The 130,207-nt window shown below is 38.7% G+C and overlaps 3 protein-coding genes across 12 annotated transcripts; 2 read left to right on the plus strand and 1 right to left on the minus strand.

The window, feature by feature from the left end:
* Positions 1-5,076: 5,076 nt before the first annotated feature.
* Crtam (cytotoxic and regulatory T cell molecule) lies at positions 5,077-14,859 on the plus strand. Its single transcript, XM_013359961.3, has 5 exons — positions 5,077-5,426; positions 8,326-8,409; positions 10,471-10,617; positions 11,840-11,926; positions 13,778-14,859. The coding sequence occupies exons 1-5, from the start codon at positions 5,291-5,293 to the stop codon at positions 13,906-13,908; spliced, it is 585 nt and encodes a 194-aa protein (XP_013215415.1). The 5' UTR covers positions 5,077-5,290; the 3' UTR covers positions 13,909-14,859.
* Positions 14,860-32,462: 17,603 nt separating this feature from the next.
* On the plus strand, positions 32,463-114,976 carry Jhy (junctional cadherin complex regulator). 10 transcript variants are annotated; one of them, XM_078047186.1, is made up of 10 exons: positions 32,675-32,727; positions 34,631-34,705; positions 35,057-35,474; positions 49,166-49,685; positions 63,485-63,598; positions 75,587-76,236; positions 84,597-84,891; positions 93,063-93,143; positions 93,936-94,064; positions 114,360-114,976. In XM_078047186.1, the coding sequence occupies exons 3-10, from the start codon at positions 35,137-35,139 to the stop codon at positions 114,654-114,656; spliced, it is 2,424 nt and encodes an 807-aa protein (XP_077903312.1). In that variant the 5' UTR covers positions 32,675-32,727; positions 34,631-34,705; positions 35,057-35,136; the 3' UTR covers positions 114,657-114,976. The 10 variants fall into 10 exon arrangements, with proteins under 10 accessions (XP_077903318.1, XP_077903311.1, XP_077903314.1 ...); XM_078047187.1 differs by having other exon boundaries at positions 32,691-32,727; positions 34,627-34,705; XM_078047185.1 differs by lacking the exon at positions 34,631-34,705 and having other exon boundaries at positions 32,612-32,727.
* Positions 114,977-115,651: 675 nt separating this feature from the next.
* Positions 115,652-118,374, minus strand: Bsx (brain specific homeobox). The gene is made up of 2 exons (XM_078044958.1): positions 117,876-118,374; positions 115,652-115,875 (listed from the first exon to the last, which is right to left on the minus strand). Exons 1-2 carry the CDS (start codon positions 118,135-118,137, stop codon positions 115,652-115,654), a joined length of 486 nt encoding a protein of 161 aa, XP_077901084.1. The 5' UTR covers positions 118,138-118,374.
* Positions 118,375-130,207: the final 11,833 nt, after the last annotated feature.

Raw genomic sequence — 130,207 nt, forward strand, 5'->3', positions numbered from 1 at the left:
ATTGTGTATATATGTATGTGTGTGTGTGTATATATATATATATATATATATATATATATATATATATACACATCACAGTTTCTTTATCCATTCACCTATTGATGGGCATCTAGGTTGCTTCCACAGTTTAGCTATTGTGAACTCAGTGCTGAATATCTTGTGTAATTTGATAAATATTCTACTGAAACTGAAAAACCAGAATGGTCATATGGTATGCTTTCAACCATTGTAAACATAGCCATCATAGGTCAAAGACTGAATGGATTTGGAACAAACAAGATCTTCCTTATATAATGTAGTACCATGTCACACTCATAACCATAGATTAAAAATATTATGAGGACAAAGAATCCAAACTTTCGACCTTTAACTGAAACAGGCTAACTAATTAACTGTGGTGTTGGGAACTACTTAATGGTTTGCTTACATTTCAATATACATTGCCTTTCGTGGCTAAGTAATCATACATCCTTGAGAACTGTGAGGACCCTGCCCAGTTAAGAATACCGAGGGCCAAATAGAGTTTTAGAGAGAAAAGACCTAAACCCTGGATCAAATTCCCAGTCCATTGCCAATTCTACTTCATCACAAAGCTTCTCCTTTAATTTGCCTTATTCATACAACCTGAGTAAGCTCCAGGTCCTTGTGTCCTCCTTATGAAATCACTGTAAGTTTTGAAGTTTTTCCCCAGTAGTGAAGGGTTCGTTGGAGCTCACCCACTCTTGTTCACCTGCTTTCCTTTGTGACCAGAGCCCACACACACAAGGCAGCTGGCTGAGGTTAGATTGCGGTTAGAAATTTATCATGTTTGCCACAAAGTCCAAGCCATTGGTCTCTAACAGAACCAAATCCATGGAAGAGCATTAAAAAGCCCTGCTTTTTATCTCTCTTTAAATTTCTACATAGGCGGAACCCACCATGAATTTGAAGCTGATGGGAAGAAGTGCAACACAACCAGCACCCTTGTACTGCACACATACGGCAAAAACTCCACAGTGGACTGCGTTGTCCGACACAAGGGCCTGCAAGGGAGAAAATTGGTTGCATCCTTCTGGCTTGAAGATTTGGGTAAGGGTTAATGATTGTCTTCAATCATTTTACATTCACCTTCATATTGCACTCTCAAACAAAATTAAATGGAGTGGGCAAAGTCCTTCAGAGTGAGATGACTGTCAACAAAGATCTCCTTAATAGCATGTTTCTGCAATGATTGAAATTTCTCCAGCTAAGGACAGGACTATAAGGGTTCCAATGCCCAGAAGAGTCCAGGCTGGGCATGAGGTCTAGCAGAGCACCACATGCAAATAGCACCATTCTCTCTCGAAGATAATGACAGCTAGCAGAACTTGACTGCAGATAGTTTTATTGCAATTACATTGTTGGAGAGAGCATGTGAAGCATACTGCATCATTGTACTTGACCCAAAAGGAGATAGTAACTAATATCAAAACTAGTCAATATCATTATATGTCCTTATAAAATAATTGCACAGTTACATTGAGCTGGTGGCCCTTTAGATATACTTTGCTGTCACTGTATTAAAGATTCCCCAAAAGTCCAAGAAATAATTAAAAACCCCCAAACAACTCTTCAAGCCAAGGATCCTATAAGAAGCCACAGGAATCACTGGCCTTTCAGTAGTAGAGCTCTGAGCTTCATTATTTTACAAGGTACTTCTTGCTGGAAAATGAGATTCCTGAGTACAAGGAATTGTTCACACGAATGAAAGAGGAAAAAGTTGGATAAGGATACATTACTGAAAAATCTCTTTTATCAAATGAAATAATTTATGACAAAAGGCACTCGTTCAGGGCAAGGTTGCTTAGTGGAACCTCACTAGGGAAGGCTGCCATGCTAATCTGTGCAGGCTGTTGCTAATCAGCAGGCCTTCTTCAAACTACCACATGCTTTCCAGGGGCCCCTTTCTCACCAACCAAAAACAGTTTATTGAGGAAGCTGTAGTCAAAGAAGACTCAAAGCCCCACAGTCTGGGCTGCACTGTAACCTTGTGTACTTACCCCTACCCCTTGGTGATTCCCCACACTTCCCCCTCTGCCAGTGGAATTGGAGCACAGAGACATTTAGTTCTTAAATAAGAGAACCAACAATGTTGGGTGGGAATGTATTTTTACTTTTCAGCAATGTTTCAAGCCACCTATCATTTTTTCCCTCCTTTTATGCTATACTTCTATATGTCTCAAAATTACATCTAGAAATATTTATAATAATAGGCTAAGATGAGTTGTATTTGTGATCTATTGACTATCTAGTGCCATAATCAGATCTCTAAGTACTCAAAGAGGACCAGCATCAGCTGGTGGTGGCTTCCATTTGTTTATGACCTTCTTTCTTTGGTGAGCTACGTCTAGGTTGACATTCAGATATTACAAATAGTCATTAGTTTAAAACATTTGCTAGCTGAGGATGCTTATAAAACACATTTACAAGTGAGAGTTCTGACCCTTTCATCCCAGCGTAGGACCTGGGTGGGGGGGCAATGAACCACGTCCATGAGGTGCCACACTACACGAGGTGTATTAGAGATCAGACTCTTCAGAACCACTTACTTCGTCTTCTCAATGAGGAATTTTGATTTCCTGTTACTTATCTGTAGATTTTTTTAAAAATTGAACAGTTTTCAAATTTTTTACTTCAGCACCCCTCTACATTCTTAAAAATAATTGAAGACCCCAAAGAACTTTTACTTACTTAAATTATATCTGTCAATATTTACCTATCGGAAAGTAAAGCTGAGGGATCCAAAATATGTACTTATTCTTTTATTTTTAAATAATAATTTCACAAAATGTTAACAGAAATGGCATGTTTTTCTTTAAAAAATATATTTTGTAATACCAAAAATTAGTTAAAAATGAGCATTGTTTTACATTTTGAAGACCTCTTTTGTATCTGGCTTAATAGAAACAATTAGATTCTTATAACTTTTATATTCAATATGTTGTTTTGCTTGAACTACACATAATTCAACTTCACAAAAATATGTAATTGGAAGAGAAAGGGGCCCATGGAAATCATGTGGTAGTTTGAAGGAGGCCTGCTGATCACAGCAACAGGCAAAAATTTATTTACTTTCTGAGCCTGGTTTAATTCACTGGATGATGTTCTCCAATTTCATCCTTTTACTAGAAAAACATAGAATTTTATTATCCGTTATGGATGAGTAAAATGCCATTGAATGTGTGTGTGTATATGTGTGTGTGTGTATATATATATATACACAAACACATATCATTTTAGAGAATAGTTTTAATAGCCTTTTTTAATAATTGTGGATATTGTTCTTTGAGATTATACTCAACAAGATGTAGCTTCTTAAAGGTTAGTTCCTATGTGGAACCTGGACCCTATAAATGAACTTTTCATATTCTGTTATATTAAAATCCATTGAATTATTTTGCACCTTGAATGAATCTTTTACCTTGGCATGATTTTCCTAACACTATGCCTTGGTCATTTGGAAAATACTGAATTACAGAGTTATACAGATCTTTCAAACGTTGACACATTTCAGTATCAAAATCTGTTCCATAATACCATCACTGATATCATCAGATGCCTTCAAGTTTACAGTGGTGGACATGAATTCAAACTTGAAAAGCAGCTAGTGCTACCAAGGAACTATATTTTAAATACCATTTAACTTTAATTAATTAAAATTTAAGTAGACAGTATAGTTAATGTATACCACAGTGCATAGCAGAGGTCTATAACATTCTGGCCCACTAGGGAGGTAAATGTGGCTAGAGTCCACCTAATCAAAACAAAGTCTAAATACAACTATTCAGTAGCGTGTGAACTGAGAGGATAAATCAAAGTACACACAAATTTTAGTTTTAAATATATATATAACTAGTTCAAACATACACATATGCAAATTATACATATATAAACATACACAAACATATAATCATCTGAATTCATATACTAATTACTATGTTAAAAGACTTCCATCATTATTGATAAATTGTGTTTTACATGTCCCTAGTACTTCCCACAGGATGCCACTTTTATCATATCCTTCCAGCATTTATATTTGACTAGATTTCAAACTTTCTCCTCTTTGCATTGTCAATAGTCTTCTTCTTTTAGACTTATAGTGTGTACAACTATTCCTTATAAGTGGTTCTGCTTCCTATGGTTTCAGTTACCAGTGGTTCAGCAAGAAGGCTGAGTTAAAGTAAGATATGTAGAGAGAGACCATAGTCACATAACTTTCATTGCAATGTATTGTTATAACTGTCATTTTTACTATTATTTACTGCAATGAATATCTTCCTGTGACTATAAATTAAACTTTGTCATAGGTATGTATGTGTAGGGAAAGCCTCAGTATATATATAGGGTTTGACATTATCCACAGCTTCATCCATAGGTGGTCTTGGAGCACATCCCCCATAAATAAGGGGGTACTACTGTATTACTAGTTCTCTAACATTTCCTCAATAATTCTTTCTTTTCCCAGAGTTCTTAGGCATAACTCAAGCTTTTATACTTTTCCAAAAAAATTACACATATTTGATTAATAAGATACACCTTCAAAACCACAGAGAATTTCTAGATTTAATAAACACTGAGAAGCACACAAATTTCATGGAGACATTACTCACACATCACATATTGGTGAATTGACAAGTAGTTGTTACATTCTTCCTGGATGTGGGCCTGTTCACTGATGGGTGAAATCCATCCTAAACTGAACCTTTGGAAACATCTCGAAGTAGTTCTCAATATTATATAATAATATTTAGTAAGCACTGTGCTCCATAAACATCAAGACATTGTACTATGTTGTTGAATTAGCTTCTTACTTCTTATAAAAATACCCAAAGAGGTCCATGCTGTCAGTATGTCCACTTCTGCGAGAAGAAAAAAAAAAACTGAATGTTTCATAAATTAGGCAGGTTTTCCAGCAAATAGCAGTACTGGAATTCAACCTAGGCTTGGGGGGACTCTAGAGCCATCTAAGTGATAAATAGGAAGATAGATGTGTAGTTGGGTAGACAGATGGTCAGAAAGGTAGAGGGAATGACAGACAGGTAGATGGATACAGACAGAGGCAGTGAACACCATTTGCCCACTGCTGCCAAGTGCACCAACACTCACAAGTCCAGCATGCTGCATTTGCAAGCTGGTCGGGTTAACAGATGGACAACCAGCAGGGTACAGATTGAAAAACCAGAGCAAGAGCTGTGGAATACACAGCTCTGAGGTTTCTGCAAAACCTCCACAAGGAAGTAGCAGGCAAATACGTTCTGTTTTACTGAGCACGATGTGGGTGAAATTGCTCTCTGTAGTTGCAGAATTTTGTTTTTCCCCTTTCCTAGTTACTGATCAAGAGACAGCCTCAGATGCTCCGGAGAAAAGCTCTCTCTCCTCTCAAGACCCTCAGCAGCCCACGAGTACTGGTAAGTGTCTAAATCACTGAAACGTGACAAAAGATCGTGCCTGCTTGGGAAGGTCATTATAAGTTTTAAGAATATTTTTATTTTAATTTTTAATAAGACCACACAAGACCCCCTCCCCTCCCACTGGCTCCAGCTTTGTGTTGTCCTGAAATAGGGCTACATCAGGAGGGCTGACGTATAATGGAGGACAAGAGAGCAACAGCATGCCTTGACCGTTCAGTACTATTTTGCTGGAGATGTAATGCACGCACACACAAAATTGCACACACGATTATGAACTTGAATTTCCTCTATGGTAAATGACAAGGTTGAATTCATTTATGAGGAGACTCATTCTTGTTTTCCCCTGCCTAGAGCAGAGCAAACACAAAACACAGATTTAATTTCATTCCACACAGAGCCCAGAAGGAGGAGCTGGGATCTGGTATTGTTATGGAATAACAAAATCATCTTTGAAGACACATCAATTACTTGGTTGTCAAAAACTTAGGTCATTTTTTTTATGACAGCATTGAGCTATAAGACCAATTTAGAAAGCTTGGGTTATAACTACAGTTTTATTTTTAATTTTTTTATATTCCCAGATCTTTAGGCAGTGAATTCACTAGATGATTAAATTGGAGCAATAATCATATATTTAATTTAGCCTGATAGTTTACCCAGCATAGTCTTTGGCTAAATAACAAGTGCTCAGAAAATTCAGAATGAATGAATAAATGTTATTTAATGAACAGATGAATGAATTTGTTTTGGTGTTTTGAGCAAGAAAGTCTCATTCAGGATGCCATAAATTCTTCTATGATCCTTTTCTATTTCTTGTGATATCTCTATAATAATTTCATTTGGTAAGATAAGTGTTTTCACATCATTATCATGTTCATAGTTCTGAGTATCAGATCACATTTTTAGAAATGTGTACCTTGAATAATGTTTAAAAGTAAATGTTTGGGGGTTTTAAACACTGATAAATACAACATGTACCATACAATTTTCAAGGGCAATGGAAATTGAAAATATTATGAAGTGGAACAGCCACATCACTTGCTTTAATAAGCCAATATTTTTAAACGTGTTTAGAATCTGGTTGTCTTTAAATTGGCTAGCACCACTACTGAGCAACTCAATTTCCTGCTCTGTGTTTTCTTATACAACATAGGATTTAAGAAATATGGTCTCTAAAATTCCTTTCAGCTTCCAATTTCTGTGATTTTATTGTCACTAATAACACCCATTTTCAGCAGCATGGAAGACTTCATTCCCCTCTGGGTCCACACAGTGGCGCTGTGCAATGAGCTAAAAAGACTTCAAATGGAAAAAAACAGGGAGAGAAAGAAAATTTGGAAAAAATATGCAACAAAATCTGAAAAAGCCATCTTCTATTTTTATGATCTGTCTTATCAGGCAACATCATCCTAGAAAATCCTATTTCTAAAGGAGAGGCAACCAGAAGTTTGAATGACAACTGAGGCTTTTACTTCAATATAAAAAGCATTGTTTTGTGCACCTGGGATTATAGGTTCCTATTCAAAACCTTGGGATGCCATATCTGCATGTTTAGTGATTATTTTGAAGTGTCCTAAGGACCTTCTTTCTAATATTCCTGATCAGGAAGAAAGTATGAAATAACAGTATAAATTTGGGGTTCTAGAATTCCAAAATACTCTTTTGATGTTGGTTCTGCCATGAATTTGCTGCAGAACTTTAGGTGATTTATTAATTCCTCAAAACCTCGCTGTAGTAAGAAATAAAAGATAGCAAGCGCTCAGTTAGGGCCTGGTATGTGGTAAGCTTTCAACTAGTGTCTGCCTAGCCAGGCACAGCAGCTCGTAGTTTTAACCCCAGCAATTCAGGAGGCTGAGGAAGGAAGATCACAAGTTTTAGGCCAACCTTGGAAGCTTAGCAAGTCCTTCTCAAAAAATAAAAAAGTACCACAAAATAAATAAGTAAAGTAAAAATAAACATTTGCCTAAAAAAAAAATAGTAAGTCAAAGGGAACTTAACCATTGCAACTATTTGTGGTGTTTTTGCAAGAAATAGTAGTTCAAAATGAAATAAGCCAGATATAGAAAGATAAATGCTACAAGTTCTCTCTCATGGGTAGAAGCTTAGAAAGCTGATCCAAAAGTAAAACAGTAGAATAGCAATTACTAAAGGGTAGCAATGAGACTAGATGGAGGTTGTATAACCGTTACCAAAATACAGTTAGATAACAGGAAAAAGTTCTAGTGTTCCACAGCACAGCATAATAACCATAGTTTATATTAAACAATGATATATTTTAAACTAAAAGAGAGGAGTTTGAAGGTTTCAAACAAAGAAATGATGAGATAAAAACTCTACCCCGATTTGGTCATTATACACTGTATCCTATAAAAATGTATAATTATTACATTATTTAAAAAGAGAAAATAAAAAAATTAAATCAGTAATTTTAAAATGAGCTTTTTTAATAAAATGAGGACCACTTAATATGGCTTTCAAGCTGCTTTGGTCAGAATATATACAGTTATATAGGTAGCTATAATCTCCGTTCATTTTATGGTGCTAAAATAGAACAGTATACACTGAGTTATTTACAATGAACAGAAACCTAATTGGCTCATAGATTTGGAGGCTGGAAAGTCCAATGATGAGGGGGCCACATCTGATGAGGACTTTCTTGCTAAGAAAGGGTAGGAGAGACAGCAAGAGGGGCAATCCACTCTTTTGCAGGAATGGCCTCCATCCATTTATGGAGGATGGAGCTTTCACCACCCTCTTAAAGGTTACATCATCGCAATGGCAACTGAATTTCAATATGAGATTGGGAGAGGACAGGCATGCAAGCTACAGCAGTTATATGCAAAATCATGAATAGATGACATAGGCATATAACATTTCTTACTTTCTTTCACCATAGTCTCAATGATGGAAAATTCCAGTATACCAGAGATTGACAAGGAAGAGAAAGAGCAAACTACTCAGTACCTTGACTTGACCATTGGTAAGTATCACCCACTGTGTTTAGAATAAATCCTTGACATTTTAAATTGGAAATGTTTAAATTGGAAAAATTCAATGGCCTTCTCCAGTCCTCATTTTTCTCCTCGTTTCTGCCCTTTATGACACAATGGGTTAATCACTCCCTTGTCCCTTCTTGACTTAATTGCCTCCTGCCTTCCTTGACATCTTCCTTTGCTAACTACAGTTTTTCTGTATTCATTAGCTAACTCCAGTTCTTCCTGACATCTTAAATGTGGGATATGGCTCAGGTTTGTAGAGTGATTTCCTTACATGTACAAGGCCCTAGGTTTAATCCCCCACCCCACAAAAAAAAAAAAAAAAAATTAAATTTGGGTAATGTGGGATTACTTCCAATTTTACTGCTTCATGTTTTGTACTTTTCTTAATTCTTAAAGAGTTTACCCATTCCCAAGATTGTTACTGTTGCCTATAGGAGGAAGATTTTCATACCTGTATTTCCAGAACATTCTTCTGAGCATTAGTCCCAGTTTCATTTTTCTGTCTCTCTAACCAAATTTTCTTTCATCTCCTTCACTCAACATTGCTAAAAACCAAATAGCAACTTTTTCCACAAAATCAGCTTGTCCAAAGCAGAGCCCCAAATCTTAGTGTAATCCTTTATAATTGTGGATATATAAATGTAGACATATACATATGCAATACCCCCCAGCTTATATAAAAACAGCCAGTTTCCAAGGAGGTTTTTTTTTTTTTTAAGAATTTAACCATTATTTTTTGTTTTGTTTTGTTTTGTTTTATGTGGTGCTGAGAATCCAACCCAGTACCTCACATATGCTCGGCAAGCACTCTACCACTGAGCCATAACCCTAGTCCCTCCAAGGAGATTTGAGTCTTTTTTTTTTTTTCAGGTATATTGTCATTATCACTGCCACCCCTGAATTTAGAACCTCATAATCTTTCATAGAGATATTGTAACATCAGTTTCTCTTCCTGGGGTCCATGTTTGGCTCCTATTGACAAAATATCCCTTTGCACTCTGCATACCTGTGTTCTGAAAACCTTTATGGCTTCCCAAAGTATGGAGCACAGAGTTGAGCTCCCCCCCACACACCACAATAAAGTACACCCCTCCTACCTCTGCAGTCCTTCCTTTAAAGAGTCCCTGCAAGATCCACATGTTTCTCTGAAAATATCATCATGTTTCAGCCACACTTCCCTTGTGTATCCTAACTGCCTGATTGGAAGGAGGAACATCTTTATTGGCCTTGCTTCTCCTGCTAGGCCAGTATCTTCCCTGAAAACTTTCCTGGCCAATTCAGCCCTCAGCAACCTCTCTTGACTCTGAACCCCGGAACACATTATTGTATCAACATATGTGGACCTAGAATTTTGCATAAGATATCTCACTTTTGTTTGTTTTTGTTAATTAATTTATTTACATATAGAGAAAACTACCCCCTCAAACATAGGAATTGTGTCTTAGGAAGCTCTAAGCATGATATTCTCCACATGGCTGGCACTCTTTAATTACTTATTGGTTGAGATGAAGAACATTTAGCAAAATTGTAGCCCATAGGATCAGAATTCTAGGTTTAGAAATACTTTTTAGAGCTCATCTTGTTTATCCCCAAATGCCTTCATGAAGAGTCACATTTAACCTAGCCAAGATAAGTAGATTTTCATTTGATTTAGTTAGTTCTCCAATCTCCTTAACAACCTCTTTTGCTACCTGACTACATTTTGCTAAAAACCATTTCTTACAGCTAATTTGAATCTCCTGACAATAAGTCAATATTCTTACATGCTTTCTCTAAAAATGAAAAATAAGTATTTCTATGAAATTAAAACAACTTTTCAAATCATCCTGTTACAGAATTGCTTTGCTTGTTTGTGTGCCTGCTCTGCCTGTTTGCAGAACGTGAATAATGTGTGTTCTTTACCTTCAGCAGTAAGCTCTGCCCCATCTCTTCATCTGGGCTCTGACTTCGCCTATAAAACATTGTGGAAGTATTGTGTATCCCTCAATAATCAAAGGGCAATGTAAAGAACACTGCCTAAAATCCTCTCATTTCCCTTGTAGAAGCAAATCCTCAGTATATCGAATTGACGAGGAAGAAAAGTGGCATTCTGCTGCTCACCCTGGTGTCCTTCCTCATCTTCATCCTCTTCATCATAGTGCAGCTCTTCATAATGAAGCTGCGGAAAGCACACGTGATATGGAAGAAGGGTGAGTAGATAAAGATACCGATTAAAACAAATAGACTCTGGCTTGACACAATGGCACACTCTGGCCTGAAATCCCAGCAACTTGGGAGGCTGAGACAGGAGGATTGCCAGTTCAAGGCCAGCTTAGCAATTTAAAAAGACCTTAAGCAGCTTAGACCCTGTCTCAAAATTAAAATTAAAACTGGACTGCAGATGTAGCTGTGTAGCAAAGTGCCCCTGGGTTCCATCCCTAGTACCAAAATAAATTTTAAAAATAAATAATAAAATATATAAACTCAACACACACCAGAGTTAGAAGAAACCTTAGAAGTTATTTAGAATAATTGTCTACCCAATTCATCCTATAAACATGTAACAGGATTCAATCCTTTCCTCCCAAGGCATTATCTGGACTTGTGCTATCTGGTACCGGAGCCACAAGATGGTTATTGATCAGTTGATGTGTGACTAGTCCCTAAAAAGATGTGCTGTAAGGATAAAATACACACCCAATTCAGCATACACACTAGCATGTTCACGCAGGAATATGACATACTAACAATCATATCATGGGTGTTCTAGTCAAATAAGTCATGTTATTGAATCAATTTCACCTGCTTCTTCTTACTTCTTGAATGTGTCTAGTAGAATTCTTTAAATCACATGTGTGGCTTCTACAGTGCTACTAGACAGTGCTGATCTAGTCACATATGGCCTCTGTACCCTCAGAACTGTGTATTACCAAGGCAAAATACTGCAACTTTGAAGATCTCTGACTTTTTTTTTTTAAGTATCATGTCTACTAGTTTAATATCTTCTTTGGACTGTTACTAGACTAATATGCTCATTACAAATCACCTAGAGACAGGGCCTGACTTTTCATCATATCTCTGCCTGCTCAATAGGCAAATGCCATAGGATTATTTCAGAATTTCCCATTAACTATTCACCCCCATCATTCTTTTAGGGGTCCTACATTTGTTCCCCTCTGAAGGACATTATTTGCTTCTATTCTTCTGTCATTGAACTTCATCATTCTTATAGTGCTTTGTCCAGTGCCTGTAGGAATACTAGTAAAGACTAAAAGCTCCATGTTGAGTTAATGAGAACCGGGGGTACACAGGAACATGATAAGACAGCTATTGTTCCATTACTAAGGCATCAACTTATTCAAACAAACATTTCTACATATGAATGATGTCCAAGGCTCCAGAAACTAACAATTTAATTTTCTTTTCTTGCAGAAAAGGAAATTTCAGAACACACCCTAGAAAGTTACAGATCAAGGTCAAATAATGATGAAACCTCTTCCCAAGAGAAAAATGGACAAAGTATGTCAACTGTGTAACCTGATGTTAGAAAAATAAGATTCATTTATCAATTCGATTTAAGGAGAAGGGAGAAATATCAAAGCTTGATTTGCAGAACTAGAAAATCAACCTCTCAAATCACTTTGAAGATTTAAAGAAGTGCATCTCAAAAAAATAATTGGGCCAGATACAGTGGCACCCACCTGTAATCCCAGGAATTGGGAGGCTGAGGCAGGAGGTTCACAAGTTTAAAGTCAGCAGCATAGGGAGGTCCTAAGCAATTTAGCAAGACCCTGTCTCAAAATACAAATAAAAAAGGGATGGGGGTGGGCTGGAGATGTGGCTCAGTGGTTAATTGCCCCTGGGTTCAATCTCTGGTACCCAAATAAAAATCAATCAGTAGCTAATGTCATGTTGTGGAAGGTATTCCACATGGGGAAGCCTCCCCTGACTTCTGTCACACACTAGGGTGTTGTGGGTCCTTCCTGGGCCCCTGAGTGTGCTACATACACCTTTACTATGAAGCACTTCCCAGACCATACTGTGATTTCTGGTGCCTTTGATTTAGCTACCACAATATTCTTTCATCTTGTGAGTAACTGGATTTATCCTATATCCTTGGGTCCTAGCACAGGGCCTCATACAAATGGAGTGTTTGGTAAAGTTGTATTGAATAAATGAATATCAGCTTTAACTAATTCAAGCAGAAATGTTTCAGGTCTTTTGGGTAGCTCCATTGTGATTCTTGAAGCAAAATAAGTAGAGAAAATGAAAAGAATCTTAATGGGAAGGAAGGTGGGGTGGGGGGGCATTTGATGAAGATCCAGTAGGCTAGTTTTAGGGAGAAGAGTAAGAAATGTATACTTTTCAACTATTTTATGTCCTCCATGCAGATTACTTTATTCTGCCTTCGAGGAGCTTCAAGAAATATAGTGAGCTTTGTCTCTAGGTTCACTTGGTTTGACTGAGGTTTTTGTAGGAAGCCCCCGGTCTTTTATAATACCTTTGTCTTTCGTTTTGTTTTGACCTAGTAAGTGCACCATGGAAAGAGAGAATAGATGTGCTCACAAAAGGCAGGGACACAGTGAATTGACTCTGTGAGAACTGGGGGAAGGAGGAGGAATATGTGTAAACTTCATCTGACTGACCCTTGGGTTACAAAGCATAGAGAATGATGTCATATAATGTGTAGCTTCCTATATTTTTCACAGGTGAGGGAACCAAAGAAGTGGGAGGAGAATTATGCCCCTTAGCAGGAAAAGAAAACCCCTTAGCTCAGCTGCTAAAAAGCAGAAGCCCTTGCAGTTCAACTTAGAGGAAATTTTAAAATGAGGACCTGCACTCAGCCCGTCCTCCACAGACAGGGATATCCCAGGGGCTCACCACGCTCATAGGAGGTGGCACTTTCTCTTGGATTCGACCTCCTCCTTCATCCTCCCTGCCTCAGCACCCTCAAATCCAATGTTTTCACTGTATTTTTTTTTTGCACATTTAAAAGATATTCTGAATAGCTGCCTCCACGTCTAGTTGCATAGCTTCGAGGGGTCTGCCCCCAGCCCTGTATTTCCCATGAGCCCTGTTATTTTTAATATGCAGTTTTGTTGAAGGCATTGTGCTTTTTTTAGCAACACACATGTTATACAGCATAAATGTCTGCATATTTCATTTCAGTTTTTTTAGTAGGTTGTTTATGTGAACAAGACTTTTTAAAAATTAAGGTATAACAATGTATTCAGACCACTTATGTGTATCAAGGACTCTTAGGTTTTGTCAGATGTGGACCTTAAAATTATGATGCCCCATCAAACCGTTTCAAGAAATGGGTGCAATGTTGTTCAGGATAAATGTTCATCTTTATCTTTTATTTTTCAGCTTCTCACTCTAAACGTTGCATGAATTATATCACGAGATTGTACTCAGAAGCAAAAACAAAGAAGAAGGAAAATGCAGAACACTCAAAATTAGAAGGAAAGCACACTCATATCCCAGAGAGCATTGTGTAGTGCTCCTTGCAGCAGGAGATGATTTTTCAGCCAGCCACGCCATCAGTGGAGCAGCCCGTGGGAAGGAGCATCAGTTTTGTGACATGAAAAGTGTCCCTTGAGTGCAATGTGAGATGGTGTCTTCTGAGCCAGGGCAGCAACATGGGGACCAAACCATGAACAGAAAGCTCATGGTTTTAAAAAAAAAAAAAAAAATTTAAAGAAAGAAAGAAAGAACCTATTATTCCTGACACTACTTCAGAGCCCCTGAGCCTGTGGATCAGGGTCAATGTGACCAGCTAATATCTTACCTTGAGAGAATAGGAGTGTTTTAGATACCGGGCTCTAGTAGAACTTCTTAAAAAAAGAATTCTTTAAAAATATCTTTTCTTCTGGTCACAAAATAAAGATGTTTGAGATGAGAAGTACCTAAAGAAGATTTCTGATCTTAGGAGGTTACTTTCAAGATGGACTTTAAGAAGATGTAACCAACACGTGACAGGGAGGAGCCATGCATCACAATGAATAAATCCAGGATGGACCCAACAGCCCCAAGACACAAGCTGTGAGCTCAGGAAGGACCCAAGAATTAGCCTTTCTTATCTTAGACTTTACTGCTAAATCACTTAAGCTGACCTGATAGACAACCTGGTATTTCCATGTACAAAAGGAAATAATGAGTTTATTGACTGATCATTGACCTAATGAATGGTTTTTAAAAATTTCTTTAAACCAGGCACAGAGGCATATGCCTGTAATCCCAGCAGCTGAGAAGGCTGAAACAGGAGGATCACAAGTTCAAGGCCCTAAGCAATTTAGCAAGAACTTGTCTCAAAATAAAAATATAAAAAAGGGCTGGGAGGGTAGTTCAATGATAATGAACCCCTGGGTTCCATCTCTAGTACCAAAAATTAAAATTTTTTTAAAGGTCTAAAAAAATTAAAATTCTTTAATAAAGGAAAGAACGTATAATTGTTTTTCGAATGATTGTGATCCAAGTTACACTTCCTGCTTCACATATATATGAAAGTGACATGGGACATGTATTTTTATTTATTTTTTCCTACCATTTTATTTAAGGCATAGTGAACTGGCATTATGTAGTATATCTCTCAGTGTTTGGATCTGAATAAACCAATTTTAAGATAACACACAAGCACACCCATATATGAGTTTGTAATTTGTTACAGGGACCAGATCCTACTGTGACGATTTTTAAAATTTTTTTAACAATCACAAAATTTTAGAAAAGCATAAAGATGGCACAAAGCACTCTCTGATTCTATTTGAGAGTGAGTTGACAGGATGCCCACCACCCTGCTGCCAAATACCTCAGTGTGTATTTCCTACAAACAAGGACACTCTCCTTCATAATCACAATGCAACCATCAAAATCAGGAAATTATCACTGTTATGTTTCTGCTAATAGTCCTCAGATGCCATTCAAGTTTTTCCAATTATCCCAGTTGTCCTAAAAGACCCAGCTCAGATTCACACTTCATCTTCATCTCATTCAGTTTGGAATAGTTCCTCCATCTCTTTATTTTCATGATCTAGATATTTTTGCAGGATACAGGTTAAGTATCTTGTGGATCATCTCTAAGTTTGGTGTTGTCAGATATTTCTGCATGGTTACATTCAAGTTACACAACTTCCATTGGATTGTCAAGAAGCCATGTAATGTTTATTTCATTGCATTTATTTATCCCATTCTATTGAGGGCACTCGTTTTGATCATTTGATTCATGAAGTATCTGTCAGATTTTTCCACTTGTAAAGGTACTTTCTTCTCTTTAAAAGTTAGTGTTTTGTGGGGAGATATTGTAAAACTATGCAAATTTTTCTTCCCCATCAAACTTCAAAATTAGTCATTTATTTGCTTATGTGTGTATGAATTCATGGTTTCCTCTGGTTATAATTCCACAGGTTATAATCTGATACTATCAAGCTAATCCATTGCTAATTTCATGATGGAGTTGTAGAAGCTGCCTTCTGTGTCTGTCCAATATAGCCTCCTCAATCTTCAAGCACTTTCTTGCTTTCTGGTACTAGGTATTTCAAGCTTATCTTAAACATTGTCTGCCTGGCTCTGGAATCAGCCATTTCTCCTAGGATTCCTGGTTCCATTCAGTGGCAAATGGTATTTGGAAGCCAAGATCCAGGGCTAGGTATACTCATTGCTTTTCCGGGTGTCATTGTTCTCAAGCCTTCTCGGTGGACAGAGCAAAGGAATACATGATAATTTACACAGGGTGTGTGTGTGTGTGTGTGTAGTTGTACGTATGTACATATTACACATATGTATTTGTTTATGTTTATGTCTATCTATTGAAAATCATGAGTTTATTCTAGGTTTCTTCCTTTATATATTTGTAACACCCTTCTCTGAGTATCTTGCTTTCATTATCCTTAATGTTTTCTTATTTGATCAATACCCAGAATGATCAATCACCTCTGCTTCCATACTGTTCTCCTCAAGAATTCTTCCTCTTACTGCCCAGACACTGATTTCCCATTCTGTGTTCCTCTCTCCACCCATACCACGTGGATGCTCTGCTCACCAAGCTTGGGCCCTCACACCCATAGCAGGTGGCCTTGCTGTATGGAGACTTTGGTGCGCATGGGCACACGTACACACACTGCTGTACTCTAACCCTTCCCACCCATTCAGGCATTGATACAGCATGCTGGGCAGCTCACCCAGGGGCACTGCCTCCTACCAGGCTCAGACTGGATATCCCCTCTAAGCCTCTACAGCTTTCCTTACTACCACCACTATGGATTCCTGCTTTGCTCCACCCCATCTAAAGACTTTAGGGATGAATTGTTTGGTAAGAGAAGTGAAGGAGTTGGGAGACGGAGAATGAGCCAGATGTCCTGCTTTTCAAGAGAGTTTTAACGTGTAAAGACATCAAGGTCAGGCATGCCATTTATAGTTGTGTAGTGGCTCTGAGTCAGAAATCATTCACAATGCTGTCACTGTTCTATGAACAACCCAGAGGGAAGAATACTTCCACTTCAGAGATGGTGCTTGTCGAGGCTGATTAAACCTGCTGTTGTATCGGCAGACTCTGAGTCTACATTTGCAAAGAATCCTCCCAAAGGATGTAAAAGTGACTGCTTCCATATCTCTAGTTCCAACTCAAGAGGCTGTTGTAGGGACAAAGGAGGCAAGGCATCGAAGATAGCTGGAAACAGTTTTATTTGGCTGCAGCCAGGTTCAGAGGGCACAGCTTTTGCTGTAATCAATTAATCCCCTGAACCCCAAGTTCAGAGAGTTTTAGAGTTTTATACCCAGTATGTAAGGGGAGGGGCTCAGAAGTTCACAGTCTGCAGAAGTTCATATAAAAGCAGCTTTTTCTTTCACTGTTCTGGGCATGTTAACTCTTCAAGGACAACACCTGAGAAGGGGAGAGCCTCTTCTCCCCTTCCTTTCCTCCCCCTGCCAGCTGTTACCATGGAGCCCAATTGTAACTTATCTTAAAAATATTGACTTCTCTGTGAAGCCTCAGCTCAAGGCCAGAGGCCTTGATTGCACATTTCTTCAAAGTATTATACTGGATATGTTTGTGGAAAACTAGTAAGGGGGTGTCCAGCACCTGGAGTGCTGGTATCTTCTCTGCCAGTGGCCAAGTAAACAGGGTGACAGGAAAATAGGAAGTTTATCTACAGTGAACTGTTTTGCAGAGACTTTTGCTGACCTAAAATCAGTCTGGGTGAAGATTTCTGGAGAGGCTCAGTTAAGATTTTTCAGTGAAGAAAGGGGGTGCCACTTCAAGACCAGACTAATGGGCTAACATTTCAGGAACATGCAGGGCAGAGAAAATCAGAGTCAGCCAGCTGTCAAAAATGCCCAAGAGGATTTCCTAAAAGAGGGGTCCCCGGGTTTGTTCCCAGTGGTTGGCCTCAGGAGACCTGAGGTGAAGTTTTAGAACCTGCATTTTCTAAAAGTTTCTTGAGTAATTCTAACAGGCTGGGGGACGCTGGTGGAGCACTAACCACAACTTTTTAAAGCATAGAATTATCAATGTTATTTTTAAGGCGATCATCATTTCCCAGTGATGGTTGTGAGGGGTTCATAATGTCCTGGAGGCAGAAGGAACGTGTCATCCAGCTCTACCTGATGTGGAACTATGTCCCAAAACAAATTCTGTGGATAAAAACCCATGTGAACATCTCCATTTCTGTTTAGCAAAGAGCAGAGGGAAGACAGGGAAAAGAAAAATCACATTTTTTTTCTTTTAAAAATGTCTAACAATGACATTTGTTAGAGGACCTCCTATGAGTCACATAATTTTTAATGGGCATTCTCAATTTAATCATCATAACAATCTTGCATGATAGGTCTTAAAACATACATTTGACACCTAAGAAATACCTTAAACTCTATAAAATGGCTTAGAAGAATTTCAAGATTATGTAAATAAGGGCGGAATCAGATGCTGATCCAGATCTGTCTGGCTTCAATGCTGTTCTCTGTCTGCTTTGTTGAAATGAGACACCCAGGGGACATTTTTGATGGAGTGAGATGTTGGAGCACTGTGATAGTATTTTCCATTTGTCCTGGGAGACTGACATTTTGGTCCACATCACTGGACTTATTTGCCTTCTCTCTGGCATCCAGGGGAATATGGAGTACCAACAGGTGAGCAGAGAATACCTGGGGCTCAGGGTTGCCTGTACTGACTGTGCCCCAACTGGGGGTCACCACTAAGGTTAGGCAGTCCTCTCCATCTCTAGTTCTAGAATCTACTACTGGCTTCACCTCATCAGGCAAAGGAGGATTCAAGGCTCAGTTTTATGGTTCACCCAAATTTTGAATCTAGTGTATTTATTAAATCACCTCAAACTGCCAGATTTGAGTATATCATCTGTGATCTGCAGAGACCCTGACCAGGAAAATAACTACATTTATAAATTTCTTGTACCCCAACAAAACTAAATCTAATTTTATAGGCAATCATAGAATATTATCATTAGAATGGATCTTAGAATTTGTGACATGCATTTCCTAAAATGCATTTTGAGGAACACTAATAGCCTACAAATGTTACTAGGTGTTCTTTAGAGGAAAGAAAAGTTTTCTGGGCTCAAATAAGTTTGAAAAATGAACATTACATCTCCTTATAAAGGTACTCGACAATAACAATCATCTCATTAAGGAATCTATTTTGCTTTGTTTAACCCAACACTGCTTAGACTTACTTAGCTATGTACAGAGGTACCTCAGTACCTGTGGGGAGCTGTTTCAAGACCTCCCGTTCCTCCTCCGCGATACCAAATTTTCAGATCATGAAGTTCCTTGTAAAAATGGTGGCATATTAGGATGTAACCTGGACAATCCTCCAGTTCACTTGTAATACATGATACAACGTTAAAGCAATGTAAATTGCTGTAAAATTGGAATGATGAGAAGGAAAATGTCTATACATATTCATTGAGAAGGATATTTTTTTCCAAAATGTTTTTCATCTGAGGCTGTTCAAATCCACAGCTGTGTGTAAGACTCTGGGACGTGGAGGACCCACTGTGTAGCAATTCATGATGTTGCCCTACTCAGTGTCTTCCTCCTTTCTAATGGACCTATGGCTTTTTCCCAGTATTCTCCCACACTTTGTAGTCATGTGCTTCGGGGAAGGCAAGTCTGTCCCCAACCAAATGAGAAATCTTTTGAGTTAGTCATGGTGGCCCTGTTCCCCATGCCAATGGTCAGCTGAGGCCTGGGCACATAAAACAATGCTGGCCATGGAGACAGGAGTGAAAGCTCTTAGTGGGCTTCTAGAAAAAACTCTTCCTTAATGATAAAAAGAGACACCCTGCAGCAAAACATCCTCCTTCCCCTAAAATGTTGTTATAACCACCCATGCCCAGAACCCGCATTTTATCACAGTGGGGGTCTGAACTGCTGTGGGAAGATACCAGAGGAAAGAGACCCCCTGAACTTCAGGCCTTGATGGTTTTGTTAAGCTGACACAAAGTTCAGAACTTTCAGATCTCACATTATTATTTAAGCCAGGTGAACTGGGTTTCCTGTTACTTTCAACTCCAAACAAAGCCCCTTTGAAACTATAAAACTGTTGTTTTATGGAAAATGCTTGTTGCCTCTTGGAATGCCAAGATGGAACAATTTTTCTGTTTTATGGCTGAAGGAGTAGAGGCCCAGGGAAGTTCAATCAACCACTGAAGATCACACAACTAAGGAATAAAAAAAAAACCACTGGGAATGGTGCCCGGGCTTCCAAGCAGAAGCCGCCTCTATTCTTCCAAACGGTGTGAATCCCAGGAGGGCGGGCGGCTGGAGCACACTTCTTGCTCATTGCCAGATGGAACCAAGGAACAATCCATAAACCTCTAGTTAATAAGCCTCTCGGTGTTGCCTTTTAGAACCAGAGCAAAGGATGCTTATATTAATTTCTCTCACATAACTAAAAAAGAAAGGGAGAGAGAGAGGGAGGGAGGGAGAGAGAGAGAGAGAAATGGAGGGAGGGAGAGGAAAAGAAAAAGAACTTTCTGGCTTCAACCATCAACTAAAAACAACAGAGAGAGATAATAACAGCCAATAACCAGGTCACCCAACAAGCCGAGCCATCTCCTGTGGATGAGGAAGTGGTTTGAACTGGTGGCCACGAATGAGCCCACTCATCTATGCTGGGTGTGATCTCCTGTTACTTCCCCAGGTGAAATCATGGTAATTTGCTCTATTTATAATAAGTTTTGATCTAGCTGAAATGTGGTTCTAATGTACAGTGTTGCATCTCCTACGGGAGAAGCCCCCATCCTTCCTATAATGCATTCATGTGCAAATTCTTCATCTCTGATCATTACTCTAGACCTGCTGAAATATGCTGATTTTTCTTACCTTTTCTGCTTTGTCTTATTTTCAGATTGAACCAAAACTGAAGCAAAAAAAAAAAAAAACGAACAAAAAAACCCCATTGATTTCCCAGTTTATTTTTAAAAAGTATATCTTTTTAATATTTATCTTTCAGTTGTAATTGGATGCAATACTTTTATTTTATTTATTTATTTTTATGTGTGCTGAGGATCAAAACCAGGGCCTGGCATGTGCTAGGCAAGTGCTTTACTGCTGAGCCACAACTGTAGCCCCCTTAAAAAATGTATCTCAACTGATTTGAGGGAGAACTAACTTTGGGAGGACATCTGTATGGATATTTAAAAAGAGAAAATAACTCTGCCCAGGAAACCACAGGTCACAATTTTTAATTAAGCCAGGAAACCTCTGTAGGAGAAAAAAAAAAAAACCTTTATAGAACAAAAAAGTTGCCACGTTAGGAAAGCAAACGTCCCTTTAGAAGACAATTGGAATTCTGTGACTTGTGATTTGAGGAAGAGAAGAAAGCCTCAGGTATCCAGCTCAACATAAAATGAGTTTTTAAACATGCTATTTATTTACTCTTTTTCTTCCCCAGATTTTCTTACTCCCAGTTTGTGGCCAGTCAGATTTGTTCATGGAAAAACTCCTTGTAGCCTCAGTTTTCTCATCTGTAAAATGGAGATGACAACCCTTGCCACACAAGATTAGTATGAGTGTTAAATGAGATGATATAATGCAGACCAGTATTAAGTATATAATAAGTGTGCAACAAATGGAGTATTTTTTCTCCACCTAAGATTCCTTGTTTTCTCCTGGACTAGTCTAAAACAATAGTCTCCAGGCTGCTAACTTTATTTCCTGAGAAAATCCTGATTACTGAATTTTAACTTCAAAACTACTAGGGTATGCAGAATCTGCAACTAAGGATTTTACAGGAAGACTTTATGGGACTGAAACCTTTTAATGAACTTTATCGTAGCATTTCATAATAATCTCAGTAACAACTACAGGAACACGTTTCAATAATGATACCAGAAAATTTAAAAATTGTATATGATAAAGGTGACTTCTTAAATCTGTGGGGAAAGATCAACTGTTATTTATTGACAGTGGCCAGTGTCATGGTCAGTGCAAGTCCCCAAAGGGTATACACAGATCAGCTTCTGGGCCCTTTAGCACAGAAGTCCCAGAAAAGTCTTTAAAAGCCATATATAAAAAAGGTAAACGTGGATCTCATGTTCCTACTGTAAGCCAGAAATAAAACCCAAAATATGTAAGATTTAAAATGAAACCATATAAATAGCAACAAGAAAACAATTCAATAGCTTTGTATCCTGGAAGAGAGATCAACTTCCCTAATAATGACTCAAAATCTAGTAGCAAAAGGGGAGAAATGATTCATAAATCTGACTATGTAAAAATAAATGCCTTCTCATAGCAATAATAATAATAAATGATCATTTCACAACATGTTTTGTGAAATTGATAGGAAAACAAGCACTCTTGTGTTTGTATTGTTGTTAGGAATATAAAATAGTAGAATTTCTTTGAAGAATTTGTCAACATCCAGCAAAACTACCTCAGCACTTACCTTTTGACCCAACCATTCCATTTTTAGAATCTGTCCCAAAGGTGAATCATAAAACTATAATTTGACATATGCATAGGGCTATCCATTCCAGCACCATCTGCAACAACTCGAGCACCTATCACTAGGGTCTTAACTGGCTACATTATGAAGTATTATACATCCATGAAAAGGAATGATGAGGAAGTTAATTTTATATCTATGGAGTGGTCTACAGGATATGTTATTGGGTGAAAAAACATCAAGTATGAACTAGATTTCCTTTACTCTGAGAAATTTACATATTGGGATATACTTTTATAAATAGTACACTAAGCTAAAGGTTATCAAAAATCATGACCCACATAAACTGAGAAAGAACTGTGTGGAGGGGATGAGAATGGAAATTTGATTTCTCTAAATATGCCTGGCTTTCTAGTTCTAAATTTACAACTATGTAAACTATTTACATAATAATTAAATAAAAATCAAAATTTAAAATTATTTTTAAAAACCCTGAAATGCAAGGAAGAATTAGTTAAAGTTACTTTTAAAAAGACGTCTGACTGCGTATACCAGTGCTATGGTTTAGATATTCATTGCCTCCAAAAGCTCGTGTGGAGACAATGCAAAAAAATTTTAGAGGTGAATGGATTGGGTTTGAGAGTTTTAACCCATTCAGTGAGTCAATCCCTGGGATTAACTGAATAGTGACTGAGGAAGATAGGGTCTGGCTGGAGAAGGTGGTCCTTACGGGTACGCCTTTGAGGAATATATTTTGTGTCTGGTAAGCAGAATCTCTCTGCTTTCTTATCATCATGTGAGCTACTTCCCTCTGCCATACTATTCTGCCATGATTCCTGTCTCACCTCAGGCCCCAAGGAATAGGGCCAGCTGTCCATGAACTGGATCTCTGAAACTGTGAGCCCCCAAATTAACTTTTCCTCCTCTAAAATTGTTCTTGTAAAGTCTTTTAGTCACAGCAGAGAAGAAGCTGACTAAAACAACCAGTAAGGTATATCCGAATGAGAAAAAAAAGTGCAAATGAATCCTAAACTGTTTTCAGTAGTGATAATGTAGTCTCAATATTAGCATAGAAGCCGAGCATAGTGGCATATACCTGTAATCCCAGAGTCTCAGGAGGCTGAGGCAGAAGGATGGCGAGTTCAAAGCCAGCTTCAGCAACTTAGTGAGGCCCTAAGCAATACAGTGAGACTCTGTCTCTAAAAAAAAACACGAAAAAGGGGGTGGGCTAGGAATGTGGCTCAATAGTTGAGTGCCCCTGAGTTCAAATCCCCGGTACCACCGCACCAAAAAAAAAAAAAAAAAAAAATCTGAATTGAAAACAAAAACATGCACTCAAAATTTATTTTTCCCTTAAAAAAAAAAAAAGAAACAAAAAAAATATTTTCTAGCTTTTTTCTACTGAAAAGGCCTCAAGACAATAACCATTCCTATAGCACTAAGCTTTAGATATAGGTATTTGTTATATATGGCTAATTCCAGGTTTGGGCAAGGAATGCACCAGATGAGCTCAGAACATTTTATAACAGAAACTAGGGAAGCTATCGAAGATTCTTCTGGGGCTCTGTGTTAAAGGGCCCTGAAGCTAATCTATGTGTACTTCCACTGGCCTGAGATAGGACAACTCGAGCATAAAAAAGAACAAAGACATGTTAAATAAACTAAAACTCATGATTCATAGTAGCACAAATTCACCAATCACCTGGAATGTGTTAAATATATTAAAGCTCATGAATTCATATAATATTTTTAAATGCATTGATAACCTTTAAAGACTGCTCAGACATCAACTCTTTAAAATGAAATTTGAAGTGTCTCACTAAAGTAACTGTAATAAAACTGCCTATGAGCACATGAGAAGATGCTCAGTGTCACTTGTTGTTTTAGTTTGGATAAGTTATAGGCTTGGTCACCAGCCTCAGGTGTACTGGGCAGTAGTGGAACTTTTAGGAAATGTAGAGGAAGGAAGTTAGGTCACCAGGGGTGTACCCTTGAGGAGCTATTGAGCCCTCCACACACACACACACACACACACACACACACACACACACACACACACTCCTCCCTCCCCATGTCTCTCTCTCTCTCTCTCTCTCTCTCTCTCTCTCTCTCTCTCTCTCTCTCTCTCTTTCCTCCCACCCCCCCCCATCCTAGTTGCCTTGAGGAGAATGGGCTTCCTCTACCAAGCATCATTGCCAAGATGTACTGTGCTACCACAGGCCCCAAACTACAGGGTCAAGCAACCACAGGCTGTAACCTCTGACACTATGAATCAAAGTGAACCTTTTCTCCTTAATATCTCAGGTATTTGTTACAGCAAGGGAAGGCGAATTAACACACTTGTCATCAGGGATGCAGGTCAAAACCACAATGAGGTACCAGTTCACACTGACAAGGATAACTATCATTTAAAAAGACAGAGCATGAGTTTTGGAATGAATATGGAGAAATGGGAACCTTCATACACTGCTAGTGGGAATGTGAAATGGTTCAACCATTTTGGAAATAGTCTGGCAGGTCTTCAGAAAGTTAATACAGAGTTATTATGTGCTCAGCACTTCCACTCCTAGTTATATATTCATGAGACATAAAAACATACCTCCATCAAAAAAATTATACATGAGAATTCATAGTAGCATTCTGCATAATAGTCAAAAGGTGAAAATCCAAATGCCCATCAACTGATGTATGGGTAAATAAAATGTGGTGTACAGTGTACAGTGAAATAGTATTTGGTGATAAAACAGAATGGAGTGCTAATACATGCTACAACATAGATGAAGTTTGAAAATGTTATGCTAAGATAGAGAATACACACGTAGTCAGCTACAGGGGTGCAGCCGGGGAAGACTGAGGCCAGAGGACCACAAGTTCAAAGCCAGCCTCAGCAACTTAGGGAAGGCCCTAAGCAATTTAGCAAGACTCTGTCTTTAAATAAAATATTAAAAAGGACTGGGGCTGTGTCTTAGTGATTAAGTGCCCCTGGGTTCATTTTCCGATACCAACAGAGACAGAGAGAGAATACCATACACACACAACTTATATTGTATAATTTAATTTGCAAGAGATACCCAGAATATGCAAACCCATAGAAGCACATCATGCTTTCCAAGTGCTGAGGGGAAGTGGGCAACGAGGAGAGGCTGCTAATAGGTGCAGGTGTCCTCAGGGAAGGGAATCTGAAATTAGTAGTCATGGCTGCCCAACTCGGTGAAGCTACTAGAACTGCTGAACTGTGCACTTTAAAAGGGTGAATTGTGTGCCATGAGAATTACACCTCAGTAAAGCTGTATTTTTTTTAAAAAAAATCATTTTGTAGAATTTATTTGGATCCTGACTCAAGCCAACCAAATATAACAAGACATGTGGGAGATGATCTAAAGACTGAACACAGTAGGAAATAATATGAAGGAGTTGTCTTAGAAATGATAATGGCATGGTGGTTCTTTAAAAATGAGCTCTTGGATACACATCCTAAGTACTTAAATATTAAACCGCATGAAAACCAGGATTTGCTTTGAGATAATTTGGCTGGGTGCACCACGTTATGTATAGAACAGCACTGGCTGCATGTTGCTCTTTGTTGAAGCTGGGGGAGGGCAACATGCTCATTCATTATACTTCTCTATCCACTCAAATATGTTTTTAAATTTCTGTCATTAAAAATGTTTTAAAGTTGCTTTTAAGGAAGAAAACAAAAAAATTAGTTTAAAAGGCTTGCATTGATCATTTGTTAATTTGTATTCATAAGAGCTATCCTTCTAGGTCATTACTTCCCTACAACCTGTGATTCCAGCTAAGCCACAGGCCCCTGACCTCCTCTGGATTATTCTTGGCTAATAAGAATTATTGATTATTCTTGGAGAAGGATATCATATTTCTATGATTTGAGTTGCATCAGTCTGTATCAACATAAGACACTTTTGGTCCTTCAGAATTCTCGGGGCTGAGCCATTTGAGATTTGACATGTTTTAGTATTTTGAATTTTTAAAAAAACCTCATAAACTGTGTTACATGATTTTTGCCTGTCTATTCAGGCAACCTATGATTTACTCTACACTGGTTTTTAAAAAATTAATCATTTTTTAAACATGAAAATTAATCTGCTTGCTGTATTACTGTGATTCTCACCCAGAACATGCAAGTAGAAGGTTGCGTGTTCCTTACACCAAATGATCCCAGGTTGCTGTATTTGTTTGAAGATCTCTTCTTTTTTGTGACATTTCTGTTTCTTTACTTACTGGTATCGCCCCTTTTCTCTGCTCTCAGAAGGCTCTATCCAAACCTATCCTCTTTCCTTCCTTCCTTCTTTCTTTCTTTCCTTTCTTCCTTTTTTCCCCCTTTTCTCTTTTCCTTCCTTCCTTTCTCTTTCCTATCTTCCTTCCTTCGTTTTTCTTTATTTTAGTGCTAAGTGCCCAACCCATTTCTAATTGTCTGTGAATTAACACATGAGTGAAGGAACCAGGCAATTTAAAAGACTACACGTCTTGGCTTCCTAGGACATTTTCAGTGTATAGTTATATTTCTTTCTTTTTTTTAATAATCGAGGAAATTTATTTTCAACAGCTGTATCATTTCCCCACAAAGGAAGGCTAACCATTTAGTCTAACAGAAGCAATGAAATCTAGTCAGATGCAATTAAAAAGTGTATAGTTATATGTCTGATATGATCAATTAATAGTACTCTTTTTGAAATTGTTGAATGTATTCTGGATTTTAATGATAGTTATGTGTCCCCCAAAAAAGTAACTATTCCAATTAAAGGGCATGAGGAGCCACAACAATCAGTCTGTTAAAAGGCCTGGTGAGCTGCTTTTACCTGTCTTCTACTCAAAGGCTAAGTGTAAGGATATTGTGGCTTTTTCTTAACATTTATTGATCACTATTAAGTATGTAAAGTATGTACACCATGCTACTCCTTGTTTTCAGGGACTTGTAATATAGTTAAGAACATGAGAGAAGCACACAGGTAATTTCTCTTTTTTTGAGTTTTTATTTATTTACTTTTATTCTAATTTGTTATATATGACAGCAGAATGCATTACAATTCATATTACACATATAGAGCACAATTTTTCATATCTCTAGTTGTATACAAAGCATATTCTACCATTTGTGTCTTCATACATGTGCTTAGGGTGATGATGTCCATCTCATCCCACCATCTTTTTTACCCCCTCCTTCTTTTCCCTCCCCTCTGCCCTATCTAGAGTTCATCTAATCTTCCCATGCTCCCCCTCCCAACCCCACTATGAATCAGCCTCCTTATATCAGAGAAAACATTCAGCATTTGTTTTTTGGGGATTGGCTAATTTCACTTAGCATTATATTCTCCAACTCTATCCAGTTACCTGCTGAGTAATATTCCATTGTGTATATATACCACATTTTCTTTATCCATTCATCTACTGAAGGGTATCTAGGTTGGTTCCACAGTTTAGCTATTATGAGTTGTGCTGCTATAAACATTGATGTGGCTGTGTCCTTGTAGTATGCTGTTTTTAAGTCCTTTGGGTATAGACCAAGGAGTGGGATAGCTGGGTCAAATGGTGATTCCATTCCCAGTTTTCCAAGGAATCTCCATACTGCTTTCCAGATTGGCTGCACCAATTTGCAGTCCCACCAGCAATGTATGTCCTCTTTCACCACTTCTATTTAACATAGTTCTTTAAACACTGACCAGAGCAATTAGACAGATGAAAGAAATTAAAGGAACGTGGATAGGAAAAGAAGAACTCAAATTAGCACTATTTGCCAACAATATGATTCTATACCTAGAAGACCCAAAAAATTTTACCAGAAAACTTCTATATCTAGTAAATGAATTCAGCAAAGTAGCAGGATACAAAATCAACATCCATAAATCAAAGGCATGTCTGTATATCACTGACAAGTCCTGTGAAAGGAAAACTACCTCATTTACAATAGACTCAAAAAAAAATGAAATACTTGGGAATCAACCTAATGAAAGAGGTGAAAGACCTCCACAATGAAAATTACAGAACACTAAAGAAAAAAAATTAAAGAAGACCTTAGAAGATAAAAAGATCTCCCTTGTTCTTGGATAAGCACACAGGTAATTTCAATGCTATTATGTATAAATATGTCTAAGGTAAGAACAAGCACTTGTGTGCCTTCAGACCACAGAGCAAGGGCCATTAGCCTAGCACATGGCATATCGATCTCATATTGCTGACATTCTGGACTGTATAGTATTTGTTGTTGCAGGATGCTTAGCAGCATTTCCAGCCTCCACCCACTAGATGCCAGTAGTACTCCCCCAAGTCACAAGAAGAAATGTCTGCAGATGTTGTCAAATGTTTCCTGGAGAACAAAAATGCCTTGGGTGAGAATTACCTAGTCCAAGAACCAGGTGGGGTTGGTGAGAGTACATGACAAAGGAGGGAGGCTGTCTGAAAATCCTTCCTGGAGGAGATGATGCTGAGCTAACAGACTGAGTAGCAGCCAACCAAGAAAGGAAATGAGTAGTGGAGAGCCAGACAGGGAATAGGGACTGAGGTGGTAAAGGAGTCAGATCAGGTCAGTATTGCTAACCTATGCAATCTGATTGTTTTCTGACTTGTTTTTGTCAATCTTCTTTGTATTTTGGTTAGTTCATGTTCAGGCTGACAGCTGAATTCTGAACAGATAATATATGCGAAAGCACTCTGCAAATCCCAGGAAGTGCTATTCATATGTAAATTGACTATTATTACCATAACATCAACTGGAAACAATGTACTTTATAGCTTTATTTTGCTTGTATGCACTCTATGATCCTCAAGAATTCTGAAGAATAGAGTATTACTGCATTGCTTATTAAACCATTGTCTCTCAGCTTCAAAAACACTCATACATTTCAATAAGGAAGCCAGGGCAATCCCTGCACACCTCATTTCTCCTAGGCCAGACCCCTCTTTTTCACTGGGCCAGTAGAGGGCAGTATAGGGAGAGGTCAAGGCTCAAGGCAGGGAGGAAAGGGATTGCTCCTTCCCTTGCTTCCTGTTCCCCTTTAGTGGCCTTGACAAGGTTTCTTTACCCCAGCAGCTCATTTTGTTTCAGTATCAGCAATTGATTCCAATTTTCATTATAGTCCCCAATCAAGCTTCATAGGCCTTTTCAAAGGCACCCACTAGCCTAGGATGCATCCTCCTGAGAGGCGTGAACCCAAAAGTGTTAATAATTCCAGGTTCATCCTGTGTTCCTCCAGCCACAGGGGTGGAAGCTGTTTCCGGTAGTTACTACACCAGGCTAGTTGTATTCCCTTTTTAGCTTTAAATCTTCACACTAAATTATTTCTGTTAAAATATCTGGCATAGATTTCTGTCCTCTGATGGACCCTGCTTATTATTCCAGCCTTTAGTCATTTCAAATAATAATTAGAACAGCCACACAGAGGAGGGAGAGAGGCAAATCAAGCTCTGGGTTTTCAGTGTTCTGTGTGTGGACTAGTCTCTGACAGTAGCTGCCAGATTAGTAGACTCCTGAACCATGTAAGAATCACTCATTTTCAGAAAGCCAGAATAAAATATTTTTCTGGATGATGCAGAAAGCATTTGAAGGGTTTGAGAAAACATGGCATCAATTTCCACTGATCAGTGGATGAGAGGGTGGACAAGGATGAATGACTCAATATTGATTCCACAGAATAGTATTCTGGAAGCTGAGGAAGACATCTGTCTCTAAAACTTCTAAACAACAATGAAGGTAGTAAAAATATATCTGCAGTAGCATTCACACTTAGGTGAGGGAGAGCGCTTCTTGATTCTTAGTCTCTTCAGATAGTGAGATAGGAGAAGTTAAGGAGAAACAGGTTCTGTAGTTGGTAAGGGATTTGACAGATACTGCATAAGTTTTAACTATGCTTTAAAATAGGCTTTCATTCTGGAAGCTTGAAATATGATTACTGAATTTTACTTCAAGAATAATACACACACACACACACACACACACACACACACACACACACTTCTAGGCTTTATCTCTGGATTGCATCCCTTTCTTTCCCTAGTTTTATGTGAATGTAATCTAATGTTAACAAAGGCATTTCTTGTGTGCACATATATATTTAATATATGCACTATCTGAATTAAGTATGCCATATTTTAAACTTAATAAATTTAATTTATTATTATTATTAGTAGTAGTACTAGTAGTAGTAGTAGTACTGCTGGTGGTGGTGGTGTGTATTTTTGCAGTGCTGGGGATTGGACCCAGGGCCTTACACATGCTAGGTAAAGCTCTGATACTTAGCTACAGCCCAGGAAGTTTAAATATACTTCTAAATGGATAAATTAGGGGAGTATTAGATGAGATATCTGATTTGGAAACCAATATTAGTGGAATATTGTTTGTAATGCATTATTTTTATGTTAAAACAGGATCACTACATAGCTCGTAACTTGTACATACTCTTATTCTTTCAGTAAACAGTTGTGGAGTGATTATCATGTTCTAGGTGCTGGGGCTTTACAGTGTGTACAAAGAGACAAAGTGTCTTCCTCAGGGAGTTTGCATTCTAGCGTGGATTGTGACAGTAAAAACAAATAAATTGTATAAGTAAGAGCTTGTAGAGAAAAATAAAGCTGGGAAGGGGAAAAAAAACATTCTGGAAACTACCATGAGAGACAATTTCTTTGGCTTAGGAACTGTTTGCATGTTTGCCATTGCTAGAATGACAATCTATATAACATACAGGGCAGAATAACACCAATACTTTCAGCTACTTCACTTTTATTTCTTCAAAAAACGTTAAGGTCCAACCATCCACTGGTAAGACAAGTTTCATACTTGTCAAAAAGTTTTTTAAAAAATTCAACTCTAATTTTAAAAAGCAGAATAAAAATGGCTTTTATAATAAAACCTTTTTTTAAATAAAACTGGGTAGTAAGGACATTTTCCAATTCCTTATGCTTTCTATTATTGAGGTGGCAAATGTATTAAAGCATCCTTGCCTCTTTGAAGACTGTTCCTCAAATCTACTTGTGATTTTAATGCTATTTTAATAAGAATATAATTTCCTACATTCCTTTTCTTTACTTTTCTTTGAAACCTTTTTTGATATAGTGAAAAATTCTGTACCTATACAAATGTCCATCTTAATGAAGTGTTATAAAATGAACATCTATGTAACCACCATCAAGGTCAGGAAATACAATCTTTTTTAAAAAAAATTCATTTTTTAGTTGTACACAATGCCTTTATTTTATTTATTTTTATGTGGTGCTGAGGATAGAACCCAGGGCCTCACACTGCTAGGTGACTGCTGTACCACTGAGCCACAACTCCAACCCAGGAAATACTATCTTGAAAGTACTCTTTCCTGTGATCCTCACCTTACCTGCCACAATCCTAATTTTATGGGAATCCTACTTGGCTTTTTTCCTCCCATAGTTTTCTCCACTGAGTGGGATCTTTAAACATAGTACAGTTTGATTTAGCCTGCCTTTAATTTTCATATAAAAATAATCAGAATATATTTTTTCTGAGTTTTAATTATTGCTCAATATTCAATTTTTAAGATACCTCCATGTTGTTACACATTTCAATCTTCGTTGTTTGTTGCTATATTTCATTCCTTTTCACTACTACATTGTATGCCTGTGTATGGAATATTACAATTCAATGAACCATTCTGTTGTTAATGAATGCTTCAGTTTTCTCCAGTTTGGATGCATATCCCAAGACACACTTCTTCAGAGTAAATGCCTGAAAGTGAAATTGCTGGATCCTAAGGTATACATATCCCAGTTAAGGCCAAACTATTTTCCAAAGCGGTTGCGCCAGTTCATATTTCCCCCAGCAATAAATGGGGGTTCTGTGTCTTACGCCGTCCTTAATTAACACCTGGCACTCAAACTTTTTAACTTATGTCTGTCTGGTGAGTTCTGTCTCTGGTATAATTTTAAATTTGCCTCTTCAGATTATTAATGAATTAAGCACCCTTTCCAATAAACACCAGGTATTTATTGGTTATCTGTTTCTCTCTCTCTTTTCTTCTTTTCTTTAAATATCCATTGCAGTCACTGACTCCTTCATTAATGGGGGTCCTTTTCTTCCCGCTTGGTCGGAGTTCTTCGAGGTGTCCCGACGGTTTCATTTGCAACCCTGCCTCCTTTCCTTTGCCCTGCAGTATGGGAAGGTCAGGGTGGCGGGACCACAGCTCCGCAACCCGCAGCCCGGGTGGCGGCCGTTTGCAGCCGCCCCCGCCCGGGGCAGGGCGGCAGCTGCGTTCGGGAGCGCGCGGCGCGGGCGGGCGGGCTGTGTTGGCGGCGGTCTCCAGGCAGCGCGGCGGGCGGGGGCCGGAGCCCCGCGGGAGCCGCCGGCGGCGGCGCGGAAGATGCGGGGCCGGAGGTCGCGGCCACCGAGGAGCGCCCGGCCGGCCGGCGACGGGCGGCTGCCTCCTGGAGCGAGGTGGGCGGCGCGCCGGGGAGGGGAGGGACAGGCTGGCGGGGGAGGGCTGCAGGAAGGCACCGAGCGACCTGGGTGCGGGCGGGCGAACCTAGGCCGGCGCGAGGAGCCTCGGGGCCTGGGGACCAGGAACCAAAGACCAGGGGGTCACAACACGGAGAGGCTCCCCGCAGCCTGTCCTCGGCCAGTGGAGGCCGGCCAGGGCACCTGACCTTCAAACGCCCCCTGTGGCGTTTTTGGTCGTGTTCCCCAGAAACAGACACAGGGAGAAAACCCAAACTTCCCTTCTGGGCTGTTTCCAGGCCTGCCCCAGACTGGGGCAACTTTTTCTTTGTCATTCATCTGTAGAAGGAAATTAGTGTGTCCCAGAACTAGTGGACTAGACCCAGGCCGTGAAGGAACCCTTGGACAGTTGTCATTTCTTAGTCCCTAGATACCAGGGCATATGTCCCCCTATTTCTGGTTTACTTAGAGGAATTTTGACTGGCCAGTCACCCTCTCTTGGTCAGAAATTTTAGTGGCACAACGTTTTTCACTTCGTGGTATTAGAGAGCCACATTCAATTAAATGTCAAACGCCCACTTATTGATTTGTTCAAGTTGTGAGCTTTTCCTTTTGTATAATCCCGTGCTTTTGTAAGATCGGGTCTCCAGAACACCCAGCTTTTGTTAGTTTATTACTGTTAATGACAAGAAATCCTGGCCTCTCACTTAAGAATAGAAAGAACTGAATTATTTTATGAAAGCACAATTTAAAATTGAACTATAAGGATTATTTTAAGCTTGTTCTTTGAGGTCCCAATACTGTGATCTTAACTTCTACAGTAAAACCAATGTTTTTAAAACAAACTTTTAAATACATTAGTATCTGCTGGATTTGGTGCTTTTTACAAACACCCTACAAAGCAACGATCTGCTTATCATTATTAAAATAATATGGCAGAATTAACTATATATTTTTAAAGTAAGAGACTATATAGCAAACTAGTTTATACAATTAGGCAATGATGTTAGTCTACCAACAGGGGGAACTTTGAGTTAAATAGAAAATTACTTCACGAGTATTTAAATATGAACGTTATCTTTTGTCTGTTATGTTTGTTAAGACACTTTCCTCCAAGGAGTTGCTGTTCCATGGAAGCCTTAGCAACAAAGTCAACATAATAAGTAACCCTAGAATAGGAATAAGGTGGATAAGGTTATGTTATTTAATTAAAATTAGGATTTGCCAGAAGAACATAAGCAAGCCAATAAAATAAATTTTACAGTAATCTCTAGTGGTGAAGATTTTTATTATGTGACTTACAGGAAAAAAAAAATGGCATAAAGGCAGTAAGATACAGGATCAACCAAAATAGAAATGCTAGATAAAGATGAAAGGAAGCACAATCCAAAAACATCATCTCCTTTCAATCCTATATGAACTCAAAGCACCCTTTCCATAAACCATCTCATGGGTCACATAAGAGCTCTTTGAGACAGTGAGGGTTCACTTGGAATCACACTCTAGGCAAGCTAGATGGGGCTCCAACTAATTCCTAGCAGTCATTCAGTTCAGTCTCCCACCCACCCAACTATCATCCCCAGGATAGCATCCCTTTCATATCGGTGACTTCCAGCCTCTGCTTGTTGGCTCAATGGAAGGATCAGCAAGGCTCCCAAATATTTTGTCGAATAGTTGTTATTGTTATTATTATTATTATTATTATTATATTGTTTAATACTGAGCTGAGTTTGATTTCCTTATAAGCACCTAAATTACATATTTCTCCTCTAGTGGCAGCCAGGATATCAAATGGTCTTTTCCAAATGATGTAGCTGGCCAAAATAGATCTAGGAACAAAACCATCCCTCCAACTATGGAAACCATACTTTTCTTTCTCCTTTCTGTATTTTCCAAAAGGTAGACTCTGAACCTGTTTTACTCTACCCATGAATACTGCTGAACAGGATAAGTTGATGCCTGGGCCATTTGAAAGAAGGTACTGTCTCTAATGAAATAAAGTACCATCAAGGTACTGTCCATAATTAACTATTGGCTTTGTGCTGGCTTGTCTGTAGCAAGCCCTTGGAAGCTGGAAAAGGGAATCTGCTTTTAAGCAACCATTTGATTTCCTCAGTGAAACAGCATTCGATTACTTGGGCTGTTTATGAGCTCTAAATCAGATGTTTTTGTAAGAGAGGAAACACAATTGTTTTTCCAATAGCTATTGCTACATACAAAAGCCTGCAGATAATATAACAAGGTTCTCTTACTTGTTGAAATTTTTTATAAATATTGACATTAAGGAGTTTTCAGTAGTCATAGAGTAACATAAATATAAATTTTTTAGGTAACGATTTTGCAAACCAGAACTTACCAGCCAGCTGTTCCTATCAAGACTATCTCCTGTTGATTTCTTAATTTTTCAAAATGAATAAGAATAAACTAATTCCCAAGCTTTCCATTCAATCTCCTGTCGGTCATACCAATTTAAATGTCCAGTCCTCAAACCCACTACGTAAGAAAGAAGACTTAAATCTGATTTCAGAAGACTCCTTGGAATCAGATTCAGAAAGCCTCACTCAAGAGTTCGAGTCCCAGTCTGAACTTGAGGACCAAATCCAGGATGTAGATGTGGAGCCTGACAGCCTAGAGGGCAGTCCTCAGAGGGAAAGCTTGAGTGAAACAGAAGAGGAAGCAAGCAGAAAAGTAGCTCAGATGGCCATCCAAGGAGACCTCCCAGTCCAGGATAATGATGTGAATAACAGGTAAGGAGTTGGCTTGTATATAGTCATAAATAATCCTGTACCAGTAAGGACAGGCTCACCTGGCACACACCTTGTAATGTATGTGAGACAGGTCTCTAAGCAGCTAAGGACAGCATGGCTCATGGCTCCTTGGGTTTTGTCACATTGATTTCTTTTTTAAATTAAAACAATGGGTATTTTAAAAGGGCATTTGCATTTCTTATATTCCTTATTTTTTATCCATATTCCAAGTGTCTCCATTGCTATGACCTCACCTTAGAGAAATCCTGGTATAAAAAAAGTATGCATGTGAAGTCTAATGGTCTTAATTTGGTCTAAGTGTGCTGTTTAGTGTCACATTTGAAGTAAGTTTACTTAATTTCTACAACCCACTTGTTCTCATCTGTTAATTGATCTAGACTGCTTGTCTCACAGGATTGCTATGAATGTCAATAAAATACAAATAATTGGTGTTAGAATCCTATCTGGCCCCTTTTTTCATAGCTAATAGAGGCTGATCTCCTGGGGTCTGAATGATCACATACAGATTTCATCTAATAATCAGTACTTATGGGTTTTAACTATGTGCTATGAGCTACTAAAAAAATGTAAGGGAATAAAAATAATCCATTTTAATGAAGCTGTAAATTATATGATTACAGCTTCATTACAGAAGAAGTTATTAAGAAAGGAGTTTTACCCATTTGATTCAAATGTATGATATGTCAAGATCATTGTATTGGGGCTGGGGATGTGGCTCAAGCGGTAGCGCCATCTCCTGGCATGCGTGCGGCCCGGGTTCGATCCTCAGCACCACATACAAACGAAGATGTTGTGTCCGCCAAGAACTAAGAAAAAAATAAATAAATGTTAAAATTCTCTCTCTCTCTCTGTCCCCCCCCCTCTCACTCTCTTTAAAAAAAAAAAAAAAGATCATTGAATTGTCATGTGCAACTAATTAAAAAATTTTAAAAAAATAAGGAGTTTTAATGTGGTGGACAAGTTCATAGAATATAAAGCAGACCACTTAGGTTCAAATACTGGTTCTGCCACTTACTGGCTATACAGTGTTGGTCAAGTCCATTTAATCCTTTTGTGCCTCAATTTCCTCATCAGTAAAAAGGGCATAATAACAATAGTTGCAGAGTTATGAAGCTAAAATAATATATGCAAAGTGTTGAGAACAGTGAATAGCTCTTTGTAAATCATATTACATTGATTTTTTAAAATTTTTTTTAGTTATCAATGGACCTTTATTTTAAATATGTGGTGCTGAGAATTGAACCCAGTGCCTCACACATGCTAGGCAAGCACTCTACCACTGAACCACAACTCCAGGTCTATATTGATTTTGTTTTTAAATGAGGTGTCAAATATGTTAAGTAAAGTTGATTAAAAGGCCTAGAACTTGGGCATCATTTTGAAATCAAGATTTGGATAGAAGTTCACAATTAGAATGACATGTTTGTGGCACATTAGGGAGTCTATGGGGGTTACACCTAATTTGCATGGGAAAATTGTTTGAGTAGGAATCTGAAAATAGGGGCTTTAAAAAGCACCTCTAACTGCAAGACACATTTACAGGTCATTGAGTGTAACTACTCCACACCAGAGAACTCAAAGGATTTGTCCTAGGGATACAGTCATGGTAAGGACTCCAGTGGGAGCCAAAATTGGATGCTCCTAAGTCATTTTCTTCCTTTTTTACTTCCCCTCCTCTTCCTTTTACTGGGGATATCAAGTTAAATGAATCTCATATGCATCTTAGAGGATCTCCAGATACACAGGAAGGGAAAAATGATGCCACAGAGGTGTTCCAGGATGATTTTGGTGAGACAGAATGCTTGATTGGGACTGGATTGGGTCAGCCAGGAGAAAAGAGGACAGGTTCTTAGGGAGGGCGGTGAGATGAAGCAGTGGTCAAGGCAGTTATTCTACATGCTGCTGCATCTTAAATTGAAGAATAAAGACTCAATGGGCAGCTATCAGAGGGTAATGAGACTGTCACAATAATGATGCCACCTTTTGAAGGCCCATCTGTAGTTTCACTCAGCTCTTCACTGTGACCTTGCAGGGAAGGTGCTGAGAGCATCATTTTCCAGAGAGGAAAAGTGAGGCCAACGGAGATGAAATAGCTGGTCTAAGGGCAGAGTGCTCTAATGGAGGACTTGTTTTGTTACTAATATCAATTTTTGTAATTATGAGAAACTTCTAGCCTACAGAAAAGTACAGGGGAAAAGATGACGTAACCCTGATTGCCATATTTGTTTAAATTCTTCAAGTCATAAAACATTACAGATAGTTTCCTTTACCCCTTCTCAAATCCATTCCCCTATCTTCCTCCTCAGAGATAACCCAAAATGCATTTGTGTGGGTTTGCACTGTTCTTTCAATATTCTATTCATTTCTTTCATAGACAATCTATAATCAATAGATATATTTGTATTGTATTGTATTTTTCTCCCTGTTTGTTCAGTCAGCATCGTTGTCTTAACATTTTATCATTATCTTTTTTAGCTGAGGACTGTGGTCATTCATTTTGAAACTTCTGAATAAGTTTTGCTGTGTGCACATACAACTGACCCTTACCCATTGAAGAGAATTTAGGTTGTTTTCAGTTTTCTTATTTAACATAATATTCTGTACACATCCTTGTGTCTCTTTGGGTAGATGTACAAGAATTTCCTCACAGTTACCTAGTCTTTCTAACTTTTGCCACTCTGACAGGTTATAAAATTCTTTTTATAGATTTCAGCTACTTTTCCTGATGACTTGTCAGCATGTTTTTAGCCACAAGAGATCAATTCAGACACTCTTTGGCATCGGTTTATTTCATTCAACTAAATGTTATAAGTATTGAGTATTTTCGTATATTTGTAGATGTAATTTATATGTAATTTTTTCATGCTACTCAGTATTTCAGTATCTAGAGGTGCCATGGTATAATTATCTGATCACACATGGGACATGGGATGTTCTCAGGTTTTTTTTTTTTTTTTTTGTACCAGGGATTGAACTCAGGGGCACCAACCACTGAGCCACATCCCCAACCCTATTTTATATTTTATTTAGAGACAGGGTCTCACTGAGGTGCTAAGCGCCTTGCCATTGCTGAGGCTGGCTTTGAACTATCTCAGTCTCCCAAGACACTGGGATTACAGGTGTGTGCCACCGTGCCCAGCTCAGGGTTTTGGTATTTTTTAAACAATATTTTAATTGAAAGGTATATGAATAATTGATAGAGCTTGGTTCAGCTTAGATATGGATATTAGGAACAAGAGAAGTCAGAGTAAATTTAATAACAATAGCTGGCATTTCAAAATGCTAAACATAAGCCCATCACTGTGCAAAACTCTTTTCATGTATTACCTCATTTAAATCTTATGGCAGCCCTGATAGGTAGATACTGTAATGATCACACCTTGAGGTTGTAAATGAGTGTCAAGAAGTTATATTATTACCCGTTCATGCATTTAGTGAGTATTGGAGCAGAAAGCTGAGGCATTCTCACTCGGTCCTAAGCCATGTTTTTATCATGGCTCTAAACTAAGACATTCAGAGTCTCTTAGATAGTAAATGGTATAGTTTTATTTACAGAAATGAGGACATCAGAAAGGAAAAATCTTTTGCCTTGTACAAAGTGTCCTTGTCTGTACTTTTAAGGTAAAAAACAAACAAACAAAAAGGCAAGAATCCATTAAGTGACCTTCTTCTCTCCCAATTTTTCAGTTTTTCCTTCTTTTTTCCTGATGCTGAGGGACCTGACTTTAACCCTGTTTTCTTTTTTTTTTTAACCAAAAGGCAATTTAAATACTACTAAATATATTTTAAGTAATAAAGAATAATGCTTACAAAAAAATCAAAATTATGGTTAGATTTTTAGTATTTTGATTCAGAGTTCCTTTAACAAAATGCTGTTTTGCTCAGATTGACTTGCCTTGGAAATGGTGAGTGATAGACTATAACCTTGGGGCATAATTAGAAATGGGTTATAACTCTGTAATTGTCAGAACATAGTTCATTCATTGAACATATGAGGACCAGTTTCACAATGTAAAGGAAAACAGACCTGAGGCAGTTGAGTAAATAATACTTCAAAAATGTTACTCAGGGATACTTTAGTTATTGATTCCTCTCTCTGCCTCACATTAGTCTTAGAAATCTTTCCTAGATGTATTTTTGCTCATATTTGAGTTCATAACATACACAATTTGAAATTCAAGTAGACTTCATTTCTATAAGGTAGGTGGCATTCTGGGAATTGTAGTTCAAAAAATTAGTCAAAGCCTTGCCTTAAACCAAAGCAAATCTCTTTTTCCTTCTTGCTTTTATAATGAATAATTTTAAAAGCTGCCTGGCAAATCACTTAGCCCTACCCTTGTGTTTTGATGTTACTAGAATCTTCTCAAAGCAATTACTCTCTTGTATCTCACCAATGTCAAGCATAGTTCAGTGTATATGGATTAGAGAAAACCTTTTACTTAATAGAAATTGGAGCAATATTGACTGTAGTGAATGAATCAAGACTGGAGAGAGGATCTTCATGCGACAGTCCTTAAACCCCACTCCAGAACAAGCCTTATGACACTCAGCACTCATGAAGAAAGAGATCAATGTAATGCCTAGAGCATTAGAAATAACCTCTTAAGTCAGGGAGCTTTCTGAAGTCTTATATTTTTTAAAAAATCAGAAAACAGCAAGTACCCAGTATATGTATAAAATAAGGTCTTGCTTACAGTAATACTTATATAATTACTACTATTTATGGAACTATTTAATTTGTATATACTATCTAATTATCTTTTAAAGATCCCCTTAGATAGGCTTTATTTATTTATTTGGTGCTGGGGATTGAACCCAGGGCCTTGTCATGTAAGGTGCATACTCTACCACTGAGCAACCCCCACAGCCCGTAAGCATTATCTTTCTCATTTTGTAGATAAGGCTCTAAGACTTTTTTGTAGGTGTATATAGTTGATAAGTGGCATAACCAGACATTGAATTAAACTCTCTCCTAACTCCAAAGCCTAAGCCTTTAATTATGAATATCTGACCTAGATAATAATGGATTGAGCTGATGAAGGATTCTGCCTTAATATCTAGCAAAAATTAAAGAGAAAACAATTCCAGTACAGAATAAACTGAGGCCAGAGTAAATATGAATGTAAATTTTAAATGTTAGTAAAGTAATAAAACTTTTTAAAGAATGCTGTGCCCTCAGAATAAATAAACATTAATTGTATTTTACCTTGGGCAGTGTGTCACAGTAGCCTTATACTTCATCATCTTCTCTGGGAAACAGTCTGCTTCTATTCGTTGAGCTCTGCATTTTCCTCTCTCATCACCTGGGAACCACAGTATCCACAAAGGGCTATATCCTGTCTAATAAACCACTTGTGTTAGAAATTAACAGGAGGCAAATAGGCACAATGAAGAATTACTAGTTAAATTGAATATTCCGAATTGTCTGCAAGTTAAAAAGGACCTTTAACTTGCAGTCTGCATCTTCATTGTGTTGTGGTATATAATTTTTCCTCTCCATTGTTTTAATATGTGATGTTTCTGGCTAATAATGTGAGAATCATGAGAAGTACTAAGTGATGAGTTCTGCAGCCTGAAGACCAAAACAGATACTGGTGGATAAAGGAAGACCTGGTGAAAACCAAAACAGTATTCTCATTTTGTCTCAGATTTCTCAAGCTGTTCTGTCGAACTCTTTGGAAATATTTAAGCTGAGGCTAGAATACTGTCTATTACCGTTTTAATAGATGTTTTGCAATGATTGGGAGTGTAAAGCAGACATTTAAGGCTGGTTCTAATATTCTAGGACTATAGAGAACATTCCAGAAGCCTCCAGGACTCAGTTTCATTCCTATTGATACCTAGCAACATCCATCATGTTGATTTCTATTGTCTTTAATTAGGTAGATTTTCAACTTAAGGCATTGGTTGGCCAACCTCCTTCAATACATTACACTGCGTACCAGTGTAATGTTCCAGGGGTTTCCACACAGTATTTGGGGAATAACTACTTGCATTTTAGTTTTTATTTCAGATGACGTGGAAATAGATTTATCAGAGAAGTGAGGTTATAGGTGTTATTGTCATAGGTATTAGTTATTTCTATTTTAGTTTTATTCATTTACTCACAAACCATGCTTTAGTTAAGCCCTGATGTGCTTCTCAGAGCAGGCACCGTGCCACCGTGACAGCTGAGCAGTCACAGAAGGAAGTAAAGTGTGTGCGTGGGCATGAATCCTGTCTATTAAAGGCAGAGTCCCCGCCAGAAATGCTAAAGCCATGGTGACTCCTGGGGTTTGTTGCCCTCAGAGACAGCCACGAGTTTCTTTCTTGTTTATTTCAAAACTAGAATGCATTGTCGTGTTAAAATAAGCAAATAGGTCGAAACCTCACAACATGCATTTAAATTTATGTTACCTACAATCCTGCAAGTCTTTTGAGAGATTCAAAGAGATTGTAACCAAGTTACTAAAGGGATAGTTCAATTTATGACCTTTTCTATCTACATTACTTTTCCCTTCCTGATAAGTTCCCAAATACAGAAAAGTTTGCTTAGTATATTTTAATGTATATAATTTGATTAGTATGGATATCTATGGAACTTCGACTAGTATATTTTACTGTATGGAATGTAAACTAATTTTTCCCCCAGTATTTATAACATCATGGAGTTTTTTGCATGACAAGCCCAATCCAACTAATAAAAGGGTGGATTCTTAGAGCATATAGGGCCCATAAAGGTCAGCCTGTTCCCTGTTGTACAAAGGAGAAACCTGAGACCTAGAGGGGTAAGGAGATGCCCTCAAGTTCATATTGCTGGTCACTGACAAAGCAGCACAAGAACTCAGGTCCATTGCTTTTCCCATGATATCACAGCAAAATTCCAGTGCTCTCAGTCTGACATTTAAAATATAAGAAAGTCTATCTAAAGAACATATAAGCACCTAGAAATTTTATAAATCTAAGTCTCTACCCTCTTAGCCATTGCTTTGGAGAATGAAAGGAACACCGGAGCCTCCATGGAAAATGTCTGCCACTAGCATTGTGGACTCACTGACTGAGAGGAATTGTGTCTCTAAATACTGTGTCATACAGCATTTCCCTTGTGAAGATGCAGCCTTGGCTTCACGTAACTTAATAGAAAGAGGCACTAGAATTTTATATTGCTATTACCAAAATGTCCTCTTTAGATCATTTATTTTTTTTAATTCATAGATTGTCCTTGAATAAAAATTGGTACTAATAAGAACTTGGGATAAATATTTAGTTGATTTTTAGCCACAAATATTTTGTTGAAGAAAAAGGCGGACTTTGGTTGGAATTACAAATTATATAATTACTGTAAACAGAATTCACTAACAATTCAGCCCCTTCACTTTAGTGTGTTTCTGTAGACAGTCTTTGGTCTTTATTTCATAAAACCATCTTTTTTTTTTAAGTCAAAAAGTGCCTTCATTCAGTGAAATTTTTTAGATTGCAAATAACCTCTACAAAAACACTTCAGTATATTTGTGGAACTATTTTATTTCCTACTTGGATGTAGCTCAGTAGTAGAGAATTTAGCTAGCCTACTCATACTCATGGCCCTCGGGTTGATCCCCAGCACCACAAAAAGGAAAAAAAAAAACTTACAGACTTGCAAAAGTGAATTTTTAATCTTTTGGATTTATTTCATTCTATTTACTTTAAAGCCATTGATGAGAAGATTAAGATGAGCATAGAATTCGGAAATCCTTGGAAACAATTGTTATTTTTATAGTTCCTTAAAGAAGCATTAAAAACTTTACACTTAAACAAAAATTGAATTTACTGCTCATATGCATAAAAGATTTAATGGCATATAAATTGGGAATAATTGTTCTGTTTAAAAGGATTAAATTAAAACTAAATCAATAATAACATGTGCAGTTTCAATTTAACTGCCTACTTAAAATAAAGTGGCAAATAAATAACAGCTAAATGATTAATAGCAATGCTTTTATTCACCTCCTCAACAGGCAAAATGGCCAGTTATTGAATATTTTATTGTGAGTGCAAAGGATGTTAATTGTACTAGAAACATGCTCTAATTTTAGTAATTTTTTGATTGAATACAAAACTGAATATGAAGCTCTTCATTAAATGGAGTCTTGATTTTATTTTGTTTGAAGTTATCGCAGCGAGTACTCAAATATGGTCCATTAAAGCCAGCAAATATCCTGGCGCATACATGTGAGCCCGCCCCCGCCCCCTTCTCTGCATCCATTTCTAACCAGGCCTCTGAAGAGGAGACCCGGCATCTGTTGTCTGAGCCATAACAAAAGAGTTGTGTACTCATTGTCTGTGTAACCTTTCTACCAAATGAGGAGGAAAGGGGTGCATGTTTTGTGCGTGGATGATTACTGATGAAAGGGTACTTCACACTCATTTTGTCCCAGTGTGTTGACCTGGACCACAAAACACAATGAGACTTCTCAGCACACAAGCTCAGTACAATGGGGTTCTTTAGTATCATGTTCTGTTTCAACCATTACATTTGTTTCTGTGAAGCATTACAGCTTTCTGTGCTCATAATTTTGTAAAACATTACCTCCTGTTGTTTCAACATGTTTTCCATCTAGAAAGGGAGAAGGAGAGGTTTAAGATAGTCATTGCAGGTGTAAACAATGTGGCTAAAGCTTTCATATAAGTCACATGTTCCAATGCTATCCTTGCTTGTACATGTTTTTAAAGTTTCTTTTCCAAAACACTTGTTCAAAAACATGTATCTCAACCAGGTTTGTTTCCAAACCCTCTGTATTTTCCAGGTTCCGCTTAAAACATTAGTCTTCTATAGCATGTGATATTGCTTCTATAGCCACTTGAGAAAGGAAATCTATTGAGGTTAGAGACTACAACTTTTTTGAAAATTCTAAGATAATTTAATTCTCCCAGCTTCATCTTCATCACCTTTCAGCAGCTGTCAAAATGTTTTGCCTCATGGAAACACTAACATTTCTCAATCCCAAGTCCTAAATTATGATTCAGACATCTTCCACAGTGCCTAAGTCACAACTAAAAAAATGGATTTTTAATGATGGGTGTTAATTTTTTCAGGCTACTAGAGTAACACTTATAGCATCACAAGATAGCTTTGTTCCCTGGAAATACCTGAAGCCTTGGGGAGAGAAGGATCCCTGGAGATCCATCAGCAGGAAGCACAGTACACAACAACAAAGCCATGCTATGGTGTCTGAATGTCACGCAGCAAGCAGAGACCCATAACAGCTCACTGACAGGTGCTTTCATAGCTAGCCCTTACTGACTGTGACTCAGTGCAAATACAGAAGTTAATTAAATAACTTTCCCATGTTCACACAGCAACTGGTGACACCAGGAATTCAGTGTAGGCAGCTGATTCTAGGACGCTTGTCCTTTGACACTCTGCTGAACCATTTCTCAGAACCACAATATTCCATGTCATCATTCATAGAAACAAAGCACCATGATCATTGCATGTGATCGAGGAAAGTCTTTAGCCATGTCTGTAGACATGATGCCATTTTCTGCTGATACTGGTAAAATATGATGACTAGTCTCAGTATATTAATTTTGGTGTAACTGCAGATGAGAAAATCAGAAATCCATTTCCTTCAACTGTTGAAAGTTACTGTTAGTCAGCTTTCTATCACTGTGACAAAATACCTGACATAAACAACTTATAAGAAGGAAAGATTTATTGATTCATACTTTTAGAGGCTTCAGTTCAGTCATTTGGCCCTGTTGCTTTGGCTCTGTGGAGGGACAGTGCCTCATGGCAGGAGCACGCAGTGGAGGATCCCTGTTCATATCATGACAGCCAGGAGGCAGAGAGAGACGAAGGAGCAGGGTCCCAATATCCCCTTCTAGAGCACATACCCAGTGACCTAACTTCCTTCCTCTAGGCCACACCTCTTAGAGGTTCCACCACCTTCCAATAATGTCACAGGCTGGCAACCAAGCCTTCACCCTGTGGGCCTTTGAGAGACACTTTAAATTCACACTATGGCAATTACTTATTGAAAAAATAGTGGACATTACTCAGTTATTGATTATCTTGTCAGTCTATCATAGAATTATAGAACAATGGATTTGGAATGGACTTGAGATATCATCTAGCAATTGAATCTAGAAATAGGAGGTTAACATTTTCAGTGATAAACAAGGTTATTTCCTCCTATTTTATTTTTATTTATTATTATTGTTGTTGTTGTTGTTATAGTGCTGCAGATGGAACCCAAGCCCTCATGCATACTAAGCAAATGTTCTACCAGTGAGCTCTGTAGCCAGCCTTGTCTTCCTATTGGAAATACTTACAGCATCTTGTTTAAATCTTTCCTCATTCATTACAGTTGGTGCATAAACCCTGTCCTCCTCACTGAAGGGGAGGATCCATCAGCCTTCTTCTCTTTTATGTACTGCTTTATCTTTTGTGCCTAACATTCTTCCTATACACAGGGAGGTCCTCCACAGATATCTATTACTGGCCTACTGAGTAATTCTCTGACTCACCCAAGGCAGACACTGCACCAAGTTTGCTTCACGCCCATCTATGGGAGATGCTGTGGCATCCATTGCTGTTTAATGGACAAGAGCCAGGAACCAGAGCCAGGGTCTGTATCCTGGCTCTACCACTCCTTTGCTCTGTGGCCTTGGGAGACTTAGAAAAGCTCTATCAGCCTTAGTTTATTCATCAATTAAATGAGGATAATAATAATAGTACTATACTTCCCTCAAGTTGTTCTAAGGCAAAAATTAGAGATTTACTGCAAGCATTCCTTGAGATCAACATACAATGTAATGTGCTGTCTTTCTACATCCCACTCCCTACTGAGTAGCAGAACAGTGATGCCCAGGGTTGTCACCTTGAGAGGTGGCCATCCTTGTTCTAAGCAGTGAAAATTAGAGGACTGGTGTATACCAGAAACTCAATGCTTTGGTTGTCCAGAAATGTTTTCTAAAATCTCTTCTCTCCAACTAAACTTACAAATCAATTTATGGAGCCCAGATGCTTTCATAGAGTTTGCAAAGTCATTCAATATCCAACCTCTGCTTGACCTTGAGCTGTGTTCTTCAGCCTTCCTTCCCAACACCCTCCACTTTATTCATTCAGAAGTTGTTCTTGGAAAACACCAGATTCTCTCTCCCCTCCATTCCATTTTACATGTTGTTCCCTCAGCCTAGCACATGCTTCATTAGCCTTAGGTCTCAGCAGTGCCATCGCTTCCTCCTGAAAGTTCTCCCCAATTTCCTGAGACTTGATGGCCCCATGCCTCTCATCATTGCAGGCATCCCTCCACATTGTAAGCTGCTTGTTAGCTTGTCTCTACCCATTCCGGTCTGTGAGTCCAGCACTGTGCCATTTACCTCCATATCCCCTAGCTTAGCAAGTGCTTAATAAGTAAGTATTTACTGAATTCATGAGTTTCCTAATGAATAAAGAGTACAGTCAAATTCAGTTTTTCCTTTCATTATAGTATGGACATGGGCAAATAGCACATTTCTTTATTAAAATTTTTTTATTCACCTGAAGATAATAATTGAGTTTTCTTCTGTACCTAAATGACCACAGTTGAGAGCCTCTTTGGAGGTTCTAGCAGGGTTCATATACCCCTGACAAAAGAACTGGCCTCCTCTAGTGGGAAGGTCATCCTCTTCAGTGGAGCACATGCATTGGAAGGGCTATACCTGGAGTGGTGAGAAAGGAAGGGGACACCTACTTGGCCAGCCAGTTTGGCCAAATCAACCTTGCCAATCAGTGGAGTGTCAGGTGTTACAGCCAGATCACCCTCACATCTGCTAAACAGCCAAAGACGAACTTTGTGTTTTGCTCAGTGCAAGATAAGTTCTAAAGTCATTCACTAATTTGGCCCAATGCAAGAAGCTCCTGCATGTTTAGATTCTAATTTATTACTATTGGTTTTAAAAAATAAATATGTAATGCTTATTTGGGCTGACTAGAGTATTTTTAGAGATGCAATTATTTATTCTAGAATTCTTATGTCCGTGGCATGGTGCAACATACTGGGGCAGAGACAAGAAAAGGAAGATAACCAATAGGTCCTGCTTCCCTGATCTTCCCCTAGGTGAGGAGACAAGTTTACCAGAAACACAGAGCCCTGTAAGAGACACTGTTGATCCTTATGCATTCTTAAGAAATAAACAAAACAAAATGAATATAACTTCTCAGAGATGAAAGAAACTGGCTCCAAGATGACATGAATTGGCAACTGACACATAAGAGGTAGGGGCACATCCAGAACTTGAGCCACCAGTGTCTGGTCCAAGTCCAGTTTGGTCTCTGCTGGACCATGCCATTGTCCGTGTGCCTGTGCCAACTCTTAAATATCCAGGTGACAGGCCAGGCCAGGCCAAGAAACACTGCGAGTTCATAGGGATGGCACCCAGGAGAAACCACCCCTTCAAAGCCTGGGGGCAGGTCATCCTGTAATGCTCAGGACATAGTGGGACACAGTTTGACATCCCATTTCCTGATGAATGGATCATTCCCTCTCAAACATTTTGCTAGAGGACTATTTCAAAAAGTTTTCCATCCTAATATGCAAACCAAAAAATTCAAAGTGACAATTTAGCAAGACATGGGAATTTTGGCTTTTCCTTCAGTTTTTGCTTTCCACCAAATCAAAGTTCACATTAAGAAGAGTAAATTAGTATCAGGGGGACCATTAGTTTGTTTACCCAGCATAAAATTACATCCTCTGTAAACGGGAATATCAAATAGCATAAAAAGCTGGAGTGATTTACATTTTCTTTTTGATTACAGGATTGCATCCACTGTACTCAAGGAAGGAAAATCTCTCCCATTTAGCTTTTGAAGATCAAAGAGGCCATTAAATATGCCATATTACCAGCATTTTTTTTTTCTTTTTTGGTTAAGACTAGAGGATACTTTACAAATTGAGATTGTCATGGAGAAAAGGGAGGACTTTATTTGGGGTCATCTGCACGCATTAAGAACTAGTTCTTCCCACTGGCAAGACCTTATGCTTAACCTTTCATTCAGATAGGGCCATCCTATAGCATCAAGTACACACTGACATGTCTACTGAGTTTTGTGGGCACAGACCTGACAAGGAAGAGACTATGAACCTTTCAGTGAGTCGCATTCTGATTCTAAGATATGGTGATCTTTCTATAATCCACAATATGATATGGAAAGCAAAATTACTGAGAAGAAGGATAAACCTACGTAGATATTAAATTGAGATAAATTCTGGCTTTCCTCCCAAAGGGAGGAGGCTAAGACAAATGATGTCTAGGCAACAATCCATATTTCCCTTCCTAGATGAATAGCCAAATGTGTGCATTACCAGCTAAATTATGATTTTATCTTTACTAGCTGAAATACTGGATCATTTTTGTGTATATAAGTGAGTGTTCTCTGAACAATAGTGATTTATTGCTTAATGTGGAAGACATTTTGTTTTCAGGCATTTAGAATTGTCTTCCATTTTTATTCCATATTTCAATGAAATTGAGTAATTAAGACCTTTTTGTGCTTATGTGTAGTGCATGGTTCTAATCTGAGCCTGAGATATATCTTTAACATATACACAGTAAGAAGGAAATTAGAGGAGAAAGATTGAGATTAATTTCAAATGAAATGATCAACTGAATACAGTGAGTGAATTATCTGGACTAAGGACTTGCCATTTCTTTTCTGCTTTGGGCAGCCAACAACCTATAGAAGACAAATACTCAGACCTCCGCTATGACCCAAATTGGAAGAACAAGAAGGAAGAAGGGCAGTTGTTGAGGGTGGAAGCATTGCCAGAGTCTGCAGCCAGTTCTTCAGAAAATCTGCCCTTGGATCCACTCTACCCTTCCAAGGAGACTTCAATGGAACTCTCAGAGGGGAAAGGCAAACAGAGAAAGAGCTCTCAGAGCGAAACTTCCTTACTTGGAAGTGAATTTTTAAGCCCAAACTATGAGAGTGGTGCCCAACACAAAGAGCCATTTTCAGAGCTAAGCAGTAGTGATATGGAGGAGAAGTCAAGCAAACTCTCTCAGTACCTGAAGAGTTCAAGTTCACATAGCGAGGTTTTCCTGCCAGGATCACGTGGCCCTCGGAGAAGGAAGTCCAAGCAATATTTTGTGGAAAAAAATAAGCTGACTTTGGGATTACCCTCTCCTAAAACAGACTCGTATCTTCAACTTCACAACAGAAAAAGGGGGGAAACTCACCCAGAGCAGGTATGTAGTAGCTACTTAAGCTTCTCTTCTGGAAACACCAAACTGGAATTTGCATTTGTTTTCAGTGGCTGGCTATACCTGCTTTGGGCATGATGAGGTCATTGTACCAACTTGGGGGTTAACAAACCTTCCATACTACATTCTGTATGCTGCCCATGCTCCTAGAGTGAGGGGACTTATTCTGCAGATTCTTAAAAGCAAAACAAAGCCCTCAGTGGTTTATAGACTAGGGGAGTGGTTCTCAGCCTTGGCTTCACATGGGAATCACCTGGAGTATTTTCAAAATACTGAGTCCTAGGCTAACAACTGAAATCCTAATGAAATTCACCTGGACAGTGCTGCTCTAGCACTCCCTAGGTGATCCTAATGTTTAGCCAAGACTGAGAATCGCTAGTCTAGAGCAGTGGCTTTCAAATACTAGTATATATCAGAGTCATCTGGGAGACTTGATAAAGCAGATTGCTGCTGTGTCCCATAGGATAACCAGTGTTGACAAGAATTAAGTAAATATTTCAAAATAGATAGTAGAGAGGATTTTGAATGTTCCTGCTATAGTTTGGATCAGAAATGTCCTTCAAAGGCCCCAAATGCTTAGTCTCCAGCTTAGCTTTATTGGGAGAGAGTGGAAACTAGGCGAGGTCTAGTGGGAGGTATCCTGGTAACAAGGGGACATATCCTTTAAAAGAACAGTCCCTGCCCTTTTCTCTTTGTCTCTTTTGCTTCCTGTCTACCATGAGAAGAGCAACTTTGTTCTATCATATGCCCTATGTCATGCTATGCTTCTCAAAAGCAACAGGGTCGATCAATCGTGGACTGAAACCTCAGAAACTGTGAGCCAAAATAAGTCTGTCTTTATTATAAATTGATTATCTCGGGTATTTTGTTACAGCAACAGAAAACTGACTAACACTGTTTCCAATATAGAGAAATAAATATCAGAGCGATACCAGTTACCCTTAACTGAATATTACACATCATACCTGTACAATATCATTAACTTCAGCTTTATTTGTTTTGTTTTGTTTTTACATTTATTTTATTTGTATATTTTTATGTGGTGCCAGGGATCAAACTCAGTGCCTCATGCATGCTAAGCAAGTGCTCTGCCCACTGAGCCAGGCCACAACCCTCAGCTTTATTTGTAACAGCAAAAGATTGGAAGTCATCCAAAGTATCTGTCAATTGGAAAGTAGTTAACTTATGGTACATCCACACAAAAAAGTATACTCTAGCTGTCAAAAAAAATGAGATTATCTTCCATCAACTCTTATAAGTAATTTAACAAGATTTGTTATTAAGAAAAATTCAAGGTGTAGAACAGTGTGTGCAGTATTTTTTCCACATTTTTGTCAGTGCATCATAGTTGTACATATTGATGAGATTTGTTTTACATATTTATACATGCACACAGTATAACAATATAATTTGGCCAATACCACTCTCCAGCATATGTACAATATTTAAAAATTAGAGAAGAAAAATATATGTCTATTTGCTTGACATTTATAACAACTTGTCGAAGACTATATAAGTAGGTGGTTAAGTGCAATGGGTTGAGTGGGACTGCCTGGGAACACAGCTTTTCAATTTATAACTTTCAAATCGCTTATTTTTCAACCATATCTATGTGCAAACTTTTAAAAATTAAATAGAAAAATAACAGTAAAAATAGGGAAAGAAGCTTTTACAATACACAATTTTGTAGTAACCCAAATAGCATCACATCCCCTGACTGCATTGGATCGACCCATCTTGCATTTTTGATTATACACCAGGGCTCCAAACACAACTGCTGACGTTTAAATTCAGTTGTTCCAGTCTTTTTGCTGTTTTTATAGATCTCTTGATTATACACTAAAATGCACTTTGATGCTAATAACTACAATAAAAATGAATAAATAAAATGCACTTTGAATACACAATAAGATCTCCAGCACACAATGTGTGAAGCAAGGAACTGAGATGAAAAGCTACACACACTAGAGGGCACCTGAGCATCATGGTCAGGCAATAACTGCTGGTGAATATTCAGTGCTTGCTTTTATTCCTGATTTGTTCAGTAGCCAAAAGTTATTTGTCTGAAACTCATTAGTATCTGAGTCAATTTGTGACCTACCATTAAAGGAAATTGTGTTTTGAAAAATGAACTACCCTTCTATCTTGATTCTAATATGACTTTGAAGATGAAGGTGAAATTTAGTATGGGTTTAGAAGAGATGTAAGTGCTTTATGCGTGTTATTTGGCTCTTTCCTAGTAATTTCTTGGAAATTACAGATATTTTACAAATGTTAATATAGAAAGGTTATTCAATCACCTATAGTCTTCAAGACAATATAAAGCCATAAATAGAATTCGTTATCCAGATCCACTATCCATTCTGCAGATCAACACACCTTTGTGGCTGTTACTAAGATAGCAGGTCAGTCAGTCATCAAATATTTTCTGAGGACCAGCTATGTGCTAGGTTCTCTTCTCAGTGCTAGGGATGTTACAGAAAATGTAGCATGCAGCCGTCCTGACAGGAACTTACATTTCAGTCATGTGACATAAGAAACGTGTGATCAAATAATTTCAGTTATCGATCACACCTCCAAGGAGCCTGAGTAAACGTTATTTAATAAGCAATGTGTGGAGTATAACCTGGGATAATTAGCTAGGTGCTTGGGGAGGGCTTTTCTGTGGACACCTCATTCAAGTTGAGATGTGGAAGGAGGAGAAATGGAAAAGCATGCAAGGTCTGAGAAGAGCTGTGCTTTGCCCCACTGAGGCCGTAGGGAGCATTCTCACATAGCGAGAACCCAACTATGTGGGAGTAAAAGTAAAACCAAAACAAAAGTACTGGTTGGCAGGGCTGGGGTTGTGGCTCTGTGGTAAAGTGGTTGCCTAGCATACATGAGGCACTGGGTTCGATTCTCAGCACCATATACAAATATTAAAAAATAAAGATTCATCAACAACTAAAAAAAATCTTTTAAAAAAAGTTTTGGTTGGGGTATCAGAAATCAAGGATTAAATTCTAGGTTCTCAGACTGTCCCTTACTAGATATTTGAACAAGAAACTCTATAAACCTGACCTTCCTCATTTATTGCAAGGCGTCAGTTTCTTCCTTGGATGACCATTTGAAGAATCTATATACAGCAGACCCTCACTGAATGGGATCTACCTCTACCACTAGGCATTCCTTAGGCATGAGAAAGAAAAAGAACCTATCTAGTGCATAGGACCTTCTAAAAGAAAAAGAACCTACCCAGTGCACAGGTCCTTCTAAACAGCTTTTTCTTTTTTCAGGCTACAGAACCTCAAAATAAGAGTTATATATCTTCAAATAGAACAAAGACAAAATATGCCTTTTGTCCAAAAAAAAAAAAAAAAAAGTGGGAGGGAGAGATAACATCTGTATTTTCCAGTAGCCCATCCAATGGTGTGACTCCTCAAAAACTGTCCTCAAAGGGGATCTGTCTGGGCACACCTCCCACTTGCTGTGCTATCTCCTGAGGGTCCCCAATCAATCAAACGCTGTCTCATAGATTACAGAACTCTATGATCTCATAGCCAACTAATTGGCATATTTCTTTGCTGATTCCTCAGATACAGTTTCATATATTGATCCTTCATGATAAATTACTTCTGAATAACTTCTATTTATCTAGTGTCTAGTACATTGGTTTGAAGTATGGTTTTATATCTTAATTCTTTCAACACTTGCCCCTCCCTTCTGGATTCTCCTCTGCCTTCCCAGAGCTCATCTTGGGTACGAATCTGATGGTATCTATATACTGCTTAATGTGACTTGCTGTTATCTTCAAGATAAAATTTAAACTCTCAGAGTGGTAAAAAGGCACTTTATGACTCAGCCACACCTACCTTTTTTCTTTTCTCTCTCTCTCTCTCTCTCTCTCTCTCTCTCTCTCTCTCTCTCTCTTTTGGTAGCTTCATGGTTTATTTTTTAAAATCACTCTGTAACTCTAAGTCATAGTGCTGACTTAACACGTACTTTTTTTTTTAACACGTACTTATTGAATCAGTTTTTAGGAAAATAGGATAGAAGCATTATATTCAGGGAATTCTTTTCTTTCCCTTCTGTCTAGGAAAGATATTGTATAGTTACTTTGATGTTGCTTTTAAAAAATAATTTTTGGCTCTTATGAAAGATAACTATGGTTTAGCAAGGAAAATTCACTGGATTCAGAATTCAAGAAACTAGATGTGAGTGCTGGTTAGCCTCATCCTTTGTCCCTCCCTCCCTTGCATCCTGTGCTCCAGCCATTCTCTGGTAGCTCACAGTTTCCTGCCTTGTTTGCTTGGGAAAACCTTACATTCCTTTTGAGATTCATCTCGAATGTCTCTGCCTTTATGGAGACTTTGAATACCCTCCCTTGCAACTGAGCATCAACCACAGAACTCACAACGCCACACTGCACAGTTTCCTGTGGGCGTTTGTATATCTTTATATGAGCTCCCTAAAGTTATGGCCCAATTGATCTCTAACTCCCCAGAGGTTGGCACATAGTAATCACTATTTAAATAGTTAATGAAGAAATGTAATTTTTAAATACCTCTTCCTTGATTCAAAATTTTTAATGTTTTTAAAATGAAAAAAAAAAGACTAACATGTGCTTGTGTTGTTGACTTAACCCTGGAATTTGAAATCAAAAGATCCCATTCAAACCCCATTATTGTTGGAGCCATTTGTTACCTTTAGCAAATCACAAAATCTTGCTAAGCCTTATTTTTCTTCATTGACATGAACTTACAAATGTTTGCTTTCTACTACAGATTCAGAATTATTGGGATGATCAAATGAGAAACTATATATGGAAGCTTTTTACAGTCACATAGCCCTACATAAATATAAGTTGCATTTATTATTGAACATTTGGTTTGAATTTACAGTCTCTTACTGGATAAGATTACTACTTAAGTGATATATTGCACTTCTTTCCCAATTCATTCTGAATTTAGTAGAACCTTGGGTTGTCCATAAGGCCTTACCTTTATTTAAATTGGGATCATTTTGGTGATTGTATTTGGTTAGAAACATAAAGCTCCTTTTTATAGAAATCTTATTTTGGTAGTGCATTTGAGTTCCACCTCTCCTGTTACACTTGTAAAAAATGATTCTTCTCCAGAGCAGGAACTCTGTAGATGTTTGCAGATTGATAGATTTTCTTATTTTGCCCTGTGTGGCACCACAAGAGCACTTACTTAGGGAAGTATAATTTCAATTGAACTTTATGGTTTTTTTCAATAAAGACATTTCTTAAGGCATCTTTCTTGTGTGTGCTATTCAGCACTTAGTTGCTTAAACTACCAATTTGTATGATCTATAGAGTGACACTTCATTAATTCCACATTACTGAGGAGGGATCCATAAAAAGAAAACTTCCCATGTAACTAAAGCATGCCCTTTTGAAAATTGGAAATTTAACATAATTATTCATTTTTAAGGTTTAATCATTTTTAAGCTTCCTAAGTGTACCTGGTATACCTAATAATTCCGAGCTATCTTACACAGGGCATATTGCACTGTCCTGTAGTGAAGTCAGAAGCTGTGGTGATGCAAATGATTCTTTGCCTCTTAAATAACCCAGTCTGCCATGAGTCCATGGCCACTTTATGGTGTTGTCAGTGTATCTGTTCTTAAGGAGCTTTTGACCCTGTGGGGAGCAAACATGTAAACAGTCAGTACCAAGTGAAAATTGCTATACAGGTTGAGCACCCCTAGTCTAAAAATTCAAAATCTGAAATGCTCCAAAATCCAAAACTTTTTGAGCACTGACAAGATGCTGCAGGTAGAAAATTCCATACTTCATGTGATGTGTCAGAGTCAAAATGCAGGTGCACTAAAAAGGTTGCATAAAATTACCTTTATGCCATGTGTATAATGGTATGGAAAACATAAATAAATTTATGAAAAACGTAAGGAACTCAGAAAACAAAGTGCCCATCTCTGTCCAGGGAAATCAGAGAACTTCCCAGAAGAGACAATCATGGAACTGATTCTTTAAAAAGAAGTAAATGTTAATAATGGAGGTAGCAGGGCTGGGGTTATGGCTCAGTGGTAGAGCGCCTGCCTGGCATGTGTGAGTCACTGGATTTGATCCTCAGCACCACACAAAAATAAATAAATAAAGCTATTGTGTCCATCTACAATTACTACTACTACTAATAATAATAATAATAGAGGTAGCAGTAGAGGAACTACAGGTAAAGGGACCACGTGTAGTGGTATAAAGTTGTGAAAGAGCACTATTTAATTGGAAAACTGCCAGTACCTCAGGAAACTCTGTACTGCTATTCTGAAACTAGTAGCTGCTTAATTAAATCAAATAAATTGGTCAGAGAAGACATGGGAATGTTAACAATATACCTTAACTATTGCATTATCACATAAACTATATGAGAACACATTGAATTCCTTTTTTTTTTTTTTTTTTGGTACCAGGGATTTCAACCCAGGTACTAGGTACCAGGTACTTAATCACTAAGCCACCTCCCAAGTCCTTTTGCTTTTTGAGACAGGGTCTCACTAAGTTGCTTAGGGCCTCACTAAATTGCTAAGACTGACTTTGAACTTGCCATCCTCCTGCCTCAGCCTCCTAAGCCGCTGGGATTACAGGTGTATGCCACTGTGCCTGATGAGTTCCCATTTTCTTTGCATCAGTTTGAGAACATCTATGTCTTCCAGGTTTGATTTCTCAAAAGCAAAGAACAAATTTAGGAAGCCTTTAGAAACAATGCAAAAGCATAGTCTCTTTGGATTTTTATGAATATTTCCCCTGATCTTTTACTTGTTTTCCTCCCTGCATTTTATTTTGCCATTTATTTTTATTGGGTCATTCTAGATCATTTAACTTATTTTTCACGAAAATCACACCTCTGTGTTCACATTCAGATTTCTCCAGATTACCTAATTTTTACATACAACAAGCATAATAGGAACACATAGGTTGGGAACAAATGTAAGACTCAACTAGTGGAAGCAGAAGTTCCAAGGTAACCTTAAGGAGCCCACGACCATGAGCATCTAGCCATGGGTACTGGTTGGGATAGTACCAAGAAAGATGGAAAAGTCCCTAATTCAATGAGTTAGTTAAGGAGAAATAGATACTGCTGAGGCTGATTGCGAGAATGGGGATGCAGGTATTTAGGGTAGAGAAATTGGTGCCTTTCACATAGATCCTTGTATGTCATTTAAAGGAAAAGCTTTCAAAATGAGATCCCCAGGCCAACAGCACCAATGCCACCTGGGAATTTATTAGCAGCACAAATTCTTGGCCCCATTCCAGACATCCTGAATCAGAAACTCAGGGTGAGGCCCAGCGATGTGTGTTTTAACAAGTTTTCCAAGTGATTCTAATAAAAACTTAAGCTTTAGAACCACCGTACTCAAGAGTTAATCTTTGCCTCTGATGATATGGAATCATTGAAGGATTTTAGTAAGGGAGAAATTTGAGTACTGTGTGTAAGCTGTGCAGTAAATGATTTTTTTTCTTTAAGTCTGTACCTTGATCATCATACTACATATTCTTGGTTTGTTCAGGAGGGTTCAAATTAATAGTGATCAACCTTGCTAAAAGTTACATGGGATATTTCTATAAATCTGATTGGCATTCTTGAAATGGCCAATTATTTCATTTTCTTAATATGTATTTATTTAAAGCTTATTTTATATATATCTCAAGCATTGACATGGTGCCTGGGGTCTATTACTGAATAAAACAGACCAAAGTCTTAGCCCTTGTGAAGCTAACTTCTGTTGGGAGGAGATGGGCAATAGATGAAATAGATAAATTGTGTATTAGTAGGAAGTAAGGAGAAAATGAAACAGAACTGGTAAGGATTACTGAAGTGGGGGAAAATTACAATTTAAATAAGTTATGAGGCAAGGTGTCCCTGAGAGGGTATAAAGGAGGTGAGAGAATATTCCATCAAGTAGGTAAAGCAGTTCCTGGAAGAGGGGACCAAAAATGCAGAGTTGAGAAGCTGAAAGACTAATGTGCCTGGGGTTCAATGAGCAAGGGGAAGAAGAACGGAAGACCAGGTCTCTGTTGCCACCTTATTTTATTGACAGTTCACTGCCAGGATTTAATATAAATCACAAATCTAACAAGATAAAAATAAGTAGCTATACAGTTGTCCGGTGTATCTGTGGAGAATTGGTTCCAGAACCTCTCATAGATAGCAAAATTTGAAAACGCTAAAATCCCATAAATAAAATAGTGTGTATTTGCATACAACCTTCACTTATTCTCACATATACTTCAAATCATCTTTACATTAATTCTGATACTTAATGGAATGTAAATAGTTTAGACTGTTATTCAGGAAATAATAACAAGAAAAAAGTCTGTATATGTTCAATATGGACCTAAATTCTGCCCCCCAATATTTTAAGTCCCCGGTTGATTGGATCCTGGGCTGTGGAATCTGTGTATGTGCACAGCCAATTATATGAATTCTGATGAAGGTGGAAAGTTCAGTGAGCAATGTGTGTTGAACTTGTCTTTCAGTCGTATTTATCAAGCATCTAATGACCAGGAATATCCAGAGCCACCAGGTGGCCGGGTAAGCAGCTCCCTTGGAGCTGTACAGTGTGGCCATCCTGCCTTCATGGAATTTCAAGTCCAGAAAGGAAATCCAACATGGATACCAGGATGACGCTTGTTACAAAGGGAAAAGTGTAGGGCTCAAGGCCACATGCTTGGTGCACCTATGCAGCTCCCTCTGGGATCAGGGAAGACTCCCTAGAAGAATCTACATTTCAGCCAGAGAAAGAATGGTGAATAGGGTGGTTCAGAATAAGGGAAGTAAAGGAAATTTCCAAACAAAGAATGGTGTGTGTGTAAACCCAGAGATGGTGGTGCGTGTGGCCCTTGGGCACAACTGAGACGTATCGGAGCAGGAGAGAGAAGAGAGTAGATGGGAGCCCGAGGCCACCTGGCCTTGTACACCTGTAAAGATTTGGGACATGATAAAGAATTGGAGTGTTTTTAAGCAGGTGACTGACAATTAATTTAGGGGTTTTAAAACTCAAATATCTTACACTGAAAACAAATGTAAAAAATAATATAACCAATGATTTCAGTGTCATCAAATTCTTGTTGAGTATGCACAGGCTAAACACATCAGGAATGTTCTATAGGAATGGAAAAAGGGGCCAAAGCAGAGCCCAAATATTTCATGTGTGTTGTCAGTAAATAACTAAATAATCCTAATCCCTCAAGAATTAAAGCATCTGTGCTAAAATCAGAGAGGCAGCCTGATAAATGGGAGAGTGCTTGTGTCACGGTGCTTCTGCCTGTTTTACGGATCACATATAAATACGGGCGGCAGCAGTGCCGACACTGGCAGGCATAAACTGAAAAGTAGCAAAATATTTTAGAAATAGGGCAGAGAAATAAATACTTGAGGTCACTCATTAGCCAGGTTAATAAAGAAATGCTCCCCAAATCTGATGATAGTGCCCAAAGAGAAGGATTACATAACAGATGTGTTGGAATGATGGTAAGCAAATACCATACTAAAAAATCAGACACTTGGGCGTATTTAATTTGGACACGTGCTAACTGTCAATACAATGCCTTCAAGGAATGAGCATAACAAAGAACCTAATAAATTAATGTGAGGCTCCTTGCTTTATGTAAATGTAAGATCAATAGTAAAAACAGAATATAAAGGGGAAGAAGGGGCAAAACCTCCAGTGACAGCAGAACTTAATATGGTTACTGATGCTTGTTTCAGTGTGTGTCTATGCAGATCACTAATTCACATACAGCTCCTGGTAAAGCATTAAATTTGTTTTCTGTGGCATGGTCTGATTCTCTAAGAACCTGAAGAGTTTCTTTGAGAGAGAAGTAGCAGCCCAGTCTAGCTCAGCTGTACTCAATCTCAGTTGCTTCCCTACCTACAAACCCTCACTTCAAAGCAAGGAACATAATGTACAATTTTTTAATGGCTCTAGACCCAGGCACTCAGACTCTCTGCTCTGCGCCTTACCTCAGTGTAAACACCTAATCAAGATTGCCTGCGCTTCAACAATAGCAGCCAAATGCAATTCGAGAACCACAAGCCTTTGAAGTCCTCCCTGCAAAGGCCGGTTTTCTAGTCTGGGATAATGACATGCCATGATTGCTGTCTTTGTTGTATCTTTTCAGTAGAGAAGCAATTATAGGCCCCAATTTAACAGAATAGACATTACACAGCTTATGATGCTCAAAATGCAATTTCATTTGATCATTTTCTCGATTTGATTGGTATTAATAGAATGGTTCACAAAAAAAAAAAAAATAGCTGGCAGAGGTTGTGTCCCATTCCACTTTCAAAGAGATAATGTAGAAGTATTCTTTACTTGCCCGGTGAGTCTCGCTGGGGTGATTCAGCCACTGAGTTCCACCAAAAGAGCCTGTGGAAGGGAATATTGCACATCCTTCCTTCTCTGGGAAAGGAAGCAGCAGACTCAGTGTTTTTAACATGTAAACTTTTCATCAGAACCACATCAGAGAGCCCATCATTGTCTATAGAGCAATTAAATATCCCAGTGATAAGCTGAAAGAACTAAACCCAAGTCCCCTTTATTTCTTAGGCATTTACACAAATGGGTGAATTGGCATCCTAGTGACAGATCTGTGGAACTGTTCAGCTTCTTGCTCACAGCTTCCAGAGATAGTTCACTGCCACTTGAGGTTGGAGAAGGATTACTTTCTCACCAACTTAGTCAGCCTGGTTAGATTTTTTTTTTACTCTCTTGACCTTCATTTCTCTCCAGGACACAGTTGATTTTTCTTTCTTAAATGAGTGAACTTTCTATTTAACATTGTGGTACTAATAGATCAAAACCTTTGTAAAAGCACCAGCAAATGTTGTAAAAACTAACCTTTTCCTGTCATTGGGTATTTCTGAACTAGCACTGTGAGAAGGACCAAGATGGAAACTTAAGAAATGGTACCTGACCTTGAGCGGTAGCATTTATTGTCCTAAACTTTTTGTTTCAGTGCAAATTAAACTTTTTCTTGATGTGAGGTTTCCCATTTACAGAGGAAGTTAATCACTGAAACCAATACTTACATATAAATGGTAAATAGATAAAGGCTGGTGATGGTGTAGATTTTTAAATACCGAGAGGTTGATAAAAAGTGGGAAGAATAAGAAGAAAACATTTTACTTTCACTTTTAATCAGAATTCCATGACCAAATAGTACATTTTTGTGGCCTATTTTAGGAATGAAAATTCAAGGAAAAACTATTTTTTCCCCACTTTCAGATCTACCGTTAAGCTTGTAAGCATCCACAGCGCCGAGTCACCTTACCTATTTACAGCGTGTATGTAAGTACAGTAATTGTGATAGCTATTTAATAGTAGAGAGAGTTTAGGGACAGATAAGGTGACACTCCGCAGAAATAAGATGTTGTCCCTTGTGCCACAGAGGCCACATAGAGTGGTCAGGAATGAGGTTATCTTCATTGACAAATATTTACTTTGATTTAATATTTAACAAATATTTTTTACCTCTTTCTTTATTGAGTGCTGTACTTTGTAAGCATGAGGTGAAAGTAAGCTGTAGGGAGGAAATTTTAACACAAGGCTGACAGACTCCATACCCCATGCCCTTTCCAGTCTCACTGCTGGCCACTTGTCACACTAGGCAGTCCAGCAGAGGAAATGTAACAGAAAAATGTCAAAGCATGGAGCCAAACTTAAGGATTAATTAATTACCTCAGTCCAGAAAAGCAGAGACTTGACAGCATTTACAGGCAAAGAACCAGAGAATGGCCACTCTGTGCTTCTCCAAAGAACAGAGGGACAGAAAATACGGAAAGATGTATTTCTGCTTGTGTAAGGAAGAGCCGGCGTTTGAGTTGCTCAGTGATGGGTTTGGGTTGCACAGTGAATACTGTGTTCATCTTGAATGAAGCAGAGGTCCCTTTCTCTTCCTCAACCCATGGTTGGTTGATTTTTAAACATGTCCTAGTCATGAAAAGTGGGTAATTCCCTCCAGGAGATAAGGCATGTATTGAGGCAGAAAGTGGATGACATCTACCAGGGTTGGTGCGGTGGCCTGTGTCTATAGTCCCAACTATTCAGGCAGCTGAAGCGGAAGGATCATTTTGAGCCCATGAGTTCAAGACCAGCCTGGGCAACACAGAAAGGCCTCATCTCAAAAAAAGAAAGAAAAGGAAAAAGTTTGCTTTCTGAACTATATTCTTGATGGCTAGAATTTATAAACACAAAGCCTTTTTTCTTATTTTAAAATAAGTAGCCAATGGAGGCAACAAAGGGCCCATCATTGAATAATTTGGGATCCGAAACCCCATGTGTCTGCCTTGCATCAGTTATTCCTAAGTCTGACTGCAAATTAGACAAATTTTCAGACCATTTCTTACTTTTTAAAATAACACATAGGGAACTTTAGAAATACACTGCTATCTGGAGCAACCCCCCAAACTTCCAGGTTAACTGGCTTGTGGGGGGACTAGGGCATTAGTAATTTTTAAACACTCCCTTGGTTTTCCTAATATCTAACTAAAGTTGACTTTAGAGACCACTGATCCACATCATTCAAATTCACTAAGTGGCAGAAGTACAAATTCTGCAGGTCTGGGAGGATATCTCTAATGAGTAAGTTAGCAAGTAATGCAAGTAAATGCAAGCTCTGGAATTAGGTAACCTGGCTGTTCTCCTTACTAGTTGTTGATCCTGGGCTATTTATTCAATCTCTCTGTACCTTAGTTTACTAATTTTCAAAAATTAGAGTAATAATAGTATATACCTGCCAGGGATGATGGTACACACCTGTAATCCTAGCAACTCAGGAGGCTGAGTCAGGAGGGTCTCAAGTAATAGGCTAGCCTGGGAAAACTAGCAAGTCCCCATCTCAAAATAAACAATAAAAATTAGTGAGTATGCATGGCACTTGCCTAGCATGTATAGAGCCCCCTGGGTTCAATCCCCAGTACCGCAAAAATAATAATTATAGTATTTGTCTGATAAGGTTGTTACAAGGAATAAATACATCCTATGTTAAAGGCTTAGGACAACTGCTGCCATACCATGAGCATTCTGTTGTTTTGTTAGATATTGTTATTTCTGTTGCTGTTGTCATCATTTTGGGAGTACAGATGTCCTGACAAAATTTATGATAGTGCAAAAGTATATGCTTACAGCTATTCTGTATTTTACTTTCAGTACAGTATTCCAAAAATTAGAAGAGATATACCAAAAACTACATGAGATATTCAACCCTTTATTGTAACATGGGCTTTGTTAGGTGATTTGACTCATCTGTAGGCTAATGTAAGTGTTCTGAGCATACTTAGAGGTAGATGAAACTGAACTCTGATGTTCAGTAGGTGAGGTACAATAAATGCATTTTCAATTTATGACAGGTTTTCGGAACACAACCACATTTTAAGTCAAGGAGCATCTGTGTAGTATTATTTCATCACAGTTCTGTTGATATGATCAAATGTTCCTTGCCAGTACCCTCTTCATGTATCTAGTCTAAAATTGGGTTTCCTGAGTATGCATGGCGTTTAAAGTAAAGGAGTAGTTTGACCTCAGAACACCAGTTTTCCCTCAATGCCTGCAAGAGAAAACATTTCCCTCAATGCCTGCAAGATTATTCCCATTTTTCTTGGGAATTATCCAGGTCCCTGAAAACTACAGAGGAATCCTTGAAATTAACTGAAAATAAAAAATCCAGCCCTGTCAGACCCTTCTAGAATGCACAGACGTGAGTCTCTTGACTAAACTAAAATGAACCCAGTTAACATGCTATGTATGTTTTACTCTCTCAGATCTACTACCCCATCAGAGTAACTGGCAAGACGTCTGTTCAGAATGCCAAAGAGATGGAAAATGCTGCCATCGATCCTGAGGACAAGTGGCATCAAAGAGCACAACAGTTAAAGGTTACTAACTAGATAGCATGTTAAGTGTGTTTCATGTGATACTACTGAATATAAGTCATGCTTTCACTGAGTTCTTGGGGGGATTTATTTTTTGCCTGAGAGTAGTTAGTTCACCACCATCCTTTATGGGGGAGACTGATGTGCCATTGGTTGGTCAGGCAGCCACCCCTACCTGTTTTACCAAAGGTTCTTTTTCTCAGATGATCATCCTATCACTCTTTAAACAGAGCTAAAGCTCTCACAGAAGGAAGTGCAGGGGGAAATGCAGAAAAATCAGGAAATCATGGTTCCAAAGTGTTGTCCAGTTCTGTGCTACCCCTTTATCTGGTTCCTTTGGGAGTTGGAAGTCACCCATTATCCCTAGGTGACTGGGTGCATGGGAGTCTTCAGAGCCTTATAAACCCTCTTTTGCAGAATGTGAAAGCTTACCAGCTGGTAATTTATCATGTGGACAACTTTTTAGGCCATGGGTTTTGTTGTCAGTGTGCTATGTCACTAACAGACCAAATATGTTTGTGACTGTCCACAATGTCAGAATTCATTGAATAACAATTCACAGGCTGCACCACTCTCATCAGTGGCAGTTCACTGAATATTTGTGGGTCACCTGGTAGTCATAAGCCAGTCAATCACAGATTCTTTTTTTCCAGCCAATTCCAATTATAGATAATTTCTAATATCTATAATAACCAAGTCATATATATATATATATATATATATATATATATATATGTTATGGAAAGGATTAGAAAGGATTAAGGCAGACACAGGCATTTAGAAGGCTAAACTAAGGGCAAAGAAAACATTGTTTATTCCCAAAGAGTCACTGTAGGTGGTCAGATAAGATTACAAACCAGCCAGAGAACTTGTTCAAGGTGCAGAGCTGTCAAAACACAGAAGCCTACTCAGATGGACAGCAGTTTCACAGTGTCAGCTTAAGATGTCAGCTTCTAGTGGGACTTGCATGGTCATCCCAAGCAGGAGAAACCACACTGTGCTAAAGTCCAAGGACAGAGATTCAGAGGTTGTTGCTGTGGCAGTTTTCTTGGGCAAGGCTCATGACAAGCGACTAGGTGAAGGGATCAGAGTGCACCATTCTCAGGGTGCTCCTCCTTTTATGAGTGTCAAGGGAGGGCATTGCATCATCTAGTGACCTGGTGTGTCCAATAGGCTTGTTTTTCCAATGAGTTTTATATGCCCATGCATCCATGTGCTGCTGACTAATTTGATAAGATCACACGTGGTCATTCTCATTAGCATGAATTTATCAGTTTATGCCTTATCAGTTTATGCTAGGCAGGTGGTGGCTATTCACTTTTGCAAACAAGGTATAGAATCATTCCACCTCAGCACTTAAACTCAAAATGGAGTAGCTTTTATGGCAAACTATTGCTTTACAAAACAGAGTAGCAAAGGTTTTGGCACAGCCTGAAAAGTGCTGTCCTGTACATCATGGAGTAACTCAGAGCAGGGCACACCTCTGCTTTGAATCCATAAATGTGATTTGTGGGAAGATTTTTTTTTTTTTTTTGCAGTTTTCCACACTGACTATTTCTTGAGAATAAACAGAAAAAGCAGTAACAGCTGATTTTTTTTTTCCTGAACCAGCTTATGGAATTATGTGGAGTCACTGTTGGATCAGGTTTTATCCCCAATTAAGAAGGGATGAGCCCTTTGAAATCATGGAGCCTATGAAGCATATCAACATCATCAGATAAAACCATGTATGTAGTAATGGTAATAATAAAGATAATAAAGTTCATCCCAGCCTCAAAGAAGTTAGAAAAGAGGAGCAGCCTAAGTCATGTCTTTTTCTCCCTGTGGACTCCAAGCTGTTCTTAAAGATGTGAATCAACCCATCAAGCAGTCAGTCAAACAATAGGTTTCCCAGAGCTTTCTGATGCCAGGGGGCCATACCCAGAAGTTGAGAGCTTGGGGACTGACTGTCTCCTGCAGTGAGATGGGGGTCCATGGATCTACCCAACATCCCTGATATAGAGCGAGCCAAGGGAGCATGACCAGCAGGATCCAGGAAACCAAGGCAGCACAAAAGGCATGTCCTGCATTATGGGCAGTGGACTGGGTCAGAGATTTCTGGTCCTTGACCTGTCATTTACTGGATGTATAATTTGGGGGCAAAACTCAACTTTCACTGGAAGCCTTGTTTTTTTCATTGTGAAATGAAGAGTTGGAATAAATGACCTTTATGGTCCATTTCAGCTACAAAATGCTATGATTCTGAGACCACTGATTTCTAGTTATTTAAATTATTATAGAAAACATTTTTGAAGTATTGAAGATTATTGCAACACATAGCTTTCATAATTGTCACTAGGGAAAATGGTAGGATTCTCTGCCAACAATAAAATCATCTAGGTAAAATGAGAGTGCTTAAATCATGGCACAACTCTAGACAGAAGCAGGAAAAAGCTTTGTGTGGAAGCCTGTCGGAAGAAAGCCAGACAACGCTTTCTGTTCTCGGTGTACACTATGATTAATATGTTCACAACCTACTCTTGGACGAAGACAAAGTAGAGCAAAACGTCGAAAGATTGTTAGAAATAAAATGACGGTGACACAGAGTGGCCCAAGGGAAGTTGCCCTTTCTGCATTTAGAAAGGTCTGTTACAGCACTCTGCATCTTGCATGCTGGCTGGCCTTTCTCTTTCCTCTTCGACTATCCAAGTTCAGTGCCTTCGTTTTTGTCCTCCCTCAAATGTCCTTCAAGGCCTCCCAGCTCCCCTACCCACTCCTCTGCCCACCTTGGCTCCTCTGGAGCTTGTTGTCTATACTGCTTACTCAGGGTGTTCATGCTTGCCATGTCTTGTACCTGTTGCCTGCTTTCTTTTACCTACCATACTAGAAGCTTCTTATTTTCTGAGTTTATTTTGTCTTTTTTCAGGGGAATGGAGTGGGGGGAGGGACTGCAGATCAAACCCAGGGTTTGGGGCATGCAAGGCAAGTAATTTACCACTGAGCTACATCCCAACCCTAGAAGCTCCTTAAAGGTTAGGATTATATATCTTCCTTTGTGTCCCCTATGACAAGGCTTCCTCCAAAGCTGGTGCTCAATAAAAATTTACTAATTGATTAGTTTTAAAAAAATTGATTAGTAAAAAACTAAAAGACACATTTAAAGGTCACTAAGTGCATCTCCAAGTGAAAATGGGCCTCTTTAAATGTTTTTCTTAAAAGATGGCTTTCAGAGAATCTACAGATCCTTCAGTAAACTCCCCCTAACAATGAATGACTACTAAGAATATATCAAAATATTTCACACAGGTATCTATTGAGTACCTGTTATATTCTAGGCACTATGGAATAAGTAGATTTTTTTAATTTTTATTTTTAGTTATACATGACAGTAGAATGTATTTTGACAGAATATACATACATAAAGTATAGCTTATTTAGGTTCCCACTCTTATGGTCATACAGGATGTGGAGTTACCCTGGTGGTTTATATAAATACAAGGCTAGGAAAGCTATGTCCAATTAATCTGTCTTTCCTATTCTCATCCCCCTCCTTTCTCTTCATTTCCCTTTCTCCACTCCAGTGGATTTCTATTATTCCCATCCCCAACTTCCATTGTTTTGGGTTAGCATTCACAAATCAGTCAGAATGTTTAGCCTTTGTTTTTTGTGAATTGGCTTATTTCACTTAGTATGATATTCTTCATTCCCATCTATTCACTGGCAAATCCACAATTTCATTCTTCTTTATGGCTGAGTAATATTCTATTGTGTATATATACCACATTTTCTTTATTCATTCATCCATTGAATGACACTTAGGATGTTTCTGTAGTTTGGCTATTGTGAATTGAGCTGCTATAAACATGGATGTGGTTGTATCACTGTAGTACACCAATTTTAAGATCTTTGGGTATAGACCAAGGGAGTGAGATAACTGGGTCAAATAGTGGTTCTATTCCAAGTTTCCTAAGGAGCCTCAATACTGCTTTCCATAGTGGTTGTACCAGTTTGCAGTTCCACCAGCAGTGTATAAGAGTACCTTTTGCCCCACATCATTGCCCACATTTACTGTTATTTGTTTTCTTTATAACTGCCATTTCGGCTGGAATGAGATGGAATCTCAGTGTAGTTTTAATTTGCATTTCTCAAATTACTAGAGATGTTGAACATTTTTTATATTCTTTTGACCATATTTCTTCCACTGTGAAATATTTGTTCAGTTCCTTTGCCCATTTATTGATTGGGTTATTTATTTTTCTGGTGTTAGGTTTTTTTGAGTTCTTTGTATATCCTGGAAATTAATGCCTTATCTGAGTTACTGGTGTCGAAGATTTTCTCCCACTCTGTACGATCTCTGTACACGTTCTTGATTGTTTCCTTTGCTGTGAAGAAGCTTTTCAGTTTAATACCATCCCATTTATTGATTCTTGATTTTATTTCTTGTGCTTTAGGATTCTTGTTGAGAAATTTGGTTCCCAAGCTGACATGTTGGAGAGTTGGACCTACTTTTTCTTCTAGTAAGTGCAGGGTCTCTGGTCTAATGCTTAGGTCTTTGATCCAGTTACAGTTAAGTTTGTACAGGGTGAGATATAGGGGTTCAATGTCACTTTATTACATACAGATTTCCAGTTTTCCCAGCACCATTTATTGAAGAGGCTATCTTTTCTCCACTGTATGTTTATGGTGCCTTTGTCTAGGAAGAGATAACTGTATTTTTGTGGGTGTGTCTCTGTGTCTTCTATTCTGTTTCATTGGTCTTCATGTCTGTTTTCACACTAAGGATTGCTTTGGCTATTCTGAGAGTATTTTTCCAAATGAATTTCATAATTGCTTTTTTATTTCCGTGAATAACATCATTGGGATCTTTATAGGAATTACATTAAATCTTTATAGCGCTTTGGTAGTATGGCCATTTTGATAATATTGATTCTTCCTGAGATAGGTGTTTTTAAAACCAACCAAATAACAAATTTAAAAACAAAAAACTCTTCAAAAAATAAATAATTAAAACATAAGGAAAGATACTTTTTCTAAATATCTCCTCCCTTCTAGGCATCCAGAACTTTAGTGGGCATCCTGTCATGTAATCATCATAGTACTAATATATAATAGTAATAATATGCAAGTAAATACAAAAATGCAGTGAAACTAAAAGAGCACCTAATTTTGCCTAAAAGGACTGAGGAACCTCCCCAGAAATGACAGCATCTGGGCTGTCCCAGAAGGATGCAGCGCAGGGCACCAGGTGTGAAGGTGAAGAGGTGGGAGAGAAGATAGTAAGATATGTGCTAAGAATTCCAAACACTTCAGTCACTAAAGGAGAGAGGACAAGGGAGGAGAGTTGTGTGAGGTGGGGCTGGACAGGTTAGCAGGAGCCAGATTGTAAATGGCTTTTATGTCCACCAAAACTGTCAGATTTTTATTGGGTGGACAGGAGGTAGCCATTGGCAAATTTTGAGCAGGCTAATGACAAAATCAGGCTTGTGTGTTAGAAAAATCACTTTGTTGTCTGAGGAACAGATTGAAAGGGGATAAGACTAAAAAGAGAGCAAAGCCAAGAAGATGGCTTTTGCTGTGTTTTCTGCAAGATGTGGAATGGTGGTCACACTTGCTCTGTGTTTGTCATCCACTCCACACGCAGTTAGTTAGTTAGCTTTCTGTGTGGTGGAGGGATCCTACTCTACCCACTCGACTGAACTTCTTTGGAGGTCAGGGTAGCACCTAATCCCTCAGCCCCTGCACAGAAGTGGTGAGGAAGTAGAATCCATTGCTTAAACAGATGGTAAGAGCGTCATCAGGGGGTGTCTATATGTGTGATCTGTGGTACCAGAACCACTGAGGAGGAGAGGAGGGATTGGGGCACTGGAGACAGGGGGGGTGGGGGGCATGAGGACAGGATGGTGGCTAGAGTTGAATTTGGTGATGCTGATAGGAAAAAGGACATGTGACCTGGTTGTAGAAGTCAGGAGGACATCTGAGTTAGCCATGTCCACTTGCATCAGGAGCTTTTTCTGATGGATTGAAACTATAGGGATTGCTGAGATGACCCAGAAATTGTGTGGAGTCAGAGAAGAATGTGGAGAACAAGAAGGGGCCCCATAGTAAAATGTTAAGGGCAGGCAGTGGTAGAGGAAGAAGATAGAAGGTCAGAGTCTCAGAAGGGTTTGCCATAGAGGAGGAAAGCTAAGTAGATAAAACAGAATCAGGGAACCTGAGACATGAAATTCAAAAAAGAGGAATCAGTGAACAGAATTGAACACTGCAAAGACAAGTTTAAAAAGTGTCATGGAAGGGGCATCGTATGTGTAATTCATGCAAGGCTCAGATGATTCAGGGAAAAAAAAACAGCAGTTATGCAAACAACAATAATGTAAGTTGTATGTCTGTGTGTTTTCTAAATTTGGAGTGACACATAGAATGATTAACTGCAGCAAAATATTAAAATTCATGAATCTGGGTAAGGATCTTTGAGTTTTCTGTGCTTTCCTGGCAATCTTTCTGTAGGTTTCAAATAACTTCATAGTAGAAGGGTAATGCCAAAGGGCTCAGCCACTAAGAGGGCAGTGGCAGCCTATGCAGAGCTGTTTCTGTGAGTGGTATGAACACAGAGTTTGAATGCTCTGCTGTGGGGTGCAGAGGTCCCCAGTGACAGTTGGTCTGGAGACCAGCACAGCCTACACTGTCAAGACGCTTGGCTCTGAGTTCAAGAATAATTTAATCAGAGAATGGGTCTCTGTGAGCTTCCTTTTACTTTTTCAGAGGAAAGATTAAACACATTTATATGCTGAAAAGAATAAGAAACTAGAGATAGGGTGAGGAAAGACAGAAGACATGCCTGAAACTTAAGTCCATGTGTTTTCTCTTTTAAAATACTGCAACTAGGGCTGGGGTTGCAGCTCAGTGGTAGAGCACTTAGCACGCTCAACATCCTGGGATCAATCAGCAGCTCTGAAAAAAAAAAAAAGGAAAAATATTTTTTTCTAAATATCTCCTTCTCTCTAGGCATTCAGAACTTTAGTGGTCATACAGTCATGTAATCATCATAGTACAATAATATGCAAGTAAATACAAAAATGCAGTGAAACTAAAAGAGCACCTAATTTTGCCCTAAGAGGACTGAGGAGTCTCCCCAGAAATGACAGCATCTGGGCTGTCCCAGAAGAGGCAGCACAGGGCACAAAAATTTATCTGCAAATATTACAAAAGAACAATCATCATTTTTTATGTGAGATTCTTGTACATGCTTGAAATCTTTACTTCAAGCCAAGTTATCCCTTATCATTTCACTTTTACACATAGGTCTTATTGTCCCAGAATCATTCCGTGCTTTCCTGGGAATCCTTTTTTTTTTTTTTTTTTTTTTTTCAGTACTGGTAAATGAACTAGGGTTGCTCTAACCATGTTCTGTACATCCCCAGCCCAGTTTTATTCAGTCAGTCACCAAAGCTGACCTAAAACTTGCAATCCTCCTGCCTCAGCCTCTCTGAGGCTGGGATTACAGGCATGTGCCACTGCACCCAGTTTCTCCTGTGAGTCATCATGGGATCTGCAAGCCCCATTTCAGTGGTGTGCCCAGACTGAACGTGACACTTAGCTCATGACCCATGCCAGGTAATAAAAGGAAGCACTCTCCCACTGGCAGAAGATCCTTTCCAGCTGTCTTAGTTTGATCTACTATTTAAAAACCATAGACTGCATCTTATAAACAACAGAAATTTATTTCTTGCAGTTTGGGAGGCTAGAAAGTCCAAGGTCAAGAGCCGTTAGGTTCATCTGGTAAGGGCTTCCTGGTTCATCTATGGGTCCCTTTTTGCAGTGTTCATATTTGGCAGAAAAGGTTGACAGAACTCCCTTGGGCCTCTTTCACAAGGGCTCTGATCCCATCAGGAAGGCACTGCCCTCAAAACACAGTCACCTTCCAAAAGGCCCCATTTTTAATGCCATCACTTTGGCAGTTAAGATTTAACATGAATTTTGGGGGAGACACAGACATTCAAACCATAATACCGGGTGATAAATATGTTGTCAGGAGAAAGAACAGAAAGTTTCCCAACTAGGTAAAGCATTCACAAGGCTGAAATAGGATGTTTTATTTCTTGCCAATCCAAAATAACTCAGCTGCAAATAAGGAAAAGTATGAAAGGCCAGGCGCAGTGGCGCATGCCTGTAATCCCAGCAGCACAGGAGGCTGAGGCAGGAGCATCTCAAGTTCAAAGCCAGACTAAGCAATTTAGTGAGGCCCTAAGCAACTTAGCAAAGACCCTGTCTTAAAATAAAAAATAAAAAGATCTGGGTACGCATGGCTCAGTGGTGAAGCACCCCTGAGTTAAATCCCCAGTACCGGGTGGGGGGGGGAAAGCCTGTAGGACCATTCAAAGAGCTGTGATTTCAGTTTTGCCTCCAGCACTTCCAACAGATCTTTGTCAGGGGACCTGGGTAGGGTGGCAAACACCTATAATTCCAGTAACTCGTGAGGCTGAGGCAGAAGGATTGAAAGTTTGAGGCCAGCCCGGACAATTTCGAACGTGTCTCAAAATAAAATTTAAAAGGTCTAGGGATACAGTTCAGTGGTAGAGCCCTTGCCTAACATGCATGAGGTCCTAGTTTAATCGCATCCTAATTATAGGAGGGAAAAAAGTAAAGAACAATCAAATTGGAATCTTTAGATGAGAGTTGGAATAGAACAAACTAAAAGGGACATGTTAACAGAGCTGCACTGAAAAAATAGCAGATCATTCTTCAGACAGAAGAAAAATAATGTGAGATGGAAACACTAATATAGGAGGAATAAAGTGCAGGAAGCATAAGTATATTGATAAGTAAAACAAAAGATTGTGTTGCAAACCAATAGAAGCAAAACCATGGAAATTTAAAATATATGAACTATTAACATGCACTACAGAAATAAGACAAAAAGTGAGATAGAATAAGAGGAAATAACAGTATTCTTGGGGAATTGGTTAAAGTAACAATTTGTATTAAATTATAATGAGCAAATGCAAAAAATAGTTCTATGCTTCTTCCATGCATCTTGAACAGAGTTCTTTCTTACTGACAATGATAATTAGAGCCAATTAATATCTGTGCTCATAATTTTCTTAATATTATCAAATGGAATTTTTAACTCAAGCTTCAGGGATTTGAGTATTATTGTTAATGAACACAGCAGAAAAACAGAACACTATGGGGGTTTCTGTACCCCCGAGCTGATCTAGGAGCTCAGGTACAACTCTCAGGACTCTAGTGCTGAGACAAGGTGACCCAGAGCTGGAGTGGCTTTTGTGTTAAAGCAGATAGACTTTCTGGTCAGGATAAGAACATACATTCTCCTTTCTACTTTGGACGGACATGGCTTTCACAGGATTGGAGGCAAACTTCCCTCGGATGGTGCAGTATGAACAAACACTAATGACTAAGGATGGGTCTTACCAAGAAATTATCCTCCCAGCATTAGGCATCAAGATTTCCCAGTGCTAACCCTCTGTGTGTGCTGTGAAAACCCACTGCCATTAAGCAGTTATTCTGAGGGCATATAGGATGTACCGATTGCAAATGTTGGTAACAAAAGAACCCCAGTGAGAGTAGGATGAAATAGGGGATCTCAGTGCTGATGGAGATTAAATAGCCTGAGAATGGCTTTGTGTATTAACGTCAGGGAGCTCAGGTCCTGCCACCTAAAGAGTGACACCTGATGCCTCAATTGTAGGGTAATAAATCTTGAGTAAACTGCAGATCTCAAGTAGGCTGTTTGCAAGGTGAAAGAAATCATATCAATCCCATAAATGTCTTCATTTCTGGAGACTGAAATACCATCTCCGAGCACTTATATTTACTTGAACAGAGGATTTAACACTTGAGACAACTGAAGTTTCATAAAATGAGGAGTCCTTGGCCTTGTTGACAAAGCACCCTGTGAAGAGTGTGATTGTGATCCAAGTCATTAGCAGCAAAGGTAACGACATGATTAAAGTCAAAGTCAAGTGACAGCCCAGGATTCGGGACCTGGTAGCCCAGAAATGAAATATCTGATAGATTTTTTCCTTGGTGGGGATGGGGAGGGAAGACGGAGATTTACAGTCAGATGGTAACAGAAAAAGAGTTCCTAGTCACTTATTTCTCTAGTGAGCTAAAGGCTGAACAAACATTGAAAAGAATGACATTATCAACATCAGTTAGTATTTAGAGATCATAGCAGAGCAAGGGCTGTCCTGACCTTCATAAACTGCAGTGACAGCAATGAAAAGAGCAGTGTGTTTCACAAATACACCCATAAGATTGTAAAACAGCAGTTTTCTTCTGGAGCCAGGGCAAGGAAGGACGCTCTTGGGTTGTGTATTCAGAGCCTTTTTGCCCATATTTCCCCATGCAGCTTAATATGCTTCATGGAAGAAAGAAAGCTTACTTACCCAAACATAGGAGCAAGTTTTTTTCTTTTTATGGAACACCATGGGTAAAAATTAAAAGCTTATAGTAACTAATCAGCATATAACCAATTCCCCCAGAAAGCTCAAATTCCAAAGAGAATATTCTAAATTTTTAATTAGAAGTCATTCTTACTTAAAAATCAGTATAATAGTACATATTACTCTTTTAAATTTATCTTAATCTTATCATTATACTGTGATTTCATTAGAAATTAAACACTACTTAATATTATAAAGGAACAGGATGAGTCTTAGGGGCCGTATCAGAAAGGTGAAATAAGAAAAGAACCCTTAGCACAATAATGGTTTTATTCTTCTGTAGTAAACTGAAACAGTTTGAACAAAAAGCATGCTTTACTCACTTCAGTATGTTTTCTTCTCCAGTGATCTAATTATTTCATTTTTCAATTAATATTGTATAGATCTAGGACACAGGTTTTTTAAATATGTGTATTTAGAAAGGGAGAAATAAGTTGCAATTGTATGACACATTGATGCATATGGTCATCTTATTGTTTTCAGTAAGCATTTAATCATTCCTTCCAAAGACCTCTTAACTCAGCCAATTTTTCACAAAGTAATGAGTGCTCTATTCCTTGGGAAATATTCCTAAATCGATGTAGCACAGTATAGTTACATAGTGTATCTATTATACTGGGAGTACATTTTGTTGTTACCAGGCTTTGAAAAGCATAAAGACTATTCTGAAATTGAAATCTTTCCCCCCAGATGTTTGATTGCCTAAGTACAGGCTATATTAAGGAACAGAAGCAAAACAACCCTTGTGGTTTCACAGATGCCCTATCACAGCTCAGACTCTTTTATAATCTTCTGAATAAAATCTAATTTGTTTCATCTGGTGAAGAGGTCATTTCTAGCTTCTGACCTGTATGAGAAAGAAAAGCTGATAATCCAGTGTTTCGCATTAAACTTGAATTTGGTTAATAAAACATATCACTGATGTTTTTCCAGTTAGAATTTCTGAAATATTCATTTAGTTAAAATAAGCTTGCCTATTTTGATGTAGATTTCTACTCTTTTCCTGCACAACTCTTTAGCAGTAAAGCTTCTTCCCACCCCACACCTGATTTTAGTAACACTTCCCATTTGTCTTTAATACAAAGCCCATTCTAAGTTCTTGATCTCTTTCTAGGCTCATAATCTAATTTTTTTTTTCCTGAAAGAATCACTCCGGTTTATCTCTAGTTGCCTGAAGTTAGGAAAGGACCCTCTGTACTCTTATATCTGTTTTCAATTTCAAGGTCACCTTCTCAGAAGTCTCAATTCCTATTGGGCATGGTGGCATACACCTGTAATCCCAGCAGCTCAGGAGGCTGAGGCAGGAGGATAACAGTTTCAAAGCCAGGTTCAGCAACTTAGCCAGACCTTAAGCAACTTAGCAAGACCCTGTCTCAAAATAAAAAATAAAAAGGTCTGGGATTGTGGATCAGTGGTTAAGCAACCCTGAGTTCAATCCCTGGTACAAAAAAATAAATCAAAGTCTCAATTCCCAGTTAAAAACACTAATTTAAAATGTGTAAAGAGTGCCAATCTTATAATTTTACATTAATTGACAACATCTTTTTAGATTTACCAGGAGCACTGGTCTCAATATGAAGGTACAAAATCAAGCAATCTACCAAGAAGTCAATCCTCTGAAATAGCCAGCGGCCAGCAACCATCCAAAAGACCAGCCAAGCCCAAAGCTCGGAGACAGCATAAACGCCAGATTGGCCTCAAGTCTTTCATGGTCAGTCAAGGAAACCAGAACGACATTCCAAGACAGCAACAAAACCAAAATCAGCCTATAGATGCTTCAGTAAAGCATGGATCAACTGTGCTCACAAACGCCTCTAACAATGATTTACAAGACTCAAGAGCATTTAGGAACCAGGATCCCAAAGTGACCTCCAATATATTTGCTCCACCAAAGCAGGCTTTTGACAGGGTATTATATAAAAACTCTACTGGATATCACTCGATGCTGAATATCAATAAAGAAAGGGGACAATGCAGAGATGAAGAGGAGAGAAGATTTCCGTATCAGCAGCTACCCATATACACTCTTTCTGATTCAGATTTGAACAACCTTAATGAACTTTCTAAGAGACAAGTGTTCCTGAGCCAGAAAGAGTCTCAGTCTGTTTATGACATGAATGTTCAAAGATCGACTGAAAAGAGGAAGCAACCAAAACAGCCTTTTACAGAGACAAAATATAGGAACTTAGAAATGTTATGGTAAGAATTCTCTATTCTCGAGTGGTTTCCTAGAGGAGATATAAGAGGCTTCTGGTGAAAGACAGGAGAGGGAGAGGGAAAGGGAGATGGATGGGGGAGTCCCTGGGAATAGTCAGGTGAGAAGGGAAAATTCACATAACAGCTTCCCTGACACTAATTTCTGCCCAGTGCTGTCCACTTTTGATCTATTTCTTTTCCTCTTCCTTATCTCCTCTACTTTTTTCACTCTACTTAAACTAGAATTTGGAAAGAGGGGAAAAAGACACAGGGTCTCAGTCGAAACAAATCAGTATGTTTTAAAGGATATAAATAATAGTTGGAGAAAACCAAATTATCTCCAGAACTCTAATGGCCTTTCCTAAGAAAGAAATCTAAAACAGAAAAGGGAGCTGGGGATGTGGCTCAAGCGGTAGCGCGCTCTCGCCTGGCATGCGTGCGGCCCGGGTTCGATCCTCAGCACCACATACAAATAAAGGTGTTGTGTCCGCCAAAAACTAAAAAGTAAATATTAAAAAATAAATAAATAAAATAAAACAGAAAAGGTATGCACAAAAATACCACCGTTTATAGAAAACAACCTAAAGGTACAATAGTGGGGAAATGTTTAAGTAAATTTGATATTTAATATCATAATTTAAAATTTTGGTTAAGAGGCAATGTTCCTATAAAAAGAAATTAATAAGGTATAAAATTATGCCTAAGGAGTATAAGCTCTATTGGGTTAAAATGTTCACAGAAGAAAAATGTTCCAAAATGTCAATAGTGGTCATCTCTGGCAAGAAAGATTGCGGTTGTTTTAATTTCTCCTTTATATTTTGTGAAATTGTACAAGTACCCTACAATGTAGATGAATTACTTCTATAGACAGGAAAAGGAAAGTTATTTTTTTAAGACACTCTAGGAGCCCTTTGTTGATATTCTTTAATCAAACATGTTTTCTGTATACCTGACGTGGACTGAATATAAAGCTAAAATGCTGTGGAAAGTACAAAAGAAGTTTTATGCATGAGGCACCCTCAAGGAGCTTACTTTCAAAATAGGGGGACAATTTTATATATCTGAATTAATCAGAGGACATTTAAGTGCTACACTTGAGGACATGAAATGTATGTTTAATAATCCAAGTTAGCTTTCTGGAAGAGACAGCATACTTCTCATTTTTCTCTAGCTTCAGAAGGATTGCTTCTGACATTTTTTTGTGTGAAAAATAATATTTAGGTTTTGGTATATAGGAAACTAGAAAACTCCTTTCTATTCCATTCTTGATTTTCTTTGCAAAGAATTTTTATCATAAGTAGTATGCATCAGTTGAAAAATATTCTCCAATAATCCTTTAATGTAATGAAATATATTAACAGATTTTCTAATGTTACACTATCCTTTTGTTTCTGAGGTTAACTTGACATAATGTACTTTTAATAAGTTGCTTGATTAGATTTGCTAGCACTTTGTTTGGGATTTAACATTCACTGCATGAAGTAAGATTGGCTATAATTTTCCTATCTGCCATGAGCCTTGCTGTGTTATCAAGGTTATGCCAGCCTTATGAAATGAGTTAAGAACTATGCCCTCTTTGTACGTCTGAGTTATATATACACTTACATGCAGTTGGGATGGTCTGTTACTTGAAGGTTTGATAGAACTTTCCTGTACAACTACTGGGAACATGGGTGTTTTTTTATTTGGTTTTGTTTTTGTGATTGTTGGCTGTGGGCAGATTTTAGATTCCTGATTCATTTACTAGAATGACTAAAAGTCTTTACAAGCTTTCCGTTTCTTCTTTGATCATCTGATAAATATACTTTCTAAAAAAAAATCTACTTTTACGAAGTTTAAAATGTCCTGTCATATCCTCAGTGTGTGGTGACTTGGGGCATGCTTGGGCTGTTTTGAGCTTTTCTAGATCTCATGGTGCAATCCTGCACTTGTGGGCTCAACTGTACTTCTCGTAGTTCCTGTGTGAGACCAAGTACCCCTGGAAATTCATCAGGCCTATCCTCTTCTGCCAACTATGAAAGGTGGTTTTCCCCCTATTTTTATTTTTAGCCCTTTTGAAATGTATGTCCACGTACAGTGAAGCAGGGTGTGTGAGTTCAGCAACAGAGCTTGGGTGCCTTACTGAATTGTCCTGCAGTTGAATACGGAAAGGAAGTGGAGCATAGTCCTCAGGAGACAAAGGAGAATGCCAAAGGAGAATATTGGTGCATCTTCAACACACCCAGGGGCCGGAGAGGGGGTATTGTTTTACTTCATTAACTTTTAAATTCAAACATTATGTCAGAATACATTTTAAGGCATTTAAAAATTTTAAAACAGTCAAATAAAAAATGTACTGGCATAAAGCTCTTTATAGTATTACATAACTTTCATATTATTCAACCTTTTAAATCTTTAATCATGTCTTTTTATTTCCAGTACTACTCCTTTCTTGTTTTTTTTAATATTTATTTTTTAGTTTTCGGTGGACCCAACATCTTTATTTTATTTTTATCTGGTGCTGAGGATCATACCCAGCGCCCCACACATGCCAGGCAAACGCGCTACTACTTGAGCCACATCCCCAGCCCTGTTTTTTACATTAACTTTTCAACCAAGATGGTACATGCACATATACTAAAAAGTCAGGTGGCACTTAGTCAGTTGGCAATCCACTGCTTTCACTCCCCAGTGATCCCCTCTCACAGTGCTTGGCTATGAATAATATTTATATTGGTATAATAATGAAAATCCTCAATATTAGTAACCCCTTTTGACTTTTATTGTTTCCTCTAGTATTTGCCACTATTCTCAGTTATATTTATTTATTGTTATATTTTTCTACTTCAATTTCAGCTATTTTTATTGATTTTATTGATTTCTATTCTGATAGATGAGGACTGAGCTTCCTGACATCACCTTCATTATGTGCTTCCCTTCAACCATTCTGCAGTAATGGGAGTTACACTGCAATTTTTGGTTAGATCAATATTCAGTGTTTTGTTATTATGCCAATGCATCTATAATGCATGATCTGGTGTTGGTCTATAACTATGCCTCATTTTAAAATTTTTTTCCAAAAAGTTCATAATTGCCTTGACTTGTTTGTTTGCTTTGGCTTACTTTCATTTGTACATGTGGCCCATTGTTCCCACACTTTCCTAGTCTCTCAATACAAATGTTCATAGATGCAAATACATTAGATTCTTTCTTCTATCTTGGACATAGCATTTTATAACACACCTTTAAATTCTTCATCTTGCAGAGTTGCTACAAAACTGTTTGAAGAATTCCCTTTGACTTTTCCTTTTGGTCAGAATCCCTTTTTCAAGATTGCAGATTTTCCTCGTTTTGTTTGAGTACATCCTCTGATATTTTCTTCCTATTAGAAACATGGTGTGATGACAATAGGGTGACAAGGGGTTCTCAGTATGCCAGTGTCCTGCGCGGCACTTCCTTTCCCCATGGCCATCCTCTGCCCGGGTTGTCCTTGCAGAACCTCTCTTCACTTCATCATGGGGATGCCCTTCATTTTTCTCCGCTGTTGACCCTCCTATTTTCTCCATCTACTCTCTTTCCCTTTCTTAGCTTCCTTTCTCATTCTGGTAGAGAACATCCTCTACTGCTTAGGAGGTATGATTGATATTGACTGTGTTCTGCCCTTGCTCCTAATAGCTGGCAGGGTGTTGTAGAATTCTAGATTGAAAATCATTTCCCCCTAACAATCGTCTTCTTGCTTCTGGCGTTGTTATGACCTGTCTATTTTTTCTTTGGAAGCTGTAGGATCTCCTCTCTTTCTCCATAAAATGAGAATTCATAATAACATGCCTTGGTTTAGGTCTATTTTCATAGATTGTTCTGGGCCTTTTAGCCTGGATACATGTGTCTTTTCAGTCTGGAAAATGTCTTGAATCCTTTCATGGATCACTCCTTCCAGCTCTCTTCTTTCCTGTTATTCACAGGTGTTTTTCCAGGACTGTTCATATGATATTCTTTACTCTCTTGTTCATTTCTTATTTATTTTGCTCTACTTTCTGTGAAAGTTCCTCAATTCTTGCTTCCAGCCTTCCTATGCTCTTGTTACTGGAGGAAGGATCTTTTGGCATAGAAACAGTAGAGAAGAGACCAAGCTGAATACTGCAAACACACACAAGCAGAGTTTTTTAATGTGGCTTCACCTGAAAGGAAACAGCACTGATAGGGAACCAAGCTGCTCTATGAATAAAGGGAGATGAAAGCTTCTTATTGATTTTCTGGGGTGGGCCAAAGACCAGTAATTTTCCACTAGCCAGGGACATAGTTTCTCTTTGCATGAGATTTGGACCACATAGTAACGGTCAACTTGTCCCAGGAACTTCTGAGTTATTCTTGGAGCTGGTGTCATCATCCTATGTGCAAACATCCTGGTCCTGTGGTTCAATCTTGGCCTTATGACAAGTTGAAGGACTTTAGGTCCTTTGGATGCTGCAGCTGGTGAAAGGGTGGGGCAGAAGAAAAGTCATACCAGCTCCAGTGAGCAATGTTTGCATGCAGAGGTGAGTAGAATCTGACCAAAGGGTTAAGATAGCAAAGAGGACAAACCCAATACAAAGACAGAGATGCCAAGCCATTTCATCAGATTCCACTCATCCATGCAACATTTATAGGCCCAAGTGAAGAGTGAGAATTTTCAGCAAAAGTGGTCTTTAGGTCCTGGAAAGTAACCAGGGCCACCATTACCATCATAACCCACATGTCCAAGGTGTTACCTTCAACAAAGCTAGAGGGAAGCTAATAATGTATTATCCAGATGTGTGATCTCCAAAAGTACTGACTTTTAAGTTGAAAAAGAAAAGTGAAGTGAGAGAGTTTGTTTAGGTTTATCCCCATTTCTCAGTGTGCTGTGCAGATTGAGAAGGGTAGTTGCTTCACTGTACAGAAAAGGAAGAAAATCTGGAGGGGTGCCTGCTTCTTAAACAGACTTTCAACCAATTCCTATTTAAATAACTCTCACATAGACTTTCACCATCAATGGCACTCGTAGTTTATGAGTCTTTCAAAGATTCTTTGATATTTTCAATACTTGTTTTTTGGCCAAAGTTTCTCATTTGTTTGAAAAGAAGATATTTTCTGCAGTTCTATGGCATATCATTCTGTATACATTCATTTACCACTTAACAGTGGGGATATGTTCTGAGAAATCTTTTTATTCTATCTTTTCACAGACATTGAAGTGTCCTGACACAAACTAAAATGGCTACGCTGTCACTAGGTGACATAATCTTCTGGGACTACCTCTTTACATGTAGTTTGTTGTTGATCAATACCGTGTTATGCAGCACATGATTGTAATTTAAATTAGGGAAAGCTTGTTACATATGTTATTAAAATCTTCTGAAGCCTGATTAGGTTTCCATGATTGATATATTAGTTTCTGACCCTGGTAAATTGGCATTTCCCTATATTTGGCTGTAGAGGCACATGCCTACAATCCCAACAACTTGGGATGTTCCTTTCAGGAGGAACACAAATCTGGGCAACTTAAAGAGCCCCTGTCCCTAAACAACAACAACCAAAGGACTGGAGACACAGCTCAATAGTAGAGTGCTTACTTAGAATGTGTGAGAGCTTGGGGGTTCAATCCCCAGTGCTTAAAAAAAAAAAGAATTGCTAATGTCACCTCATAATTCTATTAGTTTCATTTTATATATTTTGAAGTTTTATGATCAGGTACATGCAGGTTAATAATTATATATTTTCCTGGTGAATTCTTCTTTTAATCATGATGTAATGAATATTTTTATTTCCAATAATGCTATTTGACTAAAGTTTATGTTGGCTGATATTAATATAGCTTCATTCACTTTCTTATGATTAGAATTGAATCTAGTACATTTTTTCTATCATATTTAAAATTTTCAGTATGGTTCTATCTTAAGCCTTTCTTTTAAAAAACAGTGTGTTGTTGTAATTTGTTTCTTTATTCAATCATAAACTCACTTGTATCTAGTGACTTTAAACTGCTTACATTTATCGTGGTACTCATACAGGTGGATCTGTTTCTACCACCTTAATTTGACCACTCTAGTTACCCTACATTCGCCATGCTTCTTTTTACTTTTTTTCTTTTATTAAACTTAGAGAGTTCTCTTTGTTACTTTTTTCTTCTACTTATTTGCAGATACTCTTGTGGTGGGTGAGGATGGGTATTGGGGGTGGCTACTGGGGATGGAAACCGGGAGTACTCTACCACTGAGCTATATCCCCCAGGCCTTTTTATTTTATTTCAAGACAGGATCTCACTAGGTTGCCCAGACTGGTCTCTAGCTCACTGTCCTCCTGCCTAGGCCTCCAGAGTCACTGGGATTACAGGCATGTACCACCACACCCAACACTCTATTCTATTAACACACACACACAACTTACATATTTAACTAGCCTCATGTTAAATCAATATTTATGCTCTTTTCTAGACATGTTCAGGGTCATTACATTAAAAATACAATCTCTTTTCTTGTCTACATACTGCTTAGTCTAGCAACTTGTCCAGTTCTTTATATCTCAAAAATTAGTCATTGTTGGGGCTGGGGATGTGGCTCAAGTGGTAGCGCGCTCGCCTAGCATGCGTGCGGCCCGGGTTCGATCCTGAGCACCACATACCAACAAAGATGTTGTGTCCTCTGAGAACTAAAAAATAAATATTAAAAATTTAAAAAAAAAATTAGTCATTGTTTTTATTATTGTAGAGAGTAAATGGTATTTTAGAGTTAACCAAATTGTTTATTAATTTCTTTGCCTCACATTTTTTCATTTTATTCTGTTTTCTTTAGAAGTTGTTTCAGCAAGTGTATGTCACTGGGATTTACCTGAAATTCCTTTCTCTTACAATCTTGAATTATAGTTTAACCTGATAAAAAATTCAACTTTTTAAAAGCATTATTTTTTTGTCTACTGGTTTCTGTGTTGCCTTGAAAAGTCCTTTGTCAATGTAATTATCATTCTTTTTGTTTTTTACTTTCTCTTGTTGGTTTTTATTTTTTTATTTTTTTTAATAAGTGGGTTTAGAACTTTATTTTTTTGTAAGAGAGAGAGAATTTTTTAATATTTATTTTTTAGTTTTTCGGTGGACACAACATCTTTGTTTGTATGTGGTGCTGAGGATCGAACCCGGGCCGCACACATGCCAGGCAAGCACGCTATCACTTGAGCCACATCCCCAGCCCTCTTGTTGGCTTTTAAGCCTCTTCTTTGTTTTTAGTGTTTAGAAGTTTCACTATGATGTATATAGGAATGAAATTTTTAGTTCTACTTGAATCCCTTCTGTGATTCCTAAATCTGAGGATCATCTCTTTTTATAAATTTTGAAAAAATGATTACCCGTTTTCCTATGAATATTGTGTCTCCCAAATTGGCTCTACTTCCTTTTCCAGGAACACCAGGTAGATATGTATTAAATTCTTTGATTCTAGGCTTTGTGTGTTTTAACTCTGTTTCTTATTTTACCTGTTGTGTTTCTGCTTCTTTCTGAGAAATTTCCTCAGGTAGGTTTTCCAGTGCAATAATTTCCTTTTCAACTATGTCCAGTATGCTTTCTTAATTTTTCTGTTGGATTTTAAAATTAAATAATGGTATTTTTCATGTCTGGAATTTCTACTTGGTTATGAGTAAAACCTCCCTGTTTTTTGTTCAAAATAAGTTTTTAAAAATATATTTCTCAGAATTTTGATTTCTTCTTTCATGTTTCCAATCATTTTATACATACTTTATGAATGCTATCTAACATATTCTATTATCTAAAGCTTGCAGAAGTCTACTACTACTATTTGTGTGTGTGTGTATGTCTGCTAACCCTCACACTTGGTAGATGATCATTTCCCTTTATGTACTAGGATTTTACATGATGAACTTATGTTCACATTGGCCCCAAATCTCACATATCCTGTACCAGTATTGAGTATTAAAACTGACGCCCTTAAACCCAAACAGCCCACAAAGAAAGCCATAGCTTTACCTCATCCAAAATCTGCTCTGACTTCAGTTCATTTTTGGTTTTCCTCCCTGGAGATTTCCTTCCTCTCATACAAATTCAACTGTGTACATAAAAGATATTGATTTCATTTAATCCAACATTTCTTGTATTTTTGAAGTGGGAAACTCTTCGACTTCTCAAAATGATACACTTCTATTCTGAATGCACTAAGTGAAAGTTCTAAGCAGAGTTAGAATATCCTATGGAAAAGGAAGATTTTTTTAAGAAATTAATACATTAATGAGTGAATTAGCTCAAATTAATTCATTTGAGTTGAGGAGTGATAAATACACCAAGTTAATGGCTCATAAGAACTTTACTGTTAGCGGTCTTATGTATTCAAGTTTTAGTCACAAATGTGTATTCTTTTCCAAAGGAAATTCCATCCTTCCTCGGACAGCCAACCTGTCAGAGCTTCCCCAGATTCACGGCTCACTCAGATAATGGAGCAGCATCAGCAAGCCTTGGTGCAGCTGACCGACGTGCAGCCCAGTAAAGGGTCCTCTTCTAGCATCATGCTCCCCCCCATCTCATCAAGGGTAGAAAGTGAATCCCAACTCAGTCCAGAGAGAAGCCAAAGAAACCAAGTGAAAATTATCCGTAGCAATTCTGAAGGCTATCTGTTTCAACTGGAAAAAGGGAAAAAACACAGGAAAAGGAACAGCATTAAGGTGAGAAGGCACTGGTTATTACCCAGGAACTTTTTAATTTTGATAATACTGATGCACCTGTTTTTTTTTTTTTTTTTGTCCCCATGAATCATAGCCCTGGAATAGGGATGGTTATTACTGAACTGCTGCCACAACCAGGTGACCCAAGGTCCCAGGAATGTCACTCCTGGGGCTGGGGATGTGGCTCAAGCGGTAGCGCGCTCGCCTGGCATGCGTGCGGCCCGGGTTCCATCCTCAGCACCACATACCAACAAAGATGTTGTGTCCGCCGAGAACTAAAAAAAAATAAATATTAAAAATTCTCTCTCTCTAGCTCTCTCTCTCCTCTCTCACTCTCTCTTTAAAAAAAAAAAAAAAAAGAATATCACTCCTCTAGCCTGTGTTACTCCCTGGAATTTCCCTCCCTTCTTTCTAGAAGTTTTCGGCAGGGATGCCCATTCCCACCCGTTTCAGGTCATCTCAGGGAAGGAGTCTGCATTTACAGAGAGGCAATGATCTTCTCTTTATCCCCAGATTAAATACCACGTCTTCTAAAAAGCTTTCCCACCCCACCCTAACCCCTATTCTAAACTGAGTCTTCATACATTTTCATTTCTGAATAGAAGAAAAAGTAGGATTGAAGGGGTAAAAGCCCCTGTTGCCATGCATTTCCCCCACCACCGCATACTAGCTCCTTGCCCCTGATCTCACCTCACCCAGCTTCTGCAGTGAAGTACCTAGGCTGGTCAATGACTGAACTTTCCTCCAAAATGTTAGCTGCTATTTGCAGAATTCTTTGTCTACAATAAGATTTGCCATTACTAGCCCCTTTGTGCACTTAAATCTTTTTATGTCCTATTTATTTCTCTACTGTTTAAAGCAATAAAAACACCTCAGGAAAGATGACCTGGTTCTAGGGTCGAATAGTGTATTAGTTTGTTATTTATTACTGTAACAAAATACCTGAGGTAGCCTACTTTATTTTACAAAAACAGGTTTATTTAGCTCACAATTCTGGAAGCTCAAGGGCATGGCACCAGTATCAGCTTGGCTGTGGTGAAGGCCTTATGACCGAAGTCTGTGCAAAAAGGAGAGGTCATATCATAAGGCAGGAAGCCAGAGAGTGATTCAGGGGTCAGGATCACTTTTGTAACAATTCACTCTCATAAGAACTAACTCAGGCTCCCACAGAACTACCTGACTTCCTTCTGAGGGCAGACTCCACAATGACCCAACAACCTCCCTCTGGATTTCCACCTCTTAAAGGTCATAATGCCTCCCAACACTTCCATACTAAGGATTGGGACTCAAAATGAGCCCTTGCGGGCACCCTCAACCCATATCTAGTCATAACAGATAGTAAAGAAACAGCTGGAAAATACATTCTGATTTACAGGTCAACTGGCAAAGGCCTGGTTGGAAATAATAGGCCTGTGAGGAGTCTGGTTTCCTGGGAGCAAACTGCATGGAGAGTTGAGTGCAGGGGATTGGTTGAGGATGCCCTCAGGAACCACCTTGTAAGGGAGCACAGAGGCAAGACTGGGCAGAGGGAGGGAGTAGGCAGTGGCATAGCTGTGACAGAAGCTGCAGGCAAGGTTCTGTAGACTCTGAAGTCAGGATGGTTGTTCAAAGGCAGGGGACCCAGACTTTTGCTCCCCTTCATCAACCAGACATTGACTAGCGTCCACCCTGAGGAAGGCTTGTGTCTTTGGGCACAGCAGCTCCATTTGGCTGCAGGCAGGGCTTAGGGAGAGACTCAACTGTGAGCCATCAGTAGACAGCACGCCCAGCAGCTGGGCCACTGAGTGCTCCAGTCCAGAAGGGTATCCACTCTAGGTCAGTTTTGGTTGGAGGGGGGGGGAGGCATTAAGAAAACAATTCCTTAATTTAATTCAATATGTAATTATTAAATCCTGCTAGAAACTGTGGCAGGTGATGGAATGTAAAAGACATATGAGCCATGGCCCTCCCCCAGAAGCAGCTTTGCATCTGGGAAAGATAGTCATGTAAATGGTAAATAAGTATCAAAAGGAGCACCAAGGGACACAAAGAGTATACATGTCCTGACCTGCAGATCAAACCATGCTCTGGGGATAATTGCAAGCTGAGTCTTACAAGATGTCAAGAGCTGGCACAGAAGAAAGACTAAAGAGAATTTCAGCCGGGGCAGACTCCACAGTGTCACAGCTCCTTGGGCTGTGACAGCATGGCGCATGTCAGGAAGGTAGAGGCACTTCGGTTGCTGTGACTGAAGCTGAGAAGCACGGGGTGTGGAGAGATGCAGGCAGAGACTTAGGGGCAAGTCTTAGAGGATTCTGTTGTTCATTCAAAGAAGGGCCTTATTCTGTAGGCCATAGTGGGACCATTGAGGAACTTTAAGCATGGTCAGATTTGTATTGTACAAAAAATCTCTCAGATTATGGTGCACAGGGCAGCTACAAGATGTATAGAGAAGTTACAGGATTTTGAAGTCAACAGAGCTATGACGTGGACTTCTCCGAGAAAAAGAAAAGGAGTGGTCTCAAAGAGAAAAAGGGGATGCTGATTGAAAGTGAACAGCAGTCATATTATTAGAGAAGAAGGGGAGGATGGCTTGCTACTGGGGGATGACCCAGCTCACACCTGCAGCTCCTGCCTTGCAACCTCTCTGTTCTCCATCCAGGTCTTCAGCTCACTCACAGCGCTAGGGTGCTCAGCCCAGCTCCTTCACACACCCACACTCGGAGGCTCTTCAAATGCCCTGTCTTAACTCCATCCCCCCATATCCTCTGCTTTTCTGGGGTCCACAGTCCCTGCCCAGGCACGGAGCTGGAGAATCCCCAGTTTGAAGCTAGTTTAAAGTTAGGAGAATCCTCAGTTACACTATAAATAAGGAGACATGTGTTTCTGGCACTGCAGTCACTCTTTTCCCACAGAAATGTCATTGCTTAGTAGTTAGGTTCAAAGGTACAATTAGTACTGTGTTCAATTATTCCTGTAGTTTTTTTAGACCAGACTAGGAAGCTGGACATCATCATATTATTATTTCTATGGGGAAAAGCATTTAGAGGGTTGGAACCAACACGCAGTCAAGGTGAAGGTAGCCTGTTTCCTCCAGAGCCATAGATTACCAGGGCCTAAAGTGCAGCTCAAACACTCTACCTCAGCAGACTGCTTTCCCTGTCCGTTCAAAGTCCAGCTTCGGGCTGTTGTTGAAGATGCATTTTTAAACTCAGTTTTCAGTGAGAGAACTTAGTGGCAGTCATAGACTTAGTCATTGCCACCCTGTCTCAGCCCTATTACCTAATACCCTGGGATTCAGGCAAGTGACTCATTTACTTGAGCCCCCAATTCCTCATATACATAATCAGAATTACTTTTTCTTTTAGTAGATTTGGAGTGGTTAAGTAAAATAGTATTTTAAAAATTTATTTCCTAGCAAAGAATAGACATCAGCCAAATGTTAGTTTCTTGTTTCTTCCTCCTTCTCTAATTTGAATTCATGTTTTACTGAGAAAAGGTAGAAGAAGTACCTTGGTAATAGTGTGCATCATCAGAAATCTAAAAGCATGGTAAGGTAGGAAAGAGGAAGGAGAATTTCCAGTTATTGCTTCCCAAACACTCTTTCCAACTGGGAAAATCATCCCTCCCTTCCTGCTTTCTGTTCAGAATTTTACAATCCCTATGTATCCATTTTTCTCAGTCAACACCTTCAACCTGCATCTGACAAATACACAGAAGCTCTCTTTGTGCTTTAAGCTATCCCAGAAACTAAAATGACTTAGAACTGAGCTATTTGTATAGGACAGCAGGTAGCCAGGGCACCAGACAGGAGGAATCATTATCCAGGTCATGCCCATTTATTAGTCACATCAAATCTCGTGGTTTCCAAGGGAATCACCCTGAATCACATTAAAAATTTGAGGATTTGTAAAGATAATAGGCCCAAGCCCCCTCCTTCTTCTGGCAGATCGGTTGTGGCTGACTTGTGCATACCAGCCATTGTCCCCACCATTCAACACAGACCTCAGCCACTAAGAGATTAACATTGTGCAAAGGATGACAAACAGTATAAAAATATACGTGCAGTGTTACAGCCCACCACAAAATAACTGCTTACAGCGGTCTCCAGCAGCTGACTGTTGAGCTGCAGTAATTAACTCATGAGTTTGTTGTCACAGACAATCTGGGCATTGCTGCTTAACTGCTTCAAAGAAGAGGTTTATTTGGATTAAGTTTAGCAACCACAGAGCAAATTTCCTTCACTTGCTGTTACCGAGTATTTGAGGCATTGTCTTTTGTCCTGTTTTTCAGTAACTTTCTCACACTTACACATCCAAGGAATTTTCTGGAGAATAACCCTGCAGTGTCCCTCACAGCAGGTATATTTCAGAGTTAAAACAAGTCCTCATGAAACAGTCAATGTCATTCTCAATTCAGGCTCAGTGTATTCTGAGTTTTCAGTAAAAAAAAAAAAAAAAAAAAAAAAAAAAAAAAAAAACACTGGTCTGGCTTGAGAAGAATTGCAATTAATTACTGGTAGAAACCTTCTATCAGAAAAGCCCTTTGCCACTATCTGCTGAAGCCACACAGTTCAAGGGATAGGGCAGGAGTGGGCCCAAGTCAGCTGTGTGTCTTATGCAAAGACTAGCTGCAGTCAAGGGTTTGTTGAGAGCATGCCTGTATTTCCTAATTTGTCCCCCTATGTTCAGAGACTTAATGGGGTTATCAGTGCTGGATGATGATGATGATGTTGATTATTTTGGCATTGTGCTACTATGACCTTTTAGTCTTGTAAAAGCCAAGGAGAGGTAAATCAAAGTGAATTCTGGGGATTATTTTCTATTACAGACTTTTGAAGAGACAGAAAGTAGATTAGTGGTTGCCTAGGAGTAGAGGGGGAGGGGATAGGGAGTGAGTGCTGTTGGGTACAAGAGTTTCTCTTTAAGGTGATGAAACTGTTCTAAAATTGGATTGTGGTGATGTTTCACACATCTTGGTGAACAAACTAAAAACCATTGAATTGTACAAATTCAAATGGGTGGATTTTGTGGTATGTGAATTGTTTCTCAATAAAGCTGTTAAAAAAGACTTAGATGAAGAGAGATCAAACAGAATCACAGTGCTGAGAACCAGTTCAAGATTACTTGCGCCAAACTGAAGCAAATCCAGGATTTTCATTGCCAGTCACCCAGAACAAGCTTCGCTAGGAGGAGCCACCGTGGTCCCTTGAGAATTGTTCCTTTGCTAAGGGCACTTGGTCCTGTAAAGGGATCGACGGCACTGGGGGATGACCCGTTTGGGCCACACGCTCTCCCTCCATGTGATATGTATGTGCAGTGCTGGGCCCTGGTTTTCTCTGCTAACTAAGATGTTATTTGAGGTGATAGTTAGAACTGTGGCTGGAGGTCAGTGAGCAATTATTCATGCTTCACAATGTGTCTTTTGTGAGTCAGTGGAATGATTAAAAGTTAAGCTGATTCAGACTAAGGATGAGATTTCTGGGCACTGATCATTTCTTTCTCATCATCTTTGGACAAATTGGATTTATGACTTGGAGATGAGTGGGATTTTTTCCTCTTCCTTTTCATTATTGGTTGACTCTGGCAAATAGTGATTTAGTGATTACAAAACAATGATGCAGAGGGCATATGTGAGAAGAACAAATTCACAGATGCAAGTATATTAATTTTCTGAGTTCACTGACCTATTAAAAATTACTAAAGGTTTTTAAGTGTAATAATACCCATTATAATCAAGGTTTTGACAAAAACAGCTATCTTACTACTCCATTGCTAATGGAAATGCTACCCATGGCCTTAAACATGTTCATTTTATCTTAATAATTACAATTATATTAATTTACTCAAAGAAATAGAGTATCCCACAAACCTCAGGGCATTATAAATGTTCAGTGTCTAGAGAAATAGTTAAACAATTAACTATAACTAGACTATAGAATATCATGCCTAAAAGTCTCATTTTTGAAGACCATTTAGTGGAAAATACAGTGTAATGCTGAAATGCTTAAAGGAAAAGTAACAATTTTATTTTACTTTATTTTGGTACTAGGGATTGAGCCTAGAAGCACTTTACCATTGAGATACATCCCCAGCCCTTTTTTAAATATTTTTTTCCAGACAGGGTCTCCCTATGTTGTGAAGGCTGGTCCTGAACTTGCAATCCTCCTGCCTCAGCCTCCTGAGTCACTGGGATTATTGAACACCACCACACCCAGCACGTGTGGACAATTTCATAAAAGTACAGAAGGATAAAATAGACAGGAAGCAACCATAGTGGTTTTGCTTGGGAGTGGCTTCTCTTAAAGAAGATTTATGATTTTGAAATATCCTTTCAACACTGGTTGAAAATATCTTTTTAAAAATCACATCTGTACTGCACATGTACAGACTTTGTTTTCTTGTCATTCCCTAAACCATACATATAATATAACAGATCTATACCTAGCATTTACATTGTGTTAGGTATTATAAGCAAACTTAGAAATGAAAGTACACAAGAGGACATATATAGGTTATATCCAAACACTCTACCACCTCATATAAGATACTTGAGTATCCTTGGATTTTCTTATCTGTGAAATGTTCTGGAACTGTCCCCGCTTGGATAATGAGGCACAACCATATTTGGCGTTTGAGTCTCTAAAATGGGAGGAGGTGATGAAGAAGCTAATCGAAATGCATCTGGGGTGAACACTAGATCACTGTGAGTAGGACACCTTTTTATAAAGGTTGGTACCACAAGTTTACATCAGTTTCTTCTTAAGATTGTTGAGTTTTATGGAGAAATTATATCTCATATGGTAAAATGTTTTTCTGGCATTTTAACTATCTTTTCCAGATTCTATTTTAGAAAAGGGCTCACTAGATAAATTGTCTATCGTAGGATTTCATGTCATAATCAATAGGAACATCCAAGTTTTATGAAGATGCTGTGCCTGATACTGACATCATGCCCAGTCAGCACAGAACATGTCCTCTTTGAGATGGTTATTTTTTTCTCCATTCCAAGCACAAATTTATATGAACCTAAAATCATCCCTGTCAAACAAACCATCTCTTTGGTATTGTTTTTCCTGCCCCTCCCAGAAAGGAAACCAAATTAATTAATGAACTGAAAAATAAAAGGATTTGGTTTCCCCACAAGGGGAAGTAGCAAATCTAAACTTCAGTGTTGAAAGCTGCAGTTCGGGAGAATATCTTCATCTTCCCTGTGGTCCAGAGAACACTGGGGCTTTTCCTGCCTACTATTGTGCTCAGAATCTAATAATTGCCTGACTCTGTTGCTCAGTCCTCTCGGGTATGTAATACTAATAGGAGTTACAGTGTAAAATTCTGTGTGTCCTTCAAAATATCCAAAATCATACTGACTGAACAGAATGAATTTCTAAGTGGTCCTCACCAAGACTCTTAAATGCTAACTTTCTTTTGAGTATTATGAATTGATTATAGTTGGTTTTTTCCTTAAAACTATCTTTTTTTCCCCAACAATCAATAGTAAAATTTTAAAGTTTCTACTTTCTTTGCTTCTCTTCTACCTTATCCATAACATGCAGTACTGTAAATTCATTGAACAGGTTCCCTCTTTTTTGAAGCAATGTGCTCATCTGATGTGCTTAGATTGCCTCGTCCAGGGAAGTCATTTGGCTTAGCAAACTGCCCAAGACTTGACAGCATAGGAATAGCAGCAGTGGCAAAGCAGTAAAGTATATGTTGTCTTAAAATCATTAATAACAAACAACCAGACACAGTGGCACACACCTGTTATCGCAGCAACTCAGGAGGCTGAGACAGGAGGACTGCAGGCTTGACGCCAACCTCAGCAACTTTGTAAGACCCTATCTCAAAATCAAAAACAAAAAGGGGTATAGTAAAGTGCCAGTCGTGAAGTGCTCCTGGGTCTATCCCCAGTATCAAAATAATAACAACAAACTTGAAATTTTTTATTTATGATTTTCAGAATTTTAGTTTTCTTTATTATAAAAGTGGATAAGTCATAACATGTTAGCTAACCAGCTACAAATTCCCTAAGAGACTATTACCAACTTACTACCATTAAAATGGAAAAAGTTACCAAGAAATGTCCCCATCCACACAGGCGTCTATTCTTCCCTTTCCTTCTTCCTTTATGTGCCTCTTATTGCTGAGAAGAGCCCAAGTTCTTAAAAGAAACTGTTTCTGTGTTGTTTTTAGAGTTCCAAGCTGAAAGGTTATCAAAAAAGAGATGTGAAGCTTGGAGGCCTGGGACCTGACTTGGAATCTGTCAGAGAAAAAGTGAGTGAGTTGTACGTAAGTTTTTTTCAGGCCTGACTTCACCCATCTGTCTTTTCACCAAACTGCATCGAGATGATCCCCAGAATCGAGCCCCTATGCAATGCCTGACATTGAATACAGTCCCTTCAGAAACAGCCCAGGTAATGAAAGAGAAGCCCAGACACACTTTTTACTATCATATGAAAACACTACTCACCCAGCATTGTTTTATGCACCCCTGCCCTTCCGTTTGTTTGGAAGGTCTGCACAGAGAAGCAGGACACATGCATGTATGGGAAAGGGAATGTTTGTGTTATATGGTTGTTGGTCTTTCCAGAAAGAGTTATCTGGATAATTTTGAAAAGTGGCTACAGAGAAGACACTTAGGTACAACTTCCCTGGCCCCTGAGAAGTGCATCCATTTTATTCTCTTTTCTCTAGTGAAAGGAGATCTTCATTTAATGTGCTTTAACTGCAGTTGCACTCAGGCATAAAAAGAGAGTATAGTTCAAAGTTGGAAGCAAAAATGAAAATAAATTGGGTAAATGCAACAAAGAAGGGACTGAATGTGATTTAGCCTCTGTTAAGGGAACACTGAGTGAGCTATCGCAGTGATGTTCCTCATCACAGAGGCTCTCTAGGAGAAACATTAGCTTAACCAGGTCACTGCCATCACCTTGCATGTGGCAATCCCATGTCTCCTGTGCTGCCAATTGAATATGCCCAGCTCACTTAAACTAGTGTCACTCTAAATAGAGAGCATAGAGGGTCATCAGGATCTGTGATTCATCACAACCCTGTCTCTCTGAACAGATGCAAAAATTAATACAGCAAAAAGAATATGCAAAACAAGTACAGGAATACAACATGAAGACACTGTCTGTTCTGTCCAAACCACAAACAGCAAAAACTGAAAATAAATCAGCCATTCCTCGGCAGAAGGTAAGAAATTCTCATCAAGACATTTATTTTTTTCAATCCAAATTAAAAGGAAGCTTTTGTTACTTTTTTTTAAAAAAAATATTTATTTTTCAGTTATAGTTGGACACAATACCTTCATTTTATTTAATCGAACCCAGGGCCTTGCACGTGCAAGTGCTCTACCATTGAGCTACAACCCCAGCCCATGTAATTTGGCACACAGATGCATTTTAGCAGCTGCCATTCCTGCTACCCATCATCTGTAGATATTGATGTGATAGCAATAAAGTCTATGCATGTGTACACATACACGCACACACACACACACACACACACAAATGTGTATGCACTCACACTCAATGCTGTAAGGTTAACCTTTTTATTTTCTTAAGTTCATTGTCTCCACATCTTTCCTTCCAAGTATAGTATTTGAAGTTTGTCACACATAAAAATTAATAAGGTGATTTCTTAGAAGAAACTTGGAATCCTAATTGTCAGTTTCATTCTCTATTATTGAAATAAGCTCCAAAGGAATTAGTGTCTCTTAATTCTCATGTGTCAAAGAAAAATCATTCATTGTTTTTTTCACGTTCATTTTCCTGCACTCTTCTATATGGATTGTAATATACAGGTTCCTCTAGGGAGAAAAAATGATTTCAAGAAATACAGAATGTTCTCCCTCTCAGCTGTCATCCAACCAGGAGTCGTGGTTTGAATAAATTGTGCTGTGGAGTCACAGAGCTCCCCAGGACAGGTCTGTACCTCAGTTGATGGGCCCCTTCCCAGGAAGGACAGGCACCCTTTGCAAGAGAGCCAAGTGATCTTGTGAAGCCTCCAGGAATGTGGACTTCCTGTTCTCTTTCACAGACCAGGGTATTTTCTATTTTTGCCTTCTTCCTCAGACCTTGAAGACCTCAGTCCTCTCGACTGAGTTTCCATGGTGCCACTTCTTTTTTCTCCAATCTGTCATATTTTCATGAAGAGCTTCAAGGCAACAAATCTATAATTAGAAATTCCTGTATATTTCACCCACATACATGAGAAGTATGAACTTTTTTCTGTGTTTTAGAATGTTTTCCCCCTCATAGGACCTATTCTTTCACATTTCAGCATGAACTCTAATTAAAATACAAAAGTGATACAAAGTCAGATTTAGAAATCATATTTAGTAGTCTCATTTTTATCATAACATTGGTCAGAACTGACAGCACTGAAAAAAAAGACTGCATTTTTTTCCAGCATCTAGATTTCTATAGATATAGTAAATTAAAAAATCATTTTCTAATGCTTTTCAGAGTTCTAAGAATCTAGGAATAAGAATAATGGGTCTAATAAAGGAGGCTCAGTTTTACATCAGCTATAGTGATATCTTTAGTCTCAAGCTATAACTAGTTCTCCTTAGGTACAAAATTCTGATAATATAACCATACCATAAGCTAGATTTTAATAAGATTGCCAGAGACTAAGTAGATCCAACACATGAGAGACCTATTTTCAAACCCTTGAGACTCAGTTTTGTGAAGAAAACTTCCAGAAGACACAATAGCTGTATGCATCATTATCCAACTTTTTACCCCACACTATAATGTTTTATTGATTGATTCATTGATTCTAATTTGTTATATATGACAGCAGAATGCATTTCAATTCATAGTACACAACAGAGTACAATTTTTCATGTTTCTGGTTGTACACAAAGTAGAGTCATACTATGCATGACTTCATACAGTACTAGAGAAAGCAATCAAGAAATGCATCTGGAAAAATAAGAGATCCAGAATAGCCAAAGCAATCCTTAGCAAGAAGAATGAAGCAGGTGGCATCACTATACCAGATCTTAAACTATACTACAGAGCAATAGTAACAAAAACAGCATGGTATCGGCACCAAAAGAGACTTGTAGACCAATGGTACAGAATACAGAACACAGAAACAAACCCACATAAATACATTTATCTCATACTAGACAAAATGCGCCAAAAACATATATTGGAAAAAAAGATAGCCTCTTCAACAAATGGGAGAACTGGAAATCCATATGCAACAAAATGAAATTAAACCTCTATCTCTCACCTGCCGCAGTCTGGCTGGGCAAAATAACGGGGAGGGGGGGGCGGGGGGGGGGCAGGGGTGTGGCAAGGAACTTGTGAAGGTTGATACAGCAGGAGCCGCTTTATTACGGGACAGAGAAGTATATATACCCAACTAATTACACACAGCTTAACTTAATTAACATAAACTAGATACAGCAGTCAGTCATTAAGGAATCTCCACATCTCAAGGGCTCGCTGGCGTTACTTCACAAACTACTCCCTCTGGCAAAGTGCCAGGCGCCATCTTGACTTGTCTGTGACCCTCAACATTCACCATGCACAAAACTCAAAGTGTAAAGTGGATCAAGGACCTAGGAATTAGAATAGAGACCCTGCACCTAATAGAAGAAAAAGTAGGCCCAAATCTCTATCGTGTCAGATTAGGCCCTGACTTCCTTAACTCATAGCTTAAGAAATAAAATCAAGAATCAATAAATGGGATGGATTCAAACTAAAAAAGCTTCTTCTCAGCAAAAGAAACAATCAGTGAGGTGAATAGAGAGCCTACATTTGGGGAATCAATATCCTAGAGATTAGTGTTCTATCTGATTTGCATGTGGCAAAAAAAATCATTTTTTTGCCTCATGCAAGTCAGATAGAACACTAATCTCTAGGATATATAAAGAACTCAAAAATCTTTAACACCAAAAAAAATCCAGTCAATAAATGGGCTAAGGAAATGAACAGACACTTCATAAAAGAAGAGATACACCTGATCAACAAATATATGAAAAAATGTTCAACATCTCTATCAATTAGAGAAATGCAAATCAAAACTACTCTTTAGATTTCATGTCACTCCAGTCAGAATGGCAGCTATTACAAACAATAATAAGTGTTGGTGCGGATGTGGGGAAAAAGGCACACTCATACATTGTTGGTGGGACTGCAAACTGGTGCAACCAACCTGTAAAGCAGTATGGAGATTCCTTGGAAAACTTGGAATAGAACCACCACTTGACCTAGCTATCCCACTCCTCGGTTTATGCCCATACCATAATGTTTTGTGGCTAATTTATTTTGTTTAAAATGGGTGTTTAAACTTGCCTTGTTTGTGTTTTCCATTTGATTTCGATTTCCACCCATATTGTGGCAATCATCTCTACTTATGTTATAAATAAACATTTCATAAAACTGCCTTCAATTTAAGAAATCTAGGACTTATTTATTTCTCATTTTAAGTAAAATTTTATCTTTATGCTTTTAGGCTTTGGAATATGCTAAGACCATCCCCAAACCCAAATCATCAAATCTGACTGATCAATCATCAAAGGAAAGCAAAAATCCAACATATGAGCGAAGAAAAGAAAGTTTACCTGAAATTTCACTGCTGGAAATACTGCAGAGTAGACACGAAAGGGAAAAACAGGCTGTGGCTGCTTTCAAAGTCCTTCACATTGTATAGACAACATTTGGTAGAAGCCAAAAACAATTGGAGAAAAGATGTGAAGGAGAGAAACTCTTAATTGTAACACAAATTGAGCACAGTAACCTATCACGTTCCTGCAGTCCATATCTGCTTTATACAGATTTAGTAGGGCCCCAGTCAGATTATGGTGCCATGTTTTAATTATTTATTTTCAAATCAATTAGAATTTGGACTGATAAATAGAAAATAAAGCTTTTGGTTTACATTGGATCTTTTGATTTTGTAAACTACACCTGTTCTTACTTAGAATAATGAAAACCTTGTTGTTACCCAGAAATAAATACATCCACTTGTGTATCTCTTACCTACCTGATAGGAAAAGCATAAACACTTCAGTTTCTCCTAAAATGAACTCAATTGGACCAATCACTAGTAAATTTTGAGGTAACATTTCAAAAATATTACTCAAATCTCTAAGTTTAGCAAAGGAGAGCATATAAAATTGAAAAAAATAAAATGAAGGTACATCTGGATGTGCCTACTAAAATAGAACAAATTCAATGTCATTCTAACAGAGCATCAAGATATTAGTTACAAATCCTCCACTGAATCCAGAAATGCCAATTCAGACACACTTTGTCAAAGCCACTTGTTCCGAGTACATAAATTTGATGGGCATCTTGCCATCAAAAATATCTTAAAATATTATCAAATGTATATTTTCACATTGTTAATAATATTAGATAAGACAAAAGCATTTCATAGTTTACTACTGAATATAAATATGAATAAATATTTTAACTTATTTTATCTTTGGAAGCATTATAAAAATTCCCAGTCTTAGTTACTAGCAGTTTTAATTTTTTACCTTCTTTTTCATATTAGATGGGCATTGCATATTCATAAATGGATAATTTTAACACAAATTTAGGTCAAACATCTTTACATAAGAACTGGCTTTGGAAGTTCACTTCCTTATTGTATCATATATATATATATATATATATATATATATATATATATATATATATATATATATATCATGATGTGTCTATATGTAACTTTTTCTTCAGACTGGAAGCAGTTAGAGTTTAGAGTCTGTAATGATAACAAGTATATAAAGAGAAAATTCATGAGTCATCTTTCAATGGTATTTGGAAAATATCAACATATATGAGGAATTAGTTCAGGAAAATCATAGCCCAAACTTCTGCTAAGATTTATTTGTAAAGAGGCCCCTTCAAGGTACATGGTGAAGACTAGAACATTATTTTTTCCCTAAATGGCTTTAAATTTAAACTTAATTTGGAAGATAAAAGGATGCATATAGAGACAGTTTCCTATTTTCATAATTGAAGGGACAGGGTAAGATATTTAAATATTTCATTATCTATTCAAATAACTTGAAAGAACCTGGATCCTGGAAAGAGTCTGTCTTGTTCAACTGCCACTTTTTCAGAAGAGGAAATGTGGAGATCAGAAAAGGTTCAGCACCTCTGAAATCCATCAGTCATAATGAAGGTATTAAGAGAGTAGTCAGGTCTCAATGCCCTGTCTTACAGCACCACAAATGGTGCTGTTTGACTGTTCATCTGTGGAAAGATGTTCTTGTTTCTCTGTGTGGTCAAGGAGCTTGGAGTTGGTATGAATTTCAGTTTGGGGTCTGAATTTCCATTGAGTTCAGTTGTTGAACTATTCATTACTGTGTATCTGATTATTTTTATAATTTTTTTTTTAGTTGTAGATGAACACAATACCCCTTTTCTATTTATTTTTTTATGTGGTGCTGAGGATTGCCTCACAAGTACTAGGCAAGTGCTCTACTACGGAGCCACAACCCCAAATCCCAATAATTTTTTAATATGTACAGTCTGTTAATTTCCTTACCACATTGATAAAGTTATAACAGACATAAAGAGCAACTCACACTTGGATGTTGACCAGTAAGAGAGACACTGTTTCATTTTCTTTCTAAAACATTTCAAAAATTTCCCATCACCATATTTCTGTTAATAGACTTATGGTTAAATCCTTCCAACACTTTCACACATACTGTCAAAACCCAGTACTTTGCCGGAGCAGGTGAAGTGATTTAGTTGATGTCAAAACATTTCACAGGATCCTTGCCCCCAAGGTCAGTCATTACCGTCCAGTACATAAGACTCTAGAAAATCAGAATTCTTTATACAGTGCCAAGTGGAATTTAAAATGACTTTGCTAAAGAAATAAAACATATTTGCTGTACGTTTCAGGTTGAAATGAAAGAGCCATCAAATGGCTCTTTGTTTGGCCCCAAGTCATCTCACAATAGTAAGACCCAGCAGAATGTTGCTAAGCTACCAAGATCCTAAGGCTAGGATAGAGATTTTCCACAAACAGTGAATGACGAATACTTTTTTGCTCCTTTTTAAAATCGTACTGATGACAACAATATTCATCTATTATAAACACAAGTGGACCCATGATCAATTTTACAGCCTATCTGTTTCAGATACTCAAGAAAATAAGAACAATATGCCTATTAGAAAGCAAGGAACTTCAAACTTGAGTGACATAATGAGGGAGGGCCTGTATTTGACCAGATGTTATATATGCCATTGAAAGACATGGTATAATTATGCCTAATCTCTATGAGCTGGTAGAAATAAAGGCCCTGTAAGCCATGTATTCTCTCTTATTACAGTCTCCTTTTTTTATGGTGTTTTTCCATCTTGAGTTTCCAACAAGAGCATCCTCTTAAAGAGAGCTTTTTTTTACAAGTAGCTGAATTTAATGACAGCTGTCTTCTTGATATTGTTTTGTATCATAAGGAGTCTCTTGGGAGTTATCCAGAAAACAAGTCAAGAAAAGACAATATTGAGGAACAAAATAAAAGGTAAGCCTAGCAAAGGCACTGATGCCTAATGGTTCCAATTGGGGCCTTATTATTGGTTAATGAATCATTGTCAAAACATCACAGCAAGCAGGAGCGTGCACAGTCTAGTCTATAGTGAGAAAATGACTCTTCATCCCAACAGTTATTAACTGGGAGTTGTTTGAAAACACGTTCAGTAATTATAACAACACTGGAGCTAATTGAGAACTTTGAGTTGATAGCAAATGGCCTACAATAGCAGACTAGATCAACTCAGGGGGGATTCTTTTCTAATTACCTATTGAAAAATAGCAGAAAATGAATTGAATTTGGGTGATAGTCTACAGATATCAGGACAAGTTTAGCTAATTCTCTTCCAAGATGTGCTTCAAAACATATTATTCGAAGTAGCATTTGGAAAGTTCTTAAGGAAAAATCAGGGTCGCTCTCCTAAATATGTCTTTTTTAAGATTCTTTTTTACCTAATAGAGTAAGACTTGAAAAATACATATTTCATCCAACTCTCAAGTACTCACAGAATAACTACAGGGCTTCTGCTCCTTAATGTTAACTATATTTTCATAATTTCTATCGTCAATAGGTAAAAAAACAGAGAGACAAAAAGATATACCAACACACCATTTGCCTCTTCCATTGTTTCTCCAATAAGAAAAGAATTGGAGAGAGTAGCACAAAATGAAAAATTTGAATCACTGTGGATTTTGATTATACATAGTGCTCACTCTACCTATATCAATAATTATACAAAATTGTTTATATTATCAGACAAAATAATATTTCCACACTATAAAGGTGAAATGTGCATTCTAATAAATATATTTAGATATTCCACTTTTTAAATATACTGAAGTAGGTAAGGTCTCAGAGTAGCTGAAAATCTGATATTCAGAATTGTCCCCTCACCCTCCTGCTTCTAGACTAAGTACAGTATTTGTTTCTACTCACCTGCCAGCTTCATTAAGCAAAGTCACACCTCTTTTCTCATAAAGGAACAGAGAAAATACAAACTGTTTCAATTTCCTAAGTAAATAGATATCTGTCGATGGAAAGCTTTTTTATTTTTTAATTTTTTTAGCAAAAGATTTTTTGATGACATTTTTAATTCTCTAAATTACTCGCCAGTCTGAAGCATTCACATTTTTCATGTTTGGTTACTTAATTTTGGCTCAGTAAAATAACTGGGAAGCTGGACCTTCCCAAAATGTTATGAAAACAATGCCTTACAAAAGGAAGCAAGATGCTAAATGAACAGATTTTTTTTTTCCCCAGCTCTCTCTACCCTGCAATAGAGGGGCTCTTTGGAAACTATGAAGAGAGGAAAAAAAGAATTTGGTGGACAGGGTTTATCTCCCTAGCTGCCTCTCCATTCCTTTTCCATTTTCCCCTTGCAAACCTATGTAATGTAAGTAATTAATTTTCAATAAGCTGAATAAATGGTCTTCTGCTATTAAATAGCTCTAACAGGTTGAGAGGATTATGATGATGTGAGCATTCCAGGCAAATGTATTTAGTGAATCCTTGCATATTTCTGATAAGATTTTATAAATACTCTTACTGAACTGGCATCTCAGGGAGAATGACCCTAATATTGGGGCTGCTAACCTGATTTCTTGGGATAACCTCTGTCACTGAGGTCCCCAAGTTTTGCAATCGATGTTTAACATTAAGTATAACTGTGGTGTGAATGTAGCAATAGGGAAAATAACTGTCCAAAATTTAAAACCCAGAAAACATGATCAATCATCCTTTGGGAAACTGACTACACAGAAGAATGTAGAGGACATCAAATGAAATCACCAATGATCTCTGGGCTAAATAATTTGGACCCCACACATACTCTTTCCTCAGTGGCAAATTCATCTCTCAATTTAATCTTATACTCTATTTTTTGACATGCAGACATCTTTCAAAATTAGTATACTGAAGCCCAACTGGCCTTGCCTCATATCCCCACCCTGTCACCTGGCACTGGAGTCTTTTCCCATTGCCCCTGCTTCCACACAATGGTGACACTTTGAAGTAGTGCACATGAGGTCCCTAAATTTGTTGTCTCTACTTAAAATTGGTAATCTCCTATGTCACAAACCTCAAGCACCTATTTTTAATGAAAGCTTTAGATGAATATCAAAGAACTATTTAGCCATGTCTAATATTTTAATTAGATTATATTCTCAATTTAACCCATTAAATCTCCTTTGATGATCCCCATATTTAGTGTTTAGCATCAGATGCATGAGGTAATGAATACTGGACCTTTTGATTTAATGAGAATTTCGGCTCTTCCAGCCTGCACCTCTTTGTATACCTTTTATTTTCCTGGCTATAGAATTCAGTTAATTGAAGGGGTCTCTTACCATCACACATTAAGGAGTATAAATTAGCATCTCCATTCTGATTGAAAAATGCAAGCAGACAGTTTTGCTTTGATCTGAGGATTGAGCTGAAGAAGGCAGCAGCCCTCTGAAAATGAGCTGATGGTCTTGTTATCAGGGCAAAATACAGATGCGTCCATGTGTCACAAAACACTTAATGTCTTAATTGGTCACCTTCCAATTCTGCCTGCCCTATTTGCTGCATTCTCTTCAGGAGCCTGTGTGTATGTGTGTGTGTGGGGGGGGGTGTGTCTGTGTGTCTGTGTGTCTGTGTGTGTCTGTGTGTCTATACATCTGTGTCTGTATTGCTTTCTGTGTGTCTGTGTGTGTCTGTGTGTCTATACATCTGTGTCTGTATTGCTTTCCATTTATCCTTTCTGTTTCTCTCCTCTTTTCAGTTAGTTAGGTATCTAGGTTTCAAATTAATCTGAGCCTAAGAAAAATTAAATATAGTCACCCTTCAGAATCCAAAGGAGATTGGTTCTAGGACCCCCCCAAGCCAATAACAAAATTCATGGATATTCAAGTCCTTATATAAAATGACATACTTGCATCCAAGCTGCAACACACACATCCTTCCATATACTTTAAATCATTTTAGTTTATCTATACATATATCTCCCTAATACAATGTAAATGCTGTGTGAATGTTGTTATACCGTGTTATTTAGGGAATAGTGACAAGAAAACAAAGGCTTACATGTTCTATACAGATGCAATATTTGTAGAGATCAAATATTTTCAATAAGAAATTGGTTGAGTCCACAGATATAAAATCCCCAAATATAGAAGGTTTACTATAACATAAATTCCCTCAGCTTGAAATTTCTAAGAACATTCTGCAGAACTCTTGAGGACCTTCCACAGACAAAGATATTTAAGGACGGACAATTTCCAATGCCCTCAACCCTGCTCCCAAGCCATTGGTACTGCATCACTTACCATGAGGTAGGAAAGGCTATTCTGTTCTTCCTTCCTGTAGACGGAGAAAAGTAGAGAACACACTGAATAAAACCATTGAAAATCTCTGTGCCAAGTAATTGGACCCCATATGTATTCTGTCCTTGGTGGCAAATCCTCCAAAATTAACCTATACTTCATTTTGTGCCATCCAGACAACTATCAAAAATCACTTCTAAGAGTCTTGATAGCTCTGCCTCCTGTCCTTACCCTGTCACCAGAAGGTGAAGTCTTTTCTTATTTCCCCTGCTTTTAGTCTGTTCTGGTGATAATGAAATTCCCCTGTACCTCAATCAATTCAATTTCATAAAAGAAATATCAAAGTAAAAGATCAACATCTTCATCAGAACTATACTTCCATTGCTTACTATAAATGACAAAATAAAATAACATCAAATTCAAATCATAAGACTTCTGGGTAGATAAGGTAGACAAAACACACACACATTTCCTTTGCTTGACAAGACCCCACTGGAATTATAGTAAAGCATTTTTTAAAGGCATAAACATATAAAAACAGGGAGAAAAGGAAGAGTGGCAATAGCAACAAAATTTTGAAAACTGGAAGGCAGGTGAATGAGTTGCTAAAAAAAAAAAAAAAAAAAATTGACAGACTCCAAAAATACTAAACTCTAAGAAAAAGGGAAGACCAAGAATCAATGAGACACATTAAGACCAAAAATGCTGGGTTGTGGTTGTGGCTCAGTGGTAGAGCGCTTGGTTCGCAAGTGTGAGGCCCTGGGTTTGATCCTCAGCACTACATAAAAATAAACAAATAAAAATAAAAATATTGTGTCCACATACAACTAAAAAATAAAAAAAAAAGATCTAGGAACTGATGTTGTCAATTACCTCTGGAAATAAGGGGAATGGAGGTGAGACAGGTCCAATTATATGGAGGACTGGATAAAGGTATGTTTAAAAGCAGACAGACCTTTATATCTCTTCCCCAGTTTCCATGCAACCAATCCCCATCCATCCACTGCCCCATTGAAAGATGATTCTACCTTTTGTAGAAGGCAGAACTGTCTCTACAGTGAGGGACAACTGGCTCTGTACTAAAGCAATAGTGAATGTATGTGCTCCAAATACAGAGACCATGGCTCCAAGAAGGTTGGGACTTTACTCCACAGGCAGGAGGTCAGAAAAATTTTCCCTGGGGACTCTGACCAGCCTAAAAGAAAAAACCTAAAACTCTTCAGAGGTTCTCCAACTAAAGAACTCATCCATATTATCCCAACAATAAAGCTCATAATCAATAAGTCCTACCCCTGAACTCCTAGTTTTCTGTCAGTTTTTTTGTTTCTCACATAAATATAAGCAGACAACTGGAATTTCTAAACATCTGAGCATATTACCCAAGATATCTTTTAAAAGGAGGTGGGGAGAACAAGGAAAATGAAAGAGATCTTAGAAATTAGAACTATGGTAGCAGAAATTAAAAGCTCAAAAGTAAGATTAGGAAATAACAGGGAGCAACCTTCCCAGAAATCAGAGCAAAAGGGCAATCAGAACAAAAGTAGAGAAAATGAAGAGAAAAGAAGAAATTTAGAGAATAAATCCCAAATTATAATAATCTAAATAATGAAAGAGTTCCATAAAGGACAAACACAGAAAAGAAGGATATAAATTATCAAATAATTAATTCAAGAAAATTGCCCAAAACTGAAAAAAAAAATGAGTTTTCACAATGAAAGGGCCTATTAAGTATCCAGAACCATGTGTGAAAATAGACTGAAAGCAAGGCATATAATTGTAAAATTTCAGTACACTGGCTACAAAGAGAGTTCCCTATAGCTTCCAAAGAGGATAAATTAAATGAATAAATAAAACAGCACACCAAGAATCAAAGTACTTTAGACTTCATGATAACAATTAGAAGCTAAAAATCAGTAGTGATACACTCAAAATTATTCAGAAGTATTCATAAATGATTTCCAACTTAGAGTTCTGTACTTAGCCAAAATACTAACAACGCATGAGACTAAAGATTTTTTCCCAGATGTGGGTGATCTGTAAATATTTACCTCCCAGGTACCGATTCTTAGGAAACGCGGTAGTCTACGCTCTACTAAAAAAAAGTAAACCAAGAAAAAAAGGATAAAATAAGATGAAAAGAATCCCCAGGATGATGGGAAAGAGAGATGAATTGGCACAGAGGCCAGAGCAGAATAGATAAGGTTTGGGGACAGTTTTTGTTTCTTCAGGAAAATGAAATGAATATGTGAATATCTTAGAAGTCGGTTCTACACAAGTAGTGAAGAGCTTGGGATTAAATTAATCATAAGTACATTAAAAATTAAAAACACCTAAATATCCATTCAAAAGAAAACAAAAAGTCTTGCAGTAAAGAAAAGTCATTGATTAGCTGACTTAGCTAAAAATTACATATGCCTACCATAATAATCATCTGAAATAATGACACTGGAAGGAGAGATGGAGAGGGTCCACATGTGTAGAGGGAGCAAAGGAGAAAGAAAATGAAGTTTTTGTCTTTCATAGTATGAAGTACCAGATAATTACTAACATAGAAATCCCAGAAAGCAGCAATTCAGTGAAATCACTTAGAAATGTGCCAGTACCCACCAAAATTATCAGCCCAAAGTGGAAAGTATGGAAAGTGGTTGCCTCTGCAATAAAGAAAACAGGGAAGGAAATAGGGACTGATCTTTTCAAAAAAAATAATAATTCTTATAGAACCATGACCTCTTTAAATAATGTGTGATAAATGATAAAACCCAAATTTTCTAAATTAAAAATAGAGGACTAGGGTGTAGCTCAATGGTAGAGCAACTTACTTAGCATGTACAGGCCCTTGGTTCAATACCCAGCACCACAAAAAACAAATAATTAATTAAAAATAGAGAGTCTTGGAGTTGAAAGGGATAAATGGAAAGAGAGCAGAACAAGCCTACAGGTTTTCATTTTTTGCTTTTTAGTTTGAAATTATTCCCATTTGAAACTCACAGAGCCACCCATGTATCCCTATTCCCATTATTGTGTGTGGCTCATTTCCCATCCCCAAACAAGCACTGTAAGGACCGAAGACTACTGGTCATTCTTAACTTCTGGCTAGAATATTCACAAGTACATCCAATTACTCCATTAACTGTAGCCAGGGAAGCTAGGAGGAGAATAAAAGTTAGAAATGTTCGGCCAATCTCCAAAGATAATATAAGTCAATAATTTAAAACAGTTCTTTTACTGGGGCTGGGATGTGGCCCAAAGGGTAGCACGCTCGCCTGGCATGCATGTGGCCCCGGTTCGATCCTCAGCACCACATACAAAGAAAGATGTTGTGTCCGATGAAAACTAAAAAATAAATATTAAAAAAAAAAACAGTTCTTTTACTTATTCTTGTCACAAGGATTTATTCATAAATTGTGAGTTTTTTAAAGCTAAAATTTTCTTTAAGAAGCTTCAGAAAAAAACCTAAATTTTTGATTTCCCATGACACATTCCAGACTGAAATCATAGGCAATTCTTTTGTCACTTAAGAGAGTCTTTGTCTTAAGAGGGTCTCTGGCCAGGTACCGTAGCACCCACCTGTAATCCTAGCTATTCAGGAGGCCAAGACAAGAGGACTGCAAATTCAAAGCCAGCCTCAGCAACTTAGCAAGGCCCTAACCAACTCATCAAGACCCTGTCTCAAAATAAAACATAAAAAGGGCTGGGGATGTTGCTCAGTGGTTAAGCACCCTTGGGTTCAATTCCTGGTACCAAAAAAAAAAAAAAAAAAAAAGTCTCTATGAATTTGAACTCTTAATATTCCTTCCATCATAACATAATATCTGTCACAAAATGGTATAACAGAAACCTGAGACCGGAAGTAAGTAGGATAGGAACTAGGGAGATAAAGGCGTACTCCTAATGAAACATTTTTCGTGAAACCTTCCAGATCCTATTTCATTCAGGGCTTACAAATCCTCTCTTAGCCCAAGAAGTGGGACAATTGGGGCTGGGGATGTGGCTCAAGCAGTAGCGCGCTCGCTTGGCATGCGTGCGGCCCGGGTCCCATACAAAGATGTTGTCTCCACCGAAAACTAAAAAATAAATATTAAAAAATTCTCTCTCTCTCTGTCTCTCAAAAAAAATTACCTCTCTTCTCTCTCTCTCTTTAAAAAAAAAAAAAGTGGGACAATGACAAAAAGAAAATAAGATGAAGCTATTAAAAAAAAATTAAGGGTCAGACATGTAACTCACTTGTAGAGCATTTGCCTAGCATGTGTGAGGCCCGGGGTTCAATCTATAGTATCACAAAAAATATTGAGACACTATAACCTCTTGGTAATGATGTGATGAGAACACAAGACTCACCTGTTCCTTAACAAATAGTAACAGCTGTAGTCCTGTGAAGTTCGACATAAAGGACTTTGTATCATTGATATGTTCTGATCTCTAGTGTAGTTTATTATCTCCCTTTAGCTCTTTTCATCCAAGATCTCACCATAAGTACTTTCATAGCTATCTCTCATCCCCTCACCATTCTTAACTGATTAATTGAGTACTCTCATCATTTTTCAAGTGCCAAGAAAGAAAAGTAATATTATCACTGGTAAAATCAGGATTGGAATTTAGGCCTCTAAGCCAAGCCATTTCACCAATGGCCATGATGCCAAATCCAGCTGTGGCTCTTCAATATGACAAGGGGAGCAGTATGAGAAGACTCGTGGAGTTGTTATGAATGGACTCATGGAGGCAAATTGTCTGGAGGTGTGCATTAGGAATTCTGAGAAGGAAAGAATAAATAAAATGTGGGGGGGGGGGGGCGGATAGCAACCAGAAAATACAATGGAGAGAAAAAACAAAAATCATTTTGAATTTTCATCTCAATCCTAAATATTCACTGGAATTAAACTTTTGACCTCTAAAAGTATTAATTCTCTACTCACCAAACAATAGGCAGTCTTTCTCATTTGTCTCATTTGTAATTAAGAGAGATTAAGTCAAACATTTTAGAATAATGAAAAGTGGAAACTTGAGGTCAATTTTTTTCTTTCTTTCCTTTTTTTTTTTTTTTCAGTAGATATTGAACTCAGGGCACTTAACCAATTGAGTCACATCCCCAGCCCTTTTTATTTTTTATTTTGAGAAAGGGTCTTGCTAAGTTTCTTAAGATTGCTGAGTCTGCCCTCAAAATTGCAATCCTCCTGCCTCAGCCTGCCAAGTTGCTGGGATTATTGGCTTGCAAAACTCAAGGTCTCTTAAAAATCATCTGGTTCATCCTATTGGATCCAGGAATATCTTCTGAAACATCCCAGCAAGTAGTTATTCAGCTTAGTCTTGAATGGAATTGGTCACAGGGACTCAGTATCTCCCAGAAGAGCTGATTCAAGTTTCGGATTGCTCTTATTTCAGAAGGGTTTTCAAGAGTGGATCAAAGACTTTATTAGATAATTTTCAGCTACAATTTTTAAACACTTTATACCCAAAATCACTATGAAAAATCTTCTCCCTGTGACATGATGACAGCCCTACCATAACCTATCATAACAACATGAGTTACTGGTAAGTATGATAATTAAAACTGGCTTCTAGTCTTAATTCTGCCACTGACTATGTGACTTTGGCAAGGCTCACATTATATTTGAGATTTAACTTCTTGCATGTATAAAATGAAGGACTGAGACTTTGTCAAATGTCTCTTCTAATGCTAACAATTTCTCCTGACTATATCTTGGTCCTTAACCAAACAGAATATCACTTTGTTTTCACATGCTTTCTACAAGGAGGTGTTGAAAATTGTTTAATGAATGAAAAAGACTAGGGGTCATTTCTTTTCTTTCCTATTTTCTTAATCCTCATTGCTATGGATATATTCATTTAAACTAATATAAGAACTGAAATCTTATAGTAAGATAACAAATAATTTTAATAACTTGGAAATTACTGTTCTTTCCTACTAAAATAAAATAGAATACTGGGCTCTTAATGGTTAAGAAGACCCATGCAATGTAGGGTAGAGGGAGTGTGCTTAGTGGTAGAGCAGTTGCCTAGTATGTGCAAGACCCTGGGTTGATCACCAGCACTGAAAGAGAGAGAGAGAGAGAGAGAGAGAGAGAGAGAGAGAGAGAGAGAGAGAGAGAGAGAGAGAGAGAGAGAGAGAATGAACACCATATAGGATATCTAGCCCAACTTTCCAATGATGGAGAAAAGTGTAATAGGGAGTCCCTTAAGTTTTGTCTTCTAACCATGGCTTAAACATTTGTAGTGAAAAGGTGCTTAGTGTTTTGTGGATTTAGCCTGTTCTGTTGTTGTGATAGCAAAGTACCAGGACTATAGAAGTACTCAAATATTATTCCAGGTTCTTCCCTGGAAACACAATAACATCTTTAGCATGGCTGGATATACTCCTAGATAATTAATAGCCCTGCAGCCATTCAAATGTAGCTGCCATAGCTAACCTCCTCCCCCTCCTCCCCCCCCCCAAAGCCTTTTTATTTCAAGCTAAAAAGCTCATAGTCCTTTATTTGATGTTTTCCATAATCTTTACTATCCAGATTCCTGTATATTGAATGAATTTTAGCTTATCAACATCCTCTTTAAAATGTGATGGAAAAAATAACAAAAACAAAAATATGAAATATAAAATATTCCAATCAACTCATTATTTTTGCCTGTATATTGAATTAAAATCAGGAAGACTAGGTAGTCACTCCTTCAACTAAATGTTTATTGCACAAATTCTCTTAGCACCAGAAAGTGTTCTGCTGGCTCTGCCTCTCCACATCCCTGTATCTCTAATTATCAAATACATCCAAAAAAGTCAGCTCTCTATTTCTTGAAATGGTGACATGGATTTCATTTAAATTATTAGGGTCACTGTCAGCTAATACTGGGCAGGTTACACATTTCTTTTGTTCTTTCTTTTTCTTTCCTTTTCTTTTTCTTTTTTTTTTTTTTTAATTTCCTTGTAGTACTGGGGGATTGAACCCAGGGGCACTCTACTACTGAGCTACATGCCTGCTCTTTTTATTTCTAATTTTGAAACAGGGTCTCACTGGGTTGCTCAGGATGGCCTTGAACTTGCAATCCCGCTGCTTCAGCCTCCCAAGTCATTGAGATTACTGGCATGTGCCACCATGCTGAACTCCATTTCTTATGTTCCTAAGTGTGCAGGAATATTAGCAAGAATCTCTTTCTGAGAATCTATGAAATGAAGTCTATCAGAAGCAAAGCATTAGTGACAAATATGGGGGGGAAATACTATATTTGGGATTCAATGTGGGATGACTTGCCTATTTTAGCTATTTGAAGATGCGTTTGTCACTCCAAAATCAAATTTATGTGTCTTCCTGTAATATATCGTAATGAACATAGTTTTGTCAGATCTTCACCATGAAGTGAAACTGAGTTGAGGCAAAAGCCTGAGTAATTCAGACAAAATACCTTTTCAGCCTATGGAGGCTTTGATCAGCATTGAAGGCCAAAAACAAAAAGTGCTGTCATGTTACATTAAATTGAGACTAAATTGTATCTATCCTCTACCATCATCACTAACCCCTTATATTAAAAAAGAAGGGGAGATGGGGCTGAGAGAAGTTTGCTATTGGATTATTTGTCACCAATCTCAGAGTTTTTTTGTTTTTGTTTTTTCTTTGTGAGAGAACCATACCTTGGTTAGCAAGGCCAGTGTTGCAATTTGTACTCTTCCCTTCCCACTCATTCCAGCCAGGAACAGCCATCCACAAAGAGACCAGGATGAGGGGACCAACCATCTTCCCATTCTTAGTTCTCAAGAATCAAACCTGGGCTCCAGGACTCATTCTGCCTCCAATCAGGCAGAGCTGTGTTTATGCTAACAGTGTTTCCCATTTGCCTGCTTTTTTTTTTCAAAACAAAAGGTTATGAAATACATTTATGTGATAACCATTATTATCCAAAGTTCAGGTATGAAGACATGAATTGGTGTGAATATACTGTGTATACAACCAGAGATATGAAAAATTGTGCTCTATATGTGTAATAAGAATTGTAATGCATTCTGCTGTCATATATCAATTTTTAAAAAATTTTAAAAAAGAAATACATTTATTCTGCTCTGTATGGACCCAGAAAAAGCCCTGGTCTCTTGTGAAGGCCAGAAAAGGAAAAAATTAGTGCCTAGTACTTTTGAGTCTGTATTCATCATCTAATTTAAACACACACACACACACACACACACACACACACACACACACACACACACACACTACATCCTTCCCCAAATATACAACAGTACTACTCACTTTAAAGATTCTTCTTAAATCCCATTAGTGGTTGTTCTTCCTGGGATTAGAAGAATTTGGTATTTTTCCCTTGCCTCTACGTTCTTGTATATTTACTTTCCCTTCCAGGTTACCCGACATTCTTATTCATGAAACACTTATTTCCTCTCAAACCAAGTCTTTTGTTTTATTGTAAAGCATTTGCTATAAGTAAATCTTCCTTTAAATGGTACTGTCAGGCTGAGGATATGGCTCAGTGGTAGAGCACCTGGCTAGCAGGCAGGAGGCCCTGGTTTTTCCCTAGCAAAACACACACACACACACACACAGGATGGGGGAGAAAGGGTCCTGTCATTATCTGAACAGAGATGGAGAGAAGATATCTAAGCCTGAATTTGCTTTTAATAGCCACATCTACAGGATCTAAAGAAATGAGAGTAGTGTTCTTATGAAGTGAGGCAAAATGCCAACTGATTCATTGTTACCAGAAGACAATGAAGTGCATGAGAAAAGAAGGGAAGGAGGGGGTTAGAGGAGATATTTTTCCCTTTTTGGCTCTTAGCTAGCCCACATTTCATGGATAAATTCTTCAATCTTGTCAAACCTCAATTTCCTCATCTGTGAAAGGGGAAAATAATGCTGATCATATGTAATTTACAAGTTTGTGGATTGATTACAGAACACTATATGGCATTTATATTTTAGAAATAGTAATTTTGCCTCCTAAATGATACAGATTGGGTAAATCTCTCACTCTGGCACTCATCTTTGCCTTATATAATGTTTTCTCAATAACACTGTTGTTGTTTGTATTCAAGCCTATTGCCACATTCATAGGATCATAGAACTTAGACCCCAAAGGATCTTTAGGATTAAAAGTAACCCAAGCTCACCCCACTGTTGTCTATATACTTGTTATTCGTCATTGGAACCCGACCAGCCACAGTCACTCTTTTCCAGTCTTCCTGGGCTCACATGCGTAAAGATACAACCAGAAGCCAAAGGAAAATCGAAAGCCGAGGTCGCCTCCAGCACGGCTGCTGTATTTGATAAGTGTATTGAGTATGACAGTGTTGTCACACAATTCATTAGTAAAATCTCATATTCCAAACATCAAGAGATTCCTTTCCCTCCAGCGTTTCGGAGCGATAAAATGGCATTTGCGGTGAACTTTTCCATGTAGGTGGGACTCAATACCATTAATCAAACAGAAAAACCGGGGTGGGGAGAAGAAATCTGTTAACCAAAGGTCACTAGCCCAGTTCACTTCTACGGGGAATAGGAAATTGCCTAGGGCGGAGGGGAGAAGGCGTGCGTTGGAGGACAAGAGAACAAACGGTTCCCGGAAACGCGTGGTCGTTCCCAGTTTCTCCCGGCGAGCCCTTTATTATCTAAAGAGACTGCAAACCCAGTAACAGGATAGGAGACCTTGCAGGGGGAAAAGAGGAATAACGCTCAAGGCGATCAGATCTTCACCTCACCTCAATAGTCCCCAAACAGGTGCACGCCCAGAACCCCTTTAACCTCAGTCATAAATCTATTAACATATAACTAAGGCCATTGTCCTTAACCTTCCTAAAATTTTGCATAACCCAAAATGCACTGAGAATGAGCATTTCCACACACAACCCGAGGACACTCACTTTTAAAATATCAGTAGCCCGTGGGGTATGGAAGAGTTGCAGGACAGAAGCGCAACAAGTTCGGGAAGCAGAAATTGCTGCACGAATTTTTCTCTGCCCAAGTTTCTCGCGGCGCGCAAGCGCGGCTCTATATGGGGCAGGGAGAGCTTAAAAAGCATCCACGCCCGGGAACCACAAGCTCAAGAAGAGTGCCAGGACGCAGATCCGCTAGCTCTTGGTGAGAACTGGGACCGGAGAGGATGGAAGCGCCGTCCAAGAAGGAGGGAGTCACTTAGGTATTTGAATTAGAGACGAGCTGTGAGGGGTAGGATGTGCGCGGAAGGTTAGTGAGGAACAGCCCGCAAGTCTGTCCTGGCACTGAACCTTTTAAGGATCAGGTTGTGATTCTGCCTGAATCCCTGCAGAGCAGAAGGCCCCAGACACCTGGTCCCTTACCGCTGCCAGCTGAATTGCTTAAGGAAGGGCAAAGAGTCCTGGTGGGGAGACCACGAAACCCGGAAACAGATCTGGGGGCAGATGGCTAAGAAATGAGAGAGAAGAGGTTGTGCGTTTGCGGCGGAGAAAAACCTTCCCCCATCGAATTAGAGAGCCGAAAGCCCAAGTTCAGAGAGATGGCCACGCTGTGGGGGGATCCCCGCAGCTGAAGACGTGGGGCGCGGGAATGAACGAACCCAGGCGCTCACTCGCTCGCGGCAATTTACAGGGCTGGGGCGGGGAGGGGCGTGAGGTCCAGTCCCGGGCGGCGCTGGCTCCGCACCCGCTGAGGGGTTGACAGGTGGGTTTTGTTGGTCTTCCAGGAGCTGATCTCCACCGCCCGCTGCAAGATGGGAGTCCCAGCCTTCCGGTTCGCGAGAAAAGAGCGTCTGGCGGGGCAGTGTCCTCTCCCGCCTCCCCTTCCCAGCCTGACGATTCAGAGCACTTGCGGCCCGGAATTGAGCTCCCCCTCGTCCCCAATGTCCACCTCGTCCTCTGGCTCGGTCAGCACGAAAGGGCCGGCGGGCAGGCTCAGCCGAGCGTCGGCGGCTGCAGCCTCTGGACCATGGGGACTACCCTCAGGGCTCTCAGGCCCGTCTGGAGCTTTGGGCTCGTCTTGACTTTTCCTCAGCTGCTTTTTATGCTTCATCCGCCGATTCTGGAACCACGTTTTCACCTGATTTCGGAGCGACAGAAACAAAATCGTGTCATTCTTCCAAACCCATACTAATCTGAGCGACTGCTGGGGGTTAGGAAAACGGACAGCAATCCATTGACGAATTACCAAGAACTGTGGCCGCCTCACTAGGGTTAACTACTAAATAAAGTGCTCACAAATTATGGTTTTAGGTTGAATGAGAATCAAACATCCTATGGCTCCCAGAACTTATTGTCCGAAAATAATGATGAGGATTAAAATGTTGTGGTTAGTGATTATCAATACTGTTATTAATCAGAATTACTAATAGTAAGTGCTGTGTAGACGATTCTCTTTTAAATTCAATTTGTGTTCCTTTGATTGAGATATCTAAATACCTGGTCCAGCACAACACCTGGACAGAAAGATGAGAACTGAACTTGCTAGTTTTCACCGGAAAGAAATCATATCCAGACCTGACAGATCTAATGATTTCACAGCAAGTTCCATTTCCGGATATATATGAGACAGGAGGACTAGAGGAAAGAGTTTGGGGCCTGCAGGTGAAAATCCCCTGGAGCTAAATGAAAACAATTATTCCACCCAGGACAAGGGAATAGAAAGAAAGGGCTTAAACTACAGTGTGTGTTGGGGCTTGGGTGGGGCTGCGTGTGAAGACTGGCTGCTGCGATACAGATAGAAATAAGAAAGGGGAAAAAAAAATCTCCTTGTATGAGTTTCTCCAGACAAGAAACTATCTAGTTTATCACCCGAGGAGATTTTTCTTCACGTAGAGACGCACTGGAGTAACTTTGTTTCGGAAAGTCTAGAGTGAAGTTGGGGTATCTGTGCTTTTAGTAATGATCTTGGAAAAATGAAAGCCTAGAAAAATGGGGAACAGGCTCATTATCACTCGAAGAGTTCCTCAATGGGTCCTGAAGAGTTAAGAGTTAAGGGGAGAGAGTAGTGAAGCAGAGATCAAGGACTCCCCTTCCTCCGGCCCACCTGCGTCTCCGATAGGCTGAGGGCGGTGGCCAGTTCCACCCGCTCTGGCGTGGACAGGTAGCGCTGGATCTCGAACCTCTTCTCCAAACCCGAGAGCTGTGAGTCAGAAAAAACTGTACGAGCTTTGCGGCGGCGGCAGTGTTTCCCAGGCAGCTCCGCGTGCTGGGGGTGCGGGAACAGCGCGGGAACTGGCACCCCTGCAGAGAGAAGAACAGCCAGGTAGCCAAGACCAGATCACCGGGAAGCAACCTCCGTTCTCCTCCACTCCCCACCTCTAGTGCCCAGAGGCTTCCCTTGGCCTCTGGCCTCCACCAGTCCAGTCTCCTGCTTGTCCCAAAGCTCCTGGCGCCCTTTTCACAAGAATTCAAGATGGGGGTGGGAGTGAGGAAGTGCAAAATAGCGCTTAGAGATCTCTTTCTAGAAGGCCATCTAGAAATACAAATAATAAACAGCAACTAAAATGGAAAATAAAACGACAAAACCGATCTGGAAATCTTTTTTAAATGTCTCTTTGAAGTGAGACTTCTGTCGGGTCTACCTGCACCTAGTGGTCTGTTGCGCCTGAAAAAGTTTTCTTGAAAACATCAGATGGTTCTGAGAGATGTCCACTTGTACCCACCCAAATCACTGATGACACTTAGTGCTGTGTAAAAAATCTAGTATGAAGAGGAAAGGTATGATTTTTGCCTCCTGAATTCAGTAAATTAAAAAAAAAAAATCTCTTTCCCAAGTGCCCCCACCCTCCTGCAACCAAAGAGAGCAAAACTCTTATCCAGAGAAGCTCAGAAACCCTCCTTCCACATTTCCTTGTCAGTTTCCTGGTTGCAACCGTACTCTCTAATCTGGTCCTTGTTCTTCCTTTCTGACTCCAAAGTAAGCAAAGGAGAAGGGCAGAGCACTTTTCCTTGCTCTCTCAGGGGAGATTTCTCCTGTCTTTTCTGACCCTCCCAGGCCTTACAGTGCAAGAAATGAACCAAGCAGACAGAAGCTGCTGCAGACACCAAATAGCTGCCAATCCAGAAGGGGTGGAGGAACTAACACACAAAGCAAACAGGTCCAGTACCACAGGCATTGGCCATTGCTACATGAGGGCAACAACAGCATAGCTGAGAGGAGACTGTTGCCACTCAGATGGTGAAACAAATAGAGGATGTGGACCTCAAGATGAATTTTAGATTCTTCTCTCCAACACAGTGTCTGAGAGTCAGCTTCACACTTTTCCCTTTTGTCCTGGATACTAGTGCCCACATTTCACAGATTGTCTCCTGTCTTTTCACAGCTCTTGCCCTGACTAGGTTGTTTCCACTGCTGTACTCAGCATCTGGACTAAACAAATTATTCTGGCTGGAATGAAAATTCTAGAGAAGAAAACCTTGGATGTGTCCTTTCAGAGAAAGACAGGGTGCTGCGGTAGATATTTCCCCAAATCTTCTTGTGCCAACCACATTTTGCTAATCCCTACCCTTACCAAGTTGCAGAAATCAAAATACTTCAGCACCCGGCTCCAACGACTCTGGCATCTGAGACAGGGGAGGACTGCCTAGCTTAAGATCCTAAATTAAATGCTAAAACATTAAGAGTGAAGAGAGTTAAGGAAATTCATGTCTCTTCCTTTGTTTCTTATCCTTTCTGCCCTTATTCTGGACAGTCCAATGCCTTTTCCCTCAGACTATCCCAACCCTCATTCACTTCTATACCCTCTGCAGGGTCTGCCAGTGTTCCGCGCCTGGAAGAAGAAAGCTGCCCAAGTGGAAAGTTTCCGGCTTTGGAGCTGGAAAGTTGAGTTTAGTTCCATGGGAGGGGACTGACAAGGGTCTCCTGGAGCCAGGAGAGGTGAAGAATTGGAATAGAGACATGGGCCAAAGTAGCCAGGAAGATCACCAGTGGAACTGAGCACTGCCCTCCAGTAATATGTCAAACTCATTCACCTCTAGCTGCCTCTTGGCCAGATGTATCTCCATTTTAAAAAGTGTAGAGAGACCACAAATTATCCCCATGGGTTGGTATGCTTCAAGGGAGCTCTGCCTGCTCTCAGCCAAGTCCCCAACCCTCTATTGTTACTGATCTGGGAGGTAGGGGGGTGGACCAAGCCAGGCCAACCCAGAGCTGGTCTTTGCTTAGCTCTATCACAGGCTTAGGGACTGTGCTAGAAGGCCTGCTCTCTTGCTCCCCGCACATTAAGGCCCCTGCTACTTACCCGAGGTGGTAAGGAAATAAGGATGGTGGTGGTCTCCCTTATGCAGAGGGTGATGGGCGTGAGGAGCCAGGAGGGTAGGTGTGGGCATGAGGGGGTAGCCATAGTCTAGTAGAGGCACCCGGGAAGCCAAAGAGCTGGCAAAATGGTCAGGGGCCACCTCCCTCAGCGGCTTGGGCTTGTGCAGCAGGATGTCCTCGATGAAGAAGGATGTGGGCCTCTGAGAAGACGCCGGGTGTAGAGGAGAGGTGAAGTTGAGATTCATCTTGATCTCGGAGCGCCTGCCACAGGGCGAAGGCCGGGAATAAAGTGTGTGAAGCAGGCAGCGTCTCAGCAAGCCTGGTGGAGATCCGACAACCCTTCTCCGAGACTCAGATCTCCACTGCTCTCTCCTCGGCCTGGACTATCCCGGGCACTGGAAAGGCGAGAAGACAAGATCCTGGGTAGGTTGGGTCTATGTGCTGGAGAATTGGCAGCTTCGAGAGGGGAGCCGGGAGAGCCAATGGCAAGGCTGCCGGAGGCAGAGGGGAGGGTGAGGTGGGCTTGGGGCGGGGCGGGGATCTGTCCGCGGTGCTGAATACGCCTGGCCGTGCCTGGCGAGAGAGGAGCCTTCTGGGTTCGGGCTCCTAGGAGGCTTCTGGACCTCAATTTCTGCCCCAGCCCCCCGTGCACATACATCGCAAGAGCTGCTTTGTTCCCAGTCGTCTTTTAGAGAAAAACTAAAAGAAAAAAAGTCTCTGTTGTCCAACAAACTCCTCCCACCTTAGAGAAGAGACATTAAAAGAACCCCATAGCAATAAAGCACTTATTCAAGGCATTTGGGCCTAGAGTTTTAAGAGATTCAATAATGGACGGCAAAAGGAAAAGGGGAGAAGTAAAGAGAAAATTGCCCACTATTTTAAATAGCTAGATTCATCTCAAATTGATAGGAGAGATGACTGGATTATTGAGATAAGTAAAAATGATCTTAACATTCTTGACCTCACTTATAGGGAGTGGGTGAGAGAAAAATTTATGTCTAGATTATTCAAGTGATTTGGTCAGTTTAAAAATGTCCAAAGCTACCCTTTAATACCATCCTCAACGTTCCCTGAAATTTCCATTACTTCCTCCTCATTTCACTCATATGGTTTGCTACTTCTGCTATTACAGTCCTTTCAACCCTAGTCCCCCAAATAATTAAACAGGTTTTTCCCCCTCTTGTTCCTTTCCCTAGCCTCTTTCCTTTCCCCTCCTTCCCAATCTTTTTCCCCCTGTCTTTTTCCAATCTGTCACATTTATTTCCCAGAAGTCAATTTGCCAAAATTAAGGTGATCATCCACAACACAGCAGGGGTAATTTTGGCTCGCATCTCCAAAAATTGCTCTAATTATTGATGTTAAACTCAGGGAAATTAAAAGAAGGCACTTCTCTTCCATCTCCCCATTTTTAAGCTCTAATTTATTGAAATCTAGTCGTCATCACAATTCCAATCACTACTGCTAATAGCAAAAGTGTTTTAATAGAGACTGAGTCCTCACAACCCATGCTATTAGATAATTAGAGGAGGCGTTAGAAAGCCAAGTGCTAATCCTTAGGTGCACGGATAGGATTTCCATCTGATCTAGCAGGTAGAACAAATTAATTACCAGAATCAATTAGGCCCCAAACTACAGTGCTCCAGGAAGTGGAAGCATCCTATTCCATACAGATGAACTGGTAAATGGTAAATAGATAAGGAGGGTACAAGGAAGGAAGAAGCACGGTGGGGGAGACTTTAAAATAAGATCTTGACAAGAGGCATCTAAATGAATACAGAACACTGTCCTGGAGTCTGAAATGTGTGGGGTTTTGTTGTTGATTGGTTTCATTTTTTTAAGTTTATAATGGTAAGAACTGAGGAAAGGAGAGCAGGTGACCATGGAAAGTAAGTCAGCTGACTTTTCAAAAAGTTGTTCTCTAGCCATTATTGCTGGTCCAGTCATCCTTTACTGGGCTGGAGGGAGACTAAGAAGGTGGAAACTGGTAAAAGACCACCACCATCCAAAGCAGCTGAAGAGATCCGTTTCTAGCAAGGGCTTTTGAGGGCCAGGTGGATACACAACCAAACTTTGGCCTGCGCCTGCACCCTTTACTTGTTTCCCTACACAGAAAGCTCAGGTTTGCAACTAGCCTGGGGGCGGGATTACGGTTTTTTTCAGGGCGGAGTCTAACTTCTGCTACAGAGGCAGACGAAAGATTACTGACTGTCCCTTTGGGGGCAGGAGCAGTATAAACGTCTTTGGGTGCCTGTCTTCAAGCCAAGTCACTGCAAATCCCCCTTACACATCTGCCATCCCAGTGTTCAAAACATCGCAGGAGGGACAGGGAGAGGCGGACTGCCTCCACGGCCTTCATTCTCCCTTTATTTTGTATCTCTAAACTCAGCGCTCCGCTCTTCCCTCAAAGCTAAGGCTATAGCCCCAGGCCCTGCTCCCTGGCTGCGAAGCCCAAAGCGGTGGCAAAAGGGGAGGCATCCTGGGTTCCCCCTTCTCTAGTGTTCCCTTGCTGGAGCTAGTCTATCCGAGAGCCGAGCTGCCGAGGGAAAAAGACTTGAGGTTTTCCCCCAGCAACCCAGCTGCCCCACGTTTGCCTAAGCCCCCAGTAGGAACCTAAGAAGTGAGAAACAGGGAGGAAACTGGTTCGCTACAGAAAGAGGCAGGACCTCGCGATCGCTGGCGTTTTCTTTCTCTTTTTCCTTTCAGCAACGCTGGGGAACAAAGCTGCGAGCCGGAGAGAGCACCACCACCGCCGCCAGGACCCAAGCAGACCCCTGCGGGGCTCGGAGGCGGAACCCGCATCCGTAGTGCAGGCTCCGGCGGGGATTCTACCGTCGTCTCTTTATCCCTGAGGGAGAGAGACCGCTTTTGCCCACGGTGCCCTGCTAACACAGCCGGCACTTGGAGCTTGAGCCGTGCGCGCCAATGGGCGGGTATGCAGAAGGTTCGTCCTCAAGATTCTAGTCCCGTCCTGACCTCACGTTCCTTTTAGAGCCAGATCCAGGGAAATTGCATGGCGGGTTCGGAACGGCAGAAAGTTTTTCCGCAGTGGCGGGGCTCCAGGTCAGAACCGCGGGGCGGGGGGGGGGTGGAATGCTAGAGTTATTAAAACCAGCCCAGACTTCAGCGCACAGCTCTGGCCTGGCCTTTCCTCCTCCGGCCAAGAGGAGAAGGAGGGCGCCGGGGTCTCCAGCCCCTCTTTTTTATTCCTACGGTAGGAGGGAGAAGTCTTGCAAAGCCAGCGATTGATATCTGGCAGCATCGCCCCCGCCCCCTCGCTCCGTGCTCTCGCCACCCCCAACCCGCGTAGGCCCCGGGACAGCCCGAGTATGGGGGATTCAGTGTTATATTTTAGGGAGTAAAGATTGTCTGCAGCAGAAAAATGGAGCAGAGAAGCTATTTCCCCTTTAAAAACAGAGATGTTTCATTGCCTGGTTTGTCTCTGAAGTCTAGGCCATTGCTGGCCACTAAAGATAATATGACCCATAAGGGTTATTTAAAATTTTCTGCTTATCAAATTTAAAAAGCAGTATGTCATATTTTAAAAGGCGAAAGAAACAGATGAGACATTAATGTAGTTCATTTAATCCGGATATACAAAAATATTATTATTCAACATGTAATCGATATAAATATTATTAGCATTCCTTTTTTCATATTAAATTTTCAGAATTCCAGTGTATATACTCTATTCACACTGGCCATATTTCCAGTGCTCAATAGCCGCAGCGTGCTCATGGCTACTGTACTGTACAGCACATGTGTAGTTAATTGCGATAGTCTCTGTTACTCCTTTCAAATGTAGACAGACACACAGAGAAATGGAAAGCAGCTGCTGAAACCAGTCTAGCACATTCGCAATCTTACCCTCATCCATCCATTTTATTCGACTGCTCTGAGCATTCATTGAGCACCTACTGTATGTGATGCTCCTTGCCACATACCTTCCCAAGCTTTCTTCAAGACTCGGGAGGTTAGATAGAGGCACCCACATTGCATTTTTCAAAATTTTCATTTGACAAAAATCACCCAAGACCAGCAGGCTCTGGTCATCTTTAAGACGGACACATGCAGCCAGATACTGGACACTGCCCAGAGTAAAGTAAATAAATAAATAAAAAGTAAAGATCAAATGAATTTCCTCCCCTCCCCACCTGAAAGATCTGATGGCACTCATGCTTATGGTTTCAGCTAAAGAATTATTAATTTAAAGAGAAAAAAGACATGCTTTTCAGGGAACTAATAATTAAACAGTCCCTTTCTCTTTCATGTCAGTCTCAGCTAAAACTGTCATCTAAGCTGGGACTTAGTTTCCCGAAAAGATAACCTTATTGATGATCAAAGGAAGAGACTGGTTCCATTAGCCAAGTTGCCTATACCATGGCCTTCAAAATAAAGGGGGAAGTGTATTTTAGAAGGATCTGAGTAACACACTTTACTCATAACATTTTGTATTATATTGCTTGTTGTCTGTTTCAACTTGCCTTCTATCTGAGTACTTTATTTTAAGCACTACCAAAGTGGATGACATGTCTACAAAAAGAACAGGAGTTGCTGACTGCTTCTAGCAAATGCATCTTCAAAAATAATGCTTTTGCACTGGAAATTAGGATGTGAGCCCACAGGATAACACATTCAAGGCTTGATATTCAAACCACAGTGTTACTAATGTAAAAAGGAGTAAATCCACCCAATTTTTTCATGCAGGACTGGGTCAATGTGAACAACTAAAAACTTTCATTTCATTTCTCTCTTGATGTTCTATATGTTGCCTTTGTCATCTCAATTCAAAACATGCTTCATAAAGTGATAGAATAGACGACATAGAATAGAAAATTAAAAGTTTGAAATATGGAAGATCCTGTCAGAAAGATATATGATAGAATGACAATGGTCTTTATTGGGTCTTTTATTAGCATTAAAGTATTTTCCCCATATGATTCTAAAAGAGTAGCCAGATATTTTACTAGGAAAAATAAGTAAATAAGCTAACAGAATGCCTTTTAAATGTCCTTTTCTTCCACTCTAAACCATCTAAATTCTGTGATTAGACTTGACATAATATATTTCAAATAATAATACCAAACTAATATGCATAGTTTTGAAAATAAAAGGGTTTAAATTGCCCCTTAATTTTTATTTCTATATGTTTATTTATGTTTATGCTATATACTTATATATGTTTATTATTATATACTGTGAGTTTCTAGTGCTAGAGACTTACAATCTCTATTACGGAATACAAAGGTGAACTTCTAGGCATTCCTCAAAAGGACTTTGTGCATGGGTCTAAATGTTTGCTGGATTTTTGTTAGAAAGCTGAGCTATTTATTTTTTTTTGTTTGAAGATACTGTTAATAAAGCAAAATTCATTTTTAAAAATTCCCATTGTAAATGCAATGAAGCTAGAGGAGAAAAAGGGAAAAAAAGAAAAGAAAGGTGCTAATGTTGTCACTTAATGGAGATAATGTTGAATTTTTCTTACAATGACCAAGATGATAGATAACTATAAAAAAACCAGAAGGAAGGCTGGAGTTGTGGCTCAGTGGTAGGGAGCTTGCCTAGCATGCGTGAGGCACTGGGTTTGATCCCCAGCACCACATTAAAAAAAAATGAAATAAGAAAAATAAAGGTATTGTGTCCATCTACCACTAAAAATATCTCAAAAACAAAAAAGAGAAGGAAAAATATTGGAAAGGTATTAATTAAATAAGATTAAAATAAGGAAAGCAATTCTATATATAATATAGAAACTTAAATGTTATGAGAAAAGAAAAGAAAGATAAAAGTGAACTAAATTAATTTTTTTTTAAATTCTGTTTGGCAAAAATGATCATAAGCAAAATTTAAAAGCAAAAGACAAATTGGCAGACTCAACTCATCACAGACATGGGTAATTTGTTATATATAAAAAGTTCCTACAAATTGTCCAGAAAAAAAGATTAAGAACAAATTTTTGTTTGTTTGTTGGGACCAGGGATTGAACCCAGAGGCACTTAACCATTGAGCCACATCCCAACCCTTTTTATTTTTCAATTTACACTGAATTGCTTAGGGCCTCAATAAATTGCTAAGGCTGGCTTTGAACTTGTGATCCCCCTGCCTCAGCCTCCCCAGCTGCTGGGATTTCAGGCATGTGTCACTACACTCATCAAGAGCACAATTTTTAAATGGGCAAAAGACTGGAAAAAACAATTCACACACACAAAAAAAGACTATAAGTGACTCTTAAACATTTGTAAAGATATAAGTAATAAGCCTAACACCAATTAACTATACTAAGAAATGTCTTTCACCTGTCAAGCTAAAGAAATTTTGAAAAACCTAATAACCTACTATGTTGATAAATCTGTGGTAAAGAAAATACATTTATGCAAAGAGTACTCTCATATATTTATGCAAAGAATTTAAATTCCTCTATGAAGAATAATTTGATAATATATATCAAAATTAAAAGTGCACATTGAAATTTATCCAAAATGTATGATTCGCCCATTATGGCTAAATTATAGAAACTCAGAATGAAAGGAAGTCCAAGATATGTTGTTAAGTGAAAAAAAGCAAAGTACAAAATGCTAATATTTGTTTTAAATGGAGGGAGAAGGCAAAAACTATACAAATGTTATTATGTATGCTATGTATGCCTCTGGAAAGAAATATAAGAAACTTACAATATTAGTTACCTCTATCAACCAAAATCCTGTGGCTTTGGTGAGAAGGTTTTTATCCTGTACACTCTTTCTTTCTTTTCTTTTCTTTCTTTCTCTCTTTCTTTCTTTCTTTTTCTTTTTCTTTTTTTTTCTTTTTTTCTTTTTTTTTTTTTTTTGTGGTACCAGGGAATTGAACTCAGGGGCAGTCAACTGAACCACATCTCCAGCCCTAATTTTGTATTTTATTTAAAGATAGGGTCTCACTGAGTTGCTTAGTGCCTCTCTTTTGTTGAGGTTGGCTTTGAACTCACAATCCTCCTGCCTCAGCCTCCTGAGCCACTGGGATTACAGACATGCACCACCATACCAGGCCTTTTTAAATTTTTTGAGTATGCATCATATAAAAGTGATATTTCTTTAAAAAATAAATAACATTGAATTTTCAAAAAACAAACACAAATGAAAAATAATTATTTTACTTTAACAAGAACATGTCCAAATAAAAATGTGCTATATTTTTATAAGGATTTTAGCTCTTCTTCATAAGTTTTTGGGCCCAAATTAGGACATAGTTATTTGTGATTAATTGATATTTGCCTTCAAGGGACATTAACCTTTTATTCCTCAGTAAAAGATATACAAACTGTTTACTTTCATATACATCATATGTGTTTTCAGAAAGTTAATTACCACAACCCCACCCAGAAATTAGGAATAATTCTGCTAATCACCTAATGAAAGGTCTCTGAAAAATGGGGTTTTGTTTGTTTGTTTGTTTGTTTCTATTACAGTTGGTGATTCTTTGGTTAATGAAGTGGATTTCTTGCATTTATATTACACAAGATATATTTTGTTCTGCCTTCTCATTTAACTATTACAACTCTTCTTACTTTACAGGTAAAGAAATAAGGAAGTCCCCTAGTAAAGTCATGGGCCCAAGATGACACAGCTTGATTAGTAGGATTAGAACTCAGATTTATCAGGCCCCAGAGTCCACTCTCTGTGCATTCCACAATATTATCTTTAAAAAATAAACAAAGACAATGATAGAGTCTGCTTTTCTCTCATCATCGATGAAACTTGAAACTATTGATGTTAATTTGAGAATCCAATCCTCCCAATTCTGGTTAGAGGGTTTATAAATTCATACCTGACATATGATAGCTAGATCCTAAAATACTACAAAGGATGTTTTGATATTTTGATTTTGGAGAAAGAGAGGGCGAGAGAGAGAAAATGCACATTTTTCCATCTTTACTTCAAGGCCATGAGGGAAGTATATATTTCTACTGGTAAATAGTTTGGAGTCAGACCTATTTAGAGATCTGGCTCTATCACCATTATCTACTACTTGTATGACTTTGGAAATTTTGTTTAACCCCTCCAAGCTCTATTGTCCTCGTCTGTAAAATTCAAATTTTGCTATCTTGTAAAATAGTTTTGAGGAGTACTTCACGTAATGTACATGAAGGATTTGCTCAGTCCTTGGCACGCTGCCAATGTTTTGCAAGTCACACTGCTCTAATTTTTGTTGTTGCTACAGCTGTTGTTGCCAACGATGAGGGTGATGGTGATGATGCTTGTTGTTATAGTTTGGTTCTGAAATGCCCCCCAAAGACCTATGTGATGAAGTTTTGGTCTCCAGCCTGTGGGACTGTGGGGAAGTGGTGAAAATGTAGGAGGAAGTTAGGATACTGGAAATGTTTCTATGCCTCCTGGATGTCATGAGATGAGCAGTTTCCTTCAAGTGTTCTTGTCATAACATGCTCCCTTGCCATAGTCTCAAAAGCGATGGAACCAACCAAGCCTGGACCAAACATGTGAACCAAAACAAACCTTTCTTATTTCAGAGTTGATCATTGGTATTGTTACACCCATGGAAAGCTGTCTAACCCTGTGGTAGTAGTAGTGATGGTAGTGGTGATAGTGGTGATGATGGTAGTGATGGAGCTGGTGGCTAGCTGATAAATTCAAGTCCAAATGATCAATCTTAAATCTCTAGAGCTACCATGGATGGGAGTAGAATAAATCTGACTCCATGTTGGTTTGTAAATTTAAGCTTATATAGTTCTAGAAAGAATTTCATTCCAAAAAGAAAAAAGAAAGAACATAAGCAGGTGATGAGCAACAGGGGAGTGTTCTCCTGGGTAGAAGTAAAGAATCTCTATTTAGCTCCAGAAGATAGCTTAAAATTTATTTTCAACATCTTCTTATTGGATGACTATAGTTTTCATGTTCCTATTTTCCTTCAGCAAGAAGTCAAAAACATTACATTAGAAAATAAGATCAAACTAGGAGCAATGGTGCACACCTGTAGTCCTAGTGGCTTGGAAGGATGAGGCCAGAGGACCACAAGTTCAAGGCCAGCCTCAGAAATTTATCAAGGCCATAAACAACTTAATGAGATGCTGCCTTAAAATAAAAAAACAAAAAGGACTGGGGTTATAGCTCAGTGGTTAAATGTCTCTGGGCTCAATCCCCAGTACCCAGACAATACATAAATAAGATCAAGACTGAATTTGTTTTTTTCTGGTATGGGATAAGTGGGAAAATAATAAGGCAAAGAGTTTTTATGGAGTGTTTACCATGTACTAGGCTCTGTATGAAACAGTCTAGAGAGATAAGGCAAAGAAGTAGGAAGATGAAAGTAATATAGGAAAAGAAGAAGGCTTACATGTTTTTCAAACACACACATACCCCTAACATCATGCAACGCAAAACTAACAAACAACAATAGCACCAAGGACTTCCTCTATCTTTTTGCTCCAAGGGTAGCATATGCTATATTTTGGGTTTTTTTTTTTTTTTTTTTTTGGATTGTTTGCTTTTTATTTACCAACTTTGTAAAATGGATATACCATGATTCATTTAACCAGTCCATGTTGCTAAGATTTTATTACAAACAATTCTGTAATGAATAATCATATGGCTATGTCATTTTGCACAGGGGCAAATATATCTGTGAGAATTTCTACAATTCAAAATTTTTATTTTATTTTATTTTATTTATTTATTTTGCTGAGGATCGAACCCGGGCCTCACACATGCCAAGCGAGCGGCTACCGCTTGAGCCACATCCCCAGCCCCCCTGTAATTTTTATTTTATTTATTTTTATTTTGCTGTGCTAGAGATCAAACCCAAGGTCTAACATTTACTAGGCAAGTACGTTACCACTGAACTACACCCCCAGCCCAAATTTGTAATTTTGATAGATTTTACCAAACTTGTACTCTACAGAGGGCATGTAAATTTATACTCCTACCTGTGTCATATTAGAGACCCCCCAGGGGCTGGGGATGTGGCTCAAGCGGTAGCACGCTGGCCTGGCATGCGTGCCTGTGGCCCAGGTTCGAACCTCAGCACCACATACAAACAAAGATGTTGTGTCCGCCAAATACTAAAAAATAAATATTAAAATTCTCTCTCTCTCACTCTCTCTTAAAAAAAATAACATGCATGCATTAAGGAAGAACTCTCATAAGAAATATATAAATATTTTTTTAAAAAAGAGAGACCCCCGGGCGATTCTCATGCAAATGATGTATGAACAATACTCTTGTTGTTCAGTAGGTCATTTAACCCTTGGAGGCTCAGAATATCTTTAGAATTCTATCCGCAAAATAGGGACAATGTCATCTACCCCAGAGACCTGGTGTAAGGACTATTTTATAGTAGAAATGGCAGAAGAAATTTGAAAATTGTCTAGCAAGATAAAAATCTTAATTAATATCAAGAGTAATAGCTTCTTAGGCTGGGGCTGTGGCTCAGTGGTAGAGTGTTCGCCTGGCATGCATGGGGCACTGAGTTCGATTCTCAGCACCACATAAAAAGAAAGTGGAGATATTGTGTCCGCCTAAAAACTGAAAAATAAATATTTAAGAAAAAAAGAATAATAGCTTCTTATGCTCCTTTGCCATAGTCTCAAAAGCAATGGAACCAACCACGCATGTATGAATATGTAACAAAAAAATGTTGTGTGCATGTATAAATATGTAACAAAAAATCCTACCAATATGTAAATAAAGCACCAATAAAAAAAAATGTGGGGGCGGGGGGGAAACGGAGAATAGCTTCTAAGCCAGACAAGGTGGCACAAGTCTGTAATCCCAGCAATTTGGGAGACTGAAACAGGAGGATTGCAAGTTTGAAGCCAGCCTGGGCAACTTAGGGAGACCCTGTCTCAAAACTAAAAGTAAAAAAAGTTAAAATTTTAAAAAGAATAAGAATAATGGCTTCTAGCACTGACTCTTTAAGTAGGCATTGCATTAGGGGCTTTAATATGTTCTCACTAATCCACATTGCCATGTAGATATAATTAATTTGATTTTAAATTTGAAGAAAGTAAAACTCAGAGAGGTACCTTGCAAGACCACACAGCTGGTAAGTGGCAGAAGAGATATTCAAATCCAGGCTTACCCAGGTCCAAAGACTAGGATCTTTCCACCAAACCACATTTCTATTTATAATTTTTCATAAATAAACCTCCATCATTGCTTTAATTTTTAAAACTAAGTCATCTATCAAATGTAATAATTGCAAGAAGTCTTCATGCAGCTTGTGGGACTGGAGCTGGACTTTCAAGGATCTGGAAGGTCAGTCAGGACAAGTAGGAGGGAGTTGATGAAACCATCCCAGCTAAGGTTAATAGCATGTGCAGGTGCTTTGAGAGGATAGAAGGTGATGGATTGCAGGATACTGAAGTTAGCATCTCTACAGTGGAGACCTTGGGCAGTATTTAGAAGTACGGTCAGCATCTTATCAATTAATACTTTCAAAGATACTCGGAAGACTGTTCTTAATTTTGAGAAAAATAAGGTTGGGGTAAGGGACCAATAAGGTTGAGGTAAGGGACAATGAAGGTTTTTTGAGCAGAGCTGTAACCACGAGTGGTAATATTTTAGGAATTTTTATCCCACTTCTAACTGCCCAGGAATAGAAGAAAGGTAACTGGAAAATCCAGAAATTAAACTATTGGTGTTTCTAGATATAAATCCACTGAGTCAACAAATAACACCTCTTTGTGCCACAAACATTTATTAGTCACTTCCTATGGACATCAGCATGGCAGAAGTAGCTCAAAAGATAAAAGTATAAAAACAACTTGGGCTGTGACTTTAAGGCTTTATTTATTTATTCTTATGGCAGTAAGTATTGAACTCAAGGAGTTACACCTCTAGCTGTGTTACTTTTTATTTTGAGATGTTCTTGCTAAATTGCTGAGGCTGGCCTCAAACTTTCTATCCTCCTCCCTTAGCCTCCTAAGTAACTGAGATCACAGGCGTACTTGGGTATAAATCTTGTAAGTTTCATGGTATTGGCATGATCTGTAATGTTAATAGTGTCTTTCTCTTCTTGTTTTTGGTCATTATTTCTAATCTCTCTCTCTCTCTCTCTCTCTCTCTCTCTCTCTCTCTCTCTCTCTCTCTCTCTCTCTCTCTCACCCAGAGCCTCACACAATGCTAGGCAAATGCTGTACCACTGAGCTACACCCCTAACTCATCCAATCCTTTCTTATTAGCCAAAGGGGATGATTCAAAAATACAAGTCTGGGCTGGGATGTAGTTCAGTGGTAAAGTACTTGCCTAACATGCTCAAAGCCCTGGATTGGATCCCCAGCATCCAAAAAGCACAGAAAGGAGGAGGAGAAGTAATGGAAAAAAGATCTGA

The sequence above is a fragment of the Ictidomys tridecemlineatus genome, chromosome 4, assembly GCF_052094955.1.
Source record: "Ictidomys tridecemlineatus isolate mIctTri1 chromosome 4, mIctTri1.hap1, whole genome shotgun sequence".
NCBI classification, from domain to species: Eukaryota; Metazoa; Chordata; class Mammalia; order Rodentia; family Sciuridae; genus Ictidomys; species Ictidomys tridecemlineatus.

Bases quoted from the DNA above. Each gene is read 5' to 3' on its own strand.
- Crtam (XM_013359961.3), top strand. From the start codon at position 5,291: ATGTGGGTGAAATTGCTCTCTGTAGTTGCAGAATTTTGTTTTTCCCCT. The intron at 8,410-10,470 runs GTAAGTATCACC...TTTCCCTTGTAG, and splicing joins GTACCTTGACTTGACCATTG to AAGCAAATCCTCAGTATATC. The intron at 10,618-11,839 runs GTGAGTAGATAA...CTTTTCTTGCAG, and splicing joins ACACGTGATATGGAAGAAGG to AAAAGGAAATTTCAGAACAC.
- Jhy (XM_078047185.1), top strand. From the start codon at position 35,137: ATGAATAAGAATAAACTAATTCCCAAGCTTTCCATTCAATCTCCTGTC. The intron at 63,599-75,586 runs GTTACTAACTAG...ACATCTTTTTAG, and splicing joins AAAGAGCACAACAGTTAAAG to ATTTACCAGGAGCACTGGTC. The intron at 93,144-93,935 runs GTGAGTGAGTTG...CTCTCTGAACAG, and splicing joins TGGAATCTGTCAGAGAAAAA to ATGCAAAAATTAATACAGCA.
- Bsx (XM_078044958.1), bottom strand. From the start codon at position 118,137: ATGAATCTCAACTTCACCTCTCCTCTACACCCGGCGTCTTCTCAGAGG. The intron at 115,876-117,875 runs GTAAGTAGCAGG...TTCTCTCTGCAG, and splicing joins TTATTTCCTTACCACCTCGG to GGGTGCCAGTTCCCGCGCTG.